Consider the following 140280-nt stretch of genomic DNA (forward strand, 5'->3'; position numbering starts at 1 on the left):
TCCCAAGAGGTTAGATGACTTACTCCATGAGCTCATAATCACAACTCATCCTTTACCCCCCAATTCCGTAGCTTGCCCCAACCCACCCTGGTAGATGATAGAAGTGGCAGTTGCCTCTGAAGGAGGCCTGTGGACGGACAGGCATGGAGGGTCCGGAGAATTGAGTACCCCTGGAGGGGAGGCAGGAGAGGCAGAGGAGGAGAAGGAGGGCCCGGCGACAAGAGAAGGAAGTGGCTATACCCACGGGAGGGGAAGCCCAGGCTTCAAGATGATGTTAGCGACAAAACCATAGACGAAAGAGGTGTCTTGGGCTCCTGCCCCGCGCCAGGTGCTGCGCTCAGCCCCTCACTTGGTCCTGGGCCAGCTCCTTGAAGTAGGGGAATGAAGCCCTCTCCAAGGTCATTTCATCAGTGGGTGATGGAGCCGGGATTTGAATCCAAGCATCTGCCTCTGAAACTGGAAACTCAACTCTGCCATGTCCAAGGCCTGGGTAGGGGACAGGGGCGGTAGTTTTCTTATTAAAACATCTTTTTAGGGGCGCCTACGGGCGTCGGTTAAGTATCTGCCTTTGGCTCAGGTCATGATCTCAGGGTCCTGGGATTGAGTCCTGCATTGGGCTCCCTGCTGAGCGGGAAGCCTGCTTCTCCCTCTCCCTCTGCCCCTCTCCCCAGTCCTGCTCTTTCTCTCTCTCTCTCAAATACATAAATAAAATCTTAAAAAAAACCCCAAACTCACATCTTTTTACTATTAAAAAGATATATTTCTTTTTTACTGTTTACCCAAAGTAGTGATGATCATCATACAAACAAGGAAAAGTAAACCGTTCTTGAAAGATAATGGAATTTCCCATCCCCTCCTCCACCCCCAGCCTTTTGTGCACTCAGCGTAGTGAGGGCAGGAACCGGACTGCCTGGGACCCCCAGATTAGGAGACTTAAGCTGGAGACCCTGGGCGGGTTTCAAAAAGGGTATAAATGGTTGCATTGGTGTACAAAGGTTTGTGTGTCCGTATGTTTTCCTCTGTGGGGACAGCCATCCCTCAGAAGCTGATCAGCGCCCTGGTACTCGCTTGCAGCCTGGCCTGCTTTGGGGGTGTGGGGGCTGCCTGGGTAGAGGGGAGAGTGGGTGGGAGAGAATTCATCGAAGCGTGGGCACCCATGCTCGCACGTTTGTGAGTTTCATTGTGTGACTCTGTGTGCAGGCCTTGTTTGTGATTATGAACCGTGTGTCTGTGTGTGTGCAGGTGTGTGTTCGTGCATACACACATGTGAGTTTGTATGTCGATCAAAGTGTGGGATGTCTATTTTGTGACTGTGAGTCACTTGTAAGAGAGCAGATTTATATAAACACGTGTGTAACTTATGAGAATGTGTCCGTGGATGGAGGTGTGAGGGGGTGTGTGTGGTTATGAATCCTGTGTGTTGGGCAGGTAGATTTGTGTGTGTTGTGTGTGTGTGTGTGTGTGTGTGTGTGTGATGGTACCTGGGAATGAATGAGTACATGGGTCCAGGTGTGTATGTACATTCCGTATGTGCTGGGAAGGAGGGACATCAGGGATTTGGGCCATTTTCCATCCCCACCCCCAAGCCGTCAGGTCCTGCTCTCATTTGGGTCTAGAACAACAAGTTAGAGAGAGAGGAGAACATCCTTTCAGCTGCCTGTCACCTGCCCAGGGAACAGTGACAAGAAAATGTGCTTGTTTATATCCAAATACCTTAATAACCATCAATTTCATGTGTGTCAGGGGGAGGGGTGGGGACAGGCAGCATTCAACTTGAAGGACACCCAGATATTAAACTCAGTGTGCAAGTTAATTCGGGAGCCCCCAGGCCGAAGGCTGCTGGAGCCAAACTCCCAGGCCACCCAGAGATCTCGGAGCACCATCTCCTTTTTCACTCCTTTCTCCCTTACATGCCTTTTGCAGAGCCTTGGAATAACATTAATTTATCCAAGGCGTGCATGCCATAAGTTACTTTTTTAATTATTATGATCAAAATATTGCTTAAAATTGACGCCAGCTGCATGTGTTTCTGTCGGAGATCATAATTGCAATTGTAAATTGGGGAGCAGCTCAGAGCTGGGAGCTTCCCTGAGTAACGGCCCCGATACCATTATAGAGAGGTGGATAAAAATAAACCGGCAGATCGCGAGGCAAAAATACGCCAGTGCGAGTTAAAAGGATAATTAGCAGAGCAGAAAGGGAAGACGCCAGGCTCCATTTGGAGGCTCCCTGGCTGAGACTGGGTACTGTGTGGGGGTGGTAGGGGTCGGGGATAGGGGTGTGGGGAATGGGGGATAGGGGTGGTGCAGAGCCTGGGATCCAGAGGGAGGGTGGGGGTGGGGAGTGGAGTCTGCAGGGGAGGATGGTGGTGGGAGAGTGGGATCTGGCAGGGAGGAAGGGGTTGGAGGACGGAGAGGCAGATAGGCGGGGTTCCCTCTCTGGACCCCAGCTTCTCCTGTAAACTGGAGATGCTAAAAACACTTATAGTGGTTCAAACCAGAGGATGCATGGGACAAATTTCCAGAACCCACAGATTCCATATCTCAGTAAAGGGACTGTTATTGATGCGGCTGGAGAGACTGGGTGTTTTGTTTTTTTTTTTTACCTTCTGGGTCAGGAACTGGTTAGGTTGCCTTTAAAAAAGAGGCTGCGGGTCTAGGACCAGAAGGCTGCCTGAGAGCCTGATGGTTAGGGGCAAGAGCCTTGGACTTCTTTCATTCCTTCCTTCATTCGACAATGTTGACTGTGTTCTGGACCCATTCTAGGCATGCGGCAAACGTATAGCAGGGAGCCGCATTGGGATCCCTGCCCTCGTGGCATTCACATTCTAGTTGCCGAGCCCATAAACAAGATAAGTAAACAGTGTGATTTTATAGAAGTAGGTTCTATAGGCCAGTTACTTAACCCAGCACCACAAACCTCTTTGACTTAGCAGCACGTGCCCTTGTCATCATAGTAGTACGAGAAGTCACAATAGCTCCCAATTACGTCGCACCTGCCATGCGCCAGACACTGTTATTCTAAGCACTTGCGGGTATAGTAAGCTATTTAATCCTCAGAATGAACCTGCGAGGCAAGGAGAAAATGGTATTTTAAGGCCTGTGGGGTAGACCCACGAAGCTGCCACTCTGGCTGTGCCATCCTTCTGTCCCCACTCCCGTGTCGTCTGTATCGGCTCCATGTCTCTCCGAGCGCGAATTTCCATAGCTGAAAACGTGCCCAGCACACGAGGGTTGAGAAACTGCCCGGGAGGTACTCAGCACAGAGCGTGGCTCGGAATCAACTGCATTCAGGATATGCTTGCTTTTGTTACGAAGCGGTAAGCCTTGACAGGCGAGTGTCCAGAGACTAGTTGGGAGCAAAGAGAGGGGAGTTCCCACCCATTAACCATTAACCAGGCTCTTACAGAGCTGCTAGAGCATGTGAGTCACGTGGAGGTCACTGGGGACGCCTGGCCTGTGAAAGGCCATTTCATGGGGGCACGGTCTTTTTCCTGGGCTCTTATCAAATAAAGAACAAATCAGGCTGAAGTGAGGAGAGACTTTATTCGAAACGACAATTGCAGTAGGAGGAGAGGACCTCAGCATCTCAAGGGTCAGACAGAAAGGACTTTTTTTTTTTAAATAGAGGAATGTAAACAGGTGAGAAGAACCAGATGAGGGATGGGACAAGCAGGTGGTCTGGATGGGAAGGTTCTTCTCTGAGGTCAGGCAGTTCCTGGGAGAGGTGATCAAAGGGAGGGGTTGTTCCCAAGCGCTGATGCTGACTCAGGCCGTGGGGTGGGGGGGGAGGTCAAAGTCCAGGGGAGAGCTGCAGGCCTGAAGTTTGGTCAGGTCAGGTGAACAGGTATTTTGTCCAGATTGGCCAGTGGGGACAAATGGTTTGGCTTACCATTTATGAGGCAAAAAAGCAGCAGTTTGCAGGGTTTGTCTGGCCTTGTCCTAGGTAAACAAGGGGGCATCTTTGAGTCTGATCTAAGTCATATGGGGAAGCATGGTTTTCTGCAGTGAGACTTTTCCTGGAACCCGAAAGGGTGGGGGATTTCTGTAAAATTGCTGTTTTCCAGGAACATAGAACTCAGTCAAGACACTGTCACTGACCACAGCAGGTCAGGGTGGGTGATGGAGAGAGGAGGCTGGTTGGTTGGCTCCTGATTCCCCTGGTCCCCACTTTGGAAGGGGTCCCAGGTGGGGGACACTTTGGAGGGTGGGTCCTGTCTGGTACCATGGAGACCATGGTGCTGGGCAGTTCACAGCCTGCTTGGCCTCCCCATCCTCCCCGCCTTTGGCCCAGGTCGACGACAGTGGGGGGCCGGGAACTCGGGGGTCTGGGCCACCTCTGAACCACCCTCCCTGTTTGTCACATGAGCTTCCCTGAATAACAGGGAAGAGCCTCACCCCTGCTCTTTCTCCAGGCTCAGCTCTCCAGCCTGAGCTGGCCCTGTCTCAGCTGCAGCCGCCTCCCCCTTCTAGGCCAGCGCCGTACCAGCCGCCTGTCTTCCTGTCGCTCCCGGTGACTCCCTAATGACTATAATCAGGGTGTGCGCTGAGAAGCAGGGGTGACAGCAAGTGGAGAGTGCATCCCAGCCACCCAGTCCATTAGCGGGCAGCACTGGAGGCAGAGGTCCGGGAGGGGCTGGGCAGGAGCCCCTGTCTCCCTCACCCCTTCTTCCCTTCCCTCTCCCAGCCTCCTGCTCAGAGCTCTGCTCTAATTATAAATGGTTTGACAACGTTAGGCCAGGCCCTGTAATTAAAAATAAAGAGGAAGACAGGCAGCATTGTCTTCTAACGATGCCTTTAATTGGTGGAGTTAATTTTAACGGGGTGCCTTGGAGGAGGGAATTCCAGAGTTGGGGCTCTTGCTGATATCCCTGAAATGCTCACGCAACCCACTTATCCATCTGTCTCCCCATCGGAAGGGAGCTCCGCGGGGCAGGGGCTGTGTCTTTCTTTATTCGTTTTTATGCCTAGTGCCTGGCAAACAGTAAGCACTTAATAGATATTTGTGGAATGAACAAAGGAGTGAATGGCCTACTGCGAGGAAGACAAGGATCATGAGCTTCTAAGGGTGGGTGTTCCCCCCCCCCCCACCTGTCTCTGCCCAGAATTCTTACTCTTACAATCATGCCTTTGGGCTAAGACATTGTTCTAGTTGGAGATGGTGACTTGGAACTAAGAGAAAGAAAGCCTCGCAGACCAGCTCAAATGACAGGGTAGATGTTGAAAGGGCAAGGAGGGGGTGCCTGGGTGACTCAGTTGGTTGAGCATCTGACTCTTGATTTCAGCTCGGTCATGATCTTGGGGTCCTGGGATCAAATCCCGCATGGGGCTCTGTGCTCAGCGTGGAGTCTGCTTGAGATTCTCTCTCTCTCTCTCTCCCTCTGCCCTCCCCACCCTTTAAAAAAAGGGGGGGGCAAGGAGGGGGCTCTCATGGGTCCCCCAGGGCAGGAAGGGAGCTGCGATTGGAACAGGGGAAACCAGGAGAATCAGGAACCCAGCTTCTCTCCATCTCCCAAGGCCTCCCCACCAGCCAAGACTCCTCCCCAGGGTCTCCCATCTGCTTGGGGACCAGCCCCTCAGAGGGAGGGGACAGCTTTTCTCTTTTAACTTCAGCTCAGGCTGAAGTTCAGTCTTTTCTTTGGTTCTCTGAACATGGCCAAAGACAGGCTGCTATTTTCAAATTTAACTGCATTTTGTGAAAAGATGGAGGGTAGGAATAGAAATACCACTAGCAGAATCAGTTTACCCGAGTGCTAGGAATCCTGCTAGAAGTATGGGCTCACTTTTCTAAATTCCAAATCACATGAGGAGCTCACTCTAGCCTCCTGAGAGCCTGGACCGTTCTACCCTCCATCCCCCAGGTGAGGTCCCCACAAGGTGCTTTAGGTGAAAGTCACGGAAGCAGAGCTGTCTCAGTGTCTGGGGGAACCCTGTCGAGCAGATCGTGCCACAGAGTAGGCACTCAGTAAATACACCATCCTATTTCCCACCAAGTGGAATGGTTTAGCAGCCTGGCTTAATTTCTTGTAGGAGGAACAAAAAAGTCCCCCCAAAGACAAGCCTTTCTATAAATCAAGCCCCTTGGATCTAATCCTCCTCTCATGCCCCATCCCCCAAGCCTCATCCCTAAATCCTGCCGGTATCCTGAGAGGCTGAATAATGTTCTTGAGATATTAAGCTGCCGTGCGAGGCAGGGTGCCCTGCTCCCACTGCATCAGTGGCACCCATGCCTCTGGGGGGAGCAGCTACAGCCTAGAACAAAGAAGTCAATTGAGTTGCGGAATGGATTTTTCGACTTGAGGCAGACACAGATACAATAGTCTATGAGCAAGATGATTTTGATTGGCAAGATCTAGAGCTTAAGAAAGGAACAGTTTAGCTTTAAATGCCAAGAAGGCTTAGCTGATCACGGAATTTTTTAAAACTTAACCATAGAGTGTTTAGGGAGGTAGTAGATGCTTACGCACCGATTGAATTAACCTTTGTCCGTTTGCAAACATCTATAGGACTAAACCATTGTTCTCATGCAATGCTTCTGACATTAGATTGAAGATTTAATGAGTGATAGGAGTTAACATTGTGCTTACACAGTAGCTTGCTGTGAACGAGGCACAGTGCTAAGTGTCTGATGTATCTCATTTAATACACTCAACAACCTCATAAAGGGCTATTAGGATTGTCCCCCGGTTACCGATGAGCGCCTGTGAATCGCCTACTGCTATGCCCTGGAACAGTGTCTCTCTCTCTTTACATCAATCTTGTGACTTCTCTCATCACTGCTGCTGCTCTAGTCCAGGTTCTTTTGGGTGCTCTTCTCCAGGGGAAGATCTGTTGACACTTTGTGGGCTTGGGGAGACCCAACCTCCCTTGTCCTGAGGCTTCTCGGGAGAGGTGATCGTTCCCTCTTCCCCGCTATAATGAAGCCTGTGCACATGTTGATTTTTGTACTTTATATGCAAGACTTTCCTGTCATTATTTGGGTGTGTGGGTCCCTCTTATTGCTTGCTCCACGAGTAGTGGGTTTTTTTCTGTGTCTCTGGCATCTAGCAAATGCTTGGCACAGAGTAGTGATCAAGGAGTGACTGGAAGTAAAGGACTAAATGAATGTGTGAATGAGAACACAGTTAACCACAGGGCAAGGGCTTGAGGGTAGTTGCCCAACACACAGGAAGGCGCTCCTTCCCAGGAAGTGGAAGGGCCAAAGAGGTAGAGAGCCAGAGTTTAGAAGGGGCAGTTGAGCCTCTCCTCTGTCCCCCTGCCCCCAGCTTTCACTTAGGGACCAGAATGCCAGGGGGTGATAGAGACCATCAGGTGAGTCTGCCCTGCCCCCCCGGAACTCCCAGAATGTCCTGCACCGGCAGAGGATAGACAAGGCAGAGCAGAAGGGTACCTTCTAGGCTGAGAGAGCCTGAGACACTGTCTCTTGCGGCAGCCTCCTGCTGCCACCCCTTCTGGTTCCTGGCCTGTGGCTGGCATCCAGGAAATCCAGAGTGGCCCCCAGCCTGCAGGAGGAGGGCTGGTGGGAGAAGTCAGGGCTAGCAGGAGAGGAGCAACCCAATAATCAAGATAATAATATTTTAATGCAATCCTTAAACAAAAACAAAAACAAATTGGCTCACCATGGCCCTTGGACTGGCTGCTTGGTTTTATAAAGTTTTATTGGAAGTGGGGCCGGGATTAGAATGAGGTGAGGGAGACAGGGTCGGGCAAGGGCTGAATTGGAACCTACCCCTATTAAAATTTTGATATTTCATTCCAATTTTCTGGCATTAATTTTGATTATTAGAAAATAGTGCATTCAAGTATTATTTATCTCGATTGCTGAGTTTTTTGGCGCTGCCCGAAATTTGTGCCTGAGCTGAGTGCTTTAGTCTCCTTATTCTTTCAGGTCCCGGGAGATGGGGCCTACGTCAGCGTGGTGGGGGTGGGGGAGGACTGCTGTCTGTATCTGGTCTTCGTAGGATTTACGAAAAGCCTCCCCTTCTGGGAGGATAAACTACCAAGGGACCCTCTCCTCCAGACCAACTCAGCAACTGTGCACGGCCTGGCGAGCAGGGCGCGGGCTGGATGCCAGCTCCCATTCACCCCCTCTGCAGAGCCCTCTGTGTGGAGCATAGGATGCATGACTATATGGATGGCCTCATCCTGAGAACAGACCACAGGTCACCCCACCCACAGCCACTTTAGTGGCAGATGCAGCAAAGGTTGAAACCAGTGCCCAAGGACCATGGAGAGCGAGCTAGCCCTCAGGGTTACTTCAGCCTCGTCCATCCAGGGGAGAAGCAAGGGTAGAGAAAACCAGAAGCCCTGATAGGGAGTTTGAACTTTGAGTTTGAGTCTGGAACCAACTGCGTGTTGGCCCCAAAGAGACTTAACTTTTAAAAAGGGAAGTGACTCGATCGCCTTTACTTGGCAGGATTAAATGTTCTCTGCTGTCAATAAGGACTAGGGCTTCGGAGCTCTATTAGTTCTCTGCTGTACAAATGATCTCAACACGGAGTGGCCTGGGGCATCAATGACTTTTATTATCTTTCACAGTTTCTGTGGGTCAGGAATCCAGGGAAGGCAAGCAGGTGCAGCTTTTCTCTGCAAGGTGATGACGGCAGCCACAGCTGGAAAACCCAGAGGTGGGGTTATCTGAGGACCTCACTGGGTCTGAGGCTCTGCTTCCAGGTGGTGCACTTACATGGCTGGCGAGTTGGTGCTGGCTGTTGATGGGAGGGCTCATTCCTTTCCCTCTGGGGTCTTCACGGGGATGCTTGGGTATCCTCATGGCATGGCAGTGGGCTTTGTCCAGAGAGAGCAATTGAGAGGGACAAAGAGAGAGACGGACAGACGTATCCTCTTATAATCTAGCCTTAAAAGTTAACGTATGCATCTTCACATTCTATTAGTTAAAAGTAAGTCACTAAGTTTGGTCCACGTTTTGAGAACATTTTTTTTTAAAGATTTATTTATTCTAGAGAGAGAGAGAGCAAACATGCGAGCAGGGGGGAGGGGCAGATGGAGAGGGAGAGAGAGAATCTCAAGCAGACTCCCCACTGAGTGCAGAGCCCGACTCAGGTCTCCATCCCAGGACCCTGAGATCATGACCTAAGCTGAAATCAGGAGTCAGATGCTTAACTGACTGTGCCACCCAGGTGCCCTGAGGACATTTTTTAAAGCTGCCACAAGAACGAAGTTCAGTTATAGAGAGATAAAGAGAGTCATGTTTCTGCACACCTCAGTTAGGACTGTGTATGTTTAGACATGTTACATCCATCCTACATGCTTCTTTCTTTTTTTTAGAGAGAAAGAGAGAAAGCACGTGAGCGGGTGTGTGCAAGCGGCGGGGGGGCAGGGGGAGGATACTGGGGGGATTGGGGAAGGGCAGAGGGAGAGGAAGAATCCCAAGCAGGCTCCATGCCCAGCGTGGAGCCAGATACGGGGCTCAATCTCATGACCCTGAGATCATGACCTGAGCCAAAATCAGGTCAGACGTTTAACTGACTGAGCCACCCAGGCGCCCCCATTCTATATGCTTCTTGATCTGACCTTTTCTGTCCACCCCCACTGCCCTTCCTTTGGGTGGGCTGCCATGATCTCTCTCCACGACTCTGTTAGAGCCTCATAACTCAGGATTTCTCTGCCTCCGGCCTGTTTTCCACCCAGGGCTCAGAGCACATTCTTTCTAAAACGGAGACAAACCACATCACTCTCCAGCTTAAAACTGTCCATGGCTTTCTTTTTGTTTTTATTGACATATAATTCACAAATCATAAAATTCACCATTTTAAAGTATACAATTCAGTGTGTTTTTGTATTGTCACAGAATGGTGCAACTATCAGCAGAATCAATTTTAGAACATGTTCATCGCCCCAGAAAGAGACCAGATGCCCATTTGAAGTCACCTCTTTAGTCCCTCAACAAACCTAGTCCTCGGCCACCGCTAGTCAATGCTCTGTCTCTGTAGATTTGCTTATTCTGGGCATTTCATCTAAATGCAGTCCTATAATATATGGCCTTTTATGTGAATTCTTTCACTTCGCCTATGTTCAAGGTTCATCTGTATTGTAGCATGTATCAGGACTTCATTCCTTTTTATGGCTGAATAAAATAAAGTAGGCATTGTATGGATAAGCCATATTTGGTTTATCTATTCATCAATTGAGGGACATTTGGGTTGTTTCCATTCTTTGACTATTATGAGTAATGCTGCTATGAATATTAGTGTACAAGTTATATATGGACATATATTTTCAGTTCTCTGAGGCATATATGTGGGAGTGGAGTTGCTGAATCATATGGGAACCCTACCATCCTAGTGGGTGTAAAGTGGTGTCTCGTTGTGCTTTTGATTTGCATTTCTCTGATGGCTAATAATGTTGAGTATCTTTTCAAGTGCTTATTGGCCATTTATATTTCTTTGTTTATTCAAATCCCTTGCCCGTTTTTAAATTGGGCTTTATGTCTTTTTATTGCTGAGCTGTAAGTGTTTATATCTATATTTATATATGTAGGGGTTTTTATGTATATATTTTCTGTATCCTAGAGCCTTACCAATGGCTCCCTTTTGTCCCATAGGATGAATTTCAGTCCCCTTCATCTGCCTATGAGGCCCTTGCTGATCTAATCTGGTTTCTTTCATGTGGTTCCAGCTCCCTTCCACTCCCTTCCTTTCACTGATAATCTTTTTTCACTTCCTCATCCAAGAAACGTTCTCTATCACAACTGGCTCTTTGCAGATACTGTTCCCTCTACCAGGACACTGTTCCCCCTTCTTGCCTGGCTAATATCTACTCATCCTCTACTGAAGGTCCCTCCCTGAGGGCTAAAAAGATGGTGCTGGCAAGCAGGTTCTGTGGCTGAGGGTCAGTCTGTGTACAGGTCCCAGCCTTGAGGGGACCCCTGGACCTTGGAGCTTTGGCGATAATAGTGAGGGCTATATGGCTCTGACAAGAGAGCCGTTCGTTTCCTAGGGCTGCAGTAACAAAGCACTATAAGCTGGGTGGCCTAAAACAAGAGAAATTCATTCTGTCATGGTTCTGGAAGGCAGAAGTCCAAAATTAAGGTGCCGGCAGGGTTATGCTCTCTCTGAGGTTCTAGAGAAGAATTGGTTCCATGACACTCTCTTAGCTTCTGGTGGCTTCTGGAAATCATTCGTGTTACTTGGCATGTAGAATCATCATTCCAATCTGCTCTGTCTTCACATGGTATTCTGTCCTGTGTGTCTCTATTTCCAGATTTCCTTCTTCTTAAAACGACACCAGTCATATTGGATTTAGGGTCTATCTAATCCAGTGTAAGTTCATCTTAACACGATTACAACTGCAAAGACTTTATTTCCTAATAAAGTTCCCATTCACAGGTTCTGGGTAGACGTGAATTTGGGGGGGGGACAATATTCAATCCAATACATTCCACCCTGTGGTCTCCCCAGATTCTTATCTTTGTCTCATAGGCAAAATACATTCACCCGATCTCAACATTCTCAAAAGTCTTAACCATTCTAGCATTAACTCTAAAATCTCATCTAAATATTATCAACTCAGAAAAGTTCCAGATCTCATCATGTAAGTCATTTACATTGGGCATGGATGGGGCTCTGAGGGTAAGCCTTACCAGGGCAGAATTGCCCTCCATCTGTGGACATGTGAGAATAGAACACAAGTTATCTGTGTCCAAAGTGCAATGGCGGGCCAGGCATAGGATGGACATTCCCACTCTGAAGGGGAGAAAATGGAAGGTATAAGGGGGGGTAACTGGTTTAAAACAAGTTTTCCATCTAGCAAGGAAAGTTTCATCAAGTTTCAAGGCCTGAGAATAATTCTCTGGGGCTTGATCCCCACTCTAGGCCCTCAGGAGTGGCTTTCCTCTTCTGGCCTACGCATCTGTGATGCTGCCTTCCAAGTCATTCTTCCTTCATTTTGTCCCATCCTTATTCTTTTTGGTCTAGACTGCTAGTATTTCTAGTGATAGAAAATTCTTTAAAATCTTGTGGGTCTCCTAGTATGTCAAAAGGATCCATGCCATTAGCCATGAGGGGTGTCCACAGGTCCTTTCTAGCTAATCACACTTCTATTCCTGACTTCTGCTGAGGCGGTTGATTGAATCCATAGGTCACATGCCTAAAGTCTTTAGCAAAAGTTGTCCAGTCATACCCTTGTCCCTGTCTCCAGAGCACACTGTTTAGATAGGCTGAGAATTTTCCACATCAAATACTGGTTCCTTTTTGCGTAACAATTCATTCTTCCATTTATCTCTTTCCTCTTACATTTTCATATAAATGGCAAGGAAAAACCAGGCCTTGGCTCCACACTTTGTTTGAAAATCTCTCCGCTAACTATCCAAGTTCTGCTTCTCCATACAATGGTAGAACACAATTTGACAAAGATTTCTTTATGACAAGGGTTGTCTTTCCTCCAGTGTCTAGTAACAAACAGGTCCCTTCTTTCCTTTTGAAATCTCACCAGAAGCACCTTTAACATCCATATTTCTACTCTTCCAGCGAGTCTAGATTTTTTTCCTACCTTAAACCTCAACATTCTTCCAGCCTCTACCCGTTACCTAATTCTAGAGCCACTTCCACATTTTTAGGTATTGGTTATAGCAGCACACCACTCCCTCATACCAAAATATCTCTTAGCTTCCTAGGGCTATAGTAACAAAGTACCACAAACTAGTGGCTTAAAACAACAGAAATTTATTCTCTCATAGTTCTGAAGGCCAGAGGCCCCCAGTCAAGGTGACAGCAGAGTCATGCTCCCTCTGAGGTTCTAGAGAAGAATCTGTGACATGCCTCTCTCCTAGCTTTTGGTGGTGACCAGCAATCCTTGATGTTCCTTGGCTTGTAAAGTCATCCCCCCAGTCTGTCTCTGTCTCCACATGGCCTTCTCTGCTGTATGTCTCTGCTTCCAAATTTCCTTTTTCTTAAAAGGACACCAGTCATATTGGATTTAGGGCTCATCCTATTCCAGTATGACCTCATCTTCACTCATTATATCTGCAAAGAACTATTTCCAAATAAGGTCATATTCATAGGTATAGGAAGGTATGAATTAGGGGGGGACACTAATCAACCCAGTACAGGAGACTGTCCCTGTTCTCAGGGAGCCCACAGTTGAGTGGAAGGGGGAGCAGACGTATGAACAGGAGTGATGCAGTAAATGGGGAGAAGGCCATGTTGGAGCAGAGAGCTTGTGTGTGGGAGGTGGGGTAAGAGGAGGGGGACGGAGGACATCTGAACGGAATCTCCCAGGGGATAAGTTAGCAAGGGAAAGGATGTGAGACCCACTCTCCAGGCGTGGAAACAGCGTGAGTAAAGGCATGGAGAAATGGCCCAAGGTGGACAGAGAACTACCAAGAGTTGGTGATGTTGGAGCATAAAGTGGGGGTCAGGAAGTGAAGAGGTGAGGCTGGAGTTGTGGGGGCCAGGCTGTGGGACCACCCCCAGCTGGTGGAGGTGGAGTGAAGCATGGAAAAGCGCAGTCCAAGGGAGGTGGCCTTAGGGATGGCTGCCTCGTGGTCCTAACACCTGCTTTCATTGATCACTATCTGGGAAACATTGAGAAAGACCAGCACATTCTTGTTTTGTTTTGTTTTCTTTCAACCTTTCATTGTCTTTGAGGTGTTTTACAGCTCTGGGAGTTGTAATGCAAATGATTGTTGTCCTTAAAAATGACCCCTGGGTTCCCTGGAGTGCAATAGACCCTGTTTACATCTGTCTGTAAGTTCATTTCAGCTTTGCCTGTTGTTACGGCCTGAATGCTTGAGTCCCTCTCTCCTCAAATTCATAGGTTGATGCCCTGACCCCCAGCGTGGCTGAATTAGGAGCTGGAAACCGCGGGGCAGTAATAAAGGTGACATGAGGTCATAGGGTGGGACTCGGATTGCCCCCACCTCCTTGCACACACAGCAAGCCAAGGCCATGGGAGGACAGAGCCAGAAGGCAGCCATCGATGAGCCAGAGGGAGCTCTCATCAGAAACCTACCCAGCTTACGCTGATTTTGGACTCCCAGCCTCCAGAACTGTGAGAAATAAATTTGGTTGTTTCAGCCACCCAGTCTGAGGTATTTTGGTATGACAGCCTGAGCAGACGAAGATATTTATATCTGAGGTTCTTTTGAGTTTTCCTTTGAACCAATCGCAACACCTTACTGATTCCCCCATTAATTAATGAGTAAAATAAGATTTTGGAAACAGGTTGAGTTTATATTTGTATATGAGAGTCATGATTTTATCCTCAAGACAAAAATTATCCTTTGACCGTTCGGTCATTCAGCTGTTGTTTGCCGATGCGTTCTGTGGCCCAGGCACTGTGCTGATGGTTGGGGATACAAGGAGGAATTTAATAGGCTCCGTGTCCTTGCAGAGCAGGTGCCCTAGTGCAGAGGCAGCAGGGAGGGAAACCAGTGACTACTGGGGGTCCCATGGCCAAGGCTGTGGTCGGAGGGCGTGGCTTTCAGGAGGGATTTTAGGCAGGTTTGAGTTTTTCTTTGCATGAGAAGCATGAGTTTTGGAATCAGACAGGGCCGGGTCCAAATCCTAAATCCACCACTTCAAAATTTTGTAACTTGGGATCAATTAATTTTCTCCTCCGTAAAGTAGGAATGGTTGCACTTTCATCTGAAGGCTTTGTGAATAATAAATGAGGCGCGGCGCACAAAGTGCTTAGCTTAGTGCCTGGTGTGTAATAAATGCTCAACAAATGTGAGTCTTGGTGATTTCAGAAGTGCAAGGAAGCCCCCCCCCCCCCCCATTCCTTTTTCTCCCTGTCGGATGACACCTGACATTCCTTGGGAGGAGGAAAACCCTTTCATTACCCAGCTAGCACAGGGCTTGCCGTGGAAACAGCCGGGGCCAGGGAACTCGGTGGCTGTGACTCACGTTTGCATGTCATTTGCTGATGCCGGGACTCCGCGTGGAGAGGGTTCTGATCAGAGTAACCCCTTGCCTGTGAGAGCCTTCGAAAGCCCTCCTCCCTGTGCCTTCTGGGAAGGGCAGAGCCCAGACCGGCATCCTCATTTCACCGAGGAGGGGACCTGGGCTCTGAGCAGCGACACAGACAGCCTGCTGCAGGCTACCCAGCTGGTCAGGGAGCCAGCCTCAGACCCGGGGCTCTGGACTCAACGTGCCTTTCTCTCCAAAGGTTGAGGGATGGGAGAGAAGGAAGGAGGGAGGAAACAGAGGGGAAGGAGTGGTTCTAGAGAGGGGAGCTCAGAGACCCTGTACTCAGAGAAGCAGAAAAGCAGAGGATCAGTTCTGCTCGAAGGTGGTGGAGACTCTGAACGGGGGAGGGCAAGGTCCTGCCGTCGACAAGCTGCTGGCCATTAACCACGTTGGGCCTCAGTTTCTTCTTTAGAAAAAAGGAGATAGTGATGCCTATTTCATAGGGTTGTCATAGGAATAAATAGGATAAAATAAGCCAAGTTGGCAGGCACAATCCCGGAAGAGAAGGTCGCAAGCTGCCCAGGGGCAGGGACGGATCTGTTGGCTCAGGGGGTATGTCCAGCAGGCGGCGAGTACATGGAAGAATGAGTAAGCGGCATGCGTCATGAACGCCGTTGTAATCACGGTGTAGAAACGGGCTTGCTGGTGGAACCGAGCAAGCTGGGGACATGGAAGGGAAGCTGGAGGAGCTGGGTCTGCAGACATCTTCCAGATGGCTGTGGGGAGGACAGGCTCAAGGAAGAGCTTGAGTTCTCTGGGCACCAGGGCTCTGGGACGTTCTCTGCTCTGAATCAAGGAGCCGGGAGCCAGGATACTCTGCACCCGGGCGGGGGTTGTAGGCACGCAGGTAAGTCCCCGAGGGCAGAGGGATCCAGAAGCCCAGGTCCATGCAGGCCAGTGGGGGCAACTCCAGGGGGTGGTCCCGGGGGTGGCGGGCAGGGGGAGCCTTGCTGTGGCCCTGTGGGGGTGGGGGTTCTGGGCGGCCCAGGAGGACCCAGGCCACCACAATGTTTTCCGAGCACTACCTCCCCAACCTCTGCCTGGCTCCCGACCCTGCTGCGGGGCTGGGACGGTCCATCAGGAACCATCTCTGCTCCTTCTGTGACCTCCCTGGGACCACGGCTGGTGCCCAGGCCCAGATTTCCTAATGGATTTCTACTGATTCAGATGTTTCTGACAGAGGCTGTCTTTAGCCTTCTGTCCCTGAGCCACAGAGGTCTCTGGTCTGTCTCCATCTGAGCCTTCACTTCTGCAGGCCCTCCACCCACTGTCGCTGGCTCCTTCCCATGATCCTCTGTGCTTGTTCGACCCTCTCCCTTCCCCAAACCAAACCCTCTCTCCCTCGCTTTAGGAATGAAGTCCCTTCAGACGGCATCTTATCTTCCCCTCCCTCCTCATCTCTTGCTGTCTTAGGTTCCCACTTCTCATTTACTTTTCAAGCCAATAAAAATCGGCTTCCAGGTGTTGAGTCTCTGACTCAAGGTTTTGACGACGTGGAAACCCCCCTGTTGGATTCCCTGTCCCTCCTTCCTCCCCTCTGACCGGGCTGGCTACTCTCCATCTCCCCCCCCCTCCCATGGTCTGGTCGTTCTCCTGGGCCCCTCCTTTCCCCGGGAGTGCTTGTGGGTTGTATCCGAGGCCCTCCTCCTCTCCCTCCACAGGCTGCCCTGCGTGAGCTCATCCTCCCCGTGACTTTGATTACCATCCAGAGGCCCATGACCTCCTCTCCAGCGTGGGCTTGCCTCCCCAGCGGCAGAACCATACCCCGACATATATACGCTTGGGGACGTCTCCGCTTGGGTGCCTCATAGGCCTCCATCTCCCTATGTGCAAACTGGAACGCACTGTAAACACCCCCTCCCTGCCTTCCTGCTGTGGTCACTCCCTCAGTGAACAGAGACCCAGTTGCCTGTCAGAAATCTGGCTGATTCTTGCCTCCCCTCTCTCTCACCCTCCCAGGTCAGTCCTCCTGTTGGATTTGACCCACTTGCCCATTTTTTCCCTCCTCATTAGGTTCCTGGTCTATCCCCAGTTTCCTTCCCCGGGGCCCCCACGCTAAGGTGGGGGGCCTGCCTCTGTTTTAGCCTCCTCCCAGGCTCCCTGCCTCCGGGCCTGCTCCAGCCTGCTGGTCGGCTCAGCTGGTCTGGGCTCTGCGAGTGATGCTGTTTTCTGTCTGGCATGTTCCCCGACCTCCAAGGTTCCCTCAGCCTCGCCTTTCTGAAGATTAGGGTCATGGTTAAAAGGGGTGGTTCAGGAGCGGACAGAACTGTTTCGAATGCACCAGCTCTGTGCCTTTGGGCGGATTTCTTAACTGCACACTAAGCCTCAGTTCCTTCCTGTGTAACGGTGTCCACCGTGTCACAGATTGTCGTGAATCAAGCGTGTATCTCTAGCTGCTTTTGCATTCTAGAGAAAGGCGCTAATGGCTGACAGGGAGACAGGGATCCTTGTTTTGGAAAAGGACCCTTTTGAGTGTGACAGATAAACATCTCCGGCCAGCCCTCGCCCCCAGAGGAAAGTGCGGGCAGAGCGAGCCAAACTGGTGTGGGACAGGTGTGAGGGGGCCCAGCAGCCGGACTGGAGGGTAGAGGCTGAAGACACAACTCAGGAGGTGTGGAGGGCAGAGGAGAGACTTGCAGGGACAGGGGGTCTGGCTTTTTAATTTCAAGCTGTTTGCTAGGCTCAGAAAACTTCCAACTCTTCTCCAGTTACTCCCAACTTTCAGTAAAATTCTCTTAAAGGTTCTGCCTTCTGTCAGTAATGTTCGGCATGGGGGGCGGGGGCGTAATGAAGGAAAAGGCAGAACCTCCCCCACCCTCTTCCAGGCAGGCTTCCTGGATTCTCTCTGCCCCCACCCCAGGTCTGGTTTCAGAATCCCCACTTCTGCAAGTCAACATGAAGACAAAAAGACATGGACTCTGGAACTCAGGGCAAAATTGAGAAAGAAGAGGAAATCAGAGTGGGGCAGGGAGGGGAATTAAGAAAATGCCAGGTAATTCCTGGCAATTCTCAGGAATCTTGGAGAGCATGCAGAGTGGAGCCATGTTTGAATATTAAAGGAAAGAGTGACTCCAGAACCCCTAAAAGGGCTTCAAGAGAGCATGTGGATCATTCAGAATCAAACTAGATAATGTATCTAAAGCTCTCAGCACTGGGCCCAACACATAGGGCACTCTTAGAAGTTTAGGAGTTACTATTCTTAAAAAAAAACACATAATAATGTCCTAGTTTATATGTATCGAGGAAACAAAGACCTCAGAAGTGAGGTGGGCACCCGTCTGCAGGGGCAGGGGCAGGTGCAGGACATCTCCTTGTATCTTCTCTTGCTACCCAGTCTCCCTGGTGACTCTCCCCAAGCAAGGGACAGTCTTACTCTCTCTGGAAATGTCCATTTTTGTTGTTGTTAGTGCCAACAATAATTATTAACTAACTGTAGTTACAATAACAACACTACTCTTCTTCCTCTGGGTTCCCAGAGCATTTCGTGTCTGTCCCCACTTCTCTTGCTGAGCGCCAGTCTTAAATGACTATTTTTCTACTTAGGCCTGAGAAAGCTGGCTGATTTTCACATGTGGTTTATGGAAATGGAATTACTATTTTTTGGTTCCGTCATGTATTCCTGTCTCCTTCCTCCAATTATACTGTAAGCTCTTTGAATCAGGAATTGAATGGACAGTTCTCTTTGGATCCTTTTGTTTTAGGCACGTAGCGGCTCCGTAGATGTCTGTTGCAACAGTGGGTGTGAATTCCGTCCCCTGCCGGGCCGAGAGCCCACACTTGGGCAGAAGAAGGCTGGGATTGGCCCAGAAGCCCCTGCTCTGGCTTTGCCTATGTTTTCATGCCAGTCTCTTGAGAGAGTCTTTGCTGCCCAGATGTGGTGGTGAAGAGAAGGAGACTAATCATCTCTCTTCTCTCTGTCACGCCCTTTCCTCCTTCCTAACCACCCTCCTCCATGTGCCAAAGGGAGAATCGTAACTGGCCTGTGGAGTCATAGTGAGCTCGTTTCCCTTCCCAATGAATGATTTAGGCAAGGACATGGCTGTGTGACCCAATTCTCACTACAGAGGTGGAGGAGAAAGCCTGGGGGCGTCTGGGAAAGATTCCCTCCCTTTGAAAAAGACAGAAGAAAAGCTGGTCTCTTTTCCTATTAGACATTTGAGCCTGCATGTGATGGTTGGAACCGTGGCAGCTATCTTGTGACCATGAGGGGAGCTGACTTGAAGGCAAGGTGCATAGACTGAGGCGAATGGGGCAGAAATATGTAAAAACAAAACAAAATAAATAAACATACCATCAAGCAAGCAAGCAAGCAAGCAAGCAAACAAACAGGAATTGATGCTGTCACCGAACGGCTGAGTTAACGAGCTGTAGAGCTACATCTACCAACTTAAGCAAGTCCCCAAAGCTGTTAACCTTATTTAAAACAGGCTGTCAGTGAAATGGTTTACATGACCTACAACTAAACAAGGAATTTCTAATCCCAAATGCATGTGACTATAAAGGACTTTATATTCATCTCTGTTAAATTTAATTTTGGGGTTCTGATGTAACCTTACATCTTTTACAGACTTTTGGATTACCAGTTTAACTATAGAATACCTCCAAATTCCTTTCAACTCTGTCCCTTTCGATGAGCACAATTTCTTCATTCAAAGAATCAATGAAGAAGTTGGAACTAGGCCAACGACAGAGTTCCGTAAAACGACACTGCAAAGCTCAGGGCACCACGGTCCAGACCTTTTGAGCCCTCCTAGCGGCGCCGCACAGCCCATACCTCTCTGTCCCGTTTACTTTTGGACAAATGTCTCGTTGAAATCAGGATAGAGTGGTTAACGATACAATAATCCACCCTGCCTTACAATAAAAAACAGAACCAAGGTTAGCAGGCCTAGGCTGGGTCTGTGTGTTCGCAGGGTTAGGACCTTCTCTGTACAAGTCTGTTCGTGTGGGGACACCTAGTCGGTTTGTGGCCCTTCTGCACACGTCTTGTAGCTGAGGGCACAGTTCTGGTTTGGGGGTGGTGGGGGCAAGGCTTGGGGATGGGACGCTGGCTGGAAATATGGATGATGGCACTATCTGCTTTTCTCGTCAAAGACCAGGAAGGTTGTATCAGCCCCAGGTCCTTCTTAGGCCTCTTCACCCACGCACTCCCTTCTACTGCCCTGGCCTTCCACTGGGCCTTTCTCCTCCAGAGGTCCCTGAGCCTCTATCAGGGTTGGCTCCATCTTCGATTGATCCCCATTATAGATCTTGGGTGGGAGGGGGGCTCTTGAGAAGGGAAGTATTGGTGGGGAAGATGAAGGTCCCCTGAAGCCTCTTCAGCCCCTTTGGCCCAGGGGGGCCTAGAGGAGACAGGGAATTGTGGGAGAGGAGGTGTTTATCCTATCTAGAAGATGGAGGCTTTCCTAAGCTGCCTGGGGGTGACCCATTCCTGCCCCCTCCCATCATTGTTCACACGAGCCAGTCTGATCTGGCATCCTCTGGCCCCCGTTGGCCCAGGAGGAAGGAGAAGGCAGACTCGGATCTTGGAGATGGCTGCCTCCTGGTCCAGCACTCTGGGGACTGTGGCTGGCAGGCCCCACGGATCCCGCCTCCCCCCTGCTCTTCCAGGGCCTGGTAGCCTGTGGGCAGATGTGAGTAGTGAGGGCAGATGGCGGCCTTGTGGGGCCCCGCCCAGATGTCCCCAGGGCCCTCTCCATCAATGGCGCATGAGCTCGCTCTGGAGATGGAGCCAGTACCAGTCCCCAGAGTCTGCAAGGTGGGAGCCTCTCTCTGTGGCTTCCTCGGTTGGCTTTCCCCCAGTCCAAGCAGAACCAGATTGGCACAGGACGGGCCTAGAAGCGTTGTGAGCTTCCTGCCTGAAGATCTCATGGTCCGGGAGGCCCCAGGCCACTTGGACCTCTTTGTTTCTGATGGTGGGCAAGGGGAGCTGACAGACAGAGGTGACCCAGGCTCTGAGCAGCCAGCAGAAGCTATGATCTGCTCTGAGTTGCTTGACTCTTTTAGGGGATCTGCCTATAATGCCTGAGATAGTGAGGAGCAGGAAGCAGGAGCTTGGTATTTGAGTTTGGAGGTGATTTGAGGGGTTCTGGAAAGCTAGGGGAGCTGCCTCATGGGGAGGAGGTGAGGGGCAGTGGTCTCAGGCCTAGAGGCCTGGATGCTGCTCTGCTTGGGAGGCCGAGGGGGAGTCAGGGTGGGAGCTCTTTCTGGAAGCTTCAGTGAAAGGATGGAGAGTGTGTGGTGGGGGGGAGGCATGCATACCTGCACACACTCGTCCATGGGGGGGGTGTCACGATCCTTCACTCACATGTTCACCCCTGTCCCCTCATGTGTGGGGCCGGAGGGAAGTAGAATCTCAGGGCTCTCTGGGTCTGGGATGCAGGATGAGGCTTCTGTCCTGGGGTGGCCTTGAGTAGCAGCTGTGGGCCAGGGTGAGTACATGAGAGGGGCTAGAGGCTGCGTGTGGAGTACGTTAGAGGCCGGTGCAGAGCCCAGGGAGGCCAGTGAGGAGGCTGGAGGAAGCGGCCCCAGGGGTGACAGGGGGGCAGCCAGCAACAGGAAGTGGCCTTCCCAGATGTAAGGGTGGCTCTGGGGAGGGCTAGGGGCCTGGCAGGTCTCATCCCGGAGTTCTAGGGAAAGAGGGGAGAGGCAGAGGGAGGGCGGAGGAAGGGACTGGTGAGAAAGATGCCCACTGCATCTCCCCCCTCTCCTCCCCACCTGCCGGGAGGTGGGTTAGCCCACATCCCTGAGCCTGGCTGGGACATCTCAGAGTCTCCAGGTCCCTGAGACCCCATGTCCTGCAGCCGCTGCCCTGGGGGAGCTCACCCTCGGGGAGGCCGGGGTACATTTCCCGGGCTGTCCAGCAGGGGGAGCCCCGCCCCACCGACCCCGATTCCCAGGGTCTGACCACCCAGGGCCAGGGCAGCTGAGACAGGGGAGGCCAGAGTGCCTCTGCCTAATGAGCGGAGAGGCCTGGCCGGCTCTGGGGAAGGCTTCCCTGCCCTCTCTGCCCCTGGCCGGCCTGGGCTGTCTGGCCTGGGCAGCTCCTGGCCTCCCCCCGGGGTTGAACATAAGACGCGGGCCATTTGGCTCCTAAGACCCAGGTGTGAGCCTGGATCTCCTACTCTCCCAAGTCTAGAGAGAAGGAGGAACCCCGGAGGTGGCGAGGGGTCCTGGGAGCAAAAGCTGCCCTCGGGAAGGGAAAGGAAAACTAAGCCGAAGGCCTGGGAGCGGGGCTCAGGCTGGGGGGCCCCCATCTGCACACCACCACGAAGGGATTTGTGGGGTGAAGTGAAAACTTGCTGCTCTGGGCAGCGCTCCACGCTCCACCTGCCCTGGGCCTGGGGGGCTCAGCCGACGAGGCTGCCCTAGAGTGCGGAGTTCAGGGGGCAGGAACTTTTCTTGCCCAGCTCACTGCCCAAAATACCCCACGGGCCCACTTCGGACAGTGGCCCTTGCTGAGTGTGTCTGCTGAGGAGGGGGGCAGAGGGCAGACATTTTGGTGGCCCCTCTGTCTGTGCAGCCCCTTGCCATGTGCAGCTGTTTAAATTAAAACTAAGATGAGCTAACATTGTATTGAGTAACGGTCCGGGGCTCGTGGCTACGCACCGGAGGGCACAGAGGTGGAACTCATTCGTTATCACGGGCGACTGGGCAGCTCTGGTCTGGGCCCTCAGCACCTAGGGGACCCTGGTGTGTGTGTGTGTGTGTGGGGGCTTGCTGAGCCGGGAAGCCAGGAGGGAGCAGGTTGCTTTTCTCGGTGTGTGGGGGCAAGTGATCTGGAGGGTGGGATGCTGCTTTGGGGAGCCCAGGGACTGGGGGGTCAGGGAGGGGCTTTGGGGGGAGGGGGACAGTTGTCCAGGGTGGGGCCGGTGCTGGGCAGGGCGGGGAGGAGGTGCAAGGGTCCCAGGCTGTGGGGCAGGCCGGCAGCACCCAGCCCAACCTGGGTTCCTTGGCTCTGAGCTCCCATATGCCCCTTTCCAAGCTGAAGAGTCATCGCCATCAGAGGGTGCAGGGGGCGGAGGGGGCAGGCCCCTTCACCTCCCTGAGCCTCAGTCACTTGCTGGTGCGACGGGCCCAGCAGAGGCTCTGGGAGAGGCAATGAGTGGCCGGGCTGCTGGCTGTGGGAAGCAGTGCAGGCTGCGGAAAGGCTTCCAGCCTCCTGGTCCTGAAGGGCTCCAAAGCCTCTAGTTCTGCCTCCTCGGTTTTTTAAAATTATAATGTATGCACAGTCTGCAGCCGAAGGGGGTTTGAAGCAGCTAACCCCTTATTTTACAAATGAGAAAACAAGCTTCAGGAGGTTTAGGGACTTACTCAAGTCACGTCCTCCTTGAAGTTCCCTGACGTTCGGAGCCAAGAAAAGTTTCATAAATGCAGCTTCGGCCTCTCAGCCCCACCTCTCAGCCCATCCAGACGCCATCATCTCCTTGAGGGATGTGGGGCCGGGCCGAGGCTGAGAGTGAGGCCCCGGGCCAGGGGCTGGGGGAAGGGGCTGCCGGGGCAGGAGGGCGCAGGCCGGCCACAGGGCCGAGCGTTTGGCGGGGCTGGGTGAGGCCCTGGCTGGAGAGCGGGTTCAGGTGGGGGTCGGGGGGAAGCGGTTCCTCCAGGGCCCAAGATGTTTGGGGCCACAGCGGGCCTCACTCCCTGAACACTTCTGCTCTCATTTCGACACACTCTCATCTCTGGGGGACTTTGTAATAACAGTAATATTCAGGGCAACAATTTATTGAGCAGCTACTGTAAGACAGGCGTAGTACTGGATACTCGATGGGCATTCCCTCTAATCCACTCGTCGATCTTATAAGGTGAACAATGGCCCATTCAGACATAAGGTAGCTATGTGTCAGAGAGGTTCAGTGACCTGCCCAAGGTCACACAGACAATAAGGGGCTGCCTGTATTAGGTTTCCGGCTAGTTTTTTGAATCCCAAGTGCTGGGAACTTTCCAACAAACACAGCAGCCTTTCCAGCATGGGGCTCTGGCCGAGAACGTGCTTCCTGGGGTGCTGGGATGTGGGACTCTGGCCTGTCAGGGAGAGTTATAGTCTAAGGGGAGGGGTGCTCCTGGCAGAGCCCAGGCTTTGATGGGGCAACCCAGCTTTGATCTCCTTTTGAAGTCCCGGCCTCTGGAACCGGCAGCTTCAGTGGGGTGAGCTCCAGGAAAGGGGAGATGAAAGGCCAGGAGAAGCCGGGGTGGGAGAGAGAAGGGAGGGTAGTGGGGGCAGTGAGGAGCCAGGAGAGAGAACAGATGTGTGAAAGAGCCCCGCGAAACCAGCAGCTGGTGGAAGGGAGAGTGAAAGGCCGGTGGGGAAGAAATACTGGGGGAACGGAAATCAGAAATGCTGTGGGCAAACAGGGACTGGCCAGGCCGGGGCCAGAGAGAGGGAAAAAGGCTGAGTTTGCCTGGGGGCACTGGGGAGGGAGGCATGGGAGAGGGTGGCCTGGGAGGGGGGCGCGGGCTGTGAGGCCCCAGCTTTCAGCCTCTTCTGCCCAGGAATCTGGGCTCTGGGGTGAGCCTGCGCAGTGAAGCCCACCTGGCCCTCACCCACCATCCCGCCTCCGCTGGGCACCTCTGTCTGGCTAGTTTGGCCACCAGCTGATTGTTGGTCTAATGATCCAGAGGCTCCAACAAGTTTCTGGCCAAGGTCTCACTGAAGGCATCAAATGGCCCAAGGGATGGGATGAGAGGGAGGTGAGGGGCTCACCCCTGGACTTCTGGGGTTCACGGCCCAGGCTTGCCATGAGGGGGAGGGTCTGCCCGCATGGCTATGCACCTGTTCCTGTCTGACATCTCAGTTCCTCCTTCGGGGCTGCCGCGAGCGGGGAAGTGAGAAGGCTCTGTAGTAGCTCTTCTGTCCTGCCTGCCGCACCCCTTCCTTGGTGGTGGGAAGGGGCCAGGGGCTGGGACCCGGGAGCAGGCTACCCCCGCCCCCCGACCAGCAGACTCCTTCTCCTCCCCAGACCTGCAGCTCAGAGCCCTGCCCTGCCCTGTGCTTTTGCTCTGCACTCCCACCCACACTGCCTAGGTAACAGGGAACCTGGCCCAGCACCTTTCAGACCCAAACAGAGGGCCTCCCTGGGACCCGACAGCACCCCTCAGGTCTGTTGGCTGTGGAAATGTTTGGAGAGGAGGGTGCCAAGTGAAAGCTGGTGAGGGCAGCGGCGGCAGAACCCTCCCCTGTCCTGGGTTCCTGCCAGGAGCGCCCAGGATTATACCCGCCCCAATTCCCTGTACTTCAGAGAGGCTGGGAGGGCTTCCAAATTAGGATTTATGGGATTAATGCCCTTTTTTCCCCGCCCCCTCCCCACGCAAGCCAGTCTCCCTCACTGCAAGCGTCATGCCCTCCTCCCGCTGGGCCTCCCCAGGCCCAGACCTCACAAGAAGGCTCTGTAGTAGCTCTTCTGTCCTGCTTGCAGCACCCCTTCCTCGGTGAGGGGGGCAATGCCAGGTTCTCCAGGGACGGCCTTGCGGGGGCCTTGGGGAGGACCCTGCGTCCCTCTGGGTCTTCGCTCCTCCATACCCGATGCGGGGTTGGGGCTAGGCAAAGTTCTGTCTGTAGAGGTGGCTGGGGGATGGACAGGGTGTTGCTGAGATGCAGTGGGGTGGAGAACAACTGGGGGATGGTTGGGGGCAGAGCCCTCGCCCCCCTTGGGCCCCGGGACCCAGTGGAGGAAATGTTCTGCAGGGGCCACCCATGAGGCCCTCCTGGGTCCTCCCCGCCATGCCAGCCCTCACTGGCCTCCTGGGACTTTTCTCATGCTCAGCACCACCGTGTCTCTCCCAGCCAGTCCTGACCTTCTCCATCCTGTCCCTTTCTCTGTCTCTCCCCACCCTGCTCAAGCACAGGGCCTTGAGCGCAGGTTTGCTTACCTGCCACTGGAGCAGTGAGCCCTCGGACCTGAGTCTCCAGCCCTGTGATTCTAGTGTCTTAGTTTGAGGGGCCCTCAGCTTCCTTTAACCCCTCAGGGAGGCTCACATGTTTGCCGAACCCCTGGTGACTTTACTGTCTCCCTGATTCTCTGCTCTGTGGCCTCCATGCCACTCCAGGGGCCAGGCTGCAGAGCAAGCCCTGCTCACCACCCCCTGCAGAGCCCAGCGGGTCCCCCTTCCAGCCCAGGGGCTCAGGGACCCTCCACTCTGCCGGGAGCCCCTGAGCACGACCTTGCCTTATCCCTCTCCGAACGCTGAGCCCTTAGCACAGTGTCTGGCACAGAACAGTTGCTCAATAAAGGTTGGTTGAGTCAAGCTGCTCAACTGAGCCAAGGGAGGACAAGAGGAGAGGGGAGCATGCAGCCTTGACCATGAGGCCCTGTGATTAGAAAATAAAGTGGAGCACCCAGGTGCCTGGTGAGGCTAAGAGGCCGCCTGTGATGCTGGCAGTGAGGTGGCTGCTGCGAGAGCTGTGTGCCCACGGGAGCCACAGAAGGATAAATGGGGACTGCTGGAGGAGGAAGGAACCCTAAAGATTGGTTCTAACTGCCTTGTTTCACAGGTGGGGAAACTGAGTCTCCCAGAAGGGGAAATGATAAGCTCGAGGTAACACAGTAAATTGGTGGCAGAAGTGAGACTACATTCTAGACCTCCGGGCTCCTGGTGCAGGTGCCCTCTCCTGCACATGTCTGGCCCACCTCCACCTCCCCTGCACCCCTCCAGCCCTCCCTGCATTTGTCCTGCTGGGGAGAGTGAGGAGAGGCCAACAGGGCAGGAGGGTGTGGGCAGAGTGTACCTGTAGTCCAGAGGCAGGGCTGGGTGGCTAGGGGTCATGTGCTGGGGCGGACTCAACTGGATGGTGGCATATTCCACAACCTCTCCAGGCCCTGGCACGGTGGTCCGTGACTCTGACACGGGCTCCAGGGCGGAGGTGTCCAGCTCTGCATAGTGGACGTCAGTGTCCTTTAGGCCAGAGTCCTAGAAATGAGGCAGAGGGAGTGAGGCAGGAGGGGGTGAGGTGGGTAAGGATAGGGACAGAGCACCTCAGGGCCAGACGTTGGGATGAGATGGGGAGGTGTGGGAGTGAGGTGGGTGCATGAGGGAGAAAAGGGGGCCATGGAAAATTGTGAGGCATGGAGGGAGGGAGAGGGAGAACCAGAAAAGCAATCTCTCAGTGGCAACAGAGAAGACAGGGGTTTGGTGAAGGTGTTTACAAAAGTGGTCGCAAAGCATTTGTATGCGCTGCTAAGCTGCGACCCTGTAGATCACTGGGGGGCTTTGGGGTGGGTCCCCCCAGAGGCAGGGTGCGTCCTGCTCCTGGCTCCGCTGTGCTTGGCTCCAGACATTATTTCGGCCACCTTCTCATTTTGCAGAGGGCAGAGACTGAGGCCCGCAGAGGGCAAGTGATGTGCCCTGGGTGCCAGGGAAGATGCCGGCAGAGCTGCGGTGCCATAAAATGGAACTTAAAGTCAGAAGACCTGGCTTTGAACTTTGGCTGGTCTTCTTGCTGTGGCTGGTCGATTGGTTGACCCAACTGAGCCTAGTTTTTCATTTGTAGAACGTTGGGGGGGGAGGAAAGCATACATGGATTTGCACTATCATGGGAATCTAAGGCTCCAGCTTCTACCCTGAAACTGCATTACTTGCAGGCCAGGCACGGCCCTGGCCCTGGGCACCGGCTTGGCTCTGCCTCCGGGCCCCTTCTCATCACAGAAGGCACACACCTCCCAGCCCAAGTTCGGGGAACGACTGAGATGGTCCCTGGGAAACTCAGCCACCAGCTCCACCATGAGCTCACAGATGCCCAGGGGTTCCCACACTCAGTTTCAGCTGAAGTGCTCCCGACTGTGGAAATCCACCACTCAGGTCTGCCGTGGGGGGCACTGCCTGGTGACAGCCCAGCGGCCGCAGGACCCACCGTGGCATTGGCTGTGACCACACTTCCCCTGCCATTCCCACCACTGAGGAGCGCAGCCGGGTACCTGTGTGGGCCCGTTCCCTGGGGCAGGACCTCTCTGACTTGGGCTGGGGGCTCCTCACCGGCCTGGCTGAAGCTCGCACAGCCGTGCTGCTGGGGTCTGAGACTCTCCCACACGTTCCTCCATCACCCCCCTCCCCTTTCTCAGGGCCAGACTGTGTCTGACGCCTGTCCCCGCCTTCTTCTGTCCCCTCCCCGTCATCCTTCACAGGCCTTCCCCAAGCGAAGCTCTTGGACATCAAATCTTATCTTGCCGTCTCTTCTAGGAGGCCTTGAGTCCACACGAGCGATTACCAGGCACGGTCTGAGAAAGTCGGAATTTGGGCCTGGTGGCAAGGAGGACCCACTCCGAGGGGAAGGTGGGATGCAGAGTCCTGGCAGCCGAGGCAGCCCGGTGGTAACGCTGTCCCCAGTGGAGGCTGGGAGGGCGTCCTGGTGGAGGGGATCAGCTACTGTGATTCAGGCATTTGAGATGTGCAGGAACCAGCATCAGAGAAGCCGTGGAGTTGGCTGGTTGTTATTTAGTGACATGGGCACTTGTAGAGGGATAATGGGAAACCGAGGGCCACCGACAGTTAGAGGCTCAGTGTGAGAGCCAGAGGAATCTCGTAGGGAGTTATCGAGAGCTCCCACCTCCTCCCGCCGTGGAGGAGTGGACCTGGCAGAGGAACAGATCCAGGATTGGAGAATAAGCCGCACGGAGCTCCAGAGATGCTCAGCCAAGCCAGGTTTGTTGTGCTGAGGTCAGGGCTCTGGCTGGGATGATCTGGAACTCTGGAACTGAGGTGAGGGTGAATGGATGTGTCCCTCAGAGCACGCAGGTGGCCCACCTGTCCCCAGGGTGAACACCATTCGGTACTGGGAGACACTGAGAGGCAGCAGGCCCCTTCCTCAGGAGCTGCCCCACCTCTGTTCCTGGCTGCCAGGCTGATGAGTGAAGATAAAGCCCAGCATGGGCCAGCGGGGGACAGCCGGCCTGATGAAGGAGGAGAGACTAGACCCAAGGAGAATGCGGTGGCAGGAATCACCTAGCACATCCCAGCAGAAGCCAGGCTAGCCCTTCTGGGTTGGAATTTAAGGGTTCTTGACCAAAGGGGCCAGAACAAAGACAGGATAAGCAAGAATGCATTCACTTGGGGGCACTTTCTCAGGACATGGGGTTCAACACTCTGGCAAGGACCCCAGAGAATGGGACAGATTCATTGCTAGGGGGCATGGCACTTCCCATTGCAAGCACAGAATTGGGATTGACGTGCCAACACCACACTGGATCCTTGGTTTGTGGGACAAGAGCCAAGAGGAAGCTTCTGGAACTGCCCCCACCAGCCAAGACAGCCAATCAAAAGTGATGTCATACAGAGGTTGGGGAGAGACTAATGCCATCATTACAGCCCAAAAGGATGCAGGGGTGGTCCCTGTCTTAGCTCCATTTAACTCATCGGTCTGCCTTACAGAAACTGATGGACCCCAGAGAATGACAGTTGACCACGGTAGACTTAATCAAATGGCAGCCTGTCTAAATGCCAGCAGACGTGCTAGCTCAGTGGCAAGTCTTGGAAAGGCCCCTCTAGGGTCCTGTGTCCCCAACAGGAAAATATATAGGTCCAGGGATCCAAGGGAAAAGAGGAGTGGCCCCCCCCGACCATCACTCCCAGTGACCCGGGGAGAATTTGTATTTCCCGTCCTCACAGCTGTGAGCTCTGCAGGGCAGAGGGCCCCATGGAAGTGTTAGCTCAGGCTGCCGCCGGGCCCGTGGGCTCCTTGTGTTCAGCCAGCCCAGCAGGAGCCCTTCTTGGTGGAGCTGCTCTGATCAGCAGGAGCAGGTGGGTTGCTGTCACACAGCGGGGGGGGGGGGGGGGAGGGGGGAGGGGTGTGTGTAGGGCACAGGTGACCACTGGGGCTTCTCCTCCGTTAATGGTGAACGGGCACATGCAGCAGCCTGGCTGAGGAGGGTATGAGGGTCTGGGGCTCAGACCCCCTCAGGAATGAGGATTTGGGTCATTGCCCTGGGTAAGCCGCCAAGACCTGCCGAGGTGGTAGCTGAGCAAGGGGACGCTAGAGGGGGTGTGGAAAGGAGAGATGAGTACCAGTTGTGGCCCTGAGATCTACTGGGGCAATGCGGGGGGCGGCCCGCGGAGCAGGGAGCAGACCCTTGTGGTGCCAGGGTGGACCCTGCCCTCCGTGGACATGCGTGGTTCGGGTCCGCTGGGGGCAGCGTGGCTGATCATAGTGGGAGCCAGATCCACCACTGCGTTTGTGCTGAGATCACAGTCCCCATCACAGTCCCCAGGCCGCTCCCACCAAGGACTGAGCGTGATGGGGATCCGGTGCAGGACCCCTCCTGCGGGGTACAGGAATCCTGCGGCTTGAGGACTCTCTCTCTGGGGCCTGCCCCAAACTTTTGTAGAATGCGCTGCAGCCTGAGACTTTTCACAGCCAACCCTCCTTCCTTCCCCTCTCCCTTCCCAGGTGTCAGACCGGCAGCAGGGACTGACGGCTCTCCCCACCTGCTCCGTCCTTGGTCCCTCACAGCCGTCCCCCACGGTGGCTCTGCACATCTAGTCCCATCTTGGTGGCTCCTTCTTGAGACACCTGAACTGACACCATGGTTGCAGGACTCCAGCCTTCTGGGGGTCGTTGGGTGCAGTCTTGTGCTTGCAGTCTGGGCTTTGTCCTCACAAGACTGAGGAGGTGGAAGCCCCTCTCCTTAAGTATCCGGCAGCGTCTCCTCCTCCCGGCTCTCCTAGACATCTGCTTTGGAGCCTCTGGAAGTCCTTCCTGAGTTCTAGCCTAGAGTCACCAAGCTCTGCCAATGGTAGCTGCCACCTGAGTGGCGTCCTGGCCCAGAAACCTTGCTAGAAATTGAGGGCTGTGCGGCAGGCTTGGTCAGCGCCCTCGGGTATGCGCTCAGCATGGCGATGGGGCCCCCGAACTTGGGTGAGGCTCTAGCTCTGGGCCCCCAGGCCCCCAGCAGCCCTCCCACTCCCCTCCAGAGCCCTGCCTCCGTGAACAGTGCACGCTCTCGGCCTGGCTCCCTCTCAGCACTTGTCGGGAAGAATTGATGACAACATGGGTAGCGTGAGCTATATACAAACTGCCCCGCCAACAGCCCCGAGTGCCGGGGAGCAATCCTCTCCCGGGCCCGTAATTGCTCTGTGGGCCAAACGGAATACACTTCTTTTGGCGAGAACACCAGTGTCTCCCCAGGACGCCAGAGTTGACCTCCCTACGCCACCCTCCAGGCCACTCTCGTGTGCACCCACCCACCTCAGTCCCTAATCGTGTGGCCTCTGGCTTCAGAACATAGGCTGTCCCCAGCACCCGGCCCCGCCTGCCCAGGGCTGGCTCACTCTGTTCTTTGTCCCAAGAGGTCTTACTGTGTTTCTTGAATGCAGAAGCTCAGGCGGGGGTTTCCCTCAATCCAGTAGGAGCAGGGGCGACGGAGGGAGGGCTGTCAGGGAGGGGACGGGGTCAGAGCCACGTGCTGAGGTTGGAGGCTTGTATGAGAGAGAAGGTTGCAGAGGGAAGTGTATTGGGGTTGTGGGGCTGAGGTGGGCTGTCCTGGGGTCGGGGGCTTGTATGAGAGAGGACGTGTGTGAGCGCGCGTGAGAGCGTGTGCACTGTGGGGGGCCGAGGTGGCGGGACTGTGCCTGAGCCCGGCCCCTCCTGTGCCCCCAGGGAGGGCTGTGCATGCCTGGCTGAGAGGGCAGCAGTCGGAGAGCAGGACTGGGAAGTCCTTAGTGGGGACTGGGCCTAGCTGCAGCTGTCCCCTTACATCACAGCGATTTTTATGCCGAGCCTGGGCCCCCTCTTCAGGGGATCCCACTGGAGTCTTCCATGACTTTCTAAATCACTAACTTCCATCACTTACCTCTCCCCCTGTGCCTCAGTGCCCCCCCCCGCCCCCCCACCTGCCATTTCTGCTTATTCTCCTCCCTCCCCCGTTCTCAGGGCTCTGGCAAGTTTATGCACTCTTGGCTAGGGGCTGAGCCGAGGAATGAGGCTGATTTGGCGAATCCTGAATGGGGCATGGCTTTCTCCTTTCTGGAACTCTCAGGGTCTCTGCACCCCCTACTACCTCAACCACGTTCAGGCCTGGGAATAGTGTTCTTTCTCACCGTCCTCAGGAAGGGGGGTGGTGAGCTGAGTCTTTGTGCTTATTATTTTTTTTTTTTTAAAGATTTTATTTATTTATGTATTAGAGAGCGAGAGAGAGAGAAACAGCATGAGGGGAGAAGGTCAGAGGGAGAAGCAGGCTCGCCGCCGAGCTGGGAGCCCGATGTGGGACCCGATCCCAGGACTCCAGGATCATGACCTGAGCCAAAGGCAGTCGCTTAACCAACTGAGCCACCCAGGCGCCCATGAGTCTTTGTGCTTTTTGTGTGGCCCAAAGTGACACCCCATACCCAACTCAGGACACCGAACCCAAGCTCTCGGGGCTGCCTCGTGTGTTCTCCGGGTCCCTGGAGCTGAGGGACAGCCAGGCAGTGGAGCTGGGCATTCTGCTGCGGACAGGAAGCCTGAGCCCCAAGATGGCTCTGCATCAGCTGCTGGCCACCCCAAGGCTCTGCAAGCCTCCCTGGGCTCCTCTGTCTTTGGGTAAACTCCCCACAGGTGTGCTCATCGTCGTGGCTGCTGTGTGGTTAGGGCTTGGACTTGGGAGCCAGAGGACCAGGGGTTAGAATAATGCGTTTCTTAGCGCTCGCTAGGTGGTCTTGGACAAACCTCCATTCCACTGAGCCTCAGTTTCCTCCTCTAGAAAGTGGGGGCGATAACAGGACTTACAACATAGGTGGGTGTGAGGGTTGAACAGAATAGTGTTTGAAACCGCTCGCACTGCCACTGTGGTCTCTTCTCTTGGGCAGGGCAGGGCCGCGCAGTACAGCCTGGGACACGGGTGGGTGTGCACCCGCATGTGGGAGGGGGCTAGCCGCTAAGGAGTGGCCTTTGTGTCCAGTGAGTTCTAGCTCACGTCCAAGTCTCTAGGTTGGTGGAGGAACAATAAATGGCTGGTGGTCTTCTCCCCTGCATAGAATCTCAAAGTAGGGGCTAGGTTGGCCCTCTGGGCTTGGCTCCCCGGGAATGCTACCCACCCCGTCCCGGGGGGTGGGATTTGGCATCTCGAGATGGACTCACTTTGGCACTTCCAGCTGAGAGGGAGGATGGCTGTGTTGTGTGAAGACAAAAGCCTGGCTCTCCCACCAGTGCCCGGAGAGAATGTGTTATCTTTGGGCCCAGGTGGTCTGGCCCGGGGCTCTGGGCTGGCACCGTATGGGCGCCGCCCCAGGCCCCGTGTCTGCTGAAAGGCAGAAGCTGTGGGCAGAGGCGGCAGCCATTCACGTGGACGCTGGCCCTCTGAGCAGCTGGGAGTGGGGCCGGGGGGAGGGGCTGCTGCGGCTTTTGGGTGCTGGTTGGCAGGACTGGGGACTGGGTGCAGGACACAGAGCTGGAAGGCAGGGCTTGGCAGGGGGAGAGCAGGGCATCAGGTTGGGAAACCACCCCCTTCCTGCCCTGGTCTGTGGGTGTCCAAGCCCCGCTTTGCCCAGGGTGCCTGGTGTGTGCGACCCCTCCCCCCTCCCCCCCTCTCCTCCCCCCCCCTCCCCGGTGGGGCCGATCTGCACCCTCCCTGCCCTGTCTCCTGGGCTTCCTGTGTCCTTTTCCCCTCCAGGCAGCGGGGCTCGTGGCCAGGCTGGGTGGAGCTGGGGGCACCCTCCCGGAGGTTGGGGGGTCCTTACCGAGGGGCGGTGGGGGGCGGTTCCCAGATCACAGTAGGGGGCCTGCAGGGGCAGCTGCTCTACTTCTTCCCGCTCCTGCTGCAGCTGCTGCCGCTTCCCCGGCTCCAGGTGGAGAATCTGGAAGAGGAGGAGGCGAGCGGCTACACAGACTATTCCCCGCGCCCTGCTCCAGGCAGCCCTCCTGGAGCCCCCCGTCTGGTTCCCACGCACCCCCATCCCGGCATTCACCACGCTGGTGACTGTCTGGGAGGCAGAAGGGACCAGCACAGGGTCAGGCATCTGCTAGGTGCTTGAGGATTTGCTTTTAATGAATGAACGCGCTGAGAGGCTGAGAGGTGGAGGAAGAGCTGTGGGCCCTGGACGGGGCGGGAGGGTCCTAGTGTGTCATTTCTCAGCGTGGGGGAGGGGGAAAGCCTGGGCCCAGGCCTCTCAAGCAGGCCCGGCCTTTTGGGAACTGTGTGCGGGGGTCTGTTGAGGGACCCGTGTACGTGGGAGGGCTATGCCTTCGGGGTGGGGCCCTCCCTGGGGCCATCTCCCATTTTTCATCCCCACCCCCTCACTCCAGGGACTCAGGCCCACCTGGATGTCCTCAGGTGCAAGGTGGCTCTGCCGGTCGGGAGGAGGCTCCAGATTCTGGGAGGAGGGCAGGGCAGTCCTGGGAGAACAGAATGAGGCTCACATGGGGGGTTCTGTTCCTGTGAGCCCCACTCACAGGGTGGCCCCCAGGGCACTGCTCCCAGGTACCCTCCCGAGTGGTCAAAGGTTGGGGTGGGGTCGCCCAGCACAGCTGGGTAGAGGCTGCAAGGGCCCCTCCTAGCTTCCTGGGTGTGTCTACCCCCAGCCCAGCCTGTCCCTCCCTCCAGCCTGGGTAGGGGAGCCCTGTGTGTCTCAGGGGTCCTAGCTTGGAGGACAGCGGGAAATCCAGAGGCTGCACATGAGCTAAGACCAGGGTGAGGGGAGCGACACCTACAAGTGCACAACTTATGGGGGACCAGAAATCTCAGTTGTCACAATAAATACTATTGTAACACAATATATTTAAAACCCAAATTAATGCAAAAATCCATGAACCAAATATCAACATGTTAAAAAAAAAAAAAGGTAGGGTTGGGGTTACTGAGTTTTCCTTTCTCCTCTTGCTCCAGAATAGCTTGCGTGGCACTGTTCCTGAGCCTGTTTTCACTCAATACGGCAATATTTCGTTTGTCACGGACTTCTGCCCTCACCCCATGTCCTGCACCCAGTCCCCAGTCCTGTCTGGGAGGCAGAGACAGGTTAAAGACCTGTCTCCTGGGCTTCCTGTGTCCTTTTCCCCTCCAGGCAGCGGGCCTCGTGGCCAGGCTGGGTGGAAAGACCCAGGAGGTCTTTAACCTGTGTGCCTGGTCTCCTGGTCTGTAAACCGCGGAGTCCAGCCGCACACCTGTTTCTCAGAGTGGCCGCGGCAGCTGAGAGGGGGTGTCCGGGTGGGCGGTGGGGGGGCTTGCCAACACTCACCCGCCACCGTCCGTCTCCAGCCAGCTTTTCTGCTGCCGGCGATGCAGTAAGAGGATAGCAAGAGCCACGGCAAGGATGAGGACCACGGCCACGGTGCCCCCTAGGAACGCGGCCACTTGTCCTGGGCCCCCCTGGGGGAGGGGCTTTTCTAGAGCCAGGAGTTGAAGGGAGAGAGAGAGAGAGGTTGAGAGGAAGAGAGGACTCTCGGAGTCAGAGAGGTGGGCACCAAGCAGAAGAATCAGACCCTGAGACAGTGCCCTGCCCTCACCCCCCTCCCCCTTCCCTGTGGCTCCCCTCTCCCATCCTGCTCCGGTTCTGGGAGGGGCTGTCCCAGTTAGGGTGGGGTAGACCTCCTACCCCCGCCTCCCCAGGGCCCTCTAATCCCAGATCTGGGGCATGGAGGGTAGGGGTGGGGGAGGGGGGAACCAGGGCAGGCGGAGGGGTGCTCAGAGATGGGGGTCCCCACCCCCTCATTCTATCTCTGGCCCTGCAGGGAGGATTCTTGTTGAGGAGTTTAATTTTCTTCCCCTCCCTACCCAATTAAACAAGCCAATGAACTAATTGATGCTTTGCCCTCCCAGCTCTGGAGAGGCAGGGAGGAGGGGAGGGAAGATGGAAACTCTGAGATTGCATGGGGACCCTGGGTTGGTGGCAAACCAAGCCTGTCCACTGTGGAAGCTGAAAAACCCAGAGGGCCACCATCTGAGCCCACCCTCTGTCTGGAGGCACCTGGCCGTTGCCCCAGGGCATTAGCTCCAGGGGTAGCAGGTGGGGCTGGGCATCAGGCAGCCCCTCTCAGCTTGCTCCGTGGTGGGTGGGGCGAATCACTCAATCTCTCCGGGCCTCAGAAAGAAAGGGTCCTGGGGGCGTTGTGAAGGTTTGTTGACCCATTTCTCAGTCTGAGTCGAGCCACTGGCTGTCCCTGAAGATAAGGACACCATGAGACTGCTGGAAAAGAGCCTGAGGCAGGGAAGTGGGGAGGGGGGGCACGGGTTGCTTTGTGAGCGGCCCTGATGCCCCAGGTTGGCGTGTGAGACCACGGCCGCGCCTGGCCTCTCCCTTCCCTCCCTCTGCTGGGCTCTATTTCTCACCTCCGACCCTTCCAACGTGCAGGGAGGAAGGGCCTGGTGAGAAAATCATATATACTTCCTCCCCTCTCTCCTCCCTACACCGTATTATATATAATTAGACACAAGAGCACCTGAATAGAGGCGCTAAATTGCAGTTTGCAATAAACATCATGGAGCCAATTTTCCTGAAGCGGGATTGACAAGCACCTGTCCCTCTCTCGGCGCCATCCCAGTGCCCTGACGGAGGCGGGGTCTGGGGGAGACCTCAGCACCAGCCGTGGCTCCCAGCGAGTCTGCAGCGCCTCCCGGGCCGGGCCCCTGTCCGTCCCCAGCATCTGTCCATCCCCAGCTGGTGGGCCGTGGCCCCGACAGGAGGGCGGTGTCTACTTGTGTGTGTGTGTGTGTGTGTGTCCATCCTCCTTGGACCCTTGACTCTCCGCCAGCACCATGTCCTCTCAACTGTCACAGATGCCCGGGGCCAGGACAGCTGCGGTCACTTAAACAAACCTTGCCCCCTTTTCTGCAAATTGTAGCATCTCCACAGCCACCCAGCCCCCTTCCTGGCCTTTCTTTATCCTCAAGCCTTCCTGCTTGCTCCCCTGCCGGCTTCCGACTCCGCAGGCCCGTACCGCTCCCCTGCTGTGTCCCAGGCACCGTCTGGCACTGGGCAGCAGGGAGGCACAAGGCCCAGGCCCTGCCTCCCAACTCCGCTGGCTTCTATTCCTCTTCCTTCTGCCTCCTGGCCAGCAGGTCTCCGGGACAGCCGCTCCTCCCCGGCCCCGGTGCCGCCACTCTGGTCCACACCACCAGCATCCCCTGGGCTGCTGTGACAGCCTGCCCGGCCTCCCTGCCCCCAGTCTTGCCCCTCCACGCCCTTCTCTACCCTGGAGCCCGAGTGATCTTTCTAAAAACGCCATCAGGCCACATCCCTGCTTAAAAGTCTTCCAAGAGACCTTCTGCTTCCTCCAGGGGGTGCAGAGGCCTCAGCGCCGCCCCCCCCCCGGCATTGGCCCCCGGAATTCTGTTTCCAGGGGGCACAAGGCAAACCTATATCCCCGTGTCCTCTCCGCACAGCCGAGGTAGGCTGGCATGTCGAAGGGCCGGCGGGGCAGCAGTGGGAAAGCAAAGAAACACAAGCCTGTCTGGCTCACAGAGTTCGGGTTTCTCTCCTCACCCAGCCAGCTAGCCCCGGGGACTGGGGGGCCACCCCACGGAGGATCTGGGCAGGAGGGAGAGATGGTTTCATGTCAGCCCTGCCTCGACTCCCTGCTTCCAGGTGAGCTCCCCCTGGGACTCTGGGGCCCCTTGAGCAGGAGAGGGGGGTAGCTGTCCTTGTAAGGGACATGCTTACAGTGCAGACAGTGACATATGGTAAATGACACTGTGGATGTGCCCGTGTGAGCATTAGGGCAAAGGGCCAACATGGATGGGGTGCTGTGGGCAAGACCTCAGAGGGGCCAGGGCCAGAGTGGATAACTCGGGTTTTGTTCCCTCCCAGCTGCCCTCTCTGCTTGTCCCACCCTCACAAAATAGGAGTGCCAGATCCCAAGAGCCCCAGGGCCCTGCCTGATCCCTCTGGACGGTCCCACGCTGGTGGAAGAAAGCCGGAGGGAAAACGAGAAATGGGGACAAGGGAAAGACAAGGAAGAGGAATTGGCTGGAAGTCTGTGCCAGGCACCTGTGCTGATGTGGGGTCTGTTTGATCCTCATGTCAAGCCTGCGAAATTAGATAATGTGACTCCCAATGAGAAGAATGAGGCTCAGGGAGGTTGAGCAGTTTGCCCAAGGTCACCCAGCCAGCCAGTGGCGGAGCGGGCACTGGGGCCTGCATCCATGTGACGTTCTCTGATGAGGCTGCGCGTCGTCTTAGGGGTCCTGGCCCCTCATATGGCGAGAAGCTGCGTCCCCCACCCCCCTCAGCAGACATATCCCTACAGACCCCCTCGCCCTGCATTGCTTTGTGTCTGAGCACCCCCCCGCCGACAGCTGTGAGGTGGGGGCCCCGCGCTGGCCCCAGCTGGAGCCCTCAGACATTCTCTGGTTACAGCGGGACGAGTCCGCTCCCCTGGCCCCAGCTCTGCTGGCTTTGGGGCAGGACTGGTGACCTGCAGGCAGCAGGGCCTGGCCGGGGTGGGAGAGCGGGGCCCGGGGGAGCTGGGGATCCGTGTGTGAGGGAGGGGGTCAGGCCTCCAGAGAGCATCTCCCGTGAGCCAGGCTGGGTGCCGGGCTGAGGCTGGCTGTGTTGGCCTGACGCTACCAAGAAAGCCTAAAGGGGTCAAGTGGGTTGTCCGGAGACCCACCGCGAGGAATGCCACAGCTGGAATCGAATAAGGTCGGCTTCTGAGGGATCTCTTTTTCTTCTGTCAGCATGGCCTGGTCTCTCTGTGACGCAGGAACTCCCCTTCTTCCCCCGGCAGAGCTTGTACCTGCCTTGGCTTAGGCCCCAGGGACCACCTGCCTCCTTCCTGCTTCTGGGGCCGAGCCAGTGACACCGCTAAGCCTTGGTGTCCTCACCTGTCACAGGGTGACAACACACCCCGTTCTCCTGCCCTCACACTGAGAACGTGAAATCCCCAGTTAGGAGGTAAACACAGGCCTGGGTTCCAGTCTAGGGGGGCTGCAGGCCAGGGAGAGCCGGGGGCTTCCTCAAACCAGATCTGCCCTCTGCACTGTGAGGAGCTTGGATTCCACCCCATGTTCAATAATCTCAGTCTGCTTCTCCCTACCACCCTGACTCTCAGCTAGTTCTCAGTGGCCCCGAACACGAGCCCTTGCTCAGTGGGTTCACAGCACGCTCACTTACTCTACCCATCACCCCTCCTGCAGTTTAGTAAACATGTCCTGAGCACCTTCTATGTGCTAGGCACTGTGACGGGTGCTGGGGGTCTCGCCCCTGGCTCATGGGGAAGTCAGAAATGTACACAAATATGGGGCACCTGGGTTGCTCATTCGGTTAAGCATCTGCCTTCGGCTCAGGTCATGATCCCAGGGTCCTGGGGTCGAGCCCCGCATCGGGTTCCCTGCTCAGCGGGGAGCCTGCTTCTCCCTCTCCCTCTACCTACCGCTCTGCCTACTTGTGTTCTCTCTCTGTCAAATAAATAAATAAAATCTTTTTTTTAAAAAAAGAAACGTACACAAATAAGCACTCCATTTTGTGATTCCTCAAAAGAAGTCTGTCCCAGGCCCAGGACAGGTGTGAAGAGAGTGGGTAGCTCTGGGAGTTCATGGCTTCACACAGGAGGAGTTCTGAGCAGGGTTTTGAAAGGCTAATAGGAGTTTACCAGGAGAAGAACATTGTAGGCAAGGTGAGGAGTGTGGCGAGGACCACGTGTGAAACGTGGGCTCTATGAGGGAAGTTGCAAGTTTGGGATGTGGCTGGGAAATGGGATGCAAGGGGAGATGGACAGGGTAGGAATCTGGGGCAGGGGAGGAGGCAGACCCCGCTCAGAGGTTTAGCTTTTATCCATAGGTAATGTGACACCTCTGTCCTGCTACCCCTGCCTGGGGACAGAGACACTGCTTTCTCAGGAGCTTGACTGACCAGAGCGCCCCTGTAGCCGCCTCTTTCCGAGCCCCTTGGGGCAGCACTTGGCCCTCTGCTCACAAAGCTGTCCTGGGTTGGGCTGCCCTATGCTTGCATCTAGTGTTTCTGGGGGACCAGGAGCTCAGAGGAGGCTGGATGTCTGGATGTGGCCCCGATGCCGGGAGGTAGGACAGGCTGGGTGGGGGAGGGGCTGGTTACATTGCCGAGGGCCCACCCAGTGGATCAGAGGCCGCCCGGCCCTTTCCCCAGACCAGGTGTGCAGGAGTGGCTCCTTCCTGCTAGCCAGAGGCAGGTGGCAAGCGCTTGAGTGGGGGTGTTCTGGGCCACTCTCCTCTCTCAGGTAGGTCTGAAGACAGCCCAGCAGTCTCACGGGTACCCCCCCCCCCCCCCGCATCTCTAAGTACCAGATGGAGGCAGGGCTCCCGAGACCCGTTTTAATCTTGTCATTATAGGGATGCTCAACTGCGAGAAGGCAGGTCTGGATCGGCAGGTGATAGGGAGCTTCTGACCACCTAGGCCAGGGCACCACTGAGGCTGTGGCTGGGGGCAGGGCAGCGCGGCGGGCGTTGGGGCTCAGCCCCCCCGTGCTGGGGAAGCAGCAGTGGTAGCCCAGGAGACCTGTGGCCTCAGTATCAGGACGAAGCTCCCAGCCGGCCCCGCATGAGCTCCTTGCCTGGCTTTCACATTGGAGGTTGTAGAAATCTCCTCTCCCCTTGCCCAGGAGCGGACGGGTCCCTCTCTTCTCCAGTTCAGCCCCTGCAGGAGGCACCTTCCCCTGAGCCTGGGTGGTGAGGGAACCCACCGGAGGCCAGGAACGGATACAGCCAGCCCATGGCTACCTGGCCAGCATGGCTTGGACTCAGCCAGGCCTCTGCCTTCTCCTTCCCTTCGGCTAGAGACTAGGAGGCCTGACCCTCTAGCCTACAGCCTGACGTGGCCCCGGGCTGGCGCTGGGGCTGAAGCTCCTGGACTGGGTTGTGCTTCTGCCCTGTGTCTGCCCTGCAGCATCAGCATTAATGCAAGCAGCCTTTTCTCTTTAGCCACCGAATTTGCTTAGGTTCTGGCCTCAGGTGGGGGTCACTTTGCGGTCACCTTGTTCAGACCTCCTAGATGGAGGCGGGAGGCTCCAGATGGGCAGCCATCCCTCTTTTCTCCCGAGCCCCAGACGTCCGTTCCATTTGTAGATACACATTATGGAAGGGGCCTAGCGCGGTGATGGGCACATAGCTCGTGTAAGGAATGACCATTCATTATGAATGACCATCAGTGACCACTCCTTTTGTCATCACTACTCAATAAATGTAAATTAATGGTGGTGATGTTGGTCCCTGGAGGTCTGGCGTCTTTCCCTAAACTCTGGGCCAAGGTACACCCGGGGCCACATTGTCATGGTATCACTTATATAGTAAGTACATGAACTGTTACCTAAATTATTTCATTTGATGCGTCCACCCCTTTGCCTCTGTTGTCAGATGGATAAGTGGAGGCTCAGAGAAGCTCAGTAAAACGTTCAGGGTCACACAGCTCGCTGGTGATGGAAACCAGGCATACAGGTCCTCAGTGAGGTACTCTGAGTGGCCCCCCTGAGGACCCTGCCTGGGGGGGCGGTTCATGCCCCCTGCTGCCTCTGGTTGTAGGTTCATCTGCCAAGGAAGACAGGTCAGCTCAGTCTTGAGCTTGCCATTTACTCAGCTGTATAATCTTGGGCAACTCACTCAAACTCTCTGAGCCTCAGTGTCCTCATCTGTAAAATGGGACTAACAATAGGGCTGTTATCAGGTGTAAATGAGGTTCAGGCCTTTAGCATGGTGTCTGTGCCTAGTCAGTGCTCAGTGAGCGTTGTTTCTAGTAGGGCAGGGACATGTCTGCTCCCTGGGCAAATCCAGGTGGCTGGGGCTGGGGCCCCTGCTCTAATCCTGCCTGTTGGCCTCTCAGCCTTGCCCTCAGCTTTCCCTTGTCCTTTGCCGGTCGTGATCCACAAACCCCCAACTTGTCTGGGCCTATGTGGGCTCCCAGTGTGTGTGTGTGTGTGTGTGTGTGTGTGTGCGCGTGCACGTGCACAGTGTGAGAGGTTATGACCCTCTACTTTGCACAAGGTGTTCTGGCCATCTGGAATGCTCTCCCCAGTGTCACCAGGCCTCCTAGCCCCTCCCACCTGCTCTGCACACCTTGAGTTGTCGTTAGGAGAAAAAAGGATCACGCACAGAAGAGGCTAACTTTCCCAGAAGCTCACCCCTGCCGCGGGTTTGTCTCAGAGCCCCCTCCAGAGGTCAGGCCCAGCTGGAGAGAGTTACTGGGATTTCACGCACATTCCTGGGGGGAGAGGGACTGTCTCTCCAATGGGGATCCTGCCAGGCAGGGACTTGACCCCCAGTCCTCTCTGAGGGAGGGGATGAGCGAGGGGTATCCAGCCGGGGGATAGGGCTGGGGGCATGGGGAAGCCATTTATCTGCCTCTACCCCACAGGGCAAGGTCTGGGGTGTAAGTGGTGGGGGTGTAAGGGGTCTAACTGCCCCTCCCCCACTCCAACATTCACACTGCCCCAGGTTTCAGGAACAGCCTGTCCTCTGAGCCCCCCTGCTGCCAGCTCAGGGGGACTTATCCCTCCCTCCCCATCTTGGTGGTGCTCAAGGAGACCCTCACCCACCCCACAAAGCCCAGGGCTTCCCCTGCATGGTTTGAGGATGGCCTGCAAGGGGTTGCACCTCCAGCTCTTATAGTCTCTTCTCCTCCTGGTGCCCCTATCAACAGGCTCTGGCTCTCAAACTGCCCCTCAAAGCCCCCTCTCCCCCCAAGGATGTGACCCTGGCAGCCTGGTCTGCTTGCCACATCAGTCACTGCCCATAGGGCCAAGTCATTCTTCCACTTTATTTTGCTGGACAAGCTGAGCATTTTGCAAAATGAAAATAAGAACAGGCAAAATAAAAACACAGGAGTCGCCAAGTTCATGGAGAACCTATTTCTTCTCCTAATGTAATTTGTCATCCAGTCACAGACTCACTAGAAATCTCTGAAGGTCAGCGCTCCTGGCAGAAAGCTTGGGCTTCCCTGGAAGGGAGTGAGGTCCCTGTCACGGGAGGTATGCTAGCAGGGCCTTGACGGCTCCTTGGTGGTCGATGATTTTGAAAGGTCATTACATAGTGATGATTTTTTACAGTCACAGAAGGGTAGGGCGTACAAAGGGCTTTCACTTGTGTTCTGTCTTTGGTATAATCCTAGAGAGCAGGCAGAATATGGATCAATGCCCTTTTTACAGGTAAGACAACTGAGGCACCAGAGCAAAGTGGCTTTTCCCAAGGCTCCTCGAGGTAGTGACTGCCCTCGCTGGGATTCACATTCTGAGCCCCCTGGGGCAGAGCTGCTTCTGCTTCAGGGCACCCATGGTTCTGCCCCCACCAAGCTGGAAGTAAGTTTGGCCCACATTTGCAAGGTACTTAGGAGGTGGCCAGAGGTGATTCTAGAGGTAATGGGCCCTCAGCAGGGACCCTGGAAGCATCATCTCCCGAAAGGACACATTAGCATGACAGACTGGGTGGGGGGTCTCGAGGCTTCCAGGAGGGACTCGGAGGGCAGGGGACCAGAAGGGGTAGAAATCCTAAAACAAAGGCGAGGGGCGCCTGGGTGGCTCAGTCGTTAAGTGTCTGCCTTCGGCTCAGGTCATGGTCCCAGGGTCCTGGGATCGAGCCCCGCATCGGGCTCCCCGCTCTGCGGGAAGCCTGCTTCTCCCTCTCCCACTCCCCCTGCTTGTGTTCCCTCTCTGTCAAATAAATAAAACCTTAAAAAAAAAACAACAAAAAAAAAACAAAGGCGAGAAGCTTGAGGGGCTGTCTGTCTCCCTGGGAATGGTGAGTGTTGATGGCCCAGCTGTCTGTCCATCCTGGGCAAGGGGCCCTCCATCATCCCAGGACCCCACATCATGGCTTCTCCTTGTAGGAAATCTCCCCAAAAATATAATCACAGCACAGTCTGGAGTTATTGAATGAGAGGGGATTTCGATATGAAAATGCTTATGTTAAACTGTAATGAAACTTAGTGACTTTTCTCGGGGCCTTGCCAAGGTGGCAGGTGCAAATCCTCTCCACTCAGGAGGGGCTCTGGTTCTCAGATGGGGTGTGTGGGGGCGGGTTGGCAATAAGCTTCAAAACCCGAGGGGGGTGCAGAAGACTCAAGAATTCTGGAAGACTTCAAGCCCTGGACACATCTAGGGAGGTGAGGAGTGGGGCAGTTTAGTTCTGGCAAGTTCTATGAGCAGCACCATGGGAAGCCTTAGAGAGAGATGATTTGATTCATCTGTTTTCCCCTCAGGGGAAAACAATCTCAAGAAGAGAAATGGGGACACCTGGGTTCCAGGTCCTCCGTGGATGAAGTGCTGAAGGGGGTCTGATGTGGACCGAGGCTGAGCATTTGGGCGGACGCGTGGGGCGGGGTGGGGGTGGTGTGGAGATGGTGTGTTCTGTGCACAGGCTCCTTGATTGCGCCCTACCTGCCCCTCCCTGCGGCTCTCGAAGTAGGGGTTATCGCCTCCATTTTACCCTCCTGGACCCACATCACCAAGCTAACAAGAGACAGATTTGGCGGCTGCACCCAGGCCCGTGGGGCTCCCAAAGTGGGCCCGCCCATCAGCGTTCTCGGGTGTCTGGGCTCCGCTTCAAGACCCCGGAGCACTACCTCACATGGGACTGTGTGTGTTCGGTGTGTTTTGCAAGTTATGAAGCATTGCGAAACTGTGAGCCGCTGTGGCATTTTGGTTCTTTTTAATGTGAAGTTTGGTACATTGCAAAGAGCACTTGGCTTGGAGTCAGAAGGCCCGGGTCCAAGTTATGAGTCTACTCCTCACCACCTGTGTGACTTTGGGCAAGACATTTAACTTCCTGAGCCTCTGGTTAATCATCAGCTAAATGGGGCCGGGAAGACCTGTCTCCTTCTTCCGTCCCCAGCTGCTCGTGAGAATCCTGGGGCCCTGAGCTTCCCTTCCTGCAGCCCCAGGGCGCTTGGCCTGGTCTAGTCGGTTCCTGCTGCAAACATTTACACGGAGGTCCTCCCGGTGCTGGGTTTTCGACAGGCTTTTCCAGATCGCTTCCGTTTTACCAAGTCATCTTTGATACCATCTTTTCCAGAAAACCTCCCCCCGTCACCCCCTGTGAGCCCCGCCTGTCTCAGATGACTCCATCTGATAGCAAACGTGGTTCCTACAAGCTCAGTCGTATACCGCCTGGGGCTCTTGCTGCTTTGTGGGCATACTGAACCGTGTTTCAGGCCCAGGATTCACCCCCTCCCCCCAAGGAGTGAGGCTGGTGTGCCTCCCCGCCCCACCAGCTCTCCTCCAGGCCTGGCTTCAGGATATGGCTCTGCTCTTTAGAGTCTCTATGGTTGCAGGCAGTGGGCAGGGGGTACAGTGGTTAGAGACACAACTTCTGAGGCCCCCCCCCCCCCCCCCAATGAGCTAAGTCTGTGATTTGGGTAGCTCTCTTCATTTCTTCATTTCTGTATCTTGGGATGATGATCATAATACTGCCTACCTCCCGACTGAGGTGAGGATTTAATATCAAGTGCTTTGAACAGTGCTTGCCACTTAGTGATATTGTTAAGTCTGAGCTCTTAGTAAAAGATCTTGGATCATTTTGTAATTTCCAAACATTATATAAATGTAGGGAAATTCTTACTGTTATTAGCCTTCTGGGACTCAGTTTCCTCATTTGAGGGTTGGGGCACACGATCTTTGAGGTTCCTCTGGTTTTAATGATTTATAATTCTAAAACAGGCTGGTGAATGTCTTGCTTGGGATCTGATTGTGTGGCGGTTTAGGGCCAAAAGCAAAGGGCCTGGGGTGACACCCAAGGGACCAGGCTTGGGGAGGGAGAACCCAGTTGCTGGAAGGTGATGGCAGAAAGCATGCAAGAGGAGGGGCAGATGTTGGATGGTGAGCCTTCCCGACTGGGGTGGCCCTGTGTGATGTCTCTATCCAGAGCCCGTAGGAAGGCCAGTACCCCCCAGGTGGGGGCCCCAGTTCTCATAGGGGGCTGGGAGGCCTCCTGAAAGAGCTGTATGTAAGGGACCAACACATTCCATGGATCAAAACCCCCAATTTTCCTTTCTCTGGAGGAAAATCCTGGAGACAGCAGCCACAGTCTTTCTTGGGGGTCTGGCTTTCCCCCACCCTGGGACTCCCTCAGTGGGCTGTCAGAAAAGACATTCTCACCCATTCTCATTGTGATCTTCCCTGTTGAGGCCCCCTTCTCTACTCAGCTCATGTAGGGGCTTGGATCTTTGTTAGCAGGACAGATTCTTCACTTCTGTGCAGAGGAGGGCAGAGTGGGGGTTTCTCACCAGTGAAAAAGGCCCAACAGGCTTCTGCCCACCCTCCCCCACAGCAAGCCAGACTCCTCTGAAAGCTGCCTTGACCACTATCACTCTGGACACCTGCTGTCAGGATCGATTGCAATAGATAGAGGTGATGGATGGGTTGTGGTGACTCATCACTGTCGGGGCTGCCGAGGAGCTCCAGGGGACCTGCTAGCTCAGCCCCACTTGGTGTCTGGGAGCAGTCCGGGAGAGGCCATCAAGCTCCTATCTTCTAGGCTCTTTGTCCTGCATGCAGATAGGCATGGACTCAAAGGTGAAGAGCCTTGCTTGAGAAGTGACCATGATGGAAATAGAGCCCAATTCCCAGTCTGGCCACTTCCCAGTGCCTACCTGCCTCTTGCCTGCCATCCGGCTCTGCCCACCAGCCCTTTCCCTCCAACCCATCACAGTCATCAGTGGAAACCGCATAGGGGTGTGGCTCCCGCGCCCTTCTTGTGAAACCGCAGGAAACCTGCATTGCTAACGACTCAGTCTGGGCCTTGGGGGGAGGTTTCCCAGCCAGCCTCCCCCCAGCGCGGCCACTGCGGCGCTCCATGCCTCATCGTACCACAGGGCGTCTCTCTGTATTGTGTCAGGATTGGAGTTGCCTGATTGCTGGCCCTTCCTGCTACTCTGGGACTCCTCCCGAGCACACACCATCCTCCCTCCTCCTCTGGCTCTCCCCATCCCCGTCCTGCCTCCCCCGTGCATCCTCGGCCCCCAGAACAGGGACCTGTCTGAGGAGGACCACGGCATGGCTGGTTGGACACTAACCCCTCCTCCTGGGAGTGCACCACAACGGTTTTAACGTCTAGGGTCCTTTTAAAACCCCGAATCTCAGCTAGTCATAGGAAAACGGGCTTGCCATCCTTAGTCACCAGGGAAAGGCACAAGGAAATCACAATGGGATGTCACTACGCCCTTGCCAGAGTGGCCAGCCCTGAAAGCACAGAGGACACCAGGCAGAGGCAAGGAAGTGGAGTCGCTGGAACCCTCGTGGACCCCCGGTGGGGGCAGAAGTGGGCACAGCCACTTTGGAAGATGGCTTGGCTGTACCTGCAAATGCTCGTCCCACTCCCGGGTACATGCCCAACAGAGACGGGTGCGGCTGCCCCACAGTTACATACAAGAATGTCGTGGCATCTTTATTCATAATTGGCCGCAACTGGAAACGCCGATGACAGAATAGAAGTGATACATTGTAGCAGAGTCTATTACACAGCAAGCAAAACCAGGCCTCGTGGATGCATCTCACGGGCATCCTCTGGGGTGAAAGAAGCCAGACGCACAAGGAAATGTATACTTTGTATGATTCTATTCCCATGAAGTTCCAAAATGGGGGCATTGTCTGGGAGGGGGCTTGAGTGAACATCTGTGTCTTGATCTGGGTGGGGGGGGGTAACATGGATGTATATGTGTGCAGCTGTACCCTTAAGATTGGTGCGCTCTATTGTTTGTACGGTATTCCTTAATTAAAAAAAAATATGTGGGACGCCTGGGTGGCTCAGTCGGTTAAGCATCTGCCTTCGGCTCAGGCCATGATCTCAAGGTCCTGGGATCGAGCCCCACATCGGGCTCCCTGCTCGGTGGGGGCCTGCTTCTCCCTCTCCCTCTGCCCCCCTACCCCCGTTCTCTCTTTCTCTCTCTCGCGCGCGCGTGCAAATAAATAAATAAATAAAATTAAAAAAAATATGTAAAGTTAAAAGCAACAAAGTACTAAAACCTTACACAGAATCCTCGTATGTAAAACAGACGGAAGCCGAGACCCATCCTCTTGCTTCCTACCTCGGGAGCCTCCTGGGGCATTTTGGCAGATGCCACTCTGGAGGACACACTGGGAGCCTTTCCCCTGGAGTAAACATGGCTTTAGGGATCTCAAGCAGAGCCATGCCTTGGAGGGACACATCCCAGCTTGTCCACGCCTGTGTCCCTCCCAGGAGATGGTGGGTCCTGTGGGATGATGCAAATCATGGTGGTCACCATGTAGCCAGGAGGGCACAGAGCTGGGCTCCTACCTGGGACTTGGCAAGTGTCCTAAAACCTGATGCCATTTCCATGACAGGTTCCGTTTCTCTGCCGCAGTTGGCTGCTTAGGGCAGTTAGGCAGTGGGGAAAATAATAGCAGGAGATAATTCCAGCCTAGCTTAACTCAACTGAGCACTCACTCTGTTCCAGGCATTGTGTTAAGTACTTTACAAAGGGATGATTCTCCTTTAATCCCTACAGCAGCCTTCTGTGGTAGATGCCACTGTTATCTGCTTTACAAATAACTTTCTCTCTATACAACTGTTTTTATCCATCTCAGCAGTCTATTCTCATAGCTTGAGTTATAAAGCTCAGGGAAGGCAAGCAACTTGCCTTAGGTACACACAGCTAGCTGATAAATGGTACAACTAGGGATGGAATCAAGGTCAGTTGGACCCTAAAGCCTGCCTCTTTCCTTTCACCAGGGTTTCAACAAATGTCTGCTGTGAACTGAACTAGTGATAGAATCATCTAAAAGGACTGCAACAGGCTGAAATACTGTCCCTGATCATTAAGATAGATGGATAGCGGAGAAACGTGAAAATCACCACATTTAGGGGAAAAAATAGCCCAAGTACTGGGTGAGAGAGACCTGCTTAAAAGTAGCACACATGGAAGAAATTTAAAGGTTTACTCATCCATCCACCCATCCATCCACCCACCCATCCACTCATCCACCCATCCACTCATCCATCCATCCATCCATCGATCCATCCATCCATCCATCCTTCCACGCACTCATCTACCCATCCGACTCGTCCATCCTCATCCATCCATCCACTCATTTACCCATCCACTCATCCATTCTCATCTATCCATCCATCCACCCATCCACCCACCCATCCATCCACACACCCATCCACCTATCCACCTATACTTCCATCCACTCATCCACCCATCCACCCAGAAATTTAACCACCAGAATTGAGCCCATGCCACCAGGTGTTCTGCGTCACTACCATTATTGCAGTCAGTTAGGTTGGCTGTATCCACCATGTAAGAGCGAATAGGTCAGGTTCAGGGAGGACATGCAGATAATCCCCCCACCCCTCCGTCTCCCATCCTCTGCTGGTCAGATCAGTTCCAGGGAACAGTATTTTATCCCTGGTCCTCAGAATGAGAGGGAGCTGGTAATGTGTTGTTTTTCCAAACAGCTGGAGCATCAGGGACTTTTTTTTTTTTAAGACAGTTTTTAAGAGCAGTTTCAGGTTCACAGCAAAATTGAGTGGAAGGTATAGATATTTCCCATATGCCCCGTGACCCCATTATGCACAGCCTGCCCTTCTACCAAAATCCTGCACCAGAGTGGTACATTTGTTACAGTCCATTTTGTTACAATCAACAAACTTCTGTTGATACATTATGACCACCCGAAGTCCATAGGTAGAGGGGGGTTGGGGGAATGGTGAAATAGGGGTTGGGGATGAAGGAGTACACTTGTTATGATGAGCACCGGGTGATGTATGGAAGTGTTGAATCACTATATTGTACACCTGAAACTAATATCGCACTCTGTTAAGTAACTGGAATTAAAAGGAAAACTTAAAAAAAGAGAAAAAAGCCAAAGTCTGTAGGTAACTGTGATTTTTGATGTGGCTTTGAGAGCTTGCTCTGTGCTGGGCATTGTGATAATGCTTTTCCATAACTACTGGTCCACTGAGCCAAGCCTTGAACCCATGTTTGCCTGACTCTCAAGTTCAGGCTCCTGACGGAAGTGCTGCTAAGTGGCCTGGTGATTAGAGTAGAGGAATAAATATATTCATGAGGTTTGGCCAGGACTAACCATCTCCAGATATTTGAAGGACTGTCCTAGGAAGGTCAAGGAATTACCTAGACCAGTGGGTGAAACTTAGTGGAGGGAAATTTTATCTGAATAGAGGAGTTGCCCTATGATGGTAGGGCTTAACTCGAGAGGTAGTGAGCTGCCTGTCATCAGAGGTACCTGGGATGCTTGAGGGAAAGCCCTGCCTTGAGGGAGGTTGGGCCATTCCACCTGCAAGGTCTCTTGACTCTCACTTTGATTAAGTTCAATTTGGTTCAACCATTATTGGGTTCCCAGTGTGTGCCTGCCCTGGGCTAGGTGCTGGGGATGAAGTAGACCTGCTCCTGGCCTTCAAGGGGCTTACAGCATAGTGGGGAAGGCAGCTTGTGTGGTTCTAGTCCTTGCCGACTCCTTTCGGCCATGGAGGCTCTCTCGGGGCTGAGGGTCCTGGGAACATTGCATAAGGGAAAGGCGCTGGCCACTAAGTGAGGGGAGAGGGGGTATGAGTTCAGGCTGAGGGGACCCCAGTGTGTGGTCTCTGAGTCAGCCATCCCCTAAGGCCTGCTCCCTGTGGAATAGAATACCCTCCTCAGAGAAGACCTCTAGGGCTCCTTGGGGCTGGTCCTCACACAGAGGGCTCTCCGGGCATAGGCCTGCCATCCTCCCCTCTGCCTCTCCCAGCAGGTCCCCCTTCATCTAAGAGGACTGTTACTGGCCTTCATTAAAAAAAAAAAAGCACACCCACTTCCTCCAAGGTGGTAACACTATGGAGCTAGAGTCTCCATTCAAGGAGGGCCCGTTGGACCCCTGCCCGGGCTTTTAACTCAGAATCCCGCTTTGCCTTCTGGCGTGTCCTCAGATACCAGGTGCCCAGGAATAGTCTACAAGCAGAGAGCCTGCCTCATGCGGACTACAGGTGCGGCTCCATCCTGGCTCCCTACGGGCCTCCCCTGCTGTCGCTAGCTGCCAGGGCCCAGGTGTCGGAGCTGAGGGTGATGGCAACGATAAAGGTGATTGATGGTAATCCCAATAAACAGCACGTGTGGCGCCCCAGCTCTTATGCGCTTAACCCATCAAATCACCCACCTAGCCACCCCTCCAGTCCTATCTCAGGCCCTGCTTCTTCCTCACTGACACCTGGGACGACCTCTGCCTCCACACCATTAGCTTCTCCTGGGTAGCTTGTTGAGAATGTACTCTGACTCTGTTAATGTGGGTGGGGCCTGGATATTTTATGTTTTTAAGTCCCAAGACTGAGGCGTGTGTGTCCAGGGTTCAGTTCTCTGACTCAATGGAGCCTGTGATGTGTGTTGATGATGCCCTGGAGCTGGTTCTCCAACAAGGCTATTCCTGAGCCCTTCCTAGAGGAGCTCAAAATGAGCCTGGATGCACCAGGTCCGAGGGGCTGGCCGGCTCAGATGAGGCCCCGGGCAGTGGAGTGTGTGTGCTGGGGAGGGTGTGGTCGGCAGAGGGGAGGGAAGAGGGCAGCACCTCAGCTTCTCATCTGGGAGTTGATGGTGTGCCCGTAGAGTGGGATTGGCCTGGCTCTGCCATCAAGGCTGTAAACCAGGGGGAGAAAATAGGGCTTGGGGGCCACTGAAGTCAGTACCAAGGTAGAGCCCAAGGATTGCTCCCCGGAAGTGTCTGGCCATGGGGGCAGGGCAGAAGAGCCTCCAGGAGCAGGGTCTCCCCTCCAGCTTTCACAGAAGCCTTTCCTCCTGCACCTTTCCCTCTGACCCACCCACCTCCCCTTCTTCAAAAGCATGGCATATACCACCTATGATAATTGAGATTTATAATAAGAAGCATGTGTTTGGTCTTTGTCCTGGTTCCTGGCACAGAGCTCCTAAAACCCTTGGAATTTCCTAAGTGATAAGCGCCACAAAGGTGGCTTGATACTCGTAAGAAATCCTTTCAACCACACCTGGGTTTAAGTTAATGAAGTTTGGAAAACACCTAAGAATGGGGGCCGGCTGCCGGGGGAACCAGCTGTGTGATTAGAAGGTTGGAACTTTCCGCCCCACCTCTGACCTCCAGGGAGAATCAAGGGGCTGGAGATTGAGTTCAGTTATCAGTGGCCAATAATTTAGTCAATCACGCCTGTGTCCTGAGGCCGCCATAAAAGCCCAAAGGGACAGGGTTTGGAGAGCTTCTGGCTTGGTGACCCCACACAGGTGCGGGAAGAGAAGCTCCGGCCCCTTCCCACGTGCCTTGCCCTATGTGGCTCTTCTAGGAGTTATAGCCTTTAATAGTGAACAGGTGATCTACTGAGTTAACTGGTTTCCTAAGTTCTGTGAGCCACTCTAGCAAATTAATTGAACCCAAGGAACCTCTGATTTCTAGTTCATGGGTCGGAAGCACAGGTGACAAGCTGGACGTGACCCTGGCGTTTGGGGTGGGGGACAGTCTTTTGGGACTGAGCCCCTAGCCTGTGGGATCTGCTGCTCCCTCCAGGTCGACAGTGTTCGGATTGAGTTTATTGCTTGGTGGCGTGGCAGAAAATGCACATTGGACGTGGTGTCAGAATCCTACCATCTTCTCTGCTCAACACCAAAAGTGGTTCCCACAAACCCAGTTTATAACCCACGGGGGTTCACACTGCCCCATGGTTGAATCGAAACTGGTGTCGGGTCTGGCATTCTCCAGAGTTAGGCTGGTGCCGCCCCCTTCTCTGATTTCCCCCACTCCTCCTGCTCAAGACCTGGCTCTGGCCCCCTGAGCATGTTCAGCACATGCGTTCTGATGGTCTGGTTGCCAAGCCTTAGCTTCCTCTCCTGGCTTCAGTTCTCATTGGGCCGAATGAGCATGTTGGACTAGAATGATCTCTTTTAGAACAACTAATATAAGACGCTAAATTCTCAAGTTAGCCTGGGATACTCTTAAACACTCCTGGTCTGGAGAACTCCTACACATCTTTCAGGCCCAGGGGAAACGTCACAAGCCTTTCAGACCTTCCCAAGCAAAATTAGCCATTCCTGTTCTGTGCTCCCATAGGGCTTTACACACAGCTCAACCTGTGGCTAGCAGGCCCTGGCTGTTTTGGAATTTGGGACCCCTGGAGCCTCGGAATTCTTTGAAAGCAAGGACTCTGGGCGGGACCATCACAGGAGCTCAGGAGTGGCCTGGCCCAGGGTGGCCAAATGAATGAATGAATGAATGTGTGAGTAAAAAAAATATGAATCCCTCATCAAGTTTATTCTCTTCACCATCTGCAATCAGAGTGGTCAAGGTCAGGAGGAAGGGAGAGAGGCATCCATGGTATCCAGAAAGGAGCTCTGGTTGCCCAGCTATCTTAGTCCCGGGCCCACAGCTGAGGGAGGGCAGTGGTGGGCACACCCCAGGGGGACCTTAGCCACAGAGGCGGGTCCTATCCCCAGGCCACCCAGCGTTTGGTCCTCTGCTGTGCTGAGGGTAGGGATGTGGGGATAGGGCTGAGGGTTGAGGTTTGGGCAGAAGGAGCCCAACGAGCAAAGTTCTTCCTGAGTCTAGCTCAACTAGCAACTAGAGAGCGAGCTGTGCCCTGGACTCCTGGGACCCTGGGGGAAGGGGCTAGATCTGGCTTCTCTGGCCCAGAGAGTCTGTGCCTGGGACTAATTGGCTGGCCCTCCTTCCGCTGCCGGGGAAAGTCTTGGCTAATTTGCTGGAACGCTCTAGTTAAATGCCAATTAGGATGTTCTGTCCACTGCTCTCTTCCAATATATTAATAATGTAATTAAGCATTTATTGCCTGCGCAAATTAAAATTTAACTTAAACGGACAGCTCGGAAAACTGAGGAAGTGACCACTTAAACAACCAATTTGCATCTCATTCGAGAATCAGCATCTAAACAGTCTGGGGTGCTGGTCTGGCCTCCCAGCGAGGGGCCCAGCCAGCTACCAACAGCTGCTGGCTTCTTCTCCACGCCTGATTCCCCGATTCCGCCTGCCCCGGCCTCCCCACCCCACCGGATCCTAGGTGTGGAGGATGGGCTTCACCCCAGATGAGCAGGAGGGCTTTCTGCTAAGTGGCCACCTTGGCCTCCAGCATCCTCCCCCCCCTTCCTCAGGGGCATATGGTGTAGATTTCAGTGAAAGGAGATGCTACTGGTGGTAAGAGGGTGTGGGGGGGGGAAGCCCCTGCCACTCCCACCCACGACCGATTTGTCCTGCATTCCAGCTCAGGAGATGGGAAGCAGATGGTGCTGGAGTTTGGGGGTGGGGGGGAGGTGACCAAGGAAGGAGGAGCCCTTCCCTGCAACCAGCCCCGGCGCCCCCCCCCGCCCCCCGCCGAGAGATCACTGGGAGAGAGCTGGTAGGGGACAGGTCCTAGCCGTCTGCTTGAAACAGAAGATGAAAGGATCAAGCTCCCCATCTCGCCCCTGTCCCCAGTGTGTCTGACACAACAGGTGTGACACTGCTCGTTTTCCCCTCCAAACAACCGCAGGAGGGGACTCGGCAGGAAGGAGCGGGACAGCAGGGAGTGGGCGAGAAGGGGGAAATGGAAGCAGCCTGAGCTGTGCTCTGCGGCTGTGGGGCAGGAAGGCAGGGGCTCGGGCCAGCTGGCGGGGGCGGGGGGCTGCCTCAGCCAGCGTCCCCAAGGCCTCCCCGCCCGTGCCCGCCGCTGCTGCCCACCGTGTTCCTGTGCGTGGGCGAGGCTTCGGGGCAGCTCGTGAGCTGGGGTGAGGTCTCAGGCAGGCCCCTCGCCCCGGGGCCGGGCTCCTGCAGGGCTCTCCGTCCTCGCTGTCCCAGAGCCACCCCGGGGGGGCGCCGGCTGGAGGCTCCTTGCCCTTCCCCACTGTGCCGGCCGGTCTCCAGCCTGACCCTGTCCCCGCGCCCATGGCGTGGCCACCGCCGGGAGGCGAGGAGTGAGCGACACAGGCAGCCAGGGTTGTTTTAAACACTTTATTTATAAAAAAGTACATTTTTTTTCCTCAGTACATTTTTCAACCCATCATTTTTTTTATACAAGTAAAAGGGGGTGATGCAAACACCCCCCGGGTCAGAACCAGGAGAACCTGCTGGGCCGTCCCCGGGACCAAAGACGAAACTGTGACGAAGAAACTGAAGGCAAGGTAGCGCAGCGCACTCAGAGGTGAGGGGCGGCAGCTTCTCCTGGATTTTGTTACCGTTTTATACAAAGAGAGGAAACCACTGTTTTCCAGACCAGAATCCTGTTCCTCACAGCAGGAGTCGGAAGAGCAGTAGCACCTGGAGCAGGGGCACCTCTGGCCTTCCAGTGGGACAGTAGCAGCGAGAGGCCCCAGGGGCCCTCTCAGGGCCTGCTCCCGGGCGCCCGAGGCCAGAGCAGGGCTCTCTGTGGGTGCGGGGGCCTGGGAGGGGCCCGCCTGCTCCTTGGTGGGCGCGGGCTCCTGGTGGAGAGGTCCGTCCGGGGCCCCGGAGGCCTGCGAGCTCCCTCCTCCTCCCGGGCCTCATCCACCTAACACCATTCCCGATTCCTCTGCTTGGAGGATGGCAGAAAAAATTATTGCACCAGTGGCTTGGGCACGTGGGAGGGGGCTGGCAGAGGGGGCACACGCCCAGGGAAACGAGGCCCCCGTGAGTCTCTCTACTGGCCTGAGCACTGGGAATTCACCTCTCCCCGCGGGGCTTTCAGCAGGACCAGCCCAGCCCCCTGCCGAGGCTGCGCGTGCGCCGGGGCACCTGTGCTTGGGTCTGTTGGAGGGGCGTGTGCCCCGCGAGTGCGTGGACTGGGCCTGCCGTGGCTGCGTGTGCCTGCTCGTGATCACCGATCCCACGCTGCTGCTTTTCAGCTCCTTCTGATGGAAGGGGACTCAGATGGTTTGTTTACACATTAGAACAATATCAAAATCTTAAAGAAATAGGGGGGGTCAGGGGAGGGGGGCAAGGACAGGGAGGGTAACAAGAGGCAGGGTGACAACTGGGGGATGCCTTGGCACAAGGAATACCAAGTTTATTTCATTTCCAGCAAAGGCAGAAGCTCAGCTCAGGCTGGGGGCATGAAGGAGAAGCGGAATGTCCTCATCTACTCTGTTGGGCCAGACCTCCCCTTGGCAGTGGGCTATGGGGGGGCCCAGCAGCAGGGCCCACCTTCCCGCAGACTTGGGGCATGGAAAACCCCACCTTCCCAGGCCTGAGTGCAGACCCCTGCCTGCCTCATGCCTACCTTTGGCCCCCGACTAGCAACTGCCCCGCTAGGTGTGCTGCAGGGTTCTCGGACAGGCAGGAGCCTCCCACATGGCCCATGCATGTGGCATGGGTCCCAGTTTGTGCTTTGCTTGGGGGAAGGGTATGGAGGTGTCTTAAGGGGGACTCAGTGCTTTGGCTGGGCCCAGGGGCCCTCCTAAGTACATCATATAATGAGGAATAGGGGGTGGCAGTGTAGGATAAGGGGGACACAGGAGGAAGAGTTCTTTCAGTTTCATGGTTTCAAGAAGACAGAGAATGCCTCTATCAGGTAGGCCCCTGGGACTTCCTCCTGCCTGGGGGCCAGGAGACCAAACAGAAGGGCCAGAATGCTGTGAGGTGGGATGGGGCAGTGATGTAACATGGAAAAGGTCCTCTGCCCTGGGGGGACACTAATACTGCTAGGAGAAGCAGCCCAGCTCCTCTGCCCCCCTCTGCCCTGTGGCTAGAAAGACCCCAGAATGTTCTTCCCCAACTCCACCCCATCCAGCATCCCCAATGCCCAAGAGAGGAGAGCTGCCCCAGGGCTGGCATGGCTTCAGACTTCTGCTACGTGGCTACTGGGCAGCCAGGGCTGGGGTGAGGGCAGTGGGGGCTGGGTGAGGGTGGCCCAGCTGGTGGGCCCAGGGTCGCCAGGGCAGAGACAAGTGCTGGCCGGGGGTTCAATAGCAGCACCATGGAGGGGAGGGGAGGGTGGCTGGGGGCTGGGGCTCCCTTGGGAAGCCTATGGCAGGTAGGTCGGTGCCCGTGGGGCACAGAGTGGTCTGCTTCCCTTCCCCCCCAACACTTGCCATCCCACAGAGCCCCTGACAGCCTGGACTGAGTTAACTGGAACCCTAATGGGCAGGCCTGAGCCTGCCTCTCCCATCCCAGGGTCTTTCCTATCTAGAGTGCTGGGGGGACCAGGGTGGGCAGATGGAGGAACTGAGGCACTTTGAGCTGGGGGGAACGGAGAGGGCTGGGAGGGGCCTTTCCCCCACTGTACAGAGAGGAAGCCCTCGTCCTGGGTGACTGATGGGAATCCAGAGCCCCATTCAAGGAGGGAATCTGTAACTCAAAGGGAAAGCTTTCCCAAGGATCCCCCACCCCCTCCGCCTCCCAGAATGGCGACCAGGTGTAGCTGAGCCAGGATTCCTGGCTACCCCACTGCCCCTGTACTTCCTGGCAAGCCCAGAACATCTGCATTGGCCTTGGGGGGTGGGGTACCAGCTGCACTCTTCAGCATCTGTGTTTGCAAAGCTTCTCCCGTAGACTCCCTCCCCATTGCTCTCCATGGTGGTACTCGGTCACTTCTGACACCTGGACATCCTAGGGACCCCGGCCCTGGCTCCCCAGGAGAATCGAGCTAGCACTTGACAGATAAGGGAGAAGTCTGAGAAACTCCCCTGCCGAAAGCAGCATTTTAGGGCCAGCCTGAGCTCCTAGGATAGAGGCTCCAGGGGGCCCTGGTCTCAGCTGTCCCCGGAAACTTCTGAAGGTGTCCCCATCCTCAGCTGGGAGGGGAAGAGGTGGAACAGAGGGGTGGGCCCCGGCGGTGTCCAGCCTGCAAGGGCATGTGACCCCAGGGGAACGAGGGGTGGACATGAGCGGTGAGTGTGCATGTAGGTGTCTGCATCATGTGTTGGTAGAGGCGTATGGGAAGCGTGGGCCAGAGTCCACCCGGAGCCCCACTGTGTGGGGAGCAGATAGGGGTCAAGAGGAGAGACACACCAGAGCTGGGCCAACTTCACTCTCCGTTGGCCAATGAGGAAAAAAAATGTAAAACCAACCTCACCGGGAAAACACACTGCCCTAGGCCCTGGGTGGGGACCTCAACTCGATTCACGTAACAAGACTACCCTGGGTGCTTTGGAGAAGCATATCCCTGCCTCTCGGGTGCAATGGCTGTCTAGACCGGGGGTCCGAGCTCCCGGCTGCTCGTGGCAGGGAGGACTGGGCTCCCTCTCCCTGGGAAAAGAGGAGCAGCATCTGGGGGTGGGGTGGGGCTTCTCCCCCGGGAGCCCGCTCAGCCCTCCACCCACAGTGGAAAGGACACAAACAGATTCCAGTGTTGGGGGGGGGGGAGGGCTGGCTCCCCAAGCCCTGGAGGGGTGCCCAGGTCCACAAGACGAGAACAGGGCTCCCCGCACAGAGGGCAGGCGGAGGGCCACAGGAGGAAAGGTGCAGCGACACCAAAGCCACAGTGAACACGACAGCACGGGGAGGGCCGGGGCCGGGGAGATCAACACCAAGCCAGGTCGCAGCTGCCCTGGGCTGCCCGCTCCCCAGGAGTGCGGGGCTGGCTTTGGGCGGCTGGGTGAGTCTCTGTGGAGCTCCTGGAGGAGTGGGCACGGGGACGGGCAGGGGGCGTGCGGGTGGGGGCTGGGGAGAAAGGGGCGCAGACAGAGGCTCCGGAGGGAGGCGGCTACACGTACCACTCCTTCTTGGAAATGAAAGACCCGTCGTTCTGAGAAACCATGTTCTCGGCCAAGTCCAGCTGCTCGGGGTCATACTGGTAGCCCAGAGTCCGGTCCCCGTAGCCGTCCTGACGGGCCTCCGCCTCATCCACGGTGAAGTAGGGCCGCTTGGCGTCCTCGTCGTATTTGGGGTGGGGGCCGCCCACCTTGCGCTCGCCCCCTCCGCCGCCCTCCTCCTCCTCCTCTTCCTCGTAGCTGCTCCCACCCAGGGGGCCGGGCTTCTTCTCATCGTCCGAGTCGTCCGGGTACTGCAGGTTCTGGGCCATGGGCGGGTGGTGCTGGGGGATGCCCGCCTTGCTGTAGCCGTTGCCGTACACGTGCTTCTTGGTGCTGTAGTCGCCCTTGAAGGTGTGCCGGCGCCGGCGCAGGGCCACCACGATCCCTCCGACCACGATCACCACCAGCAGGATGCTCCCCGCCACGCCCCCAATGATGGCCGTGGGCACCGGCCCTGCGCGCCGCCCGTGTTCGGGAGGAGACGGGGTGTAGGGGAACTCTGGGGGAGGAAAAGACATGGAGGGGGACAGTGTCAGTGTCTGCTCCCGAGGGGGACTCGGCAGCGGTGGCAGGGACGGAGGGAGGGAGGCAGGGGATGGAAAGGCCAGGAAGCGGGCCCAAGGCCCAAGGGCGGCTCCGGTTCCGCAGGCTCATCGGCGCCCCACCCTCCGGGAGCTGCCACCCGTCGGCGCCCCACCCCTCCGGGGGCCCCCACCCCTCTGGGAGCCGCCAACCCTCCAGGAGCCCAATGCACCACGGTGTTGTAGGTGGAGCGAGAGGAGAGGCAGAGAGTGCTGGAGCCCCGGAGCCTCCATGCTGGCTTTCTCCTTGGCTGTGGTGCCAGCCAGCCCACCCCGACCCAATGTCCCCTAGCTGCCAGTCACCGTCCCGGCACCCCATGATATAAGTGTGCTATTACTTTCCATTCAACGCACGACGGCACGAGGCTCAGAGAGGTTGAACAACCTGCCTGAGGCCACCAGCCAATGATGCAACATCGGTTCTTTTGCAGGGAGAGCCTGTGGTAACCCTGTGCCGGACACCTGCGGGTCACTGGGTGCCCCACGTCTGATTTCACGTGCTCCCCTGGGCACAGGGAAGAGGATGGGCTCCCAGGCTGGTCCCAATGATGCCCTGGGAGTGCCAGAAACCAGGGCTGTGGTTCTTGGCTGCGGTCTGGCCCCGGAGGGCAAGGTGGGTGCCAAGGGTGCTGGCAGCCTGGGCTAGGAGCGGAAGATGCTCGGCACGGCTGTGCAGGAAGGAGGCGCGAGCGCACGTGAGTACATGGCCACGATGCCGCGAACACACAGGGGAGCTCGTGCCGGGGCACACCCTGGCCGTCGTGGCCAGCCCGCATGCCTGTGCTGATGTGCCGAATGTTTGTGTGCAAACGTGCACCCCGACGACAGGGTGGAAACCAGGAGGCAGGAAAGGTGGAGGAGAGAGAAAGGAAGCGGGCGGGCAGGCGGGCAGGCTGGGTGAGGGAGCGCCTGCGCTCTGGTCAGTGCTGCCCCTACCCTCTCCTTACAGGGCCTTCCTTGCCAGAGGCCAGACTGGGGGGAGGTGAGGCTGAGGGAGGCGGTTCCCAGCACCACCACAGGGTGGCACCGGAGACCACGGCTGGCCACGGTCAGGAGGTGCTGGTGGGCAGGTTCAGGGCGAGCCTGTGAGGGCTGCCCGGCTATTCTAGGTGCTCTTCTCTCAGGCCCAAGTGAAGGTGTAGGGTTTGGGCATTTATTTTTCTGGTCTCTGGGAATCGGTTCCTGCCAGCTTGATCCCTTGAATGAGCATCACCCGCTCCAAGGGAATTCTGCTCCTCCTGTGAGCCCGTTCCCTCCTCCCGAGTGGAAGCCAGCCCCTGTGTGGGAGTGGGTGGGGTGCTGCCCGCAGCAGGCAGGAGCAGGGCAGAGGCTCGAGCAGAGGAAAGGACTCCTGGGAGTCCAGGCTGGACGGGCTAATGAAAACACAGAGGCCCAAGGAAGGGGAGGCGATGTGCTTGCAGTCACATGGCTGAGCAGGGACCACCCAGATGCTCCTGTTCCTGGCCTCTCCACATGCAGGAAGGACAACCACTTGTCACCACTGTGTCCTCAGCGCAGGTCACCGAGTGACTGCCCAATAAATATTTACTGACTATTTGTCCTCCCCGCCTGCTTCCAGAACAGTTTCCCTGGAACCTCAAGCTTCTCCTGCTTCACCAGGTCCCATCTGTTCATTGCCTTTAAAAGGGCTACACCCCTGCTCGCCATGAAGTGGGAGCTGCCTCCACAAGGCGTGCCCCAAAGGCAGCTATCAGGAACCTAGCCTCCTCTGTACTTTCACCCTGCCTGCTACCTCCTCAGTTCTCACTCTAGATCTGAGTGCTCTCTCTTCTCTAACCTGCCTCTCACTTCACCCATCCACCCACCCATCTACTGATCTATCCACCAATCCATCCATCCACCATCCATCTACCTATCCACCATCCATCCACTCACCCACCTACCCATCCACCCATCCCTCCACCTATCCACCCATTTACCCATCCAGCCACCTACCCAATTAACAAACATTTATGGAGCATCTATTTTGCTAGTCACAGGATACAAGAAACTCACAGCCTATCTAGGGAACCAAATGACACCCTTAGGGACAAAGCCGCATGCAGACAATCAAGGGCACTGGCAGAGAAGTGCCTCAGGAGTGCAGGGGAGGGAGAACACTGTGGCCTGGAGTTAGCAAAGGCTTCTTGGAAAAGAATTCTTGAAGAATGGCGAGGACTTGGAGAGGCCAAGAGAGTAAGAAAGGCATCCACATGGAGGGATCTACCTTTCCTTTCAAATCTTTCCATCAAATCTTGTTGACTCTTCCTATTCAATATTTTATCACTTCATGCCAGGTTTTACGGTAGTAGAGTCCTGGAATCTCCTACCTCCATTTGGTCTCTGTCCCCTTTTAGTCACTCTGTCCAGAGTCACCAGGTTAATTTCCACTGTGTGGACACTACCATTCCCTTTTTCGAAGAGTAGCAACGATGTCCCCAGTGCCCGCTGGACCGTGCCAGTCTGGGCTCCAGAACTCCCATCATGCCACTTGATCTTGGCTTTGGCTAGCTCGCCATCCTCGCTGTCCACGTTGATTGTTTACTGCAAGCCTTTGCTGGTGCTGTTGGCCCTTCCAGGAATGCCCTTCCTCATTCCCTTGTGCCTATTTCTGTTCTTTCAAGTTTTCAAATGGCTACAATTCTCTTTTTTTTTTGTAGGAACGAGGAGAGGGGTTGGGGAAGTGGCAGCCTCATGATCATCTGGGACTGTTTCTATTCAGCTGCGTTACAGCTGTGTGCGGTCCCAGTTCCGTTATATTTATTTTTATGCTTTCTGTGACAGCAGAGACCCAATGAAAAAATAAAGCTCTCCAACATTTTACTGGACTAGACCGAATTTTTTGGGCCCCACTAATCACAGTATGGTAGAGTTGGCTGTATTACCTGTTTCATGAGAGCGACTTAGGTCCCAAATTAGTCTGTAAATCGAATTCAGAGTAAATCTAGAAGCTGACCACTTTCTACCATTGCTCTGTCCCTAATCCAAGCCACCATCACCTGTCACCTGCATTAATTTTTTTAAAGATTTTATTTATTTGAGAGAGAGAAAGAGAGAGAGATTGAGAGAACGTGTGGGAGGAGGGGCAGAGGGAGAAGCAGACTGCCCGCTGAGCAGGGAGCCCGATGCGGGGCTCGATCCCAGGACCCCGGGATCATGACCTGAGCCGAAGGCAGACACTTAACAACTGAGCCGCCCAGGCGCCCCTGTCACCCGCATTATTGCAACAGCTGTCTAACTGGCTTCCCTGATTCTACATTTTCCTTCTAGAGATGATTTTGAACACAACAGCCACAGAGAGCCTGTTAAATCTAGAGAGTTTAAAATCGCCTACGTGACCTGTGCCTCTGCTCCTCACCTCTGATACCATCCCTTGCTTTCCTCCTGGTTCATTCCTCTCCAGGCTTCCTCAGGGCCTTTGCACAGGCCGCCCTGCACCCCGGCAGACTCTTCCCCTAGGTGTCCCATGGCCACCCCCTCACCTCTGTCAAGGCCTGGCTCAAGCTTCTCACCGAGATCCCCTTCTCGCCAAGGCCTTCCTTCCCCGACTGCCCTATTTCAAAGCGCGGCTCACGAACCCCGCCCCAGCCCTTGTGACCCCTTGATCCTGCTCTTCTTTGCTCCATGTCACTTTCAAAATGACCACGTGATTCTTCTGATGTATTTCCTCTGTCGTCTGCTGTGTGTCCTTCTGTACTAAAACACTCACTCCAGAGGGACAGGGACTTTGGCTCATTGATGTATTCCCAAGCACCTCGCCTGCCTGGCAGGTGGCCAGAGTTCAGGAATATTTGTTGAATGAATCCTGTCAAGGCGAGTGTCTTTCCCCTCTAGGTCCTTCTGTTTCACTTTCTTCCCCCCAAGCCCGAAGGAGGTTTACTCTTCCCTGGGGACCTTTTGGGACCAAGGGGAACCCTGGTTATTTTTGCTGCTCTGTGTCCAGGTCTGCCTAGAGGTAGAGGATGGCGGACTTCAGAGTGCGGACGCCGGGTGAGGGTGCAGAGGGAGCAGACAGGAGGGCCTAGCTCACCGGCGAGCAGAGGCGGCTGCTTGTGTGGAGTGGAGCACTGGTCCCCTCTGTCCTTCCGACGGTCACGCTCAGCACCAGCAGCAGAGCCTCAGGGGCCCCGGCGGACCGGGGAGAGAGCAGCTGGGGCATGGGGTCCCTCCCGGCCTCCCTCACACCGTAATGCCCCCTCTGACTGCAGCCTCCCCTCTGGGCTGGCGGGCTGGCCGGGCCCCTGGGGGCGGCGGTGGGAGCTCAGCATCCCTTTGCGGCTGTGCTTTCCTGACTGAGGTGGGTGGGCCCGTAGGGGGGCTGGGGACGGGGCTGAGGCGGAGGGGAGGCCAGGGTTTTCGTCTGGAGCCAGGCCCCGGAGGAGGTTTGGGGTGCAAGAGAAGGTAGGGGCTTGCTTCGGACCCGAGGCCGGAGCTTCGGCAGGCAGGCAGGAGTGCTCTGGGCCCGAGGGGGCCGGCGAGCTGGGAGCGCTACACCTGCCAGGGTGCAGGGCGGTGGCCGCGGGCCTGACGTCAGGCTCTGGGCGGCCCTCTGCTCCCGGAGCGGCTGCCAGCAGGCCACCGGGCAGGGCCCCGTCAGGCTGGAGCAGCAGCCAGTCCTCCCAGGGGCCCGGATGCAGCTGCCTGCGCACCGACAGCCCAGCGCACCGCCATTCGCCAGCCCGCAGAGAGGCCCGACTGCCACCCAGCCGCGTGCACGCGCAGCATGCGGACAGGCGCCCGCCGGCTTGCCAGCGCACGTTCACACGCTCACAGGCACGCTCCCTTGCAGGCTCACACACACCCTCCGTTCCAGATGGACCCCGAAGCCCCACCAACACTTGGTGACAAGAACTCCCAGTCTAAGAGGGAGACCTGTTACCTTCACCCTCCAGTGGTCACGCCCAGTGGATGCGCCCGGGACTTCACCGGAAGCGGGGACTGGGGCAGACACCCCTCCCTCTCTGCTCCTCCTGACAAGCCCGGTCCCAGGGGCAGATGCTGCCCCATTTGGCCTCTCGAGTCTGGTCAAGGCCACACCCTGAGCACCTCTCCCTACTCTCTGCATTACCCGCAGAGGGAGAAGGGAGGGGAGCTCACTGGTTTGCTGGGGACTCCTGGGCTAACCCCATGAACTTGCTCCTCATGGGCCCCGTGGACATGTACGCACAAATTCTGGTGAGTCCGTCTCCCTATCCCCGTGGCCGCGGCCCAGGCCTGCTGCTTCCCACTAGGGACGCCCTCACTGTACAGCCCCTAACTGGTCCCCTGCTGCCATCCACACAGCCTCTCAAATGCTTGGTCTAAGCCACCTGCCTCACCGTGCTGCTTCTCTGCTGAGAACCCCCCAGAGACTCCCCTTTGACAACACAGAGAAAGCCCCACTCCTTCCGGTCCTGCCCACTTGGCTCCCACCATTTTCCTCCCACAAGCTTCCCCTGCTGGCGAACCCCCACCCTCCATCACTGCCCACTCACTCATCCTTGTAGGAACAACTCAAATGCCACCTTCCGCACCATCCGGGGCCCTGAGAAGCCCCAGCTACAGTGTGTGTGTGCGGGTCCAGTGCCCCGCACACGCACGTGCCTTTGGCACACTCCCTGCTGCCCGCCTCCTCCCCCTCTTGCCCCAGCTGCTCTTCATTTTCCTCTCCAGATGCGCCCAGGGCAAAGCTATTACCCGAACGGATGGCCAGGATGAAAAATTAAATTTCCACTTATCCGTCTCACTCATGCATTCCCTCCTGACCAGCGGGGCTTGGAGCCCAGGGCATGGCTGTGTCCCTCGGACTGGGCCCCCAGAGAACGCGACAGACACTAGCTGATGCAGGATGAGGGCTGGTGGCGTTGGTGGCTGCTCGTAAATTGTCCATGAGCACGGGAACGCACAGCTCTGAAGAGGCTCAGGCTTCCTGGCTGACCCCTCCAGAGGGGCTGTGAGATCGTCCCTCCTTCCCTCGGGACGGCCGGCGAAACAGCTCCTGGGCCCGTCAATGATTCAGTGAGTGTCACGCTTCCCTGGCTTCTGCCTAACTGGGCTGGCAACAGGAGTGTCCTTACGCAAGGCCCTTCTCACCACCCACATGTGTGACTTTGGTTGCCACCCGTGCCCCGCTCCATACCTCTGGGGAGCACAGGAGGATAGGCTGCGTGCCTCTTCCAGTTGGAGCCCTGGGCAGCTTGGCGCCCCCGGCCACGAGGCCAGCGAGGCCTGACCACAGATCCCATGCGGGGCACTACTGCGGCCATCAGCCGCCAGGAGATGGCCCGCCTCCACAGCTGGCTTCTTTCCTCTTTGTTCTGTAGCCTGGGCCTGGGAAGTGCCCCTTCCCTTCCTCCCTGCTCCTGGACCTGGTGTGACTCCCTGATGAGCAGCCCTGCACTCACGGGCATCCTGCACCCTCCTGAGCTTTGGGAGAAGGGACGCCCTGACTTTGCTGTCCCAGCCCTGCCTCTGGGGCTGGGTAGCACCACTTGGCCCCATAAGCCTAGAAGGGCCTCTGACTGGTCCACTCATGCCAGGGGTAGGATCACGGGCGATCGCTGCTCCCAGGTTTCTTGGCTTCCTCCTGTGATTGCCCAGTCCGCTGTTTCCCCAAAGAGCCCGAGTGGTGGAGGGTGACGGAGTGGTTGTGTCTGTGATCCACCACTGGGGAAGGTACCCCCACCCAGGGAGGGCTCGGTGTGTGCGAGCACGCATCTGGCCAGAGGTGAGGGTGAAGATCTCTGTATTACAGACTGAGAGAAGAGCCACACGCTGAGGCCCGTCTGTGTCGTCCCTCCAAGGACACGCCTCACTGCGGCGTGGTCACGCTCCCTTACCAGTACCCCTCATCCTCGTCTGCCCCTCGGCTCCACGGCCAGAGCTTGGGCCCCTGTGAGGTTCCTACTGAGCTTCTCCAGGAGGGGAGAAGTGTGTGATTCTGCCCTTCCCTCCGTCCCCCTCAAGCCTCAGCCTGGAGGACAGGCTGCCTTAGCTTTGCCCAGCTCCACCTCAGATGCTTCTACTACCTCAACCAGTCAGAGAGCTGAGGGCAGGGGGTTGAAGAGAGTGGCAAATGACCAGTGACCCCCCTTCCCCAGTAAGGGTGTGACGGAACGGCCCCGACGGCAGGTCGGTCGGTGCAGACCCCGGACGCCGTCAGGCTGCTCCTTGGGCAGCTGTACCCGGAACGTACCCACCAACGAGGCCTCTGACGGCTGAGACACAGGCCCAGAGCTGAGGCCTCTCCGGGGCGTGCCCAGGTCCTGTGCCTGCCGTCCAGGAAGCACGGCCCAACTTCCTACACTCCCCAGCCTGGCTCAACATCTCTCTGAGGTCACTGCCCGCGCACGACGCACACCCCCGACGTCACTTCCTGTCCACCTCGGCAGCAGCATGACACCACTTCCTGTCCCAGGCGGTTCTTTCTGTCACTTTCTTACCCTACGACCAGCTCAGCTACAATATTAAAGCCACCCCCTCTTCCGGCTGTGAACTCGTGATGGCAACTGTACCCCTCTGTTGGCTTGTTCTGATCCTCCCATTAATCATGATAATGATAGAGATCGAGATCATAATCACAGAGCACGGGCCATTTATTGACAGACTGCTGGTCTGTGCTAGGTACTCGGCCCACATTTTGTAAATTCTGACAACAAGCCTCCAGGCACCTCGTCTTATCCCCATATCCGGAGCACCGTCCACGTGCCAGCTGTCAGACATTGACGTCCGTGGCTCCTGTCATGACCCATGGGAGGCCTCCCCCAGAACATCCTAGCTCCTGTGCTCCCTCCCTTGGCCCCGAGAGGTCAGGGGGCTGAATCTCCTCAACCGCACTGACACAGAGAAAAGTGCAGGGAAAGTTCAGTCAAGGGCACGAGACCACCAGGGCTCTGGGCCATCTCCTTGCTTTCCCTCCTGCGTCCCTGCCGCCCCCGTGGGTTTCCTGAGCTGCAGGAACAGACGAGCTCCACCAGCCAGCATCACAGGACATGGGCAGGCTCTACCACCATGCCCCACTGTCCCCCGACCCCCAGAAGCATTGTTGCAAATGGCACTTACTTCTTCCCTGCTGGGGCCTCCCTCTGGCCCCTCTCTGATCAGGGGTCACCCTGTCTCACACACAGCCTTGTAACAGAGAAAAGAGAAAAGCAAAGCAAGGCCAACGGCCAGAGCCTAAGGGGGAACCAGAGGAGAAAAGAGGAGACACAGACTTCCCACATGACACCAGCCAAAGGTGGGGGACGTCAGCAGTGGGCTGGGGGAGAGAGGCTGGGCAGGGGGCAGCTTCCTACCTGTGATGTTGACCTCCACCTGGCCCGAGCGCGTGCCGATGGGGTTGGTGGCCTCACACACGTAGGTCCCTGCCAGGCTATAGTTGATGGGCCCCCTGAAGAAGAGGGTTCTGTTCTGGGCCTCCACGCCCTTGGGGAGAGAGCCATTCAGCCTGCGGGGATGGGGAGACAGGGCAGAGGGTTAGGACTCTCCGGCCCAGAAGCTGCCTCGGCGTCACCCACCTGCCTCCAAGACTCCCAGCCCTTTTGCTGAGCGAATAATGGGCAGGGTCTGTCTTGGAAGGAGGACAAACAACCACAACAATAATCTCTTGTGTTTCACACTCGATGGTCCCAGCACTGAAACGCAGACAGGACAGGAAGGTACTTGGTCCCACGGAACAGATGAGCAACTCTTAAGTTCAAGGTCAAGGAACACAGGGGTAAGTGACAGAACTGGAGTCCTAGCCAGGTCTTTGACTCCTGGCACAGTGCTCTTCTGGCTACTCCTGGTTTCTTGGGTTGCTGGTTTAACAAGCTGCTCAGGTAACCCCCATGTGGAGGAATCATGTTCCATTTCACTATCTCATTGTCTCGCTGGACACATCACAGGCCTTTTTCCTGGGGAAAACAGGGGGACTTCCTCCCGATCCACGGAGCCTCGATTCTGTTGGACCCTGCAGCTCCCAGGCACACAGCTGAAACTGGCAAGCCGGCCCCGGCCACTTGCACCTTCAGAAGCACTTCTGGTTCCAGGAAGTGGACGGAAGGTGCGAACTGGCTGGGGCATGCTGCTGTCTGCTACCTCCCGGACAAGAGTACAGACACAATGTGGGCAGCCATCTCCTGGCCATCCGCGTCAACCTGCTTCTTGGCTTCCCCATGCCCGTCTTTCTACGTGTTCCATCCAGCTCTTCTCTGGGAAGAACCTTGGCTCAGGCTATCAGCGCCGGCTGGAGGGCTGGACCAGACCCTTTGAGGGCCAGACTCAAAGACTGGGAAGCCAAGAACCAGAGGACGGGATATGGGACAAGCACGCCATGAACACAAGCATGCTGGGCTGACGGCTGCCCTCTCCTTGAGAATCTGGGGGTGCTGGAGAGAAGGAACGGGAACAAAGAAAGATCTGGGATGCTCCAGAAAGCCAGCTTCCCTGGGGACACCTCGATAAAAATAAATACCGGGGGCTGGGGTGGGAGTGACTCACTCAGACTGAATCACCAAAGGAAAACGACAAAATTCTTTATTAGGGAGAAGAAAGCAGGCAGATTATGAGGGAATCCCCCCTCCGGCAGAATGGTTTGTCCCACTGACCCTGATGCTGTCAGACGTGGGGGTGTTATGTGTGGCCCCTCGCGGCCCCTCCCCTTGTCACTGAGAAACCTGAACCGAGACCCTAATTTCCTCCCCAGTTAATGCTCCTGGAGGTGGGGTGGGGTACCTCCCTGCGACCAGCTAGGTACCCTGCCGGGCGACCGGCCAGCCCCAGAGCACTTACGTGGTCCAGTGGTACTCGCTGGCGGGGGGGTTAGCGTCGGCTCTGCACGTGAGCTTCACGTCCATTCGCTGCAGGTACCAGTTCCCATCAAACCCCTCGATGGTCACCTCGGGCTCATCTGTGGGGCAAGGGATGATGTTTTGAGAAGGGGGAGGTCAGGAGAGCAGGACTTGGAGTGAGGGAGCCTCGGACAGGGAACGGAGGGAGGATAGCAGTGACACGGAACCAGCTGGAAGACGGAGAAAGGGGGAGGGAGGGGATCATGGACCCTCAGAGCAGCAGAAGCAAAGGGACTGAGGAACGATGGGGACAGATGAGCCAAGGGAGGAGATGGGGGAAGAGAGGAGGGAGGCCAAAGCACCCCCAGGAAGAGAGAGGGAGGGGAAGGCTAGAGGGGCCAGAGAAGGAAGGGGCGGGGGAGAGCGGCAGGAGATAGAAGCAGAGGAGGAGGGAGGGCTGGTGTGGGTGGGTAGTGGGGAGGGGACAGCGGTGCCCACCCCAGGAAGCCGGCCCGCACCGCGCCCTGCTCACACTGCACGTTGAGGGTGAGGCTCTCCCGGAAGCGGTCCATGTGGTAGTTGACGATGCAGGCCAGGGACTGCTGGTGGGCTTCCCGGCTGGGCACCAGGCGGTAGCGGCTGATGACGGTCACCGTGCCGTTGGGGTTCCGGATCTCCTGGTACTCCGCTTCGCCCTTCAGGCGTGTTTCCCAGGACACCACGCTGGGAGGCTTCCCATTGGCCGAGGTGCAGGTGGCCACCAGGACCTTGTCATCCTGCCCCTTCTTGGCTCGAAGCACTGCCTGGGTACCCTCTACCCAGTTGGTGGGTTTGGCTGCGGGGAAGTGGAGAGCGCCATGGGACCAGCTCTCCCGCCTCGCCCAAGGTGTGCGGGCCCAGGACGCCCCCCTGGCCATCCTCACCTCTCGGCTGTGCACTTCTCCCGGGACTGCTTCACATCTAACCTACGTCCTCCCTGCTCTGTGACTGGTACCCGCTTCTGTCAAGCAGAGGCCTTCTTGGAGCCTCGGCCTGCTCAAGGACAGTGGCTCATGCGGCTCTTCTCCTTACCGTGGTGTCTGAAGCTTCTGCTTGCTTCTTGGTCACCCACAAAGCACCTTGGAGGGGGGTGCTCCGACCTGAATCCTGATCTTCAGCTCTGTCCACGGCTAAGGCCCTGCCCCCAATCCCTAGTGAACTGTGGCCCAGCCTGGCTGGAAGGGACCAGAAGCGCCATGCCTGGAGCACGGGCAGCATGCCAACCCAAGCAGAACGATGGGGCCATTGAGGCACGCGTCGAGAATGGCCAAGCCCCAGGCCCCAGGCCTCTGCACGAGCAGGGAGGGAGGGGGTCGGGCCAGCTTACCCATCACGGTGAGGTTGAGCTGGCTTTCTCGATTGCCGGCGGGGAAGGTGGCAAACTCGCAGATGTAGACTCCCTCGTCGTCCAGCTCCAGGCGGGAGAGGCGGATGGTGCCGTCGGTGAAGGAGGGCCGCAGGAATTCCACGCGCTCGCGGTAGGGGGCCAGCACGGAGACGCCCATGGCTGGGTTGTAGATGGCCACATTCTGCTTGGAGCCGTTGGTCGCCTTCTGCCACGTGACCTGGGTGATCTTCACGCCGGGCAGCGGGTTGGCAAAGCTGCAATGCAGCACCACGTCCGTGCCGATGAAGCCGTACATGGAGTCGTTCACCTGGACCACCTGGGCGTGGGGGCCTGGGCAAAGGAGACACGGGCGGTGGTCAGCGACAGGCGCGGCCCCCCGCCCAGACTCCCGGGGCGCTGCTCCTTTCTCTCTAGCAGTATTACTCTTCTGAGGCTGATCATAAAAATAGTAATTGCTTGTAATAAAAGCACTCTGGTTGATACTGAAAAATACCGAGAAGAAAATGGCACCACCCAGGATCCCGCCACTCAGAAATATCACTGATAATCCTGCAGGAAATATCCTCTTTTACTTTCTTCTCTTTACCTTATTTCCCTATATTGCTCCGCATGACCATCTTTTCTTTTCCTCACACCGAGGGAGAATCACACACTGTACGTATTGCTCGGCAAGCTGCCTTTTCACTTGGCGATACGTCGTGGGTACCGCCTCATGGCAGTAAATACACACCCCCACCCTTGTTTTGATGAGGAGGGTCGAGTGCACTGTTTTGCTGCGAGCCACCAACTATGTCACCTTCCTGGGCCTCAGTCCCCTTCTGGCAAATGGGGCATAAAATCAAGGCCTCCACCTCACGGGGTTGCTAGGAGAACCAAATGGGACTAAGGAGAAAGTGTGTCAGGAGACAGGAAGCGCTGCCCACATGGCTCACGGGGGCCACCATGATGGCCACCCCCATTAGGTCTTCTCCCTTAAGGCTGAGTGCCCACGCCCTGGGGGGGCATGGCTCCGTCCCCTCACCCAGCCAGGTGGGGAGAAGTAGGTGCTGCACAAGGCGCGGCCTCCCCTGGCTCCCGGCTGCCTTCACAGTCTAATCTAAATGTCTTGGCATTCGACATCCCCTTCATCTGTATCCTGCCTTTTTGTCCACATCTCTCCATACGCTATGCCCTCCGACCATGTCAGCCTGGGCCCCTCCTCAGAACACGCCATGTTTCTATGTTCCCTTCCTCCCTCTCTTCTTCTTCCTAACACTCCTAGACTCTTGCTCATGCAGTTCCCTAGAAGGCCCGAGAAGGCTATTCTCCTTCTCCACCGATGGATCTCCCACTCAGGCCACCCCCTTTGGGAAGCTTCACAGACCTTCCCCACGCCACCTCTGTTACGGATCTTTTCTGCCTTGGAATGTGGTCGTTCATGCCTCTAACTTCTCCACCAGAGTGGGATCTGTGCTTTCCCATCACCGCATCTCCAGGGCCCAGCCCAGGGTCTGGCCCACAGTAGGTGCTCAGTAGGTATTTGTTGCCAGACAAATTGCAACGGAACCCGCGAGAATAGAGATTTGCAAGGAGGAGGGAGTGATCAGTGGCGTCGGATGAATGAATCAATTCCCCCATGTCTCCTCACCGATTGTTTTATTCCCACTAGAAGGCTTGTTTGAGCTTCGCCCTAACCCTGAACTCGGGGCAGCTATCCCCTCCGGTGGGTCTCTCCGGGGCTCATCCCTGAGCTCTGTTACTGGCCGTACTCTGTACACTTCGTGTTGTCACATCCTACTGCACTCCATTTACTGAGCACCATCAATACTATCAATGCCAGGCCCTGGACTGACCCAGAAGCAAGGGGATGGCCTCAATGGTCCCCCAAGGGAGCCTGGGGTTCAAGACTGGAAACTTGGGGCTCCTATTTGCCCCTGCATGATGGAGACACAAAAGCAGGGCACACTCCTCTGAGGGCTTGGGAGACCATGGCAGGTGAAAGCTCCTTCCCTCAGGAGGGTACAGGCATGTCTCCTAGGTCCCTGCAGTATCCTCTGTGTTTGACATACAAAAATGTATTCAAAAAATGCTTGCTGAATAAATAAGTCTTTGGCCCCTTCGAGCCAGGCCCTTACCATGCTCTGGAAGCTTCCCTGATGCTCCCGTATCACATGCCTGTTCACAACCACACAGACCCTTCAAGGCCCACCTGGGGTACCCCACTCCATCCCCTCCCGCTGTCCCCTTGGCCAGTCTGTGGGGTTCTGACATGTCCCTGGGCAGAGAGCACTGTGGGCTGGCTGGAGTCCAATGGAGGAAGCATCCATCAGGGAGTCAGGAGTTGGGTTCTGCTGGGCTCCATCTTGAGCTGGCTGTGGGACCTGGGCCAGTCACTTGCCCCTCCTGAGCCCTATTTTCCTCCTCTATAAGGAGCAGGCTGGACTCCCCCAGTCCCTTCTGGCCCTGAGTCTGAGTCCTTGAACCGCAGCCCAGCCCAGCTGGGGCCCCACCCCAGATAGAGTCCCACGGTGAGGTCAGTGGGCCAGGCAGTGCTCCTGCTGACTGGCTGGCTGGCAAGCAGCTAGGTCCTAGGCCCTCCCAGCAGGATAAGCGGGTGCTCCCTCCCCCACTCCCCAGCCTTCACTCACCAACCTGCTGGAGGTTGCCCAGCAGCTGAGATAATGTGGGTATAATTGGGGAACTTTCACCACACAAAGCCAGAAAACAGGAAAAGCCAGTTGGGAGGGCTTGGGCCATAGGCTGGGGGTGGGGGCTGGGGTGCGGGCACCAGGAAGCATCTAGGGATTGGTGCCCAGCACGGTGGGGCCTATAGCGGGACACAGCCCACCAAGCCTGCCTTGACCCCATCTCCTGTCACTCCTCCGCAGGTGTGGGGACAGGCAGGGTTCAGTGCCTGGCACACACGCTACCATTCATTCGCTGTGTCTTCCAGCAGTGACCTCACCCTTCGGAGCTGTGAATACCAGGAGGGAAGATCGCCAACAGCGGCCTGGGCGTGGGGGCGGGGCGGGCGCTGCAAGGGGCTCGGGCGTCCCAGCAGCCCTGTCTTGTCCGTCAGTACCTAACCAGACCAAGGCAGCCCTCCCCACGCTAATGTCTGTTTTGGGGTTAAGGCCCCCCTCTCCTCTCCAGAGGCAGCCCCATGGGGGGCCAGTGAGGAGGGTGCCTGGCATGCCCGCTCACTGCGCACAAAGCCGGTTGTCCTGGCCCTTGCCCCTTCTGCCCTAGCGATGAGTGGGCAAGCCAGAGCGCGGGAGGACCTCTAAGGAGCAGGCCGACTTAGTTTGATGTTGGCCTCTCTGTCCACAGCCCACTGGGCACAAGGGAGCTCTTGGGGTATGGGGTTTGGGGTCACTCCCTGCTCCCAGAGTTCTGGAACTGGGAGGGGCTGGGGACACTGGAAAGGTCTGAAGACCCTCCCTTCGCCCTCCACCCCACTCCAGGCTTAGGGACCCAGAACCCCAGCTTCTGGCTTGGGGCTGTCAGTCTTGGCCCGAGGATATACGGTTGGGGAGCTGTCCCTCGTTCTTTAGATTGGGCAGACTGGGAGGCTTTCAGAGAGCGGGGCGCACCTCCAGTGGTCGGGCAGCAGGGTCAGAGTGCTGCAGCGAATGGGGCAGTGGGGATCTCCACTGAAAAGGCAGAGAAAGGGCTGGATCAGGGCAGTGACCCAGGAAGAGGGCCCTCCTCCGTGCAGGAAGAGGGGGACCATCAGCCTTGTCTGGAAGGCTCGGGAGAGGAGGTGCAAACAGGAGGACAGGCCTGTCTAAGCTTCTCCACCATCCGCTCTGGCCTCGATGACCTGGAAGCTGGTGCTCCTGTCTCCCAACACTGCCTGAGCTCCTCCCGCCCTCTGAAGGGTTGTTCCATCTCCTCCCCGCTTCGGGCAGCAGGTGGGCTCCTGAAGAGTCAGACAGTGGGGCTTTGCATTCTCCCTCTATCACGTCCGAGCTGTGAAACCTTGGGCAGATGACTTGACCTCTCTGTGCCTCAGTTTGCACTGAGGCTGCACATCTGTAAAATGGGCCTACCAGTGGTACCTACCCCGTGCAGTTGTTCTCAGGAATTCAATGAGTACATGTGAAACTAGAGAGCTTAGCACACTTAGGACAGAATTAAACGTGCAGTAAACGTTAGTAGCCATCATCACCACCACCATCATCTGTATCCCTTTCGTTTTCCTGGCACGTGTGTCTAGCGCGTTTCCCGGTGTGTGTCCCCCCCGGCCCCCAGCAGATTGCGAATCCCCGTGTGAGAGGGAAGGCACAGGTTTGACCTCGGGTTGAGCTGACCACACCACGGCTCGCTGGCAGGATCCAGGGCTCGGAGACTAGCCCGCTGACTTTCTCTGGTTCCCCAGGCCGTCAGGGCTGCTCCACTCAAGGCACTGTCTGTCCTTCCTCACGGGCCCCCTCTTACATGAGAAGTGGGGGCTGTCCCAGATGTGGGAACCAGGACCACTAGAATGGTAGCATCCTGGAGGCTCAATGGACCATGTAATGCATCATTTTACACAGGAGGAGTCCAGGGTCCAGAGGGGTTGGGTCACTTGCTCGGGGACGCAGAAGAGCATAATCCAGCCCGGTGTTCTTCCCACCCTGCCTTTTTATAAGGGACTCCCAATCTCAGTCTAACTCCCCAGGGCATCATTCTGGGTGGTGTCCCTCCCAGAAATGTGATCTCAGAGCCTCTCTTGCTCCTTTTGATAAATGGCAGGAATACCGGTTACAAATTGCAGTCACAGCGCCTGCAGGCCACCCTCCACTGGGCTTGGTGGGTGGGGGTGGGGGGCGAGAGGCTGGGGGCCAGGGGGGAAGCCCAGTGGGAGCCCGGGTGGGGGTACCTGCGGGACGTACGGAGCAGGAAGGAGCCAGAGAGGTGGGAGTGAAGGGGAGAGATCCCGGGAACCTCTGCCCTCAGTAGAGAGGTTCACGTATCCCAGGGATACCAAGCAATGTGTTTTTCTTTTCCTGACCTCAAGCACTGCCTATATTCTCCCTGACTACCCTATGAGCCCCACGGTCTGGGCCCCGTGCGCAAGTACCTCAGTTTCCCCATTAGAGCTCAGGCTGGACAGCTGGGACTGCCTTCGTGGCTTCCCAGAAGTGCTGAGCCAACAAGGCAGGCGTCGGGCCGGCCCCCCCGAGACGTCACAGACCTGTAAAAGCCCCGAGCTCAGCAACAAAACACAAAGGCTCCTCAGTTGTGGCCGACAAACCTGCTCCCCAGGGCCCTGCCCGCCTGCCCTGCCCGCCATGGAGCTAATCCGAGGCTGAGGCCATGGGTTCCCACGCAGTGGGGTGTGGCCCAGAATGGGGGGGCACTCTGCTCCCCGTACCTACCTCGAGCAGTTTCTCTTCCCACCCTTTGAAACTTCAGACCCCTCTCTCCCTGGCCAGGCAGGCTGGGACTGGGCCCATGTGGGCGGGTGAAAGCGGGGGGAATAGGCAAAGGGGGGGGGTTCTGGGATTTCTGGCACAGGCCACCTCTTCTTCTGCCCCCCACCTATTTCCTGAGACTGCCTGGGTGCCCTCAGTTGGGTAGACAGCAGGGGCAGACCTGGCCCGGAGGAAACTGGGGCACATTGGGGGAGGAGCACTGGGCTCCCCACCCAGGGCCTCTCTGACACCCAAATCCTTTGGGATCCATCTCTAGGGCTTTCCAGGGATCTCCTTCCCCCCCACCACCCCAAAACTGGCAGAAAGGAAGAGGACATCCGGTTAGAAACCAGCTTAGTGGTAAGTGGGAATGACTCACCTATGGGGGGTGGGGGGGAATAGGGCCTCCAGCCGAAACCCTGCTGAGTCAGCACAGTGACCTAAAGGTTATAGGGCCCCTCCTCCCAGTGTAGCTACTTCCCCAAATGTCAACTCCCAGGGCTGGCCAGCTCCTCACTTTCCGATGCCAAGGCCGATCCACCTGGGGGAGAGACTGGCAAGGAAGAGGGTATGATCAGGAGGGAATCCCCTTTCTAGGGTCCCCTCCTCTGGGAAGGTTTTGCCAATCAGTGTTGCCCAGATCGAATCTTTCTGCCAGCAAGAACCCAGATAAGCAGGGTTCTCACTGAGGTCCTTTGAACCTGTCCCGTCTCGTATCCATGCTCCAGGCAGATTTCCCCATTATTCGGGAGCTCCCTAGAGCCCAGACTCCCCTCTCCGCCCAGGACGGGGTCCAGGGTGACCCAGGTCAGAGGGCTCAGTGAGGACCCAGAAGCAGCAGCTGACCCAGTCCTTGTCCCCACACCCCTAAGTCACCCCTCACAGAGGCTGAGTGCCCCCGCCCCCCCCTGCATTGTAGGTGCTCTGCCCGGTGGGAGTGGGCCCTGGGGGGACTCCCTCTGGGAGCAGTGCCTGCTGGGATGGCTCCAGGAGTCCTGGGGCCTTGAGTCCCTGCTGCATCCACCTTGCCAGCAGAGGTGATAACATCCCATGATCCCACAGTCAGGGGCTAATTGCTACTGTCCAAACCCAGGCGCCTCCGCCCCTCATTTGGGGTCACAGAAACTGCCGATGTTTTCTTCTTGGCTGATGGCCCCCCCCAACTCCCGACACAGAGCTGGGTAATGATGGGCTGTGGGGCTGGCGCCGGAGCCTTGGGCGGGTGAGTGCAGCGCGTGGGAGAGGAGGGGGCGCGGCAGCCTGGGAAAAGCCCCGAGAAGGTGCCCAGGATCTTCCAAACAGGCTGGGCTGGCCTGTTCCCCAGCGGCGTGGAAGCCGCGGGGTTGTGGTGGCGGCGGTGGGGCTGCTCTGGCAGGTCCCATCTCTCTGAAACCTAGCAGGACAGGTTGGGGGACGGGGATCAATCAGGGAGTGGGGTTTTGCCTTCTCCCGCTGAGGAACCAGTGGTTGGGACACCTGGACCTCTCCTACAGGTCTGCTGCCTGTTGGCTGCCCCATCCCCAAGGCCAAGGGCAGGGCCAGTCCTGAGCAGCCCCTGGACATCCCAGGAACAGAGAGCCCCTCTCAGTGCTGCCCCTCTCCATCTCTACCTGTTGGTCATCTCTGGACTGCTCACCCTGCACCTGCCGCATTTCCTCTGGCCAGGTGGTGGGGAGGAGGGGCACGTACTGGCGATCAGGAGAGGAAGTCTCTGGTCCCCACTCCTTGGTCACGTTTTTCTATATGGCCTAAGGTAGGCAGCTCCCCTCCCTGGCCTCACTGTCCTTTTCTGCAAAACGAGAGTGTTGGATGCCATGACGCTGGAAGACGAACTTTGGACATCACCTGTCTGGTTCTCTCTCTGCCCTAGCTCTGCACCTTCCCTGGATCACACTCTAGAACTTTTCCACCAAGTGGCTGCTCCACGTCTGTATACTGCCCGGCTCCTCCAGGAAGACCTCCCAGATTAAGTGGAATGCCAGGCAGCAGAGCTGGGGCGCGCAGGGCTCTTCTATCCACGCAGTTGCGGAGCGTGACAGATGCTAGCTCCTGTATGCTTTTGAATTCATCTTTGTTCTCCATCCCCACTGGCCCCCATCCAGACTCCCACGAAGCCCCCTCCCACCCGCACAGTCCCCCCCCCCCCCCCCCCCCCCAGCAGAGTCTCACCCCCTTTTTCTCTCCACACTCCCAGGCCAGGACTCTACACGCCCCCCCCGCCCCCCCCCTTAAGTAAACCCTGAGCCTTCGCGCTCAGCATCTCATTCCTGCCCCCGTGTCCCCTCCGTGTCCCCTCAGCAGGCCACAGTCATCACTTACCCCAGCCCCGCTGGAGYGTAACGCCGAGGCCACATACCTGCCTCCAGGCTCTCCCCCGAYCCATTCACCACTTTCTAAAACATAAATCATTTCCTATTTAAAATCCTTCCAGGGGTTTCCGGCAGCCCTCAGGATCAAGTGCAAAGTCCTTTTGGGCTCGGGACCTCATCTTGGGCCCCGGAGCCTGCAGCCACCTCCTCTCCTGGCTCTCTCTCTTCCGCCCCATGTTACAATACCATCCATTCCCTGCAGTTACTCCCTCTGCTAAAAACCCACACCCCGCTACCTGCCCCAGTCCCCTTCATGCTTCCTGAGTGGGGTATCCAGCACCCCGAGGGCCCCAGGAGCACACATCCGTCAGAGCATCTCCCCTCGTGAAGGCAAAGGCCAGTGTCTGGCAGACAGTAGGCATAAGGGGGCCCCCGGCGGTGGGTGGAGAAGGCTACAAGCCAGTCGGGGTTCCAGGCCGGGCTCAGCCACTTCCCGGGTGTAATAACAGCCTCCCGGATACCACACGTCGGTCAAGGGCAGGGCGGACACAGGACGACACCGCTCACCGCTCGGTGTCAGCAGGTAGGGCAGGACGACAGCGCTGGAAGGGAAGCCTCACATCTGCACCCAAGGCACGCAGGTCCGGGCCGGAACCCTCTCCTGACTGAAACCAGGGAGCTGCACCCCAAAAGGTATACCTCTTGCCGCCCCACATCCTCTGCTTGCTTCCCCCTCGCCGCTGCTTGGTTCCTTTCCTCTCTCCTCTGCCCCAGTTCCTAGCACACAGCCCTGCCTCCTTCCTCACTCGAGACCAGAGGTGAAAAATATTCTTCTCACCCAAGCAAGCTGCAGCTGGAGGCCCTGCTCCCCAGGTCTTAGCCCTGCGAAGCCCGCACGCCCCCCAGCGCCACACGCCTCCCAACACAGCCTGGGTTTCTCCTGGCCGAACCCTCTGAGGCCTCGAAGTGCCCGGCTCTAAGCCTGGGGTTGTCACAGGTCCCCGCTCTGCAGCCCACACCAACCCTGTCCACCCCACCGGCACAGACGACACGTCTCCCAGCAGACGCCCACGGCGGCCAGGGCTCCCCTCAGCAAGGGTGCTCCTCAATGACACATTTCGGGGAGTGTAGGGAGCAGCCTCTTCAGAGAGCTAGTGCGCGGGTGGTCGAGGCTGGGGGCTGCCCTGAAAACAGGGAGATTCCCTCGGCCTCCCCAGGAGACCCTCTTCAAAGCTGGGTATCAACATACGCATTGGCTCAGTCCTGTGGGTTCTGTGCCAATGGTCACCACCTGTTTGGAAGTCTCTAGATCTGCCTCGTGCCAGAAGGGATTTGTCGGACCACCCCAGTGCCCAGCTCTGCCCACGCCCTGTCCGGCTCCAGGCCGCTGTCTGTACCCGAGCCTGGGGGCTAGGCCTGTGCGGGGAGGGAAGAGGAGGGGAGGGCATCGGGCAGGGAGAGACTGCCTGCTTCCGGGGAGGCTCATTCTAACAGGGGAGGGTTGGGTGGGAGACTGAAGGGGGCAATGGTGGGGGTGTAGAAGACAGTAACTCACCCACGAGCACTGACCTGAGTCAGACGGGCCTGGGCTGGTATGTGCTGCTTCCTGGCTGGGTGATGAGCAAGGTGCATCAAGCTCTCTGTGCCTCAGTTTTGTCATGCACGAAATGGGCACAATTATAGTGCTGTGGCCTAGGGTTGATTTGAGGATTAATTGAGATAAGTCCTGTAAGCTCTTAGCCCAGTGCTTGGCGCATAGATATGCTACATAATGGGCTGTATAATTGTTATCACAGGGGCGCCCGGGTGGCTCAGTCGTTAAGCGTCTGCCTTTGGCTCAGGTCGTGGTCCTGGAGTCCTGGGATCGAGCCCCGCATCGGGCTCCCTGCTCTCCCTCTCCCACTCCCCCTGCTTGTGTTCCCTCTCTTGCTGTGTCTCTGTCAGATAAATAAAATCTTTAAAAAAAAAAATTGTTATTACAGTCTCAGGGAAGGAAGCTGTGTAGAAATCAGGCAAGCTGGTTTCCATTCCGGCTCTGCCAGCCACCATGTGATCTTGCGCAAGCCCTCGCTCTGAGGAGGCTGCTGTCCCGGATCAGAGGTCCTCAACCTTGACGCTATTGACATTTAGGGCCTGATAGTTCTTGGTGGTGGGGGCTGTCCTGTGTGCCACAGGGCGTTTAGCGGCGTCGCTGGCCTGTGCCCATCCTTCCTCCGTTGTGACAACCAAAAATATCTCTAGAAATTGCCAAGAGTTCCCTGCGGGGCAAAACAGCCTCCACTGGCCCAGAGGAAAGGGCAGGGAGTGCTGGCGCGTGAGGGATGTGCAGGGCAGACCCCACAAGCCCGGGGCAGGAGGCAAGTGGCTGAGGGCTCTCCAGGGGGGAAGTGTCCTGGGTTCTGGGGCAGAGGGCCCAGAGGTGGGTCAGAGCAGGGGTGCAGGCCGTCCCCCCTGCAGAGCCTGCTGTCGGCTCTATAGGAGGGACGTGAGGTGTGTGCTTGGGAAAGGCACGTGGAGAGAACCGGAGGCCCCGGGGAGCCTGCAGCCGACTGCCCCGTGCTGCCAGAAAGCGGGTTACGGGGTGGCGCGCGTGTCCTCAGGGGACAGAAGGGCAGGAGAGACACAGCCCAGGGGGAGCGTGGCTGGGGGCCTGGGACAGGGAGGCGGGGAGGCTGCGGAGACAAGGCCGTGTGTTTCTAAGAGCAGAAACGAGGCCAGGCAGCGTCTTCCTCCGGCTGGTAAACCACGATCATCTCGGAAGGTTTGCACCTCACTTGGTTCCTGCTTAAGTGAAATCCACAACATGTGTTCCCTGCGTTAGTGGGGTGTTTGTGCTTAATTAGTGGCAAATTCTTTCATATTAAAGTCATTAAGTTCTGCCGTTTGCTCTTCTCACCCCAGGCCTGGCTCTCTTCTGTCTTTTTCCTTTTAACGCAGGTGGCCTGTTGCAGGTGGTCCAGCCTCTCGGGCTCAGGAGGCGCGTGCGCACATGCATGCACACATGCACCCCCCCCCACCCCGTGGCACTCGGCCCCACAACAATCAGCCCTGTGCCCGTCCCACCTGGGCTGGCAGGTGTCGCTCCTAGCACCCCGTCCCCATGCCAGGCTCCTCCGTGTGGGCCGGCCGCTCTGTTTCCTGCCTCTGGGGGCTCCCCCTATGGTTGCCCTGGCAGCGGCCGTCCAGGCTTCGGGGTGTGGGCCAGGGCACTGCCGCTGGCGGGACAATGAGAAGCGACCGTGTCGCTCAGGAGGCCGCATTTACACACCCCAGCAGGGATACTGGGATGGAGGGGCGGACACTGCCTGGGGAGCGTCCCCCCACCCTGCCCCCCAGAAGGCCTGGGTCTCAGCAGTCCCTAGGGCTCAAGTGCGGGACCTGTGTGCAGATGCCCTGTAGCCACAGCACAGTGGTGATGCTGGCTCTTGGACAGGTGGGCGCGTCGCCATGATCAGGGCCCAAGACAACCTCCTTTCCACCTGCGTCTGAAGCCACCTCTGGTCCTCTCCACCTGTCTCATTTCTGGGTGGCACTCACGGCTCTGGGCACTGCAGCCGAACTTTAGGTTTAGGTTAGACAGAACATTCCCAGGCCGGGCTGGAAGGGCCGGGTCTTCTGCGGCATCCCTTTGCTGCACAGATGATACAAGACCTGCAGCAGGCCTGAACTGAGCTCCTGGGACTCTCTCTGCAGACTCTGCAGGCGCCCCTGGGACAGGGGGCTCGGGGCCTGGGCTCAGGAGGTACTGGGAAAGCTGGCAGCGAGGGCCGAGATGAGGCAGGAGCCCCTCCCCTGGCCCCGTGCCCCCTCCCCCGTGAAGCCCCTCCTTGAATGTCTCAGTTGCCATGACCTGGTTCCAGCCTCCAGCAGGTCACACCTCCCACTTCTGGGCCATCTCCGTCCCCCCAGAAAGCCTTTCTTGCCACCCTCTGAGCTCTGCTCCGGGCTTCAGGCTTTCTCTGATGCACTCCAGGCAGCATTCAACCTCTTCACCGGGCACGGCCTGGGGAACAGACAAGGGGAAGAGGCAGGCTTCTTCCCGACATGAAACTGGCCAAGGCTTGGGGTCGGTCACGTTTTCTCTTTGACCTTCTTCAGCCAGTCCTGCCCTAGAAGCCTCGCCTGCAGGGTCTCCAGCAGGGGGTTGGAGGTGGGCCGGGAAAGGCAAACTCAAGCCCTGCAGAGGAGAGCACCTCCCTGTGTCTCACAGATTCAGGCGACTGTCTGGGTAGCATCACAACAGAGGGGAGCAGGAGCTTAGGGAAAAGGGACAGGAGAGTCTTTCCACGGCCCTCCTGTCACCTTCAGGACCTACCTCTTTTTCAGACCCCCCCCCCCACACTCAGCCTGCTCTGGCTTGGCTGCCACCTCCAACCCGGTGCTCTCCCCAGTCCAAGGCTCAAGTGAAAATGGGCATTTCTCTTCCAAATAGAGCCAAAGGTGCCGAATCCCTCAAGCACCTCCAACCTCTCAGATGACACCCGCTTTAGCTGTAACACCGCCCGCTCACTGTACCCACCGTGTTAACCCCGAGAAGTATCCTCCCCAACCACAGTATCAACCCCAACACCAGCCCCAGCCCAACCTCAATGTCAATGCCAACCTAGACCACAAGCCGGGGGTTAAGACTATATAACCCTAGTGCCAACCTCTTCCTGGCTTTAATCACAGAAAGCAGCAGAACCCTACGTGTGGCCATCATTTCCGTCCTAATCTCAGCTCACCCCAGGTCTGAACTCAGCCTCAGCTCGGTGGCACCCCAGGAGGAAGGCGGTCTGGCTCAGTTTTTTTTTTTTTTCTACCCGATAATCCTCCCCCTTGGGGTGGCCACAGGAAGAGGGTCTCCAAAGGGGCCTGACATCATGTTGCAGGGAGAGGCCAGCTCAGCTTGCAGGCCTCCCCTGTGTGGGTAGGTCTGCCTGTCAAGGGCACCGGGCTTCCCACACCATCCTGCTCTCCCCCGCCCCATGCCACCCACGGCAGGGCCTTGCGGACATGTGCGGTCCCTGGAAAGCCTGCCCTGGGCTGTGCCTTTCCCCGGCGCCCGGGAGGCTGAAAGGGGCGGTGGGGGGGCAGGTGCCTGGTGCTGCTAATTCCAGCTTCAGCAGTAGGACCCACAAACAAGTCCCACAACCTTCCCGAAACCCGGCCTTCTCATCCATAAAATGGGCCTAAAGCGAGGCCACCTCATTTGGCTGGTGTGAGGATGGAGGGAGGGCGTCTGTGTAAAATGACTTCCGCGGTCCTGGGGTCCTTGGGGACGCGTCCTGCCTGGCCTCACTGCACTCCCGGCCTCAGGCTGTCACCTCGCCTTCCTCCCCTCCCTTGTCTCCTTTCTCAGCACTGAAATCATCACCCTCTTCTTGGCAAAATGCTGAGGGGAGCAGGTCCCTGCCCTTGCCACAGCCTGTCTTCTTCCTGCCCCCCAGGGCAGGGGCACAGGGGATGAGGGGAACCAAGAGGCAGGAAGTGAAAACCCCAAGCCCCGGCCATTGCTCCCAGCCCTGCCCACTCTCCCCCGGCTCCCCTGTCAGAGTTTCGAGTGTGTGTGTGTGGGGGGAGTCTTTCCCCACTCTCCACCCCCTTCTCCCTGCCATCCCTTTGCCCAACATGAATCTATCAGGAGCCGCACCCAGGCCCGCTTCCAGCTCAGACTTGTTGGGGTTTCAGGAGTCACTGGGTAGGGGCCCGGCATGCCAGGACCTGTCTCCTGTCCTGCCGTACAGAGAGCGTGCACGTAGGCAGCGGGGCACAGCGCCCAGCTGCAGGGATGCAGCCCAGCCTCCGGGCCACCTGCTGCCCCTCCTCCCCTCTCCTTCCCATTCTCATGCCCTCTTTGCCCTGCCCACCGCACTGCTCATCATGGCCCCTGAAAGCCCAGGAGTGGCTAGTGGCAGAGGGGGGTGTGTGTGTGGGGGGGACCCGCACGTTCTGCCATGTCTGAGGAGGGTGTTGCCTGCTACCTTCAACTGGCCCAAGATTGGGTCTATCCGCTTAGCAGCAGAAGCCGAGGGTCTCACCGGCTCCCCTCCCTCCCAAGAGGAGAACGTACAGAAGGATGGCATTCCTTGAGAGACCCTTGCCAACGGATGGCAAGAACAGTTAACACATGGGTATAACTTATCTGTGCCAGGCCCAGGCCTGAATGTTTACTTATATTAACTCACTTAATCCTCACAGCAACTCCAGGAGCTAGGTAGCATCACTGTCTCCATTTCAGGGATGAGGAAACAAAGAGGTCAAGTAACCTGCCTAAGGTCACACAGTCTATGAAGCAGATTCAACACACGCAGTCTTCATGAGGCTTCTTTCGGGGAGAGGCTATGCTCTTCACCACCGCATGGGCTGCCTGTGGCCTCCCTTTCTCCCCTTCCTATGGGAGATGAGTGCCTGGCACACTCCTACCAAGCCCCAGAATCACAGGTAAGGGTGGGACTCGATACATGGGACCCTTGCCTTTTGGCAGCCCAGGTGATGGGGGCTGGATCGGGTTCTTTGTTGGGAGGGCAGACGCCATCCCCTCACTTTGGCTCTGGGTGAGGCTGAGCCCCCGATCCCCACTCCTGTCAGGACAACAGGGCTGGCTGCGACCAGGGCATTCCCAGCCAATGGGATGTTACTGGGCACTTCAAACACATAAAACCTCCATTCTTTCCTTGTTCCCTTTGCCTCCCAATCCAGGAGTTATAAATCTTGACTCCTAGTCTGAACTCTGCCAATCTCTGGCTGTGAATCTTCCTCTTTCTGTCCCTGGGATTCTCCACCTGGGAGATGCTGGTGGTCACATCTTCCCCCATTGCCTCTGGGTCCTTGGGAGGACCAGGTATGCCAAAGGTCCGGAAATGCAAATGATGGCTACCATTGACTAAGCAGCTATGGTGTGTCACGCATTTAATTATATAATCTCACTTGGTCTTTACGACCATCTCATGAGGGCAGTCCCCTCAGCCCCAGGGCCAAAGAGGAGAGTGATGGCCAACCTCTGTCCTTTCCCTAAGCCTCAGAAATGTAAGGTTTTGTTATTCTCATTTTTCATCCCTGCTCCTCCCACCTAGCATGCACCGCCCCGAGCCCCCAGCCCAGTCCCACCTACTCTGGGATATTAGCTGCCCGGAAGCCCAGGGTGGGCAGCAGGTGCTAATGAAAAATCGGCAGAGACTCTTCACACCCCTCCCTGAACAGGGGACCGGAGGCCTGGAGGGGGTACTCTGGGGCCCTCTCAGTGCCCAAGGTGAGCAGAGAGTTCAGATAGACAGCTCCCAGCCAGCTCCACCAGCGGGCTTCCCACCAGAGGCTGCCGGGATAGCATGTCAAATTAGCTTAATGAGCGAGGCCCCAGCTTTAATTGGGGCCCTCTGCTTTGCTGTGCTGTCTCCTGCTTTCATTTTTAATGCTGGGAAAGGGTGGGTTTTCTTCCTCACGCCTGTGCATTTTCACCCTGGCTAATGGCTCCTGGCTCAGAAAGGCCCCTACAATGCTAATTGGGTTTAATTCCTGGGGTAATTAATGATTCTATTGGAAAACTGAAATGTTGTGGGTGAATTCTGTGTATAAATAGATAGGAAAGTCAAAGGGACAGAGAACCCAGAATGAGGCCTTGGGAGAGACTGGGGTTGGAGGAAAGGCCAGCCTGAGACTCTTTCAGCTGGTGGATCCCTGAGATGGGGACCATCTGGCCTAAGAGCTCCCCCTTTATAGACGAGGAAACAAGAGGTGCAGAGAAAAGCAGGACAACCAAGGGTTGCCAAGAAGTTGGTGGGGATGGGGACAAGGAGCTGGCACAGCTGGGCCGCGGAAGAACAGGAGTGGGAGTGTGTGACTTCAGCCTTCGATGGTTCAATAATGTGATAATGGACGTGAGCGCACCTTGGGGAACGGCTATCAGCGAGACGCCGGCCTGTAGAAATGTACTGTGGTTGTTTCTCTTGTGGTTACAAAGGCCCTGCCTCTGGGTCAGTAGATAAGCAAATAGCTCATCAAGCCAGGAGGCAGCCAGGTGTAGAAAGGAATAGTGGTGGGCAGGTGGTGGGAAGTCCTGGAAGGTCATGGCCTCTATACCACCTTTCTCCTCTCTGGTCCTAAGGGAAAGAGCCGGATGGGGCGTCTCTTGAGGAGCCACCTTTCCCGCTTGGCTCACACCCACGAGCCTGACCCTGAAGTGCTGGGGAGGAGGGAGAGATGGAGGAGACATCTGCCCCTTGAACTTCACAGTGACCTGCAGGTTTGGCGCCATTCTGGGGAGGGAGGAGACGGGGGTGGGAGAGGACTGGCTGCCTGGCTGTAGGGTGCGTCCGCATGCCCCACGGCCTCAAGCATGCCTCTGTGGCGAGGGCCCTGAATCCAGGCTGTCCGGCGGCCATCTGGGCACCGGACACCCTCCTCGTGCCCCACTGAGCTCTTCTCCTTCCCGCTCCTCCCTCATCCCCTTCCCTCCCAGGGCCGAACTACATCAGTTCCCTCTTGCCATCCCGTGGACTCCCTCCTCTGAGTTTCTGGAACCCAGCCCTTGGCCTCCCCATCCTTACTGCAGCTTGACTGGGAGGTTAGACCTCCACCATCTTCTATCTGGAATCCTGGCACCAATTACACTAAGAGGAGCGAACTTTTAAGGAGCACTCACTCTCTAAGTGGTATTATTGTGAGGCACCGAATCTCCTTTCATCCTCACAAAAATCCTCCAAGAGAGGTCTTACAGTTGCTGCTGGGAAACAGACCCAGGCTGGCCAAGCGTCGGCCTGTGCTGCACTGTCCAGTGGGTCTGAATGCAAACCCGAACTCATCACAAGAGTCCTAGCTCTCTGCTGCCCGGGGCTAAGTCTGAGGTGGATCTGAGCTGCTCGTCAGCCTTCACCATCAGTCCCTGCCTATGTTCCAAGCTTCTTCTCCCATCCCTCCCAGGTCCCCACCCTCCATGCCAGCCACCAGCTCTATGCTCAGGTTCCCAGAGCACCAGCTCTCGGGGGAGAGGGGCACAGTGCTGGGCTCTGGGAGACACACCATCTCTGAAGCCCCAGCGCCCCGCACGGGGTAGGACCCCCAACCCGTGTCTGCTCAGCAACCTGCGAGCCAGGCTAGAGTCAGATCTCAGAAAGCACACTCAGGGACGTGGGGCTCTGTCAACTTTTCCAGTCATTGGGATTCTTTAATCAAGACTTCTCAGGAAGCTCAGGATCAAAGAAGGAACAGACTCCCTGGACAATGTCCTGACTCTCTGTGCAAAGGCAGGCTTCTCTGTTAAGAGAAAGGCTGAGAGGCCCCACATGTGGGAGAAGCATCCAGCTCCACTTCCCCCAGGGGGAGGTGGGAGGCCCCCTTCCTCTGCTCCCCAGTCTGGCCAGCCAGGGCTAACGCCATCGCTCGGCTCTTCCAGCCCCCTTTACTCTGATGATCCTAGATTCTGGAATGTTTTAAGGAAGGGGCCAGCCATTTCTTAGATGTTGAAATGAGACCCAGAAGGGTGAGGTGACTGACTCAAGGCTACGCAATCAGTTAACTGAAAAGCCAAGGACAGAATCCAAGTCTCTTGCCCCTTCTTCTACTTTCCTGGTCCAAAGGGATGAGGAAGACAGACGGGCTAGAAACCGCTCCTGGCTGAGTGAAGGCTTCTGGGTTGGAGGGTAGGTTGGTGTCCCATGTCTAGTGCTCAGAGACCAGGCTGGCATAGACGAAGGTAAGATGGGCACCACCCTTCCCCCATGCCCCCCCCCCCCAACGAGGCCTCAGCAGCCCCAGGCTGGGCAACCTTGGTGGGTGCAATCAGGAGGTGCTCTGGAGTTCACCCCAGCCTGCTTCCTTGGGGAGAGGGTAGAGGAGGGAGGGAAGCCTAAATAAGCAGGTCAAAGCAAATCCTCCCCATGTGCCCCACCCCCACTGAGGGCGGGCAGAGCCGGAGCCTGTAGGACCAGAACCCAGGTACCCTGTCCTGACACGTCCCGGGGAGCAGCTTGACTGGGAAGTGAGGGAGTGAGTCCACGGGGTGGGGTGGGGGGGGCTGAGAAAGTGAAGGAGGACAGAGAGGGGCAGGCAGGGGGCTGGGCGGTCTGTCCCACCTCAGGGGACATGGGGAGCAGGGCTGGCAGAAGCCAGGGAAAGGGTGGGTTCTAGGGGGTGGGGGGATGATGAGGAAGCAGTGTTGGCTCAGTGGGTCTTTGGCCCAAGGCCCCCACCTCCCTGCTCACAGGCTCAGACAGGTCTGGGAAGCAGGACTGGGGCTACAGAGAGGGGCAAGGTGAGAAGTAGTATCTAGCCTCATCGTCTGGGGAAGAACCTGGACAATGAGCCACAATCAACAGGAGGCCTGGCAGGCAGAGGTGGGGGGGGGGTTCTGCCTGATCTCCCAGCCCCCTCCCTGCCTCCCACCAGGCCTGCCGACTCTGGGTGCTGCCCACCACAGCGGGCAGAGGCCGCAGGCCTGGGGAGGGCCGGTGCCCACAGTGGAGATGGGAGGTGGAGAGGTTGGGGTGGGGATTAGGGCAGGGAGATGCTTTGAACCCAAGAAAGCCTGGTGGGAACTGGTTCTTGACTCAAGGCAGAAAAAGGCAGGGGGATGGCCAGGGCTTGTGCTGTTTTGTTTTTTTTTTTTTTTTCCTTTTATGAGATGTGAACTCAAGCAATTAAAAATACGCATTTTATTTTACACAATCTGCCCTGCTGTGTCTCTTCATCTTTGTTCTATCTAGCTCTGGTCCCCTCAGAATGGCTGGCATTCCAGTCACCTTTCATCTTCAAAGCCATCAGACTGACGGAGTGTGTCCCCAAGTTTTTACAAGGCTCAGCCCCCCTCCTTAGTAGGTTCCCTCATCCCTAAAAACAAACACGGGTGGACAATATTTGTGCTTCCTGCCTCCCCGAATTCTAGCAGCAAGTCATGTATTTCCACCCCTGCTGACTGAACACCTCCTCTGTACTAGGCCCTGGGAAGTGTTTCCTGCTTAGGGTCTCATAGGATTCTCCCTTCCATCCTCGGGAGCAACTCTTGATATTCCTATTTCACAGAGGAGGAAACTGAGGCCCAACAGTTGAGAAATCTGCCTGGTTGCATAGCTGAAAAGTGGTCAGTCCGAACTTGAGCTGCAGTCTTCTGCCTTTTGTACACTGTACTTCCTTTCAGAACAAGAATGCCCCTTGTTTTTCTGTCTCCTGAGCTATCACCTCTCTGACCAGGTTCCAGCTTTCTATGCATGCAGCGTCTAACTCAGGGCCTTGTTGGCTGACAGTCGTAGGTTCTCTGCAGATTTGCCTAAAGAGAATAGGAAGTTTCCCTGGAGGACAGGGTAGGCATCACAGGTGGAAGAGACCTGCCCAGTCTGGGTCTCCTCCCAGCCCATTCTGGGAGCAGGAAAGGGAAAGGGAGCAAAGACTGGGGTTTGGGAGTAGCTGAGTTCTCAGTGCAGAGCCAGCTGGTGCCTGGACAGGTAGCTGGGGACCACACCTGCCCAGGCCCGGCCCGGCCCTGCCCTGCCCGGCCCATCACGCTGCCCCAGGCACCAGCTGGCAAGGGCTACCAAATGGACTTGGGCAAGAAAGCATGTACTTGGAAAGGTGACACTGTGCTTGATCCTCTGGGCCAGGGGGCAGTAGCAGAGGCATGCCCAGCCAAAGTGGGCGCCTGAGCCTCTGAACTGCCCAAGCAGAAGTTAGAGAGAGGGGCTGTCATATTATCCTCTGCCCCTGGCAAGGTTTTACCCTAAACAACTTCACCCAGGTGGCTAAATAAATCTTTCCACCTTTCAAGGTCTTCATAGTAGGAGATCCTACCTGGGAAACTGCTAATGTTCTACACCCTTCCCTGACGGAGTTGTTCCTGATGTCTGTCTTCAAGTCCTCCTGTTGCAATGGAAGCACACTCTGTCCTGTGGTGAGCTTGGGCCTATTGGATCAGGTACCAGAGCTGGAGATCGGGCAGGTCTTCCTCTTAAGGAGAGAACACGAGAGGAGGGAGGGGACATACCTGGTCTGGGCTCTTCCACTCACTGGGAGTTGGGCCCCAGTGAGCCTATTTCCTCATCTGTGAAATGGACTTCATATATTATCAACAAATGGCTATAAGGATTTAATGAAATCATGTATGGACATGGTGAGTGGGACATAGAGAAGGTGACCAGGAGGTGACAGCTGGTATGTCGATACTTTGAGGTCACAGACAGAGCCAACAAGCTGAGATCCCTGCCTAAGACTGGAGCAGGCCCTTTCCAGCACCCCAAAGACCACAGCCACGCCCATTTGTCTGGATTCTGGAAGCTGCCTTGTGCCCTCCTGCAGAAGAATGAGTGGCCTTAAAGCTCCACATCAAATCTCAGCTCAATTGCTTTTCCCTCCCCAATCAGCAGCCTCACTCTGGCCTATCGTGCCTGGCCCCGTCCTGGAGTCCTATGGCAAGTGGGGACCCGGGAGTGCTCCCTGCAGAGGGTTAGTGGTGGTGCCCGCGTGCCTCTACCAGCCGGCCTCCTAGGTGGGTGCCAACATAGACCCCTATTCACATCAGGGGCCCTGAGGAGGCAGAGAAAGGCAGGACCAGAGTGCCAGAGGTTTGATGAGGGCCCAGGGGCTTCTTCCAACCCCCTTCCCTGGTTCTGGGAGCCTAAGAATGTTCTGAGTGTCCTCATGGGAACTCCAGGGCTCCTTCACACATCTGGCCAGCAGATACCAACTACGCCAGCACCTCCCTCCCGTGTCCTTCTTGCCACCACCCCAGGCCAGCCACACCCAGCTCCGTCAGTGCCCAGCCCAAGTCCTGAAGAGCAGGGGCCCCTATCTCAGCTGCCCGCCACACCCCCACACCCCAGGACCTCCGGCGGGCTGGCATGGCCGGGCCTCTGGGCCTGGCTGGATCACAGGATGGCCAGGAGGGCCCCATTCCAACGGCTCTCCCTGCTTGCTCGTTACACACGAACGTGCGAGGGAGCACGGCAGGAGCCTGGGGCCAGGGCCTTTTGAAAGACACTGGGCGGACTCACTGGGCACTGGCTCGCCTGGCTCAGGAGTCCTTAGCACGACCTTCCGGAGTAGGTGCTAGGAGACAGTCGAGGGAGTGGAGGCTCGGCGGCACTCGGGCCTGCCCCGGTCAGTCAGTGCTGCAGTCAGAGTGAAAACCCAGGTCTGCTCCCCTGGCTTACCCCTCCTGGGCAAGGCCTCCAGAATGTGACTGCTTTTTGGGGGAACCCAGAGCAGCTCTGGACCTGTCCCCTGCCTGTACAGTGGGAACTGCAGCCACCAGCCCACCTGCTCTTGCAGGCTTTTTGGGGACATCGACGAGGACGGGCTGGATAAAGAGGGCCATGTGGCCAGATGAGAGGTGCCTAGAGCTACTACTGTTCCATGATGGGGGGACACGGGATAGGACTGTGTCCCCCGTGGGGGCAAGCCCATCAAGAGCTTTGCCAGGAGGCCTAGAGGGGGTGGGGGTAATGACCTACCCCTGGACCTGGGCCCTGCGGTCTGGCCCTGCTGGCATATGTACCATCCCGCAGGGACACCTCACTGTCTGGCTGCCAGGAGCTCCTTCACGAAAGGGGCCTGGACTGGGAGTCAGGAGACCTAGGTTCTAATCCTGACGCTGCCCTGAGCCAGTGAAGCGTGCGACTCGCTCTGTCTGGGCCTCAGTGTCCTCATTTAAATACAGGAGCTAGTCCGTTCATGTTTCTCCTTCAGGTTCCCTCTGGCTTGGCCGGCCTGGGAGTCTCCGCTCTGTAGCCAGCCCCAGGCAGTCTGCAGGTGCAGAGGGCAACAGGCTCTGGGGCCTCAAGGGGATGCTGCTGGGATGGGGGTGTTCACCTCCATGTGTTCCCAGGGGCCCGGGAGCTGCCGGTTGGCAGACAGAGAACCTCTGGGACGCTACTGCTGCACGACAGGACAGAGAACAGGCTGGATTTTGCAACTCTGAGGCACTGCAAACAAGGTGTGGCTGGTTCTCAAGGGCTTCTCACGTGCCTGCTGTGGAGGGGTGTTTCTCAGAGCTGGTTATTCGCTGAAATGGCAGGGCTGGGCCCTGTTCTGGGATGAGGGTGGGTGCACCAGGGAAGCCACCAACTCCACACAATGAATCCAGGCTCTTGCCCAAGTCCAGGGGCGGCCTGCACAAGCGCCCGAGCTTCAGTAGCTGGGGAGGCTCTTGGGCTGGAGACCTTGAACTCACGCCCAGGAAGTGAGGCGTGTGTTAGTAAGTGAGACTCCAGCAGTGAGTCAGGTGTCAGGTCCCTGCAGAGCCCAGGGCGGGGGGGAGACATGCCAGGGAACGGAGCACTTGCGCAGCCAGCTGAGTTCTGATCCTGTTTCTGCAGTGATTCACTGTGTGGTCTCAGTAAAGGACCTGCCTGCTCTGGGCTTCCTTTTTGTCACCCGTGATACCGGAATACCAATGACCGCTCTTAACGCCCCCTGAGATGATTAGTAGGGTCAAACCAAAATGACCTCTGACCATGCAGGAACCCGGACACCTTTCCAGGGCTGGAGTTCCATCTCCCCCAGGAGGACTGAGGGCCGACTGCGCGGGGCAGGCACCTGTAGTCCCCCTAACCCCCCCGGCCCTGGAGGAGGCAGGCACTGACTCCGTCTCACCGATGAAGGGCTCGAAGCCCAGACAAGTGAGTAACGGACACGTGGTCCTGGGGCTTCCGGGACTCCAGCCCCACGCAGTGCCATCCATGAGGGGACACAGCACCCCAGGGAAGCAGACACGATGATTCTGTGGGGCACCCCCTCAGCGGGCAGTCCCTAGAATGGGACCTTAAGGCCCGAAGGCTGACTCTTGCAGACTCCTCCCTTCCTCCTGCTCAGGGGGGCATCTGCAGAGGAGACGAATCTGGGGGAGATGTTAATTAGTTCTGACAAATTAATAAAGAAAGCCTAATTTATTCTCCGGATCTAATTTCCTTCCCCGAGCTTTATTTTCCTGCCCAACAAGCTGCTTGCTCGGGAAACGGAGGGAAAGGGTGGTGGCGGCGGCGGTGGGGTCATCCGAAGACGGGTCCGGCCCAGATCAAGCTGTACTCTCCTGGCTGGCTACCCACCCTCGCCACCCGCCCCTCCCCCCCAGTGCTCCGGGAAGCCGGCCCCAGACACTAAGCTGTCAAACCACTCCCAATTATCTCCCTCTATGCCCGCCGGCTCAGGGCGACAGTTGTACCCAGCCGGCGTTGACTCATTCTGTCACCGGCCTGCCCTGCTTGGGAAAATGCAATTTAATGAAGTCCAAAGGCAGGGCTGGGGCAGATGGGGTCCGAGGAAGAGGGTGGCCCTAGCTTGGGGATGGCGGATCGTGTCCCCTTTCTGCGGGACAGAGTCCTTGATCCGTCTGATAGTATCTCATCTTCGGTGCTCAGTCAAATACCAGCAGGAGGGGGTCATCCGACAGCTTCCCCTGCCTCCACTCACCTCTTCTGCCGCGCTGAGCAACCAAGGCATTGACCTTCTCCGCAAGGGCCTCCACCTCCCTTGGCCGCCCGTTTTAATAGCGTATGGTCATGACAACTCGGAAATTCTTCCCGCTGTTTAATCTCGATCCCTTCTGCTGAAACGCAAGTGCATGTCCCCAGGCCTTTTGATACAGAACCCGGGAGAGGGCCAGTTGCAGCCGCACACCTCTGGGCCAGGCCAAGGTCGGGGAAAGAGGCTGTCCGGGTGCTGGAAAACAGTGGGTCTTCCCTCTTGATTTGGGCTGGGCTGGGCTTGGCCCTGCCACTTGCACCCTCCTGGTCCTACCTCATCAGTGGCATTTGCTGAAGACTCCTGTTCTCTCTAGTTGTACAACAGCGAGGCCCTAGCTCCAGGCTCCTGGGTTCAAATCCCAGCTTGGCCACTGGCTTGCTGTGCGACTTTAGACTTTGTTTCTGTTTCCTCGTGTATAAAAATGGAACAACAGTAGTAACTTCCTCATAGGTTGCTGGGAAGATGAAATAGACTTCTGTGAGCAGAGCATCAAGAGCAGAACCTGGCACAGAGGAAGTGCTCAGCAAACATTAGCTCATGGAGCTGACACGCACCGTGCCTTCCAGGCCCCTCGAAGCACCACGGCTCCTCTTGAGGCCAGGCCACCATACCTGCTCTTCCTTCTTCTTTTTCCTCTTGCTCCAGCACCCCTCATCCTTTAAGTCCCCCTAGACTGGGTCAAAGCTCCTTGCTGTGTGTTCCTGCCAGGCCATCCCCTTTGGCCATTGCTACACCTGTAAGAACTCGCTCAGCGTCTGTCCCCTACCAGACCACAGCTCCACGAGAACACTGGCGGCGCTCTCCCGCTCAAGCTGTATCCCAGCACCCTGCGGTGCCCCCCACAGCTCAGCCATCACTCAAAGTCAATTGATAAGGCGGCATGACTGGGAGGCCAGGGGGCATCATGGCTTCTTCTGCCCCAGTAGAAAGGGTCTGGGACAGAAGTGGCTTTGAGAAATGCTCCTGGCAGGGATAGAGGGGGTCAGTTCTGACCACAAGCTTCTCCTGCCTGGCTCCATTTTGGGTCCCACATGCCGGAGGCCCCAAAAGTAGTTGGGGCTTTCCTGCTGGAAACCAAAGGGACAGAGAAATGTCTCACAGCAAAGGCAGTTAGACATCTCTAGATCTCAGAGCCCAGCTGGCTCCTGTGAAGTCACAGCACCCCATTTGGTGCCCTTCCTGGTCTCAGAGTGCCTTGGACTTGACCAAGTGATGAAGGACAGCCGTGGGTCCTGCACACAGCAGCCACGGGTCCTGCACAAATCCACCATGCACCAAGGATGGGCCAGAAGAGACTGCATAGGAACAACCAATCTGACCCTCTTGCTGTATAAGCAAGCATAACTGGGGTCAGACACTGCCTGGGGTGACTTAGCCAAGAGGTGGCTGAGGCAGGGCTCCTAACTCTGAGGCTGATGCTCTTTCCCTGAAAGCACCTTGGCTCACAGTAGCAAACCCACTTTCTGTCCGATTCCCACATTTGAGTCCCATCACCCTGGATTTCTGTTAAAGTAACTGCCCCATTCAGTGCTCCCAGTGAGGTCCCAAAAGGATCAGTCACATACAGTGCAAGGTGCTAGGTTAAAGCCAAGGTGTGCTTGGCTCTTCAAGACTGTCCACTCCACTGCATCCAGGCCTCTTGTCTGAGACTGGTCCCTGCTCCCCGCAAACCTCCCAGACTCTGCTCCTTCAGGAAGCCGGCCCCTGTGAGTGCCACCAGCTCCTGGCTCGGGGACCCTGCCTTAGCACCCACTGGGAAGAGTGGCTCACTCAAGGGCACACGGTTGGTGTTCCTGGTTGCCATCATGGTTCTGCACGTGTGCTGGAGGGCAGGGCGGTCTCCTTCTTCCTTCTGGATCTTTCCTGGGACCACCCTGTGTTTCTGGAGATGGAGGTGGAGAGAGCCCAGAGATGGGAAAGAAGGGCTTCCAGGGATAGAGGGCCATCATCAGTGTAAAAAGAGGTCCTCTGGGTCCTTCTTCTTCCACCTCCCCATCCATAATTTGGTTTACTAAGCCTTGTGAGGGCTCAGAGCAGGTCTGAGTACTCCCTGGAGTAAGGGCAGGCCCTGGAGGTGCTGAGAACACCCTGTCCCACGCCCAGCCAGGTGGACGGATGCAGAAACAGGGCTGCGGATTCAGCTGTGTTTGTGTGCATGCCGGGGAGGGAGGCGAGGGGGTGGGAGGGGGCCCTGCGGAGCTGGGACATGGGGGGCAGGCGGTCAGCAGGAGAGCTACTCCCAGGACAAGACAGCATGCATCCGTGGCCCGGTGTCAGGCCCAAGGCTGGGGGAGGGCTCGGACATCCTTCCGCTCACAGCCTGGCGGGGAGTTTCTGTGGCAAATGTGGACAGCTCCGGCTGAGAGCCTGCCACTCCAAGTGGGATTCTCCCTGAACTTTCCTCGGATGTAAGACAGGGATAACCACCCTGACCTCCGGAGGTGACCACTCCGTAGATGCTATCAAGTCCTGCAGGAAGGGGGGCACCATCAGGGGACAGGGGGCTGGTCAGGCTCAGCTCCTGGAGCAGGCTGTGGCGAGCAAGATTCTCAAGGAGACTGTGTGTGCGCGTGTGCGCACGTGTGTGTGTGTGTTTGCAGAGGACCATTTAAGATGAAGGGTGGCCAGGACGGCCTTACTGAGAGGGGACGTTTGAGCCAAGAACCAAATGCCAACCACGTGTCTGTCTTGGAGCAGAACATTCCAGGTGCTGAGGCCTGAGGTGGGAGTGTGCCTGGAAGTCTGGCTGGTGTGGCTGGAGGGGAGTGATGGAGGGACTAGAGGGCGAGAGCCCAGGGTCCTCTGAGCAGGATGCGAGCAGTGCCATTGGAGAGTGTACACAGCGAGGTGGGGGGAGCACAGTCCAGGCTAGGTTTGAGTGAGCCTGCTGACAACTCTTGAGGAGACACTGTCGGGATAGGAGGCAGGGGCGCTAGCAGGGAGCCTACTGCAATCATCTGGGACATCTCAGCAGCCTCAGCAAAGGTGGGGAGGGAGAGCCAAGGCCCCACGGGGCGGGGCGGGGCAGGGGGTGCATCCAGGTCTCAGGAGCCCCCCTCTCCCACCTCTCCAGGTGGGACAGCTGGCTGCTCACTCCCTAGTCCTGCAGACAAGCTGTCCTCCCATCCTGGGCCTGAAGGGGAGGCGGGAAGGGCAGGGGGGAGGAGGAAGCCCTGCACAAAACAATGGCCTTGAGCCAAGACAAGAGAGCTGCTTGTCTCCCTTTATTTATGAGAGTTGTTGGGAGACATAAAGCCAGCCCTCCCCGCCCCCCCCTCCACCTTTCCCTTCCATCCCCACCTCTTCTCTGGGCACAGGCTTTCCTCTGACACACAGAGATCAAATAACTTTTCACTCAAAGGGAAAGATACTATCTCCCCTTACAATTCAGCACCAACACCAGCAGACCGACATCCCCAGATTAAAAGGCAATTAGGCAGCTTTGTTTTTGCAGGGGCTGAAGGTCTGCTTGGCACCCTTCTTGGGAACTGGATCCCACTGTGGGGAGGGCCAGCAGCTCCGGTGACTCCCTGTGGAGAAGGCTGCTGGCCTGGCCTGGGTCCCACTCCCAGCCCGGCCCCCAGTGGCAGAAAGGAACCCCCCCCGAAAATATAGTACTGATCGCTTTCAAGTCTATTTCAGAGACAGCATCGACCTGTCCCCATCAGGGTCTCCAATCTATTGGAAATGACATAAAAGACGAGAGAAGGGGCCTGGGCTTCTTGGTGAACTGTGCTGATGGTGCACGTGGGGTTAAGGCCCATGCAGCCCCTTCAGAGCATCTATGTCCCATCTCATCGAATCCTCGGAGTGGGTGCTTATCACCCCGTTTTTATGCTCAGTTGCTCAATATTCATAGAAGCAGGAACTGAGGGTCAGAGAGGTGGAGCAGGTTATCCAAGGGCACAAAGCTAGTATGTGGCAGGCAACCCCAATCCTCCCCTGGCCCTCAACTCCACCCCAGGGGGCTGGCTGAGGAAGGGAAGGGTTTTAGAATCCATCATTCGCCTTCCTGTAGTTTCTGTTTGTTGAGGACGGTAGGATCATGGTCACCCCTGCCAGCTGGGGTGGTCAGGGGAAGTCCATCCATCCGTAAGTGGCCCTTAAAGGACAGGGTGGTTTTCATCAGACACAGGTGTAAAGGCCACCATGCTTACCTTGTCATAAAGCTCCCTGGGCAACTGGACTCCTGCTCACCCGCCCTCCCCCCCGCCTAAACCTCGTACACCCCCTCCCTCTCCCAGGCTGGCTTCTCTCCTCCAGGATAATTTAGGCTCTCTTGCCTTTGGGTCTTTGCACAAGCTGCTGTATCTGCTGGGGGCACCCTTCTCTCCTGTACCCACCATTCCCCTTTTCTAGCTAAGGGTCACCCTCTGCTCTCTTTTGCTGCCCCCACCTTTGCCAAAACTTCCACCCCATCTCAAAGCACTCCACAAAGGCTGTCTAACCGAGGCAACGACCCCTCCCCACCTTCTCTCACCTCAGATCATCCATAAAGGCAGCTCTCAGACCCAGCCATCCCCACCCAGTCTCTGCTAGGTCGGGTCGCCAAAACCTCCCCTCCTTTCCAGATCCTTCTCCAGGGTCACCTCTCCGGGATGAAATCTACCGGCCCTGGCTTTTCCTATTTCCCCTTCCGGTGCCGAGTGCATACTCCGAGTCAAGCACCATGCCAGTTTCTCTCGGGAAGAGGTGACCCCACGTGGTGGCGGCAAGAGGTGGGAGGCAGAGGGATAAGAAAGAATAAGGCATTTTCTTTTCTTCCAGAAGCTCTGTCTAGCAGGGAACTCAGACATGAAAACAAATAATTACTGAGTTAAGTGCTGTGTTTCGTTTTTTTAAAAATATGAACCCAAAGCGTTGGGAGTCCAAGAGGAGAAGCGATCCTGAGGGTGATGGTGGATCGGAGAAGAGTGAGGTTTTTAGCTTGGTCTGACAGGACGAGCAGGAGTCCCTCAGAGAGAGAAAAGTGTCTCTTAAAGCGCGAATGTTGCTACACCACACTTATTGGTGTAGAGGCGAACGCAAGGGAGACGCATGTCAGTTTAAGAAGGGCTCAGTCCGCGACAAGGGTCTGCGTGTCGCCCTGTAGCGACTGGACTGATACTCTTTCAGCAGGGTGGTGACACGGGAAAGGCTCGTGGAATGCTCCATGAAAGGTGGTGGCCACAAAAAGGCCACATGGTGTGATTCCATTGATACAAAATGTCCAGAACAAGCCAATGCAGAGATGCAGAAGTAGATTAGTGGTTGTCGGGGGGCGGGGCGGGGCGGGGCGGGTAAGGGAAGAATGGGGAGTGGCCACAAAGGTGTACAGCGTTTCTTTTTGGGGTGATGAAAACGTTCTGTGTCAGCAAGTGGTGATGGTCACCCAACTCTGGGAATATACTAAACCCCACTGCACTGCATACTTTAAGAAGGTGACTTTTATGGTGGGTGAATTCTACCTCAAGAAGAAAAGCAGAGGCCATGGAGAAGGACGGATGGTGGGGAGCCAGAGCCCACCCTACCCTGCTGGAGGCAGGCTGGCCACCAGGAGGTCCCTGCAAGGCTGCAGCACCCCCAGGTGGAGGGGTCCCTGCTCAGCACAGCTGCTCCGAGCAATGGCCCCCTACGGTCCCAGCCTGTCATCTTCCTCCCTCCCTTGCTCAGGAGGGATTCTGCTGGGCTGGAGTGCATCAGAGATCCTGGGACCACCTCCCCACCTGCGGCAGGCTCCCCTGCCCCCCCACAACAAGAGGCGTGGCTGGCACCTTGTGCCTGGGACCTGAGTGACAGGTCACCTGACAAGGCACGCCACTTACTTCTGAAGACAGGCAGGTCCCCTGGTAATAGAGCAGGCAGGGAAGAGGCTTTGCCATAGATGGGGAAAATTAGGGCAGAAAATAACACCATGAAAACAGAAGTGTCCAGAAATAGGAGAGAAAGAGGCTTGCTCACATCCCAATGTGTGAGGGCCTGTCTGAGCTCCTGGGTGTTTTCAGGGACCATCCCGCTGCAGGGACCCCCAGTTTCTCTGCTGGGTTCCGAGCTCTTCTATGTGCCAGCCATGTGGTGGGGGGGTTCCTGAGCATCCACAGCAGGGCTGTGAGGGAGCACTCATTCCCAAGGACCCCATTCTCAAAGCCCTGTTACCTGGAAGGTCTGGGGACTGAGGTTCCCTGGACACCCAGATTGTGGGGGGGTGCATCAGCGATCACAAGTGGGTTGAAATTTCTGAGGCTTGTATAGTGGTGTGTGTGTATGTGTGTGCGGTCCCTGGTTGAAGGAGATTTGAGATGCCAGGATAGGGTGAGGAAGAGGTTTGTGGAGGCAGGGGTGACTGAGCCTTGAAAGTATAGGCAAACACCGCAGGCTTTAATGCCCCCCGGTTCCCCTTCCAGTCTCGGGGTGGGCAGAGGGTAGGGCTGGCTCCCCGGTCCATACGCACGGCAGGTGCTTATGGATGCAAGCTGGAGGAAGCCCAAAGTAGCCTAGGGGAGCAAAAGCTGGGACAGGAGGGCGACATGGGGGTTGCCGCGTCCCGCGTGGGCAATAGCTTTATTCTTCCTCTGGGCTTGGGGACCAGGGCAGGGCAGAGAGGAGAAGGCGAGGCGGAGCAGGCTGGAGGGGGAGGACCTCACTGATTTTTCCCAGCATTCCCCAGGCCACTTGTCTCACCACAAACCTCAGTCTCAAGCCACTTGGTTGTCATGGAAACAGGCGGAATAGAACAGATGGTCTCCACTAGCCAAATTCCAATTAAACAGGGCAGAGATGGATCGAGAAGGGGGTGTGATGTGACTAGGCCACAGAGGGCTCTGCCCCCAAACCCAGCCTGCCCACCCTGGGCTACCCCAGGATGAACAGGAAGCCCCTGCTCCCTTCCAGCAGACCAGGGGCTGGGGTCAGAAGGACATCCTGGGAGATGGGTGGAGACAGCTGCCCAGGAGAGTCACCACCCCGTCCCCTCTGTCCTTACCCTTTCTCAAAGGTGGCGGGGGGGCTGCAGGTTGAGGGCATGCCACCTTGGAGAGGGGCAGTATTGGGGGACACACATTTAAATCTACAGAAACACGGGAAGAGAGACACACGCGTGCATCCATGTACACCCAAGCACACATGTGCAACACAATCGTGCTGTATGTGTAAACGTGTGTACGTTATGTGCCCATTTGCAGGCTTGGAAACACACGAGGGCATGTGCAGAAAGGTGAGGCAAAGCCATGAATCACACTCTTAGAACAATACAAAGAAAATGCTTGGGAAAACAGAGTAAGCAATTTATTTCAATTTATTTAATAAACATGTATTAAGAAAATAGGAACTAGACACACACACACACACACACACACACACACACACAGACATGCACGCCATACGGTCCCATGCTCAAGGACATAGGGTACATTAACTAATAACATGATCACTGTGCTAGGGCAGAAAGGCTCACCAGTGCCATGAAAATACTGGGGAGGAAATGATGAATTTGGGGCAGGGGATTAGAGAAGGAAGGGTCTTGAAGGATGAGAGGAAGCTTGCCGGGCCATGAGGCAGGGCCCACCAAGCCAAGGGGCAGCAGGAACAAAGGCCGGGTGGGAGGAAAGGTGAGAAACAGCGTGCGAGCGGGGTCTGGATGCCACACACAGAGGCGTGCCAGCACACACACCTTCCATGCGGAAACCACACACCCACGCACAACTTCACACGCGCAGCCACCGAGCCCCCCGGTCCCTAGCCTTGATGCATAGGAGATACTTAGTAAATGTTAACTCCATGAGAAAAGATGCTTTTGTTTGCTGCAAACACCATGAGGTGGGTAAGGGAGGTGTCAGGAGAAAGGGAAGCGTCAGAAGTTTGCACATCTTGGCTTCGGGGGTTACACAAAGTGCCAAGAAAACAGAGTGGTGTGCAGAAGAAGAAACCTCATAGCTTGCTAGGGGCTGAGGAGGAGGGAAGCCGGCCAGCTCTCATCAGTTTGCCGTGCATTTATGGAGCACCTACTGTATACAAGGCACTGAGCTAGAGCCTGCAGAGATCTTAAGGCTGAGTCCTCTCCTTCAAAGAGCTGTGTCTGGGGCGAGGGGAGGAGAGAAAGTCCTAGACAACACAGTAGGTTCTGGCTACAGTGAGACCCTAGACCAGTGATTCTCAACTGGGGGTAACTCTGCCTCCCAAGGGACATTGAGCAATGTCTGAAGACATTTTTTATTGTCACACGGTGCAGGATGGGGGAGGACGCTGCTGGCATCTACTGGGTAGAGGCCAAACATCCTACAGTGCACAAGACAGCCCCACATATAAAAGAATTTTCTGGCCCCAAATGTCAATGGTGCGGGCTGGGGTTGAGAAACCTGGCGTAGATCACGGATTCTGTACTTAACCCAGCAGCACCGGGCAGCTTGCGAGAGCTTCAGACAGAGTAGGGGCGGGCAGGCTACACAGGAATGGGGAGAGGCCCCCAGGATGTCTCAGAGGGTGGGGGTCGTGGGACTGGGGAGGGGTCCTGCAGAAATGGAACCACTAAGAACTGACAACAAACCAGATACAGGGAATGAAGGAGGAGTCCCAGCTCCAGCGAATGGCAGAACTGGGGTTCTGAGCCCAGCAAGGACTGTGTCCTGGGGGAGGGCAGGGAGGGGGCCATGGGTGGCTTTGGGCTGCACACAGCATGAAGTGGGAATGCCCAGCTGGCCATCAGGAAGGCTGGCCTGGGGTGCAGGTCAGGCTGAAACTGGACAGAACAGATTGGGGGATTGTTCCCTTAAGTCCAAAACCCTCCACAGGACCCTCCCAGGCCCTCCCATGGCCACAGGCTCCTGATCCCCATCTAGAAGTCACCAGTGTTCTTTTGTGGGTTGCCCCTGGGTGCCTCCCTCAGGCTGGCCTGGTCACTCTCTGCCACTTCAGCACTCCCACTCAGACTCCGGGCCCCAGCCTCAAGGTCACTTCCCCAGGGAAACCTCTCCCAGGTTAGGGCCTCGCTGTCCCCTTCATAGCCCTGTACATACTTGAATCGCTCGGAAAATTCTCTGGACCGCTCTGTGCATCAGTCCAGCCAGCAGGGTGACACCTGTTTGGGGTACAACAGTGCATCACCACCAGCTCGTGCAAAGGATTAAAATAGGCAGGAGAGGCTCCTCGTGTCCCTGGCTAAGGCCCTGCCTCCTTTCCCACCTCCCCATTCCCTAACCACTCGACTTACAAAAACAGGTCTAGAAGGAGCTGTCTGGGCAGCCATCAGGGTGGGACAGCACCCAGGATCCTGAGGGAGAGGCACGGAAGCTTCACAACCCAAGAGGAAGTTTTCTAGCAGCTGGAGATGAAAATGTCACCAAAAAGCCCAAACTCAAGGACACACGGCTCCCCTCTCCTCCTCACCCTTGCACCTCCAATCCTGTTTCCACTTGGGGAGTTACCTGGTCTTCCAGTGCCCCCTGAGGCACATTAGCCTTTGAATAAAGTCTTTAGCCTCAGTTTGAGCTGCTTAAACTACTTTTTCTCGGCACAAAGTACCTGGCACACGCAGATAAACATCTGTTGACTAACTGACCTCACCTAAAGGATTAAGGCAGCATTACCCACAGGGTCACCCCAGGACCCTACAAGGTCAGCCAAGTGAGTCAATAGGGGTCAGTGGCTCGGCCCAGAACAGTAGCTGGGAGGTGCCTTCTGGGGTGGTCGCAGGGCCTGTCCTTCCAGCCGGAAATACCCAGGGGCGTCCAAACAGCCTGTGGGGGGCGGTCAGCTAATGCAGGCCACTAATCTCTCTTGAAGATTAAATACCACACTGGCTCTGGAGGCCAGAAACCAGCTGGGGGAGGGGCGGGTGGGGAGACGGGGCGGCCCAGGGCAGGGGTGGGGGAGCTGAAATCGGAGAAAAACCACCAATGATTAACCAGAGCTACTAATTATTAACCAGCTAGACTCTTGGACTTGAGAGCCCCATTTCTGGCTTCACCCCTTCAGTGTTGAATCCCAAGCATCCCTAGGACTCTGTGCCCCGCCCCCCCCCCCCCTCCCCCCACTATCTCCAGCCAGGCCTTGCTCTTTATCTTCCCATGCCCCACCCGGGCGGCCTCCGCTGCTGGTGAACATCAACTCCCACTCCCAGCCCCCCGGGAGGGTGTCAGTGGAGACTGGGATCACAGTGATTGAAACTAGATTTGCGCTTGGTCTGGATGACCCGAAGGCAGCCTTGTCCTTGGGATCCATGCCCTCTTCACTTCTAATCCCAACCCCCACGCCCACCCCACTCTCTGGAGGGTAGCTCAGCCCCTTATCTCTCCCTGTTTTAGCCTCAGGGTTTGGCAAGGGGCACTCCCAAATCTGCTGCTAGGGAGGGGTCTGATGATGGGGAGGGTGGCAAGGAGCGGGCAAGCCTGGGGGATGTGGGAGAAGGGGCTCTGGAGCTGAGCAGGGCAGAGGCAATGTTGGGACTCCAGAAGGAGGCTTCCGGGTTAACTTTAGGATAGAGAAGCCCAGACTCTCCAGGGGCGAAAGACTCCTTTAAGTACTGGCCACGGGAATCCATCAGAGAAGCAGAGTGGGTCACAGGGGTCTGCTGCCCCGGGGTGATCGCAGCGTCCGTACCACATGTCCCACAGCGGGGTGCCTCACCCTGCCACATGCCCTGGCTCGCCCTCCTAGGGCCGCGACAGGCCACCCTGTGCGGCGAAGCACTAGTGGGCGATGGGAGAGGCTGCAGAAGGTCACGCCACGTGGGCGTCCCTGCGGTGCACTGCCTCCCACGGGGGACCCCACCCATTCCAACAGGCCCCCACCCATCCCCATTAGGGCACAGGCTGCTGGGAGAATGAGGGGCTGCTCCCGCTGTCTCCAGGGCGAAGAGACTGCAGGCGGAGGGTCCTGCTCCTCAGCCCCTCCCCACTGTCCTCTCCATGCCCTGAAACTGTGCAATATGCTCCCTTTCTCAGGCCCTTCTCTCCCCATCACCAACTTAATTCCTTAATTCCCACTGGAGATAAGCGGATCTTTCACTGCAATTTATTGTTAATCCAAAGGAAAACAGGGTTTGGAAGGGGTGAGGTGGAGGTGGGGAAGCGTGGCGGCGGCCAACCCGCTCTGCCTCTTCCCGGATCCCTGGATGGTTGTAGTGGCTGCGGGATCCTGGGCCAAACTCCCGGGGCAGGTCAGCCCCCATTCTGGGCCCCACACCTGCTGCTAGGGATCTCGATGACCTGGTTCCATGGAGAGCCCCAAAGATGGCCAGGTCGGTCAGAGTTGGCCAAAAGCACAGGGGAGAGAAGACTGAGAGCGGGAGACCCTCTGTAAGACTGAGAGCAGGAGACCCTCTGGAAGGACATCCCGTGCCAGATCAGATGTGCTCCACACCGATCCCAAGGAGGCTGAGACAGGATTCATGGGTGTGGGCTTCAGGCATGCAGATCTCAGCTCAGTGCAAGGAAGCATCTGGGGCACTCAGAGCTGTAGGGGCTTCCACGTAGGGTGCTGAATCCCCCGTCACTGGGGGTATTCATGCTGAAGCTGGATGTTCAACCAACCAGCAGGGACGGGGTTGAGGGGTTTTAAGAAGTGAATGGGTGTTACATTATCTGCTCTCCTTCCAGTGCCAGGATTCTCCCGACTTCCCCTATCTATCCGACTTCCCCTGTCTATCCTGCAGGGAAGGGAGTTACCCTCAGCTGATAGCCCAGCTGGGAGGCTCTTCCCAGACCTGGGGGCAGGAGGGGACCGAATGGGCTCAGAAGCGTAGCCCGCTTTAAGAAGACAGTCCCCTGCCCCATCACACCTGCCCCTTCAGAGCCAAGCAGGGAAGGCTTAGGAAGAGTGACAGGTTTACTTGGGCATTAGCCCACAAGGCCCCAGCTCCTTCTCCCCATCTCCCAGCCAGGCCTGTGGCCTGCGGGCATTAAGAGATGGCACCCTCGGGTGTCCCCTGCTGTGTGTGAGGCCAGAGGGCAGATATCATCCCCTGTGGGACTGGGAGCTCCAGGAGGGCGGGAAATTATGTTTGCTGCTCAGCCCCTGCTCCCTGCTCAGTGTGGGGTCCACGGGAGGCAGCAGTGCCCACACTGTCGAGGGAATGCCGGAATGGATCTGTGTACCCCCTCCTGCCACCACAAACCCAGGGCAGAGGGATTCCCACAAGTGCTGGCACCCAGCATGTCGGGCGGCCAGACGCCTGCATGTGGGGTTCCTTGGTTGAGGGCATATAACTCTTGCTTCCAACTACTCTTTAAGAAGGGAGCACAGGATGGTTCCAAAGAGCCACCACCGGGCATCTTCCGGGGACCATCTGGAGGTGGGGGTGATTTTCCAGGAGCCCAGGGGCCTGCGCAGGTGATGTACCCTGCCCAAGTGGAGAGGAACCCAGCTGAGGAACCCCTGCAGTGTGCTGGGCCAGGCGTCCCAGCCCCAGGGAATGGACCCTCCCCTAGATGTCACCTCCCTGGGCAAACAGCAGCTAATAATCACCAAGTGGTGTGAAGATTCACTCTGTACCAGGCACTGCACTCATCCCACCACACGCACTATCTACCTCTTCTAAGCCTCTCGTTCTCACATACCCACTTCCGAGTGGAGGGAACTCAAGTTCAGAGAAGACAAGACACAGATCCACATGTGGGCACACGTAAGTAGTAAGAGACGGAGACCACTTGGCTCCAAAACAGTGGGTTCAATTTGCCGGGGGAAGAAAAAAAGAGTCCAACCAGTTGTTTGTGATCCTATAGACAAAACAATTATCTCAGACTGACCTTCTGCATTCTCTAACTGGCGGCTTGGGGGCAGTGCGGACCCTGCCAGGGACAGTCATCATCTTTGACTGCCGGCCTCTTTCCCCCCACTTCCTGCCCCCCCAGTATCCAGGCTCTGGCCCCCCAGCTGGGGGAGAGCCCCCCACCTCCGTGGGGGAGAAGATGGCAATCAGTGTCTATAATCAGGAGCAGACAGACAGACAGACAGACACACACACACACACACACAGCACAGGACCTCATACACACAGAGCATGTGACGTCATGCACGCGCAGGCGTGCGCGCGCTCACACACACACACACCATAAACCTCTCTCATGCACACACAGAGGACATAAAAACACTTGTAAAGAAACACATAAAGCTGCACAAATTATCATTACGGCTTGAGCTGTGTACACAAGGACCAAGGGGGTAGGAGTGATGGAGTGAGAGGATGGGAGGGGGGAATCGAGCCATCTTCCTGGGCAGAGCAGTGGGTGCTAGTCCCCAGGCAAGCTGCCTGGTGGCCCTGTGTGCCCCTGCTCCGGGCTCCCTGGAGGGAAGGGGGAGCCACAGAGACCCTTCCCCAGTTCTCGCCCCCACTGCAGGGCCAAGATGTGGGTGCTAGAGAGGGATGTTGCGGGCTCCCTCCCCCATCACCCCCCCCCAGTACAGACAGGGAGACCCCTCATCTGGCCCCTGGGAGGTGACTCAGGGTGGGAAGGGTGCCGGGTGGGCAGGGGGAGGCAGGGGGCCATTGCCCAAGTTCCCCAAAGCCCCATCCATCAATCGAGCGGAGATAATCAGAGTGCTCAGCCGGCCCAGGACACTGATTACTCTCTGGGCAGCATAAACACAGGGAATAAATCTGGGAAGGGGCCGGGTAGGAGGGCGTCTCGGCAGCAGGGCTCCCCACCCTGCCTGGGAAGGGAGAGGAGGCCCATCCATCATTCTGCGAGATGTAGCTATCTAGGCCAATGAGGTGAGGACAGTTCGGGGGGTGGGGGAGGTGGGCAATCATAATAAAATAATCCAGTGCAGCACGGCTGTTCTGCTCTGATCTTATTTACACCCGGGAGAAGCCTGGCCCTGCCTCCGCTCCAATTTTTACCCAGGAGCCACCGCTGAAGCCTTCTGCCATTGACTCAAAACTCTTGAAGGACGCCTGACCCACAGGGTAGAGAAGAGGGGCAAAGAAGTGGCTTGGCTCAAGACATAGGTGGGCATCTGTAGGCCCTGGGTCCTGACATGCACTCCTTAGGTTTGGATGGGCGTCAGGCGGGTCTCAGGCCTCCATCCTACTATTGCTTCCAAGCACTTCCTGGGCGCAGGGCAGACCCCAGCCTCAGGAACCAATCGCAGAGCTTTGGCCTGTGTCTGGGCCACAGAGGCTCTACCGTAATTCAAGCTAACGGAGCATGGCTAATCTAGAACAGCAGAGGGTCTAGGAGGAATTTCTCTTTGGCATCGAAACATATCAGGTGACTGTTTGGCAGCCCAGTTACCTTCCTAATTAAGCAAGTTTGTGAGGCCTGAGCCCAAGTGGTGACCTGCAGGGGTCAGGGTGTGCTTAGGGGAGCATCGGCCCCGGGTCACCGTCGAGAGGACAGTCTGCGTGTGAGCTATCTGGAGGTCACTCAGTCCTCTGCCACGACCCTGGAAGGCGTTTTGATCTTTCTGCCCCCACGACCCTCTTCCCTGGGATAGTTCTGTACCCCTGCTGCGAGGCCGCGAGGCCGCCATGCCTCTGTGCCAGCCCCCTGTTCTGAACCTGCCTGGGGCAGAGGAAGCACCAGCCCTTTCATCCCAGGGGATCCAAGCAGCCGGTACAGGTGAAGACCCTAAATCCTCCCCGCCGCTCCAGGTAGGGGCCCCTCCCTTGCCATCTTTTGGGAATCTCTGGGTGAGGGCAAGAGAGACCAGAACCTCCCAGAAGCTTCGGATGGGCTCTGACATAGGATCCAGCTTGCTGAGCTGTGGACCCACCCAGGGCCCAGGGGCAGCCTGGGAACACCGGCTGGGGGTAGTTCCCAGCGGCTTCTTTGGGAGAAGCTATTACCCCTGGCCCTAGTCTCACGGTGCAGCGTGGGAGGAGACCCCCACGTGGCAGCAGTGATGCCCCAAAGCTCAGGGGATGAAAGAGTGATGGTATCGAGACATTTCTCTCCAGCATAGCCACATCAACACTCCCAAGACGTAACAGTGACTGCAGGAGGATCCACCAGGTGTAATGACTGTGCATCTAGTACCTGTAAGGCATCTAAAGGATCCAGTAGTGATGACCACCGAGACTCTGATGATAAGCACTGATAACTCCCCATCAGGTTACCCCTGCGCCATCAAAGGGAACAGGGGGGTGAGCACTAGGCAGGGGTGGTGGGCATTCTGGATGCAAGGTCCTGTGTTACTCCCAGGCTTGGTAAGCTGTCTCTCTCCATCGCCAGTCCACCCGCTTAGCTAAGTGGTATGATCGTGGACATTGGGCCTGACTTCTTGGCTCTGCCACTTAACTAGTTAGTAAGTCACTTGTGTGACTAGGGGCAGGTTACCTAACCTCTGCTGGGCCTCACCTTTCCATATGTAAAAAAAAAAAAAAAGGGAGAATAGACGTACCTTCCACATGAGTTGTTATGAAAATTAAGTAAGTTATTACATTTAAGAAGTTGACGATAGTGTCTGGCACCCAAGTACTCTCAATAAAAGTTCATTATTACTATCATTGTCATCAACTGTCCAAACGACCAACCATGTATCCAGCTGGCATCTACCAGCAGCCCCTGATGTGGCCAACCCTGTACTAGGCCCTGGGGACGCTGAGATCCATCAGTAATGGACGTTGTCCCTCTGGAGCTCTTGGTCTTGGGGAGATGATAAGTCCCAGGCCCGAATGACCATATAGCAAGACGAGGAGTGATTAGTGGCACAGAGTGGCACGATGAGGTGCAAGAGGGCTTTGAGATGGGAGAGGTTATCCCCAGCTGGGGGCGGGGGGGGGGGGGGGGTGGGTCAGGAGGTTTCATGATGGAAGTGGCTCTCACGTCAGTATTTAGATATGGGAGGTAAGGCAGGGAAACCTGGGGTGTGAATACAAGGGTGTGTGGCTGGGCGGGCCTGGCCTTCGGGGGAGGGCAGTGCGAGATGAGCCAGGGAGGGGGCAGCGAGCAGATGCTCCAGGCCTGTGAAGTGTCTTTCTCACGTATGCTTTAGGTCTATCCATCCAAGAAGCTGTGTGGGCAGATGAGAGCCAGGAGTCAGGGGCCCCTGCCACAGTCCTGGGAGCAAGGGCATTGCAAGCAGCCCCTCCCGAGGTGGGGCCCACAAGTGGTTACAAGGCTGGCTTGGCTCTGAGGCACCTTCTCGAACTTCCTCTGTCCTGGCAGCTGAGAGCAATTGCCCGCAAGCCACCAGGACTAAGGCCCTAAGCCTAGGGCCTTACTGGGGAGCTCCAAGAGCCCGTATAGGTCTCCACTCCCCTTGCCTCCAGAGTCAGGCTGACTCGCGTCTGCCCAAACAGACCGGCCCCCCTATCTCCGCTGACTCACTTGGCGGGCACACCAGCTCATGTGCCAAAGCGTGGGCTGGCCTGTGTGACCCTTCATGGGAGCATACAAGTGAGCTCGTGTGTGCTAAGAACCAGTTCTTTGGGCCTGCTGCTCACTTTCCTCCACAAGACTGAGCCACTGAGACGGGGCAGGCTTCCCTTCGCTCTGGTCTTGTTTTCATGGTGACTGAGCCCTGGTGGTATTCTGGTGACCAGCAGGTATGCACGATTGCAGGGGAAAGAGAGATCAAGATAAAGCAGGAGGGGAAGGTGCAGACAGAGACGAGAGGGGCTGTCAACAGGGACTAGAATCTGCAAAGCAAGAAGTAATCCCGTCTTTGGTGGGGAGAACCCCAAGAGGGGACCCACGGCTCCATCACAGTGACTGTGAGCAAGTTACTCCACCTCCGGGAGGGATGCGAGACCAGCAAGCTCCTGCCAAGGCTGTCAGCTGCCACAGTGCATCTTTAGGGGAGGAAAGAAATTTCTACCGTGTGGTCCCCAGGTCTCCACCCCAGCTTCTGGGCAGAAAGATGGGCCAGGATTCAGGCTGAGGTGGCTGTGAGGAATCCAGACTCCCTCTCTGCTGCTAGCACGTGTCTCTCAGACCTAGGGGTAAGGGTGGGCTGCTGCCCTGTCCCCCAAAGGCCCTCTTCCCCAGAATGGTGGTTTGCTGAGCTTCTCGGCCAGGTCCTGCCAGACGAAGCGGACTCCTAGGAACGGCCCTGCGGGAGAGCTATGTCCTTCTCCCCTTCAGGCAGGGGATAGAATTGGGGGGCCCGAGGGGGCGGGAAGGAGTGTTTCCAGCCTTGGGGAACACACATTCCAGGAGGCATTCCACTTAAGCCCACAGATCGAACTCAAACTCCCAATGGGACATTCTTGTGCCCATGGCCACTGGCCTCTTTTGCTTCCTGGGCCACGCCTGCAGCTGTGTCCCAGCGGAGCTACCAGCCAGCGGAACTAATGTCCTCTAATGAGATCCGGGCCAGAGTGGCCGGGCAGGTTTTATTGTCTGCGGCTTGGTAATGAGACTCCTCATAAACTGGGAATGAAACTGGGGTCTGCGCAGACCAGAGCCGGGTGGGGAGTGGCCTGGGAGAAGGAGTCGGCTCTGCCTGCCAAATCTCAGCCCCTTCCCCTCTCTGCGGCCCCAGGCCAGTCCACAAGCTCATACCCCAGAGCCCTGCCCACGTCTCAGGCCAGATCTCCACGGGGTGATGCTCTAGCTTCTAGAAAGACACCCTTCCCTCCCCGGCCTTCCCCCCCAACTCCAGCCATTCGGCTGCTGGGTGTCCTGTACTGTGGTGCCGACCTGGGCTCCATGGTAAGCTCCGGCTGGGCCACCCTCCGACCCGTGTCCTCACTTATCCCTCACTTCCCTACGGAGCGCTGGCTTGTTGCAGGGGGAGAGTGGTGGTGGCTGGCGAAGTGCATGACCATCTCACTGGACTCACTCTATCGTGGCCCGGCTCAACCTCTACTGTAATGCGTCCATCTCAGCCTGTTTCAGCTCCCTCATCTACTGGATTGGGAGTCAGAGGACCCAGCACCTGACTTGGCCACACCGGCTGGAGGTGGTCAGCAAATTACTAAGCGGACTCACTTTCCTCGTCTGTAAAATGGAAGGACCAGGAATACCATTCACATGGGGTTACTGGGAGGATCAGCTGGAACCATGAGCTGTCAAGAGGGCCACAGACATTTTTATTATTAGTGGCGAAAGGATTCTATCCACAACAGGAGAAACCGGAAGAGGCTTTTCTACCAGCGAGAAGGGGGTGACGCCAGGAGGGATTCTCGATCTGGCTATACCATCCTGCCAGATGAGTGGACTGCTGGAGACAGGGTCCAGTGGCCCACCCTTCCCCCAAATGCAGAATTTTGAAGGAGGGCAGGGGCTGAGTCCTAGGCCTTCTCTGCCAGCCCGGGCTTCTACCCCAGCCAGAGCTCCAGATGGGCAATGGAGCCTCGCTGTGCCATAGCCAGGGAGTGAGGAGGGTGCCCGGGAGAGCCCCTGGTGACAGAACAAAGGCCACAGGGCACCTGCTGCGTGTGCGAGTCCGTGACCACGAGGGTCGGGCTCATGCAGGTGCCTGGGGCCCACCAGGCCCCCTGAGCCCCCAGGGCTGCTGCAGCCTCCACCATTGTTTCCAGGTGGGGGGAGGGGGCTCCCTGAGCAGCTCCTGGCTGGTGACTAGGGCGGTGAGGTCAGCACTGGGCAGGCAGCTGAGTGGCTCTTCCTCAGGGGAGTACAGAGGTGGCACCGCCCCGCCGGCAGATGCAGAGGGGGCCGGGACCACTCAGAGGAAAGGCACGGAGCACGGAAGCAGCTGCCACTTCGCTGCCCATTTATCACATGCCTGCCACGCGCTCAACACTTTTCATACCTTACTGTCAGTCTAATCTTTACAACCCCCTTTGAAAGCTGTACTCACAGAAACCCACTGTACAGATGGGGAAAACTGAGACCTATGAAGTAAACTTAACCAAGTCTACTCAGCTAGCAATTCGTCGAGCTGGGATTCAAACCCAGTCGACCTGGCTGCACTTTGCTGGGCGGCCAAGATGGGGTGCTCCCCAGGCTGCAGGGAGAGGAAGCAAGCCGTATGCCATTCTCTCTTGACTAGGGCCTGGGATCACTGCTGCTGCCCTGCCCTAGTGCTGTGCCCTAGAGAGGCACAGATCCCATGAGCTCCTGAGAATACATACCACTGCCCCCCTTCCCCATCCAAGGATAAACCTTGGGATTATCCATTGCCCTAAAGAGCCTACAGCCTGCCGTCAGGAAGACTTTCTTTGTGTCCTTATTGGGTCTCTCCTGTTGTACCAAGATCACCTCTCCTTGTGGAATGGGTCAGGGTTCAGATGTTAGGCTTGATGTGTCTTCTTTCCATCTATCTTTTCTCTTTCCCCATCTCCCAAATCAGCACATAGAATCCAGAGCTTCAAGGGTTAACTGGACTAAAGGGTGTTATCTCCAACTCAGGGCATTCCCTCCGCAAGGTGATCCCTGCTCAGATCTTAAGTTACCTCCTGCCCCAGCCAGCACATCTGCTGTTGGCTCCGTAGACCTGGTCTCTATGGAGAGGGGCAGGCATCACAGGGGAGAAGCACCTGCCCGCCAGCCTGGGGCACAGGGTCCTGGGCTGCCAGGATGAGCCCTCTTCCCCTTCCACCAAGGGGGCTCCCGAGTTCTGCTGCACAAGCCAGGTGTCTCCAGGCACATGTATGTTGCCGACCTGGGCACACGTATGGTTCTGCAGGGCTATTTATGGAGGACCAAAACCCACACTCATGCCCCTTTTTAAATGCTCAGAGTATGCCACCTTTCCCCCCCACAGATGATCCCCTTGCTCCCCAAGTATTCATACAGGAAGCAAAGATGCCAAATCAGTAGCTGAAAACCTATCTCCCAGGGCCCCTCCCAGCCTTGCAGGGATCTCAAGAAGCTGTGGGACAAGCCAGGCCCCAGTGAGCAGCAGGTTCCAGACGCTGTTTGCCAGCGAGAGAAGAGAGTAAAGTCTCTCCAGCTGAGCACCTCCCTGTGAGCATGTGGAGGTCCAATCTAAAGCCAAGGACAGAACAGGAATAGCAACCGGTGTAGAGGCTGCCCACCCCCCAAAGGACCCGACAGCCCATCTTGGAAGGAGCTGTCTGAGGGCAAATCCTAGGTCTCTTCCCAAAACCGCCTCCCGGACACTCTGACATCAACACAGGCATTATCAAGGCTCAGAGCTACTCACAAAATCCTAGTTGGAAAGACTTAAGAAATCAGTTACATGTGAATATCCACCTGCTATCTATTGATGGCCCCAGTCCTGTGGTGACCCACACATACCAGTGAACAACACCTCCTTGCCCTCGTGCCCATGGCTCTGCAGGGGCACAAGGCATTGTAGATAACCAACACAAGCACCCAAAGCTTGCACATGGTGTGTGCGTGTACCGACTCGACACTGACGGCGAGACAATATGCAGACTGTCAGAACGGTTCCAGCCTAAGTCCCACGGCTAGCTAGTGTCCATCCCAGCCTGGCACCCTGGCCAACATGCAAAGTTAAAAAAAAAAAACAAAAACCAACCAAACGGACAACACAACAACAGTAAAACAGATGAATACACAGGCCCCTTCTCTGTCTCTCCCCCAGGTAGGAGCCATTCAAGTTACCAGGTTAACCAGGAAAGATCAGATCAGGAAAATCCAAGGTATATTCACACCTCCCTTGGGTGTTTTCTGTTTGTGCCGAACAATGAACATTAGTCAGTGCTAAACAATGGCGGCTGGGGCAGACCCTCTGCCCGAACCCCCAGCCCCTCGCGCCAGCCCACTGGCTCAGCCGTCAGCACTAGGGTCCTAATGGCTGGTGCCACCAACCTGGCAGCATTCAACTGGGTCCTGGGTCAGGAAGTGGCCACCGAGGTGGATTCATTGTGCAAAGCTGGGTGGCCAAGGAGGGAACTAATACCATGCTTTCAGCCAGCGTGGGACCACAAGGGGCCCCCCTGCCCCCGAGCCACAGATATTCAGGCTCAGAGATGCCTTCTCAGCTGCTCTGCCGGGGCTGCTGGGCCCAGGCTCTGCACTATCTTCTCCTCCCCTCCAGCTTTGGCTATTAGGCCCTGAATCTGATTCCGAGACACTCTCCATAGCACAGCCTCCAAAACGGGCACTGAGACTGCTATTCACACACGCTGTAATCCCCAGGCCAGCAGAATTGGTTGTGCCATAATGTCCTGCCCAGCAAGCCCGAGCACATCGCTGTCTGTGAGAAATGGGGAGAGAGGGAAAGGGCCCAGCTGCTCTGACACTCTGAGTTTCGAAGGAAACCACCTTCTGGGAGCTCTGTGCAAACTGCAGAGAAGGGGTGTGCGGCGGCCCGACAGGTCTTCCGAGGGTGCACATGACACCTGGGGTGTGTGTGCTCTCTCCAGACAAAAGGTTTGGGGAAGCCAATTAGGGAGGGTGTGGTGTAGGTGGGACACCAGCTCTCCGCACCTGCTTCAAAGGTAGGTTCTCTGCCTCCCCCCAGGGCTCCTCCGGGCCCTCTTCAGGGTGCAGTCCCCAGGCCCTACTGGCCCTCTCCTCGGAGCTGACCTGTAGGAACTGTTATCTCAGAAGCTCGTGGGGCTTCCCCACCCAGCCTGGTAAAGTCTGTGTTGTAAAAACGTACTTCTGTGTTTACACGTCAATAGCCAGATTGGGAATGTTGTGGGGTTTTTTTGTTTTTGTTTTTGTTTGTTTAGTCAGGGGGTCATCATACACACTGGGGGTTTGCCCCCACCTGCTTTCCCCCAGAGAGGTCCTGTGTTGGTGCTCCCTGACACAGCCCAGGAGAACCCAGAAAAGAGCATCAGGCTGGCAAGTCCCCAGAGAGGAGCGGCAGTGAGCACTCAGGAGGGAGCTGGCGGGGGGGGGGGGGGGGGAGAATGTGGGGTGTGGGCAGGCAACTTCTGAGCCTACCAGCCTCCATCCAAGTGTCAGATGGGCACCACCACACCCCCTGCCTCCCTTTGCAGGGGACCAGGGGCACCAGCTCAGGGTACAGGAGCTTGGCCGATCGGGGAATTCTGGCTGCCCCTGATGCCAGCCAGCCATGACAATGACAGCCAATTGAGGAGTGCTTATGAAGTGCCTGTCTGAGCTGGGGTTCTAGGTCTGCATCCTACCCCTCAATCTGGATTTCTGGTGGGGGGTAGTGTCTACACTTGAGTCAGGTGGGAGTGCCATCTCCCTGGCCCCACTCCCTGGGTGGGCAGGCTTTCAGCAGGCACCCCCCCCCCCAAGAAGGAATTAACCACTGTGTATCACAAAGCTGGGGGAAGAGAACAACAAAAGGAGGGGAGGATGGGGGTGAGTTCATTCTTTTCCCCCAAACCTTCCCACTCTTTGTCCGACCAGAATTAGGTTAACCCCTGGTGTGCCAGACCAACTAGAGCTCCCCCAAAGCTCTCCTTTCCCTAGAATCCTGGTGTGGACACTGTGCAGTTAAGGGTTCCCAGAAGCCCAAACCCCCAGTGGTCAGAGGAGTCCTAGGTAGGGCCTGAGCTCCAGCTGGATTCCCAGGAGGTCCCGTGTGAGAGGAAGACCTCTCACTCCCCATGACCACCCTACCAGGGACGGGACTAGTCAGGCCCCTGGAAATGGGCAGTGCCCCCTCCCCCCCATACCTAGCAGGAAGGCACCCCACAGGCTGTAGGGGCGGGGGCACCGTTGTGCTGGCTTCTACAAAGTGCTTTCGATGCCATCGGCCACTCAGCGAGATCTGTGGAGCCCTGGCAGTAGGCTGGTGGCAGAAGGGGTACAGAATTGAATGAGGCCAGGTTCCTGCCTTCCAGGGGTGCACCCCAGCCCCGCAACTCAGCAGCCGGGCTGGCCCCTGGGTAACACACCAGCCTACGAATCTGCGGCATCACGGGCATCTCCAACGGGCCGCTGCCAGCGATCCGGTATTCTCGCCCCAGCGGGAGCTGGTCTCTCTGTACTCTGACCCCTTATTCTGCCACCCTAAGGCCAGAGCACGTGCTCCAGCCAAGCCCCCTCCCTCCCCCGCCAAAACCCCATCTAGCCCAGGCGGGAGCGGGAGATCGTCTCAGGTTTCTTCCCAGAGGGCTGGAGGAACCCCACCCCCACCCCGACCTCCGCTGGTGTCACCAGCCACCGTGGGAGCTGGGTAGCTTCCCCAGGGACACAAAGGGTTAAATCCAGGCGAGGGGACTCGGTCGGATTTGCCTCCTAAACGCATTTTCCAGTTCATTCCCCAGCACAATACGCCGCCCGTAGGTCCCAGCCTCCGCCCCCACCGCACCCGTCAGATGGGCCACCGCGGGCCACCCCAGGGTCGGGCGTCGGGTTAACCCCTCGGCCGCCGGCACCTGGAGGAAGGACACGAGGGGGCATCCTCGGGAAAGTGGGTCATGCAGCCACCTGGCTGGCACCAAGCCCGCGGCGCTTCCTGGGCGGGGGGGCCGGGGGGGGGCGGCGGCAAACTGGGAGTGGAGTTCCGAGGTGAAGTCCAGCCCGGCAAGGCCGGGAGGTTGCGAGCCCGCGTGGCCCGGGCCTCACCCACCGGGAGAGGAACCGCAGGTGAGCGAGAAGCTGTCTCTGACGCAGGAGCCGGCTCTCGGCGCCCGCGTGGGGCTGCGTGGGGCGGGAGGAGGCGCGAGCGCGCGGAGCCGTCTGGCAAAGGGGCCGGGGACAGAGACGAAGCCCCCCTGCCATCCTCCAGACCCACAGCCCACCGCCTCCGAGAGACTGACGCCCTCCCCCTGGGGCTGTTGTCTCATACCCTGAGACGGAGATTACGGTGATTATTTTGCATTTATGTAACATACAGTGTTTCCAAACTGCTTCCCGAGCTGAGAGCTGGTTATTAAATAAATAGAACGCTATTACATATTATTATTTTTGTGAAAACTGAGCGGAAGAAAGTGCTTTCTTGCTACACAGAGACGTGCTTCCGACCGCTTCCCTGCAGGGCAGGCTGTTGGGCTTCTCATCCTCTCTCTCCGCCGTGCCACCCGCACCCCCCCTTACCTAAGCCGTGACCCAACTTTTCTGGCTCCTTTCGCTGCCTATAACCCAGACGTGCCCGCCATCCAGCTCCCAGCCCCGGGAAGGCATTGGATGGGGCGGGGGGGGGGGGGGGGTAAAAAAGGCAGAGGCGGAACGCGCTTACCTGGGAGGAAGAATGCGGTCAAGCCGAGAGCGAGTCCCCACCAGCGTCCAGCGGCGCCCGCAAGCCCCATCCGAGCCATCGGGGTCCGGGGGTCCGGCGAGAGGGGCCGCGAGGAGAGCGCTCCCCGCGCTCCAGAAACCAGCCCGGAAGACGAAGGTCGATCGCTGCCGGCCGGCGGGCGCTCCGAGGATCCAGGTCAGCCGCAGCCGTCGGCCGGGGCGGGGTGGGCTGGGTGCGATCGGCGCGGCCGCAATCCCGGCCCCGGGCCGCCGGCGGCTCAGAGGCTCGGTGGATGCCCGCCGCAAGTTGCACGAATCATGCCCCCTTCTCCTCCTCCGCTCTCCTCCCCGCGCCGGTCCCCGCCCTCTTCTTCCACGCAGAGCCGGGCTGGGGAGAGGGACCCACCCCCGGCGCGCCCGGCTGCCCGGCTGCGCGGCGCGGGCTCCCGGCCCCCGGCGCGCTCACACCCTCCCGCTCCGCTCCAACTTGCAGGCGTCCATGGCCCGCCGTCCTCCGAGGGCGGCGGGACGAGCCCAGGCGGCGGGCGGGAGGCGCGGTGGGCTCGGGGCCCAGGCGGCGGGCGGGCGCGCGGCTCGGCGGCTCGGGCGGTGCGGCTCCGCGCGCGGAGGGCGAGCCGGGTGCGCCGCGCGTCCCCCCCGCCACCCCGCGCCGCCGCTGCTGCTCGCGCTGCCGGGTCCCGGCGATCCGCAACAATGTGGAGCTGCCCGGGCGCCAAGCCGCGCCGCGCTCGCCGCTCTCGCTCTTTCTCTCACTCGCCGAGCTCCAGCCTCTCAGCCGCTCTCCCCGTGATGTCAGACCGAGGGGGAGGGGTTAGCGTTAACCCCCTCCTGGCTCACGACGCGCGCCCCGCGCCCGCCCGGCCCCGGCCCGGCCGCGCGCACCTTCCGGCCCCCGGCGGAGGCGGGTCCCCGGCGAGGGCAGCGGGGTCCGCCGAGGCCCACTGGCTCGGGAGGTGCCCCTTCGGTCGCCTTCCCGCCCCGGGAGGGCCGGAGGGCTAGCTGCCCTCCTCCTCGCTGACAAAGGGAGGCAGTGACCCCTAGCGGCCGGCGTGCGGGGGAGAAGCCGCTCGGTGGGGGTGGAGTTAAGATGGGGCGGGCGGGGAGGGGGGGAGTAGGCCGTGGACGAGGGAGCGTGCAGTATGGAGACTACTGGATCTGGCAAAGTCCAGCTGAAAGAGAATCTACAGGCCCTCTACTCCAACCTTGGCTCCATTTTACAGATGCGGAAACAAAGGCCCAGAGGAAGGGAATGCCACTCGCTCAGGGGCACAAGGGCAGAAAGTGGCCGACTTGGACTGGAACCCCACAGCCAGAGCTCCCCTCTCCTCTGCATCACTTGAACGCTGAATGGAGAGGCAGCTATGCGGGGACCGACGGGAAGCTGCCAGAGAAGTCGGTGGTGGGCAACCGTGGGTGAGATGGTGCCACTGAGGTTTCTGGTCTTTTCTAATCTCCGCTCCCTTTGCAGGGTTTCCTTTCCCGAAACTGAAGCCCCCTCCCCTCCTGAAACCAGCGGGAAACCGAGCTCTGCTCCCTTTGCCAGAACCTTGGTTTTGGGCGATTTGCAGGAATCCCGGGAAAGCGACCCATCTAGTCAGTGTCCGAGGCCGGCCAGGGACTCTCCAGCGCATCCCGTTCACCACCCACCACATCCGGGTGTGGTTGGCTTCCTGCCAAGGCGGCTGGGCCCTTCGGGGACCTTGGCCGCCCGAAGCCTGCCCTCTGCGCCTTCCCTCTGCGCCTTCCCTCTGGATCTCCTACCCTCATCCTCCACCCTGGGAGGAGGCAGACAGACAGACAGTTTCCCACTAGGGAGGAACAAGTTCTCCCCAGATGCCTGACCAGATAATGTGCCCTTTGCCCATTGCTGCCGTTTGTCCAGCTGGCAGGAGCAGAGGGGTTGGATGGAGAAGATGAAGGCAATTTATATCTGATAATATATAAATTCCAGTTCCTGGGTGGCACCACTTTCTCACTATTGGGGATCTGGCCCTGGAGCGTCTTTCCTTTTCCTGCTGAAGTGGTCTAATTTGGCACTCACATGGATGTTTGTGCACTCATGTGCACGTCTTTTACATTTAACAAATATGATCGAGGTTTCTTTGTACCAAGCACCGTGCCAGGCTTGGGGATGTCGAGACACCCTCATTCCCCTAAAGGCACACAGTCTAGTTTGGGGGGCAAAGAGAGAAGACAGATAAAGAAACATGTTATAAATAAGTATTTCCTGTGTGTAGTGGGTCCAGAGGTGAGCACGCAGGATTTGGTGGGTTTTGGAGAAAGTGCCCCGTGCAGCCTGGGGTGGGATGGGGATCAGGGAAGGCTTCTGGGGAGAAGGGACACAGAAGGAGGCGGGTGAGTCATCTAATAGACAGATGTGTGCTGGAGTGGGGAGGCATTCAGGAGACTGGATTTCAGATGGGGGGAGGTCAGTAGAAGGAAAGGCACAAAGACCAGCAACAGCTGGGTGAGTAGGACACACACACACACACACACACTGGTTCTAGCCTGAGCCTTGGGAAAAGGAGAGGCCTGTGGATCTGTGAATGCCTGGGAGCCCCCAGGAGGGTTCTATGCTGGGGAATGTCTTATCAAATTTGATTTGTGGTAGCCCAGTCCAGCGGCCAGGCACCTCCCCTCTGGTCCCTGGGTACTTATAAGGGCCACGGCCAAGTTGGATCATTGCTGTGTCTGAGACTCTTCCTGGTGCATTGTAGGAGCTGAATGGACGGGTCTGAGGGGGCAAATCCGGATGCACCAGTATCCACTACTTCCCTGCTCATGTTCTCCTACCTCTTCATCCTTGGGTGAGGCTTCTCTGATCTGCTCTTAAGTGAGCTTCCAGAGAGGACGTGTCTGGGGGTAGGCATGGCTGCCTGGGGATAGGTTGGATGGAGAAGATGAAGGCAAATAAATGAGAAAGTATGGTCATTCTCTCGTCGCTTTTAAACAAGCCCCCAAAATGCAAAGCGGCAACATAGGTACCAGCCGTGTGTGTGTGTGTGTGTGTGTGTGTGTGTGTGTGTGTGTGTGCGTGTGGTGGGTTACAGCAGACAGAAAAGAGAGCCAGGGAGGACACAAAGGAAAATAAGATAGAGCTTGTTTACGCAGAGAGTAAATAGATGTCTTTTTGAGTATATACTATGCTAGGTGCTGAGGGTACAAAACTGAACAACCGAGACCTTACTCAAGTAACTATATTATAGCATGAAAGTTGGTCACTGCCAAAGACAGCCCCAAAACGCGGCCACCTGGAGGAAGGAGTGAGTGCTTCTCATTGTGGAGGGCAGAGAAGGCTTCTGGAAGAGGTGTCATTTGCCTGAGGCCCTGAAGGGTGCATCGGATGGACCAAGAGAGACCAAGGAGAGAATTTTGGTGGAGGGAACAGCTTGTACAAGAACATGAAGGTGGGAGAGGTTGGGGGGCCTGCGTGGGAACAGTGCGCAGTGCAGGTTTTTTCTTTTTTTTTCCTCGCATTCTGGGGATGTGTAAGAGAAAGGGGCAGGAAAGTGCAGCCGGAATGCAAAAGGTCTCAAAGATTTCCTTCAGTGGCAGGAGGAAGCACAGGACCAAGTGTCAGGAGACTAGGCTCTGGTCCCTCCTCTTAAGCTGAAAGCCTGGGAGTCATTGTTGCTTCTTCTTCTTCAACCACCTTATTCTAATCCAAAAGCAAACATGGTTCATTCTGCTTCCAATAGTAAGTCTAGTGACTGCTCCATTTCTACTGTTAGCACGCTATCCACATGCTCATAATTTCTACCTGATCCTTGCAATCCCCCCCTGGCCATGGAGCCAGTACACACTGAGGGGAGGGAGTAAAACGTTAATGGTCAAGCACTTGGGACTCTGGAGCTAGACTGCCAGGATTTGAATCCTTAAACCCCCCCTCCGCCACCCAGTAGCTGTGTGTCCTTGGGCAAGTCACTTAACCTCTCTGTGCTCAGGTTCCTCATCTGTAAAATGAAGGGAAGTGTAGCCCCTACTTCATGGGGTTGTGAGGATTCAATGAGAACAACATGAAGCACTTGGGAGAGTGCCTGGTGTATATACAGAACTGTTTAAGTGTTAGTCATCGTTATAACTGTAATCTCTTCTCCCCACATCCAGTTTTGCTCTTCTCTGCCATGGTGCCGGGGGGATATATGAATCTTTAAAACCTTCATTTTGAAGTAATTTTGGATTTACCAAAGAGTGGCAAGGACAGAACCAAGTTTCCATGTGTCCTTCACCCAGCTTCTTGTGATGTCAATGTCTTCTATGTCCACAGTATATTTGTTGAAACTAGGAAATTAGCATTGGTATAATACTATGCATTGAACTACAGAATTTATTGGATTTCTCATTTTTCTACCGATCTCTGCTCTATGTGCAGGATCCGATCCACAACATCACATTGCATTTAGCAGTGGATTGTGTTCTATTGCAAATGAGCAGGTCCCTGTGCCCGAGAACACTTCCTTGGCCTGCCAGCCTGTGAGGCAGGTGTCCAGTCCTCCTCGAGGTCTGTGGGGCCTCATCTTATCCAGTGCCAGGGCATAGAGTAGGAGCCACGGGCTTTCCTGAGGTTCCGTGAGGCCATCAAACTTGCATCCTTGGCTTTTGCCCTTGCTGTTCCATCTGCACTGATGCTCTTCCTCTTCCTTTTGGCCAGCCACTTATTTTTGAGGGCTCAGTTTACCTGTGTCGCTTCCCCAGAGCGGCCCCGTCTGCCCTTTAGACCAGGCAAGTCCCCTCCTATATGCTCTCACAGCTCCCTTGCATGCTGTAACCCTTCTGTAATTGCTTATAATACTTGATTCTTTCCTTCCCGGGCTCTCAGCCCCTCCAGGGCGGACCACGTGGTCTTGTCTGCTCTATCCCTAGCACCTCGAATGTGCCTGACACTTGGTGGGCACTCAGTGAAAATGTGTGGATTGACTAACTCACAGTCCTGTGCCACTTTCTACCAATTGCTTCTCCTCTCTGGGCTTCAGTCATCTCATCTCAGACCGAGGAGTTTAATCTGTTCAGCGGCTTTCCAATTGTGTTTCGAAAGCCCTAGCAATTTCCTGGGTTCTCCACTCCCTGCCTCATTAGGAGCCATGTTTAAGAGCACCTTGTTTTCATGCTCTTTCAACGTGCGGCTTTTGAGGAAGGTTCTTTTTAATGGATTCTGCTGCTTAAAAAGTTTGATCCCCTCCCCCGGCACATCATTGCATTATATATTCTATACTGCATATATAGTTGACCCTTGATCGGAGGTTAGGGGCACCAACTTCCCGCATGGTTGAAAATCTGCATATGACTTTTGACTCCCCCCAAATTTAACTACTGATAGCCTACTGTTGACCAGAAGCCTTATGGATAAGGTAAGTGGTTGGTTAACACATTTTGTAAGTTCTATGTATCATATGCTGGATTCTTACGATGAAGTAGAGAAGAGAAAATGTTATTAAGAAAATCATAAAGAAGAAGAGCTACATTTACAGCCCTGGACTGTATTTATTGAAAAAAATCCATGTGTAAGTGGACCTGTGTAGTTCAAACATGATTTTCAAGGGTTGACTGTAGTTGCATTATTTCAGAATTCTGTGATTTATTTTTTCTGCAGGCTGCAGTGAGCCATGGAAGGTCTCTGAACAGAGAAGCACTTATTGGGGGCTGCTGAAGCTGTGCTTTCCAGAGATGAATCTGGCAATATCGCGGGTAGGACGGACAGAGGAGGACTGGTCAGTGAGGGAGGGGGGGAGCGCGGAGATAGGGTTATTGTGGGAGCCAAGTGAGGAGAGAATTTCTTGCAGGAGGAGATTGCCAATAGTGTCTGATGCTGCAGAAAGTGGGTGGGGATCAGAAGGGGGTCACTGGGGGTGCCTAGGTGGCTCAGGTCATGATCCCAGGGTCTTGGGATGGAGCCTGGTGTTGGGCTCCCTACTCAGCAGGGAGTCTGCTTCTCCCCTGTCCCTCCCTCTGCTTGTTCTCTCTCTTTCTGTCAAATAAATAAATTAATTTAAAAAAAGGGGGTCTTTGGAAATGGTGGCAGAAACACCAGTGACCTGTGAGAGTGGTGTTGGTGGTAAAGTCAGGGCAGAACCCGGATCAGAGTGGCAGGAGAAGCAAATGGAAGGTGGACCAGCAGAGGCAGCAGGTGTCCACCGTGTGCTGGAGAAGTTTGGTGGTGGACAGAATGAGTAACATGGCTCAGAAGCTTGGAGAGGCTTAGCATGACAGAGACCAAGGGGTTTCTTTCCCCACTTTTTGCTGGGAAATCCAAAGCTACTGAGCATCTTGCAGGCAGAGGGAAAGCGGCTAGTGAACAGTGCAATCTGGAGAAGCAAGTGTGAGCTGTAAAAGAGGGTGCCCTCCGGGAGGAGGCATGGGTGGTGGCCCTGGGGTGGAGGTCAGCCTTGGAAAAGAAAGGTCTTACCTTTCTCTAGGCCTGGAGGCAATGTGAGGAGAGCAGTGAAGAGGGAAGTTTTGGGGTGGAAATCAAGGAAGTTAATGATCAGGTCCTTGCATGAGGTAGGAGCTGAAGTTACCTGCACAGCGATGAGAGAGGTGGTTTCAGACCTTGTAGAGGAGAGGCCAAAGGAAGTGGAAGGGAGGTAGGATTAGCAATCTTCCAAAACCTGAAGGGAAAAGGAGCAAGCCTAGTCTGTGTGCCTTCCTCGAGGAGAATCAGCATCAGTGGACATCCGTGTTGGGGAAGTCGGTTTTGGTTGAGTCTGGGAAGACTGTTGAGGGAATCCGCAATGGAATGAAATCCCTGTCTCCTTTCAGACTGAGGCCCCGGGGCCACAAATGGGCGTTGCTAGCTGTGGGATTCTTGCCCTGGTGTGAAGAGTGGCCCACAGGAATCCCACATTCCCTCCTGTCTCCGAGGCTTGATGACTGCAGGAACGGCCGCCCACTCAAAGGACAGGCACAGGGACTCACCTTTGTCACCTACTCCACGGCTGGGGGCCGTGACCAGACAGAGATCAGCCCTGAGGAAGGTGCCGTCCCCAGGAAACTGTCCCAGAGCCCTCCCTCAGCTTCCATGGGCTCTTTCAGAGAGGCAGCTGTTGGGTTTGGACAGGACCCAAAGTCAATACAATAATGACTTCCCCTCCCGGCCATATTCCAGGCCCCTCTATGTCATTTAGTAATTGGCTAATAAAGCTCACTTTGATGTGAGGGGGAGCCCTATTAAGAAGTACCCAAGATCCCCCCAATACCCAGAAATCTGATAGGAGAAGATAAACTTGAACATATATTAGAGTGGTATGCCAAATGAGGGGGGCTCACACTTTCCTGTGACCCTGGTCCCCAGTCTGGGGTCAATGGAGGCCGAGGGCAAGGGGAGAGGAGAGGAGAGGAGGAGGAACCCCCTAAAGGAAGTATGGCCAAGCCCTAGGCAGCCCCAGAGAGGACCCACTGGCATGGGTACCCCTTTCCCTAACCTGACAGGCCAACCTCACCCCAGGTAGTGGGAAACCACAACACCTAATTACTGTTATCATCACCTTGGTAGCTGTGGTGATTATGATGGTACCTATGTATCCCACAGTGCTTAGCAACATTTAATTATTGTTATTCTTACAGCGATCACTGCAGAGCCTCCCTATTGCCCTGGCCGCCATCACTCTTGGGGACGATGGGTCAGCTGCACACGGCTGCACCCCGGCCACAATGGTCCACCATGTCAAAGTGGTACCAAGATGGCTAACAGGCAGCTAGCCTCTCCCTCGTGGACCATGGTGTCCCAGGGCTCTCCATGGCTCTGGGAGCGGCAGCTCTGAGCGATGATAGAAGGCCCCAGTTCCACCTTGAACCAACCAATTCTCCAGAAAGAAAGGACCCAGAAGGCAAACTAGTCTACACCCTGCCTCTAATCAGAAGCCGCTCAGTGCATTCCTGTGAATCACCACATCCACAACCCTCGGGAATTCTGGATGTGAGTGGGGGGCAGCATTCCTGATTTGGGACTATTAAAAACTCAACAGTGCTCCTGGGAAGAGGGTTCTGCTGAGGACCTGCATGGACCAGGGAGCTTAGACTATGACATGGCAAGGGGCTGGGGAGGCTTCTGCCTGCAGCGTACCTGATGGGAAAGGCGAAAGGGAGGAGAGAGAGGAAGAAGATGCTCGGCGTCCCACCCACACTCCCTTCCCTTCGCTGGTGCCTTCAGATAGGGGGTGGGCGGGTGTTGTGGTCAGGATAATTATCAGGATGCACTAGTTGTCTAGAGGAACCAGATTTTTTTTTTTTTTTTTTTTTTTTTTGGAGAGCCGCGTGGAAGTCAAGAAATGGAATTGATCATAAGGGAGGAACGGAGATCCGGGGTCAGCCCAAGCCTCGCGGAGAAAGCGCGTGGTGGACACTTGCCCTGGGAGCGTGGGGATGCCGCTGCACCTTCTCTGGGGCACTGTGGAGCTGTGGGTCTTGACCTCTTTGGACCTCAGGCCTTTTCAGGATCCGATGAAAGTTATCCCCCTCTGGCCTGCAAACAGCACACACGCACAGGATAGTATTCACGTGGCAACCCCCAGGAGCCCAGCTGGGGCCCTGAGTTAGGAAGTTCTGCTGAGGAGGGAGTCCTCGGGGAAGGAGGCAGCCCTGAGCCCAGACTCGCTATGATCTGGGCTCATGAGGGATGTTAGTGACATGGTGGATCCAGAATGAGGAAAATCTAAGCCATATTTCTATAGTGTGAACTAAAAAAAAGCATGATATATATATATATATATATACATATATATATATATATATATATGTATATATATATACTGCATTGCAACTGTAAAAAAAGATGTACTTATAGAAAAATGGGAAGGCAGCATGGGGAGATGAAAACAATTTGCAGGTGAAATTTTTTTGTCTATTTTAAAATTTACTTTAGCATCATTATGAAGTTGCTTTAATACTAGATTTACTTTTTTTTCTATATTATGTAAAGTGCTTTTCCTCCAGAAATGAGCTTCTGAATTATATTTGATTTCAGTTAATATTAATGTCCTGCACTCCTTGAGTACATGCTTCTGGGGACAGCTGCTCCAGGAGGATGTCAAGGGGCCTGGATGCGACATCCAAAGGGTAGACAATACCCTTGCAGGTCCTTGAGCTTGGAGGAGCCTTAGGGGACAGCTGAGCAGAGAGGGGGTATATGAGTTAGAGTCAGGAGTCCCAGGTTTGCGTCCTGGATTGGCCATTTACTAAGTGTGGACAAGAAGGGTGACCAGCTGTCCCAGTCTGCTGGGGACTGAAGGGGTTCCCAGGACATGGGACTTCTGGGCAAATTGGGGGATGGTCATCCTATTCATGAGCCACTCTACTTCTCTGTGCCTCAGCTTTCTCATTTGTAAGATGGCCTTGATGACTTCCATTTGTAAAGGTGGGGGATGAGGTTTCTTACTGAGGGATGGGATGGAGGAGAGGTTGGGGGAAAGGGGGCAGAGACCTGAGAGACCAAGAGCCCCTACAGGTGATTTAACATGGAGGACTCAAGGCAAACACTCTCCCACAAAAGGCTTTAACAATGATTCATTAACAAATATTTATGGACCACCTATGGCCAGGTACCATGCTAGGCATTGGAATAAAGCCATGAACTACTAAGACGTGCTGTCTCCCTTCCTGGGGCCCAATGGGAAAGAAAGGATCTATAAGGAAGCAAGATAATAGGGGAATCTAGGGGCCTATAGGACTGTCAGGGTTGTGGGGACCCTTCCCTACTCTAGGGGGTCAGGAAGAGTGAGGAAAGCATTCCTGTGGAGGTGGATTGAACCCTGAGGGGCAAGGACTGGCTAGCCAGGGATATTATATGGAGAAGTCATATGGGAAAGGCAGCGAAAAGCCCCAGGGTCCAAGTGCATTGTAGGACTGTGAGTAGTTGGGTCTGCCGGGTGCGGTGCGGGAGGAGAGGGGGAGAAGGGGCCAGGAGGTGTGTACCAGGTCGTGTGGGCGTGTAGAGCAAGGGTGTTTCACGCCACGTGGAAGTCAACCGGTATAACGCTAAGCCCCAACTGGTATTCTGCTACCATGGCATTCCGAGGTTTAGCTTGTCCTAGCCAGGTCCTCTGGACCTAAAGGTGCCAGCTAGGTCTGTCCTGCTCCCAAGGCCCCTGAGCCTGGCCCATCTGCCGAGGGCTCCTGCGGCTCCAAGTCTGGTGTAGTCAGTCCGTACGTCCCCCCAGCAGGGGCCCCGCTGCCTGGCACGGACCGTGGCTCCATAGAGCAGAGTGGTGCCCCCCTGCCAAGCATGCTGCTGTCACCACAATGCATGTGTGGGCTTGATGGCTGCGTGGCAATGAGCTCAGGGCACGCGGGGGGCTCACGTAGCCCAGGCAGCTGATAAATAACGAACAATTACACCCATTCGTCCAGGACCAGGGAAGTGGGTGTGCACCCATATGCGTGTGCATGCATACACATGCGTGTGTGCATACACTCAGATTCACTGACATTTATGCCCACGCTATCATTGAAGCTCAGGCGAGCACACGGAGAGATTCCCTGCTGCCTGAGAGAGGAATAGGCCCACGTTACATTGCATTCATCCAATACCAACACACGTATGCGGCAAATGCTCCATATACAGACACCCAGAGGTGCCGCATACCTATGCTGACCCGCACCCCTCTATCGAGTGCTTAGCACAAGGCCTGGCATACAGGATTATTATACTGTTATGTGTTAATGGGATATTATATTAAGACACTGGGATGTGTGCCCATGGCCCCAGATACTCGTAGACCCCCATACATTGACCCAGACACTCCTTTAAAGGCAGGTGCAAACACAAGAACTCCCTCCTTCCGCAAAACCGGTACATACACTCTCGTGTACAAAAACAGGCTCACTCTCTTGTAGACGTACAGTTTGCTCTGATTTGCCCTCCCAGTTGCACCTACACAAAAATCATAACAGTAATAATAATAATAATAATAATAATAATAATAGCAGCAGCAAAACCAGGTTGGGTGATTGCCTTACATTTTTCAAAGGGTTTTCAGGTCTATAATCTCATTTGAGTCTCACAGTAGCCCAGTGAGGTAGGTGTGTGGAGCGGGCGTTATTACCCCGGGTTTATGGTTGAAGAAGCAGAAGCCAGAGAGGTGAAATACACCATTTGGGAGGCGGCCTCAAACCCAGATCTGACTTCTCTGCAGGGAGCTTCCCGGGGGTGGGGGGCTGGGGGGCTGTTTGACAACGTCCAGCTCACACTAGAGAAAGCAGCAAGCAGGCCGTTGGCTTGCTGCTGGATTCTGGATTCCTGGTCAAAACATTTCCTGGAGTCAACCCTGGCTGAGAAGTGGGAATTGGAGGCTGATAAAGGGAAACCGCCATCATTAGGAATCCCATAAAGTCTCATTTACAACTCCAGTCAGATGAAAGGAGCAATTGACCGCGTTGGAGAGAAAAGCAAATACCGATCTCCTTTAAGACTGCCGCTTTCAAGACAGCTGATCCCGGGAGGGCAGGAGGTCCTGGGTGGGGAGCGCCTGTCCCATCTGCCTGCTCCCCAACTCTGTGCACTTCCTCTCCCCTCTGTCTGGGTGGGCCTCGGGGTCCAGGAGCTCTGGTTCTTGGAGAAGGGGGAGAGAAGGACAAAGAAGGGCCTCCCCCTCCCCCAGAGCTCCTCTCTCCTCCCACAGTGGAACCCTTCCTCTGTGCTCAGTCCTGAGCCTGAAAGACACCCAGGACTCTGCCTCCTATTGGCTGGGGCAGAAATGGGGAACACGCTGCCAGTCCCCTAACACCTGGCCTGCCACCTCCATGGGGGCCAGGCCCTTAGGAGTGAGATCCAACAACTTTGAAAGGGGACAAGGACAGCTTTCTTCAAAGGGCCATGCTCTGTGGGAAGGTGGCTTGATGGTAGAAGGACGACCAGCAGGATCATCCTTCTTTTGCTGCTTCCGCTGCTGCTTCACTCTTGGTTTTATCATCACTGGTGCCTTAGTTGCTGCATCTGCCAAATGGGGATATGAAGACCACCCTTACGCTGCCACAGTGAGGGCCAGGTGAGATGAGGGGTGTGAAGCCCCCTGCACCATGCGCCCCTGGGCTCCAAGGGTGTCGGTCTCCCGCGGAGGGCCTCCATGGCCAGGGCGGGAGGGCTGGCGTGGCAAGAGGCACTCCCCCATCCTCCTGGGTGTGCCAGCTCTGGCTGGGAGGGGCAGGGAGGGGACATCTGTTTGACACTCTTGTCAGCATCCGTTACCTGGTGTGTATTTTCCCAGGAGCTGATTACATTACAGCATGTGTTGATAAACATTTGGAGTTGGAGCGGAGTGGAAACTGAGCGGAATGCTAAGCGGGTGGAGGTTTGGTCAGGAGATGCCGAGGAAGGGCTGGCTGTGAAGAACGGGAGGTGGTGATGGGGGGCCCGGTCTGGTGATTTCTTAGCCAGCTCTGCCCCTTTCTCTTTCTCTCTCTCTCCTCCTCTATGTTCCCTGCCCTGCCCAGCCGGGCATCCAGACAGGGTCCCATGGGCAGGGCTTTACAGCAGAAGAGGTGTGGGATTTGGACTCAGGCAGTTGTGGGTTCGAATCTTAGCTCTGCCACGGGCTAGCTCTTGGCACTTTGGGCCAGTCCCTAAACCTCCCCGAGACTCATTTTCCTCCTCTGTAAATGGGCTTCACATACACTCCACAGAGTGACGATTGAGAACACACCCATCATGCCTGGCATGTAGAACTCGGCACTCAGTGAATATTGACTCTTTCCCCAGTTTACCTGGAGGAAAAAAGGTACCCTAGCCTTGATTGCGCTTTGGATGTTAGGAAACTTTCTTATGTTTACCTTGGACTAAGGGGAAGTGGGCTTATGTTTTTCATAATGCAACTTCCCTACCTCAAACCGTGGTTAGGACTGGTCAGGTGACCCAGGGTGACTGGACTATTCCACCCTACATCTTTATATACCTGTGTACTTAGGACAGCTGAAGTTAGTTATTTGTTTAGTTATCTGCCTGATGTCTTTCTCCCTCACCAGTCCCCAAACTCTCTGAGGGCAGGGATTGTTGCCTGGCCACAACTGAATGCTCGGAGCCTAGCCCAGTGCCTGGCACCAGAAGGAACGGCTGACTCTCACCCGCCTGATTCGTTCAGAGCACAGTGGTCAAGATAACCCCTCTCAGAGGTCTGTGGTGCCTTATTCCATGCTTGTTTTGAATTCAGAGCACTGGCTGTTCTTCCATTTGGCCTTTGGAATAACTTTTCCTGGGAGTATCTCTTGTCTCTCTGAGGTTGCGGGTTTCTGGAGGACTGGGGGTATAGACCTTCAAGATTCAAAAGGACACGCAACTGAACGCAGAAGAAATCCGACAGACATGCCTAAATGAGGGAGGGCTGCTGCTCCTATCTCCCTCCCCCACCTCTGCGGGTCCCTGCCTAGGCACCTGCCATCCCAGCCCACCTCCAGGTGCGCCGGTGGCCTCCAGGCTGCAGGGGCTGCCCACAGGTTGCAGGAGCACGACTGCGCAGCGCCACCTAGCGGGCCTGGGGCCGGGGGAGAGTGCGTCCCTATCTTCCCAGGCCCGCGGGTCGGTGACTGCCCCACAGCGCAGAGTGGGGACGCCCCTTTCTCTACCTCCAGGGAGTGTGCAGGCTCTCCGTGGAAACGCGCGTCTCCCGGGTTCCGGGAGCCCTGGCCCCGACGGCAGCAGTCGGGGTCGTGCGCGCCCGGGCGTCCTCGAGGCGGCCTCCCACCCCTCCCCCTGCACTTCGTGTCCTCGTTCCCGTCTTCCGCAGCCACAAAGAGGACATTGATTGGGAAGAGTAGCCGGGCTGTGGTAGGAAAGCTGGAGGGGACGCACACGGACACACACACACACACACACACACACGTGCCACCTCCTTCAGCACCCAGCACTCTTGGGGGGTGGAGGGCGAGGAGGCCAGGGGAAAGCTCTGCGCTTCGCCCCCTCCTCCCTCTCTTCCTCCCCCCCCACCCCCGCGCCTAATTTCTGCAACCACCATCCACCTCTGGACGAATCCGCAGCGAATGGTTCATTCCAGAGGCTGGCCTCCCCCGCCCCGCCCCCCAAGTGTGCTGTCCTCTCTCAGCAAAGATGTACGTGGCACTTAGGGGCCCTTTTTAATACCTAATATTGTTAGGAACGAAGAACCGCTGTCGCAGCTGCTGCAAAGACAAATAATATGCAGTAATGCATCCCGGGCTGATAGGAAGGTTTGACTAGGCTGCCGCTCTGGTTTCTCAGCGCTCTCTGTAGAATGGCTAATAGATGGCACACAGCACCCAGAGGAAGTGTTGGGGGGCCGAGCGCGGTGGGGTGGGAGACGGGAGAAGGCAGGGGCAGGAATAGTTCTGCTAGCCAGGATTCCCTGAGTCTCTCTTCTTAGCCTACTCCTAGAGGGTGGAACTGGATTTGAGCCTTGGCTGGAGGCAGGGCTCCTGACCCTTCTACAACCTCCTGCTTCATCACTTCTCTGATAAGGAGATCCTTACCTCTCACAGCATCTGAATTCTGGGCACCCTGACCCTTTAGAGGCCAGGGCTGCCAGGACTGCCCCAGGTGCCCTACCTTGCCCAACTCCTGCTCCCTGCCCCCCATCCTGTCTGAGAGTCTCAGAGCTGGGCAGCAGTGGAGATGGGGTGGGGGGTTGGCAGTTGGTGCCTGTAAATAGAGAACTGGGAGTGGCAGGAAACAGGCTCTTTGACATCCCACTTGGCGCCTCCCTCAAAGCTCCTGCTTGCCACCTGGATACCTAATGTGTGCACAGAAATTGGCTGGGGCAGGGGCTGGGCCGGGCTGCTGGCTTGCCTGGAAACACTCCCTTCTAGTCCCCGGAGCTGATGTGGAGAGTGTGCCTTTGTTCGTGTGTTCCCATTTGTGGGCAAGTCTGTGCCCACATGGGTGCCTAGAGATGTGGATTTATTCACTTACTGTCTATCTGAGTTTGAAGGGACTTTGGAAGAGACCTCTCTGCCCCACCTCCTACCCCATTCTGCCACATCTATGCCAAATGTTCATCTGGATTCTGCTTGATTGCTCCCAGTGACAGGGAGATCACTACTTACCAAGGCAGAATCATCCGGAGTCTGCTTGATTGCTCCCAGTGACAGGGAGATCACTACTTACCAAGGCAGTCCAGCCCTGCTCTGTCAGTTGGAATACTGAGATGGAGACTGTGCCAGGCAGCCTAGACAATGCCCTCCCCCACCCCCTCCCCAGACTTCAGGGAAACAGGGCCAGGACAAGGTGTCAAAAAACAGCAACCCAATATAGTTACAGCCAGTATTTGCTGGGTGCTCGCTATTAGCCAGGCACTATGCTAAGTGTGGCACAAATATCCACTCTCATGATCTTCATAAACCTCTGTGAAGTCATGCCTGATGTTATCTAATGGTATTAAAGAGGAAACTGAGGCACAGAGTAGTTAAAGCACTTGCCTGCGATCTTACCACCAAGAAGTGGCAAAGGCAGGTCTCAAAACCAGGAGGTCTGGTTCTGCCTGAGCTTTATCGCCACACTGTAATCGCAGGCACCAGCCAGAGAGACAGAGAGACAGAGACAGAGAGAAGGTGTGTGTATGTGTGTGTGTGTGTGTATCTTCCCCAGCTTTTCTGGCTTGGTGATGTTAGAGGTTAGTGGGAACTCTGGACAAGAAATTAAGACATCAAGCCTAGATGGACATAGGGGACATACTCACAGTGAAGTAACATAGGATAAATGTGATTGGTGGATGGGAAATGAATAGGGACGATCTGTATTTACGTTCCACACCAGCCAAGGGTTAGGTGGTACACGGTTCAGAGAGTTTTATGTTCAATTTTATGTCTAGACAGAATTTGGGATGAGGTTATCACTTCTCTTCTGATTAGTGCAGGAGGGCTTCCCCGGGCACCGCTTTCAGGAGCTCTCCTGCTGTCTTGGCTTTGCCATCTGTCCCCAAGAGTGAGGCATGGGGAGAGTAGCTGAAGGAATAGACACTAGATTGGGAATCAGGACACCTGGATCTTTGGCCTTGGGTCTGCCCCCAGCTTGATGTGTGACCTTGGATAAATTACCCTGCCCTTCTGGGTGTCCACTTTCTCACTTCTCAAATGAGGGGTTAAGACTTGGGGGTCTATTGGGCCCCTTCAGTGGGTATACTCTCTGTGGTCTGTCCAACAGGGCTGCTGTGCACAGGTGGGCAGGTTGTGCATTGTGCAAGGACACTTGGCCAAGAGGTAGATGGTGGGCAGGTTGTGCATTGTGCAAGGACACTTTACCAAGAGGTAAAACCCGGCCTATGCTCTTCTCACCAGGCCATGCACTGGAGGGGCTTGTGTCCACCTGGGGAAAGGGGCACGTTTTCCTAATTTGTGCAGAGGCACAACATGGGTCAGTAGTGACCCTGCAAGGTGCCCACGCAGATCGGCTCCCTATGGTTGGTCAGAGTTGGGGTGGTGGTGCTAAAGAGAATTTCTTTATCAGAAAGTGAGATTGTAGGTTGGGGGCTGGAGGGAGGAACAAAGGGAGGTCCCGTGGCCCATGAGCTGTCAGCAAATGCTGAACAGGGAGCAGTGGGAAAACGCCTGCAGGAAGCTGACCTGCAGACAGAAAGGGAGGTTTCGGGGGTGGGATATAGGGGGGCAGGTCTCAGCGGGCAGTGGACAACCACATGGGATGGGCCCTGGGGTTGAGGTCAGGGTATCCCTGGGAGCGGTGGCTCTCCCTGTCCTCTTGTCCCCTGAGATGGGGCGTTCTGTGGACATTGTTGGGCAGTCTGGTGCCTGCACTGGGTTTAGTCTGGTCCGAGGCTGAAGACTATGCCCGGTACCAAGTTGGGCCTCACTGACTCTTGAGAAGAAAGAGATCTAGTGGGGACAGACTTCTGAGGCCTCTCAGTACCCGGGGAGAATGTGGGGTGTCGCCGAGGAAGAAAATTGGGGGTGAGGAGGAAGGGGAGGTATGCAGGCTTGGGGGGATTGGGGAAGGGGCGAGCCTCCCTTTCACTTGGCTGGGGATGCGGCTGGGAATGAGGGGATGTGGGAGTGAGCCCTGAGTGGAGCTTGTTCTGTGGGGGGAACCCACCGCTGATCACAGACCAGGCCTCTGGAGACCGTCCATCTCCTTCGGCCATCCCACCTCCAGCCAGGGACAAGTTTGGGATGCTACACCATTAGGGTGGCCAGGCCTGTGCCAGTGTGTTGGGGTGCAATGGGCGCCGTTAAGCCCCAGACTTGTCGTCTCTGCTGTGATGATGGCAGGTGTGCCCTCGTGCCTGGACCAGGCAGCCCCTCCCCACTCTCCCGGGGTGGGGAGGGGGGGTCGCCCCTGCTGTTCTTTAAAAGAAAGGGAACACAGGGGGGGCCAGTCATCTGTCTCTTGCTCACAGGACGGCTGTGCCAAGTGACACTGTGTTTTGAGAATGTTCCCTGCTCCCTGGCGACCTTGCATTTACTCACCGATACTTAGCTGAGTGCGATCCCGGCTCTGAGAGGCTCTTGCTGGATAGGCAGCTGCCCCGGGGACAGAAGGAAGTCACAGTGTGTCCTCTGGCCCGTATTAGAACAGTGGTGATGATGGTGACACAACACAGTACAGAGCTGACACTGAGCTCTGACTCCCTGCCAGACTCACACGCTAGGACGTATGAGCTTCCTGTTGCTGTTGTAACAAATGCCCACAGACTTAGTGCTTTAAAGCAACACAGATTTCGCTTGTAGTTCTGTAGGTTAGAAGTCTGACACAGGTCTCACTGGGCTAAAAATTAAGGTGCAGGAAGGCCTGCAGTCCTTTCTGGTGATTCCAGGGGTGATCCCATTTTCTTACCTTTTTTTTTTTAGATTTTATTTATTTATTTGAGAGAGAGCATGAGCGAGAGAGCACAAGCTGGGGGAGCCGTAAAGGGAGAGGGAGAAGCAGACACCCCGCTGAGCAGGGAGCCCAATGCAGGGCTCGATCTCAAGACTCCGAGATCATGACTCGAGCCAAAGGCAGCCGCTTAACCGACGGAGCCACCCAGGCGCCCCCATTTTCTTACCTTTTATAGCTTCCACAGGCCTGTGTTCCTTGGCTTGTGTCCCCTTCTTCTGTCTTCAAATCCAGGAACAACTGCCTCTCCCTGGTGCTTCCTCCGCTGACATGTCTCTCCCTAACCCAGCCAGGAAAGACTCTCTGCTCTTAAGGACTCATGTGATTAGGTTGAGCCCACCTGGATAATTCAGGATAATCTCTCCATCTCAAGGGCCTACTTGAAACACCTCCACAAAATCCCTTTGCCATGTAATATAACATACTCACAGGTCCCGGGGATTAGGGCATGGACGTCTTTGGGATCCATTATTGTGCTCCCAGAGCATACTTCTTTATATAATGGACCAGTGAAGTAGGTAGTGCTATTACCCCCATTTTAAAGATAAGAAACCTGAGGCACAGAGAAGCTAAGTAATTGCCCAAGATCACCTTGCCAGGACTAATATATTTGGGATTCAGACTAAGGCAGCCTGACTCCAGAGTTATACTTCAGTCACTGTGACAAAAGCGGAACTAGAGAGCAGGTGGCAGAAGTCATCCAAGTTTGACATGGTGTAAGTCCCCCTAGATCAGCCAAACCGTGGAGCAACATGTGTTTATTGAGCATCTACTATGTGCTGGGCCCTGGGAGGGGCTCTCAGGAGGATGGGACGGATCTCTAGTCTGAGCCCCGGTTCTAAGTCCGTTCTCTTTCCACATCCTATCGCTGTGTGTGTGAAGGGAGGGGCCCCGTCCCGTAGAGGTTAATCGTGCTCTAGTGGGCTTAGGGCCCGGGGCTCTGGGTGAGCCTGGGTGGAGGACTGGGTTGCCCTGCACCCCATCGGACCCTGCTAGATCAACCCAGAGCCCGCGGGGGCTGGTTCACCAGGCTGACTATTCCTGCCCATCCATCACGATGGGGAATGGGCCCTCAGTGAGCCTGGGACCTGCAAATCATGGAAATTAAGACCAATTAGAGGGGGAACCAGCAGCCCCTTGGCAGGGCTTCTGGCCACAGAGGCGGCTCAGGAACTTTATAGATGTTTCCTTCTATTTTGTGGTCCAGCTGGGAGGCAGAAACATGCCAGCTCAGCACAAGGCCTGGTCTAGGTGCTTCTGAGCAACTGGGAGGGAGGGCATCACCTCAACAGGATCCGCGGCCCCCTCTCCCACTCCCCACAGGCCTTGCTTTTCCATCCCAGGGACGCTAGAGCCAGCATCTGGTCGGTGGGGCCTTTCTAACTGCACACCAGGCTCCTTTCTCTTCCTACTTGGCTCTGTCCTCCACAGGAGGCCTCTGGAGAATCAAGTCCCAGGGGGGCTGGGGGAGAGAGAGCGACAATGGCAGGTCACCTTGCGGGGCAGACAGCAGGCTGCTGGGCCTGCCCCGCCTGTGCCCACCTCCTCTCCCTCTGTGCTCCCGCATCACCCAGCCAGAGGCAAGGGCTTCCCACTTCCCCGCCACGGGCAACTCCTGAACAAACCCTTCCCTTGGTTTTGTCCACAGGGACAGAGACTAAACCCTCTGAAAGGGTGCAGACCAAAGTAGTAAGGACCTCATGGCATTCTGGGGGCAGCAGCAGGTTGGTGCTGTGGGCACATGGCCGAAAGCAAAAATAATTCTCCAACTTCTTGGGTCCTTGGCAGGCTTTAATCGTTGCCCCCTCGCCCTCGTCCTTCACCCCGTGCCCTGTGAGAAAGGCCGAGATGGGCCTGGGCACCGTGGAGAGAGGGCTGACCCTGAAGGGGCCCTGGGAGGACAGAGACTTCTCTGGTAGGGGGGCAGGAGTATCCAGGACAGAGGCAACACTGCAAGGGGCACCCCTCCCCGGGGTCTGGTTTTTTTTTTAGGATAGGCCCAGTGTGCTGGGTTGAAGTCACCTTCTGGAGAAAGACCCAAGTGGAAAGGAGGGGCCGCCTTGCCCCAAGGCTTCTGAGGTGGCCATCAGCTGGTCCTCTTCGTTCACTGACTTGGCTGCAGAGGGGGGCTGGCGACAGGGTCAAAGGGCCCGGTACTATGTCCAGTGCTGATGGGAGACAGAGCCGGACAAGGCCGTGCCCAGGCCCTGGCTCTCACGGGGGACTAGAGGGGGGTGGTGGAGGGCAAGGTCCCAAGGGAAGCTGAGACCCCCGGATACCTGGAGACAGATGGGTGAGAGAGGCAGTGCGGGGAGTGGCACGGGCTCTGCCCAGGCACAGGGGGGCTCCACTGTGACTCACCGTCTGTCCCTTCCTCTGGGCCTTCAGCCCGGGGCTGCTAAGGCCGCTCCCAGCTCCACCATTCTGCGACTCTCAACTCGGCATCTCTGCCTCGGGACTCATCTAACTGGCCTTGGGCACCTGGCTTAACCTCTCTGTGCCTCAGTTTCCTGACCTGTAACAGGAGATTAACAATAGCACCTACCTCAGAGGGTTATCATGGGCGTTGACTGATTTCAGTTTACAGTGATACCTGCCACATAGTCAGTGTTCTCTAAATATTAGCTATTGCATAAATTATTATTACTCATGTTATTAAAAAGACCATATTATGTTGTTTTAAGACTGCAGGGTCTGGAGTCAAGAAGGCCTCAGTTGGAGTCCTAGCTGTTCCACTAATAATAATGTATGACTTCGGAAAAGTGGCTTAAGCTTTGGGAGCCTGTTTCTTTACCTACAAAATAGGTATGTCAATAATCTCAATACCGACTTCCTAGAGATGCCGTGATGATTGCACGAGACAGCTGAACACATTTGCGAGCTGAACTGTAAAGGATCTGGCCCAGGACGTGGCTTTGTCTTCCTGGCTGAAGACAGATTTAGGACAGTCTCTAAGGACAAGGGGAGGCCTCCTGACAAATGGCCATGACCTTCAGAGTGGCCAGAGTATGCCAGGAAATTCCATAGGAAGAGTGTCTGCTCTCGGCTGGACGATGTGAAGAATCAGAGCAGGACTTGTGGTTCTGTTCCCAGGCCACCTCAGGTCCAGAAGTGGGGTGTGGTGGGAGCAGGTGATGGGGCCTCGGTCCTGCCTGGGCTTCTCAGACGGAGGGCCAGCAGAGTCTCCACCACAGCCAGACCCGTGAAGGCGCAGATGGACTCTGTCCTTGGTGGGCGCCTGCTGATGGTCAGTGGTGCCTGCAGGGTGGTCAGGCTCAGAGGGGAAGAGCGAGATAAACCTCACGCCTGAAAGAGCCTTCCCTGACCCGCAAATCTGTTGGGTCCCCTGTTAGGTGTTCTCAGAATTCTCTATTCTTTGCCTTTATATCTCTTATTACGATTTGTAAATATTCATTTTTTTAAAAAAAGATTGTGTTTGTTTGTTTGTTTGTTTGTTTATTTATTTATTTATTTATTTATTTACAGAGAAAACGAGTGGGGGGCAGAGGCAGAGGGAGAGAGAGAATCTCAAGCAGACTCCACGCTGAATGTGGAGCCCAAGGCAGGGCTCGATCTCACAATCCTGAGATCGTGACCTGAGCTGAAACCAAGAGTTGGATGCTCCACCCACTGAGCCATCCAGGCGCCTCCCCCAACTTTTTTTTTTTTTTAAGTGATTATTGAATGTTTGTCTCCCTCACTAAAATGTAAGCTCCATGCGAGTGGAGACCACGTCGGGATGGCTCACCATGGGATCCTAGGGTTTGAAATAGCACCTACCACGCAGTCAGTGCTCAGTAACATTTTGATGACTGAATAAATAATAATCACATCAAGCACTTATTTAGCTTTTATTATGTGCCAGCCATAAAGCACTTGACATATTAACCCATTTAAACCTCACAATACTCCTATGAGGTAGTTATTAATATTATCCCTATTTTACAGATCAGGAAACTGAGGTACAGAGAGGTTAAGTAACTTGCCCAAGGTAACACAGCCAACAGCTGGTGGAGCTGGGATTCAAGCCATCCGGTTTGGCTCCAGATTCCATGCTCTTAGCTGTGGTGCTATACTGGTCCTCTGAAGGAATGAATTAATGAACGATGTTACACATTTGTAATGTATTCTGCATTTGGACAAATGGGTTTTGGGGGAGGGAGTGAATGGTGTAACTCCTGTAGATTTGGCCACCTGGTCCCCATGAGCAGGACATGACGGGCCCCTGTTTATCTGCAGAGGGACAGGCGATCATAAAGAGCTTTTTGGAGGAAGTCCCCTCCCATCGTCTGCCCCGTCCCCAATCAGGTGCTGAAGGGTAGGGGGCTCCTGTGCTTGCAGGGCCCTCTAGCTTGCCACGGTTCCTGGTTCCCTCTGTCTAGGATAAGGAAGTGCAATGGGCGCCCAAATCCCTGAATTCCCTGCCCTGGTCTCTGCCTCCTCCCAGGCCTCCTCTGTCCCCGGAAGCCCTGCCAGCGGGCTGGGGGTCTGGGGACTGTTTTGTCACTGCAGGGAGGAGGCGAAGAAGGTGAGTGTGGAAATGCTTCTACTCATCAGCCCCCCCAGCTATACCCACTTCTTGCCTGATATTCCTGCATCCCTTCAGCATTTCTCTTCCCAACAGCGGGGTTCCTGGCATGTCCTGCTCTCTCTTCTGGCCAGACCTGCCCCTGCCATGGTCATCTCCTGCCCATGCACTAGACTTCCTGTCCCAGGAACCCTGATAGACAAACACGAGGGATGTGACCTCTGGTGTCCTTTTGGCAGCCAGATTAACTCTTCCCCTGGGATTCCTGTCCTCCAGGGAGGAGGGCATGTTTGGGCATAGTCCTACCAGCACTAGCACTGTTGATCCTGTTGGCCGTGATTGAGGTGTGATAAGGACACGGAGCTGGGATAAAGGGCCAGGTTTATAGCCTCCTTGGCACCAGTCTGTGCTACAGAAATACCATGAGATGGACAAGGCTGTAATAACTTGAGATCCTTTCTTTCAGGGAGAGGACAGTGTGTGGTTTGGGGAAATCCTTTGATTCCTTACTATTGGTGGGGGCTAACCCCCAAGGGACATATGAGAGGGACCACGGATGGGCACTAAATTGCCTTCAAGTGCCAGTGGCGGGGGGAATCTGGGAGGGGATCCTGTTCTCTGCAGAGCTTTGGCTTTGCTAAGTGGGAATGCAAATCGGGGGCCAGAGCTGAATTGCTCAGGACTCTGGAGGGAGGCATGGCTCTGTCCTCCTCTGCCCTCTGCCCTGCCCACACCTTGGGGCTCCATGTCACCTCCAGACCCATGGGAACCAATCTTCCAAGAATGCCACTGT

At 56.3% G+C, this 140280-nt stretch overlaps 1 protein-coding gene and 1 long non-coding RNA gene across 3 annotated transcripts; one reads left to right on the forward strand and one right to left on the reverse strand.

The window, feature by feature from the left end:
- The first annotated feature begins 15604 nt into the window (after positions 1-15604).
- Positions 15605-61985, forward strand: LOC116647035. The gene is made up of 3 exons (XR_004302262.1): positions 15605-15776; positions 59418-59681; positions 61647-61985. It is a non-coding gene; the product is annotated as an uncharacterized LOC116647035 (long non-coding RNA).
- NECTIN1 (nectin cell adhesion molecule 1) lies at positions 54681-117632 on the reverse strand. Of its 2 annotated transcripts, none has more exons than XM_032428151.1 (6): positions 117158-117632; positions 70102-70452; positions 69268-69570; positions 68737-68854; positions 67260-67411; positions 54681-58904 (listed from the first exon to the last, which is right to left on the reverse strand). In XM_032428151.1, exons 1-6 carry the CDS (start codon positions 117234-117236, stop codon positions 58357-58359), a joined length of 1551 nt encoding a protein of 516 aa, XP_032284042.1. In that variant the 5' UTR covers positions 117237-117632; the 3' UTR covers positions 54681-58356. The 2 variants fall into 2 exon arrangements, with proteins under 2 accessions (XP_032284042.1, XP_032284043.1); XM_032428152.1 differs by lacking the exon at positions 117158-117632 and adding an exon at positions 78377-78466.
- Between the last annotated feature and the right edge of the window lie 22648 nt (positions 117633-140280).

This window comes from Phoca vitulina, unplaced genomic scaffold, assembly GCF_004348235.1.
Source record: "Phoca vitulina isolate PV1807 unplaced genomic scaffold, GSC_HSeal_1.0 scaffold38, whole genome shotgun sequence".
NCBI lineage: Eukaryota > Metazoa > Chordata > Mammalia > Carnivora > Phocidae > Phoca > Phoca vitulina.

Bases quoted from the DNA above. Each gene is read 5' to 3' on its own strand.
- NECTIN1 (XM_032428151.1), bottom strand. From the start codon at position 117,236: ATGGCTCGGATGGGGCTTGCGGGCGCCGCTGGACGCTGGTGGGGACTC. The intron at 68,855-69,267 runs GTGAGCAGGGCG...CTTGCCCCACAG, and splicing joins CCTCACCCTCAACGTGCAGT to ATGAGCCCGAGGTGACCATC. The intron at 58,905-67,259 runs GTAGGAAGCTGC...TTCCTCCCCCAG, and splicing joins GGTGGAGGTCAACATCACAG to AGTTCCCCTACACCCCGTCT.